The 143,821-nt window shown below is 47.1% G+C and overlaps 3 protein-coding genes across 5 annotated transcripts; all 3 read left to right on the plus strand.

Moving 5' to 3' along the window:
• The first annotated feature begins 28,416 nt into the window (after nucleotides 1–28,416).
• CHAT (choline O-acetyltransferase) lies at nucleotides 28,417–89,199 on the plus strand. 3 transcript variants are annotated; one of them, XM_056130459.1, is made up of 15 exons: nucleotides 28,417–28,540; nucleotides 35,620–35,722; nucleotides 38,706–38,897; nucleotides 39,477–39,595; nucleotides 41,179–41,232; nucleotides 44,234–44,414; nucleotides 46,390–46,567; nucleotides 68,520–68,689; nucleotides 72,101–72,201; nucleotides 72,445–72,573; nucleotides 75,231–75,353; nucleotides 80,189–80,330; nucleotides 80,708–80,770; nucleotides 86,182–86,319; nucleotides 88,560–89,199. In XM_056130459.1, exons 2-15 carry the CDS (start codon nucleotides 35,657–35,659, stop codon nucleotides 88,821–88,823), a joined length of 1,920 nt encoding a protein of 639 aa, XP_055986434.1. In that variant the 5' UTR covers nucleotides 28,417–28,540; nucleotides 35,620–35,656; the 3' UTR covers nucleotides 88,824–89,199. The 3 variants fall into 3 exon arrangements, with proteins under 3 accessions (XP_055986434.1, XP_055986433.1, XP_055986432.1); XM_056130458.1 differs by lacking the exon at nucleotides 28,417–28,540 and adding an exon at nucleotides 28,948–29,166; XM_056130457.1 differs by lacking the exon at nucleotides 28,417–28,540 and adding an exon at nucleotides 33,382–33,594.
• SLC18A3 (solute carrier family 18 member A3) lies at nucleotides 29,601–31,880 on the plus strand. The gene has a single exon (XM_056130460.1). It carries the CDS (start codon nucleotides 29,946–29,948, stop codon nucleotides 31,545–31,547), a length of 1,602 nt encoding a protein of 533 aa, XP_055986435.1. The 5' UTR covers nucleotides 29,601–29,945; the 3' UTR covers nucleotides 31,548–31,880.
• Nucleotides 89,200–96,546: 7,347 nt separating the features above from the next.
• On the plus strand, nucleotides 96,547–110,910 carry CUNH10orf53 (chromosome unknown C10orf53 homolog). The gene is made up of 3 exons (XM_056130525.1): nucleotides 96,547–96,643; nucleotides 109,896–110,015; nucleotides 110,846–110,910. Exons 1-3 carry the CDS (start codon nucleotides 96,547–96,549, stop codon nucleotides 110,908–110,910), a joined length of 282 nt encoding a protein of 93 aa, XP_055986500.1.
• Nucleotides 110,911–143,821: the final 32,911 nt, after the last annotated feature.

The following is a 143,821-nucleotide window of genomic DNA, read 5'->3' on the forward strand; positions in this document are numbered from 1 at the left end:
TCTTCTTACCACCATACGAGTGTCCAGTGTGCTATACATAAAGGAGGACCCAAGTAGGGGGCAAAGACTTCAATTTGAGAACATGGAATTCAGAGTCCAGTTGGAGCAGCTGGAGTCCTTAGCACCAGGTACCAAAGAGAAGAAAGAACAACAGAGACCTATTGGAATCCTCCTGGATTATTTATCAAAGCAATGGTCAGCATATTTGTGTAAGGAAATTACCTAAGTCTGGGAAAAGAGCCATGTGAGAGAGGATTAGAGTGAACAGTGCCCAGTGCTCACACCGGAACAGGGGCTGGAATGGGGCCTGTTACTATCAGACAGACTGGAAAACCTCATAACTCACAGGAGGAGCACTTAGGAAAGTCTTGCTTCAATAATGTGAAATAATTAACCTGAGACTGGGCACAGCTCCAAACCCACCAAACAAATCATAAATCACAACTTAAAAGATCAAACTGTCTCCAAGTAAATTAATTTCATCCCAGAGCAAAAACTCAGGAAGATTTATAGTAATAAAAAGTATTCGGCACCCAACAAGGTAAACTCACATTGTCTGACATCCAAACAGACATTGGTTTCCAGGCATCCTTAGGGGTTAGGGAAACAGGATCCATAATGAGGATACAGAAATTATCTTTTAAAGATCCAAGTTAAATTCCCAAGTTTAAGCTATAATGCAGAAGATGAAAAGTATACTGGATGGGTTTAACAGAAGAATAGGCATTTCATGGGAAAAAATATTTTAAAGAAATCTTGAAATAGAATGCCAATAGAAAGAGAACACTTTAAAAATGAAAAGCAGGCTGGAGGGGTAATACATTTAATAATTAAAAAAATGCAGGGCATTTTCTTTGCATGCAGCTCACCAGGGTTCAATCCACAGCATGTATGGTCCCCTGAGCCCAGCAAGAGTGATCCCTAAGAGCAGAACCAAGAGTTAAATCCTGAGCATCACCAGCTATGGCCCCACAAAAAAGGAAAATAATAGCACTAAGTTGTAGGACATATTTAGGCAGTGTAGTGTGCACAGAATTGGAGTCCCTGGAAGAGTGGAGAGCATAAAATATTCGAGAAATAATGGCTAAAAATGTCCCAAATTTGATGAAAACTGTGAACGTACAGAACCATGAAGCTCAATGAGCCCCAAGTACAAGGAACAGGAAGAAATGACATTAAAGTAAATCATAGTCAAATTGCTTAAAACCAGTGATAAAGAGAAAATCTTAAAAGCACCCAGAGGAAAACAACATGATGTGTAGAGAGGAGCCAAGAGAAGGACAACAGCGATTTCCCCTTAGAAAAAACGCAAGTGGGAGGCCTGAGTTATAGTACAGCAGGTAGGGTACTTGCCTACAGCAGGTAACAGACAAATGGGGCTCAGTACCTGGCATCCCATATGGTCTCCCAAGTCAACCAGAAGTGATCCCTGAGTGAAGATCCTGGGGTATGCCCTGAGCACTTCTGGGTGTGACCCACCCACCAAAAAATAAAGCACTGTCCTCTCGTTGTTCATCGATTTGCTCAAGCAGGCCCAGTAACATCTCCATTTTGAGACTTCTTGTTACTGTGTTTGATATATTAAATACGTTACAGGTAGCTTGCCAGGCTTTGCTGTGCGGGCGAGATACTCTCGGTAGCTTGCCGGGCCCTCCAAGAGGGGTGGAGGAATCGAACCTAGCTCCACTGGGCCGGCTGCACGCAAGGCAAACACTCTACCGCTGTGCTATTGCTCCAGCCCCCCAAAATAAAATAAAATAAAAAATAAAACATACAAATGGAAGCATAGCAAAGGAATATCTTTAAATTACTAAGAAAAAAAAAGAAGAAGAAATCCAAACTTGATTTCTCTGCTCAACCTCTTTCAAAAGTACTGCTGAAATGGAGAGGTTTTATTACACATGAAAGCTGAAAGAATTCATCGGTATAACCAGAGCTGCAGGGTAAGAAATGTTAAAGCAGAAACAAAATTATACAGATAGAAACCCGGAGCAGCCCTTAAGCTGACTGATGACAAAACAAATGTTGGGTCTAGGATTTTGCACTAAAGTGGATTTTATTCTTCAGCTCCATGCTTGGTGCTCAGAACATAGGAGAGTGGTGAGCTCCAGTGTCAGAGACATTTGCTGTGAGTTATGGAGTAACATTCACTTGCCAAACAAGCATGGTTGCATTTGTGCTATCTAGTTTTGAGGTAGTGTGGGACTGTTCCATTTAAAATGGTGCATATGGGGTTGGAGCGATAGCACACTGGGTAGTGCATTTCCTTTGCACGCAGCCGACCAGGGTTCGATTCCCAGTATCCCATATGGTCCCCTGAGCACCACCAGGATTCCTGAGTGCATGAGCCAGGAGCAACACCTGTGCATCACCAGGCGTGACCCAAAAATTAAATTAAATTAAATTAAATTAAAAATGGTAAATATTCTTTTTTTAAATTTATTTATTGAATCACCGTGAGATAAGCTACAAAGCTTTCAGGTTTAAGTCTCAGTCATACAATGATCAAACACCCCTCCTCTCACTAGTAACACCACCAAGAACCCAAATATACCCCCCTCCCACCCCTCCAAATGCCCGTGAGGCAGATGATTTTTACCAAAAAATGGTGCATATTCTTTAACTTGAATAAGTATATCACTATCACTATCACTCCGTTGTTCACTGATTTGCTCTAGCGGGCACCAGTAACGTCTCCATACATTCCTGTCATGTGCTAGTGTAACCCGATGGTATATTGGGGGCTCTTTCAGGGTCAGGGGAATGAGGACCATCACTGTTACTGTTTTTGGCATATCGAGTATGCCATGGGTAGCTTGCCAGGCTCTGCCATGTGGGCGGGATACTCTAGCTTGCCGGGCTCTCCGAGAGGGGTGGAGGCTTTGGGGGCAGCCTCTATTCACCTTTACAGGTGTTCCCAGTCAGGCATATATGCGGGCAAGATACTCTTGGTAGCCTGCAGGGTTCCCTGAAAGCGAGAACTAAACAATAAGAGCTTCCAGGAGCTCGGTTTTATAGTCTCTGAATCTTGGCCATTAATGGGGTTACACGGCCGTTGGTGGGTGTAACTGTCTAGCTACTGAAAGATGGGGGATCTGGGTGGAGGAGGTCCAGTCCCAATCCGAGCAGGCTTGGGGATCTCAGCCCCGGGTACCGCACATCTGGGTTCCTCTTCCGGTTTCTTCATGAGTGAGGCTTATCCTAGCATGTGGAGAGTGGTCTCAGCATGGCTGTGGCTGGGTCACAGTGGTCTTCAGCTGTCAAGGCTCTGCTCAGGGCAGAGAGGGAACCTCAACCCGCCCCCCTCCAAGGGGCCCTGGTGAGGACAGCCAGGCGTGGGGGCAGGAGACTCTGCGTTGTTCTCCTCCGGGAGCTTGGTTTTATAGTCTCTGGATCTTGGCTATTGATCTTGGGGTTATACAGCAGTTGGTGGGTATAACTGTTTAGCTACTGGAAGATGGGGGATAAGTATATAGAGTCACTAAATAAAGGTCTGGTAACCAGGGGAAAGAATTCATTCAAAACAAAGGAACAAAGAATTTAGAAATTGTTGTTATATGAGCAAGTCTATACAATTATTCTTTTTTATTTCCCCCTTTCCCTTTGTTGATTTGTTGAGATCATCAGAGACAGTCTGTTGTTTGAACCTGGTAACTCTGCTCTCTGTGATTCCTGCTACAAGCAATTTCTGGTAACACCATAGCAGCTAGGTGTGTGTGTGTGTGTGTGTGTGTGTGTGTGTGTGTGTCCTGCAACTTTAAAAAATTGTGTGCACACCACAGCCAGGAGTATGGTGAGTATACGTGTGAATGTATACACACAACGAAATAAGTATGATTCCCAGCAAGGATGGTGGTCAAGTGTATAAGCACCATTTCATAGAGTGCCAGGATGGTGCTTCAATGTGTTCAGTTATATGTCAACTGCAGCCTCATGCTAGCAAAAGATGTTTTAGCCTCTGATCCATCCCTACACCCTGTAAAACATTTTTTCAGAGCCAGATAAGTAAGTACAACAGGTAGAGCACTTGCCTTGCATGTGACTGACCTGAGTTTGACCATAGCACTTCATATAACCTCATGAGCACTTCCATGAGTGATCCCTGAGCAGAGAACCAGGGATAAATCCTAAGCGGGGTCAAATGTGACCCTAAAAGCAAAAGAAAAAAAGCTTTTTCACTTCTTAAGTTGCTTGAAAATATAGCACATTAGCTCAGTGAACCAAACACATGTCTTGCATGCAGAAGGTCTGTATTCGGTCCCTGGTACTACATGGTCCACTGGTGCCAATGGAAGCAACCCTGGAGGACCAACAGGCCAACAGACAGGGACCCCAAACAAAGAAAAAATTACATGATTGGGGTTTTTGTTTGTCTGAATCTTTTGGGGTGTTTTTTTGGGGGGGGTCCTGGGCTACTCCCAGCTTCGTACTTGGCAATTGCTCTCTGAAGTGTTTGGTGGGTGTTCAGGGGAGCAACCATGTGGTGCCAGGGATTGAACCTAGGACTCCTGTCTGGAAAACATGTGCTCCAGCTCTAAGCCATATTCCTAGGCCCCCCAAAACATAAATTAAATGATAATGATGACAGTGTATTGTTAGCTTATGACATATGTAACAATAGCACAAAGCACCTCAGTCATTACATCACTTTATCACTGTTATAAAGTTTTTCATCCTTGCCAGTGTTTCTCAGCTACATCATTATTGACATTTGGCATCAGGTAATTTTCACTGTGAAGGTCTGTCTCCTGTGCCTAATTTGCAGTAGTAACCATTCCTCTGCCCAGAAGAGGCCCCTTATCATTTTTTTCAATTTTCTTTATTTATTTTTGTGGCCACACCTGGCTATGCACTCAGAAATTACTTCTGGCAGTGCTCAGGGGATCATATGGGATGCTGGGGATCAAACCCCAATCAACTGCTTGCAAGACAAGGACCCTACCTTCTGTACCTTCCTGCCCCTCAGAGGGGCCCCTGATATTGAGAAACTGTCACCTGTCATCTAGAGGACAAAAATGACACCTCTGAAAACCACTGTTCTATGTGGAAAGGTTGAAAATCACATGAAACTATTCACGATGAGTTAAAAATATAGACTTGAAGTCTTAAATCAACTTCTATCATAATAAAATGAAGAGATAATGGGTAAGCAGAGAAGGTAAAATAGACTATTAGAAAACATTCAGTCCAAAGGAGGTATGAAAGGTTTAATGGGGACAAAGTACATAAAGGATACTTAGAAAACAAACTATAAATGACCTGTTAATATTATATTAAATGTGCATTAAATGTGAAAATTATATTAAAACTGCATATCCAATTAAAGACAAAGATGGTTAGGCTACCCAAAACAATTAAGACTATAAGCTGCCTAAAATGCTGCTTTACTTAAAATCTGAAGACATAAATAGACTAAACATCAGGGCAGAAGAAACTTATTTCATACTAACACTGATCAAAAGAAAACTGCAACATTGAATACTCATGACAACTGTATTGTGAAGAAGCTTATTAACCACAGTTAAAGTAATTTTTTTAAATGTAGGAGTACTTCTATTTATTCAGTATTGATTAAGCTGAATGAATTAGGCATGAACTCCACATTAGTTTTTAAAAATTGTTTTAATTGAATATCTGTGAGATAGACCATTACAAAGCTGTTCATAATTGGTTTCGGTCATACAATGATCCAGCACCCATCCTTCCACCAGTATATATTTCCCATCACCAATGTCCCCTCTTCCCTACCACCAGCCCCCAACATCCCACCCCCCCTCAGCCTCTCTCCGTGGGAGGCACTTTCCTTCTTGCTCTCTCTATCCTTTTCCTTTTGTGCATTATGGTTTGGAATACAGGTACTAACAGGTCATGGTGTTTGTTTAGGGCATTCAGTATTTTTATCAGGACAGTAAGACTGGAGTAGCTTTTCAATTGGGTGACTGCTTTGGGGTGTGAATGTGACTGCCAAGGCTTTCAGAAGCACAGGGAGGTGGGAAGAGGTAACCCATCCCGATCCCGAGAAAGCCTAGAGATTTCAGTCACAAAACTTGCATACCCAAATTTTCAGCAGATTATATCTTGGTGAGGTCCATCCTGAGATGGTGGAATCAGGCTGGGGGTATGGTGGTGATTTTGAATTGTGAAAGCAAGCAGCTGTGAGGGGCTCTACTTGGACAGGTTACTGACCAACCCACCTCCCTTCAATTTATCCCAGTCCGTTCAGCCATGTGCGAGTCCTAGATTAACTACAGTTTTTGATCTCTTTTGAGATTTATTTCAGGGTCTCTGTAGCAAAGCCCATAATAGAATTATATGGTGGCGCTAGAGTTGGTTCATGGGGGTGACTTCCAGTGCTTCCAGGAGTGTTGGGAAGTGAGGGGAAGTGGTCCATCCCAACTCTGAGAAAGCCTGGAGATTTCAGTCACAAAACCTGAATATTCATATTTTCAACGGATTATATCTTGGTGAGATCCATCTTGAGATGGTGGAATCAGGCAGGGGTTATGGTGGCGATTTTGGATTGTGGAAGCAAATAGCTACCAAGAGCTCTGTTTGGGTGGGCACTAGACTAATCTGCCCCCTTCTGATTTACCCTGGTCTGTTCAGCCACGCATGGGTCCAAGATTAACTGTGGCTCTTGATCTCTTGTGGGATTTATGGGTCTCTGAAATAAGGCCAATAAATGAGCTTGTATAGCTGAGCTGGAGGTGGTTTGTGGGTGTGGCTCCCACATACTTTACTTTTGGCCCTTTAACCTCTTGGTAAATTTTGTTCCAAGTTGTTGGCTCTGGCCAAAGGCACAGCAACAATTTTGGGATATCAGGAAGCCTAAAGGCTGCTGGTGCACTCTCCCTACAGGTACAGGTTGACCTGCTGGTGACACCATATTCCCAAGTAAAGTAAATTTTTAAAAATGTAGGGGCTAGAGTGATAGCACAGCGGGTAGGGCGTTTGCCTTGCACTTGGCCGACCCAAGTTTGATTCCCAGCATTCCATATGGTCCCCTGAGCATTGCCAGGAGTAATTCCTGAGTGCAGAGTCAGGAGTAACCCCTCTGCATAGCCGGGTATGACCCAAAAAGCAAAACAAAAACAAAAACAAAAAAAATTTTAAAAAGTGATTCCTATCTATGAGGGATATGAATTGTCATTTTTTAAAGAAAAAGGGGTCCATTTAGGGGTATATGTGTGGAGAGCATATGATTTGCATGTGCAAGACCCTGTTCAGTCCCCAGTACTGCAACACTCAACACTACTGGGTGTAGTCCCCACAACAATAAAAAAATAACAAAAAATGTTAAAGTTTGATTTATCAAGACAACATAAAAATCATATAAGACTCAAAGTATCAATATATAAAATAAGCTCATAAGAAACATGAGAAACAGACAAAGCTATACAGTACTTAGAACTTTCTTTTCTTAAATTTAGTCACTGTGATTTACTAAAGTGTTGATATTAATGCTTTAGGATTACAATGTCACTACACAACCATCACCAGAGTGTCAACCTCCCTCCAACACTCACTACATCCTGCCTCATCCCCCAGTTTAGCAAATTCCATCCTATAATAGACTCAAAGAATCTGTTGTCATTGGCAGTTTTTTTAAATTTATTCCCTTACTCTGCATATGAATACAGTCATTTGTTCTTCCCTTCTGACTCACTTTGCTCAGCATAACATTCTTCAGTTCTATCCAAGTTACAGAGCACTGCAGGATTTCATCTTTTCTCATTGCTGAGAAAACCCCCTCTTTGTGCACATACACCATATATATGTATACCACCATGTTCTTTTTCCACTCATCTGTCACTAGGACTTGAATTGCTTTCAGATCTTGGTTATTGTAAGTAGAACTGCAATAACCATAGAAGTGCAAATATCTTTTTAAGTTGATGTTTTAGTGTTACTGGAAAGATGGCAAGGCTTGGAACTGCTGATACTATTCTTAACTTTTTTGAGAAGCATGACTGAACCAGATAATAGATCCACCAACAGAAAATGAGGGTTCCTTTTTCACCACATCCCTGGCAGATCTGGTTATTTTAGTACCTTTTGGAGAGAGTTCTTCTCACAGGTGTGAGGTGATAATTCATTGTCATTTTGATTTGCATTTCCCTAATAATCAGTGATGCTGAGCACTTTTTCATATGTCATATGTCTTATTGGGGAAAACATCTGTTCATCTCTCTCCATTTTTTGATGGAGTTGCCAGGTTTTTTGTTATTGTTGTGAGGGCTTTATATAACTTGGATATTCACCTTTTGTCACATGTACAGCAAATGAATTTTTACTTCTTCCCCCCTCCATCAGTCTTTTATTTCAGCAATAATTCCTTTCCCAGTACAGAAACTTTTCGCTTGATTTATTTATATATCAAAAATACTTTTTGTTTATTTTTGCTTCTGTTATCTTAGCCATCAACTCATAAAGATGCTTCTGAAGAAAGTATCATGGAGCATTCTGTCTGTTTTTCTGGATTTATTTTATTGATTTAAACCTAATATTGATGGGTTTGAGACCTATTTTGAATTAGCTTTTGTGTCTGGTGTTATAGGAATCCAGATTCCTTTTCCCCCATCGGTTAACCAGTCTTCCCAGAACCCTTTGTTGAAGAGGCTTCCCTTGCCTCTGATTTACCCAGCTCCTTTGTCATTAACTGTCCATACAGCTGAGGGTTTATCTCTGGGCTCTCAGAAATTTCAATTCTCCTTCCTCTTGATAGAAAAAGCAGGCTGAAAGCCAGCAGAGATACAGTAGGCTTTTACCTTCTTAACCAATTTAATCTGACAGTGAGAGAATGTTCCATGACAAAGAACTTATTTTCAAGCTCTTGAGAGACATGGCCAAGATCCAAACCATGCCAGATAGGTTATGCACACAGGGTTCTGTCAGTGAGTAACAATGCTCCCTGATCTACCTCCAAGGACCGCAGAGAGCAGGGTTATCACTGTCACCCCTCCACAGTCACTCTGCAACAAAGACCATTCGTTCTGGACTTATTGCAAGAAACACTTGTAACTCTCTCTTGAAGATGGGTGCCTGAAACTTAACTAGTTCCATCTAGGGGTGGTTCCAGTTGAGACCAGCACCATCCAGACACAGTTTCCTAAGGGCAGAAATATGAGATATCGCACAAGCACAAGAAAGCCTGTGGTCAAAGTTCCATTGGCCACTCAAGAGGAACAGAGGCATACCTCTCCCACAGCAAGCCCAGTAAGAACAGACTGGGCGAAGTGGCCATAAATGGTACTTGTTGATTTCCGAATTCCTCAGTTAGTGTTATCAACTCCACCAAATGGATATACTGTGGGAAGAGATGATGTAAACTTTCACATTTGTCTCCTGCATTTAGAACCTCGGTCATAGTCTGTCAGTGAAGCTAAGAGAAACTTCTAGGCAAAGACAAATGAAGCACTGCTTCCTTATTCCAATCTGATTGCAATATTTCACACATTTTTTGTATTTGTTTGGTGGGCCACATCTGATGGTGCTCATGAGTTATTTCTGCCTCTGTGCTCAGGGATCACTCCTAGCAGGGCTTGGGGAACAATACACAGTGCTGGGGATAAAACCTAGACTGGCCACATGAAAGGCAATCTCCTTAATTCCTGTCCTATTTCTCTACTCCCTGGTGGCCACAGTTTTGGGGAATTAATGCCTCCTGGCCATTGTGACAATTTATTGTATATGTCCACTTGGCTAGGATGCACTGTTGATATTTGATCTAACATATGTAGACATGAAGATTTTTTTTAAAAAAAGATTAGCATTTATATCAGTAGACTTAGGAGTAGGGCAAATTACTTTTTGTATTGTAAGCAGAATTCATGCAACCAGATGAAGGTCTTAAGAGAGAAAGACCAGGCCATCCCAGGAAGAAAGCCCACCGACTCCAGGCAGTTTGAGACTCAGGCTTTCGAATGCTCTTCCCTCAGCCTCCAGCCTGTCTGCCTGCCCTGCAGATTTCAGACTTGCCAGCTGACCTCAGAACAGAAGGCAAAGCACAAGATTCCAAACAACACCATGATGATCACACGAGCCAATTTCTTAAATGAATTTCTCTTTTGGCTCAGTGTATATGCATACCATATTTGTTCTCTTTAGCTGGAGAACCCTGACTGGCCCATCCATCAAGCACATTTGTCCTTCTGAGGCCTCACCTCTGAGCTTCTCTCACAGGGTCAGGCCTTCCCCAGGGTCCCATAGCCTGAGCTGAGGATGATCTATGAATGGTCATGGGTCAAAGGGGAAAAGATCAGTCTCCCCCAAGAAAACTCCGCATTCAGTAAGGCCTCAGAGCAAATCCTCACAGAGACGGGCCAACTTGCTGTTTTCCAACTCCAAATTTGTTTGTTTGTTTGTTTATTTAAATATGAATGCTTCTTTATTTTTTTTCTGGTATCAAATCACTAAATAGTTTTCTTTTTTTTCCCCCCACTAAAAAACATTTTATTTTTTTTCCAGACTTACACATTTTTGTGCTTGGGTTTCAATTATACAATGATCAAACACCCATCCCTCCACCAGTGCGCATTTCCCACCACCACGGATCCCAGCATCCCCTCCCCTCCCCCAGCCCCCATCCCACCCTGCCTCTGTGGCAGGGCATTTCCCTCTCTCTCCTTTTGAGTGCCATGGTCTGCAAAAGAGGCATTGAGTGGCAATCATGCTGGTCGACAGTCTACCCTCAGCATGCTCTCCCATCGTGGGCGGATCCTCCCAACACCCTTTATGTGGTGTTCCCTTCTCTTTCTGAGCTCCCCCTTCCCCTAACATGTGTGGTTGTCCTCTGGGTCATTGAGTAAAATTCCTGGTACTAATCTCTGCCATACTTGGGTGTTAGTTTCCTATTTTGTTACTTTATGTTCCCCAGATGAATGCAATCTTTCTATGTCTATCCCTTTCTTTCTGAGTCATTTTGCTTAACATGATACTTTCCATGTAGTACCACTTGTATGTAAATTTCATGACTTCGTCTTTTCTAACAGCTACATAGTACTCCATTGTGTAAATGTACCAGAGTTTCTTTAACCAGTCATCTGTTCTCGGGCACTCAGGTTTTTTCCAGATTCTGGCTATTGTAAAGAGTGCTGCAATAAACAGACAATTGCAGATGTCACTTCGGCTATACTTTTTTGCCTCTCTGGGATATGTTCCCAGGAGTGGTATTGCTGGGTCAAATGGGAGCTCAATTTCTAATTTTTGGAGAATCATCCATACTGTTTTCCAAAAGGGTTGAACCAGTCGGCAATGAATGCTTCTTTAATTCCTTAAGTAATCCTCACAATGGGCCAGGAACATAGTTCAGTGGTGGAGCATTTGCCTACATAAACGAGATCCTGGGTTCCATTCGCAACAGAGTAAAAATAAAGGCTTTTTCCTCTGTACCACATACAACTGAGCAAAATAGATGAAGAAAATCCACAGATGCCAAGGTACCATCTATCTATTTAGGGAGCATGAAGCATCAAGAACAGTGTAGCATACAGAGGGTTCAGCCCCAGATTTCCCCAACCTAAGATACCTACTGTCCTGCTGCTTTACTTACATTGTTTTGTGTATCCTTAGGACACAGAAAGCTGATCTCTCCCTCCCAAGAACATAGAAGAAAGGGGAAAATCCTGAATTCTAATTTAAGTCTTTCAACTCTCATGAGTTTTGATTTCTTAGTTCTGAAAGAAATGCCACTTCACAATCTAAAACTGATCCAGGAGAAAACTTCCTTCCATTTTAACTCCAGCAACATTTGACTAAGGAAAAACTTTTCTGAAATAGTTCACACACAATACAATAATTAAAACGGAGAATGTAAACTTTTAATTGATATAGGAAATGGGTAAGTTCATTAAGTTCTGGGACAGACGATTGGTTAAAGAAACTATGAAACATCTACCCACTGGAATACTCTGCTACTGTTAGGAAAAATACTGCCACTGTCACTGTCCTCCCGTTGTTCATTGATTTGCTTGAGCGGGCCCAGTAATGTCTCCATTGTGGGATTTGTTGTTATTGTATTTGGCATATCGAATATGTCACAGGTAGCTTGCCAAGCTTTGCTGTGCAGGCGAGATACTCTCGGTAGTTTGCTGGGAGGAATTGAACTCGGGTCAGCCAGGTTGGCTGCATGCAAGGCAAACGCCCTACCCGCTGTGCTATCGCTCCAGCCCCTTATTTCAGTGAAGACAGTAAAACAAAAATTAAAATGAACAAGGTTGGGCCTGCAGTTGACTCTCACAGGAGAGCCTGTCATTCCAAGAGTGACCAGACAGCGGCAGCAAAGACCTGTAGTGGGACTCCAAAGCACTCCGCAGACCAGCTGTGCGCTCAGGGAAAGCCCAAGACCATTTCCGACAGGGAAAAGTGCGGCCCAGAATTTATTAGGAATATAATCCCAGATCCGCTGGATCAGAAACTTGTAGGGGTGGGGGCTTAGCACTCTGCCCGATGGCTCGCCGCAAGCCCACTTAGGATCCCTGAAGTGAGGCACAAGTTCACTGTTCTTTTTATGCACATCCAACAGGCAGTACCATAGGAGTTGATTATGTGTTCCTCTATTTCACCAACAAATTTTGCCTAGCAACTGGACTGCTTATTTTTGAAAGAAATGAAACACAGCCGATTTATCCCATTTGGTGGCCTGCCACGTTAAACATGGTCTCCCAGTTCTGAAACAGGACTGGGCAGGGCAGAGCCTGAGCCTGGGCTGGCCACATCCCTAGGGGTGGTCCTCTGGGCCCTGTGGCCTGCCTCATCTCACTGCTTCCCATGCAGTGACCTGGGGGTGACAACTGGGCTATTCGTCTTGGATCTCCTCATGAGGAACAGAATCCATCTTTCTGAATCCCCAATCCTGTGGTTGGGTGTCTGGCTTAAATACCAAATAGTCTTTCCTCTCCCTTTCCTCCCCCGCCCCTCCCTTCTCCTTTGTTCTCCCCTCTTAACTCTCTCCTCTTTTCTCCCCTCCTCTCCTTCCTTTCTCTTTCCTCTCTCTCTCTCTGTCTCTCTCTCCCTCTCTCTCTTTCTCTCTATCGCTCAGCTTTTTTTGGGGGGGGGGTCACACCCAGCAATGCTCAGGGGTTACTCCTGGCTCTGCACTCAGGAATCACTCCTGGGAGTTCTTGGGGAACCATATAGGATGCCAGGGATCGAACCCAGGTCAGCCGCATGCGAGGCAAAAGCCCTACCTGCTGTATTATCACTCCACACTCCCTCTCTATTTCCTCAAGGGGGCTTCTCAAGCAGCGTTCAGGAGGGTGGGAGGGGAGGAGCGTCCACTGGTAATTCTCAACCAACCAAGCCCTAAGGTGTCAGGGATACCTGGGCCACCATGGCATGCTAGGGGACTATAGAAATGCACTCATCAATGTTTGCAGGACCACATGTTGCCAGGAATCGAACCCTATGGTTCAATCTCCTGAGCCCAGGGAGTACTTTCTTTCTGAAATCCCCCAACTGATTATTAAAAAAGAAATCTGAATACAGCCCTCATGTTTCACCAGTTCTGTCCTGGCATTTATTTTAGAAGCTTTGATTATACCCACTTGTCACCCCCCTGTGGATACACCTCTAGCAATAACAGTCAGGGGATGATCAGGGAAAGAAGGCATCGCCCAGAGGGCTTGCAACAAGATCTGGGCACAGCAGAGGGCTTGAAACAAGATTCTGGAATATGAGTCCCAGAAAAACAACCTACTCCAGTCTCAGCGACATCCCTCTTGGTCGAGCTTGCATAGATGCTTAACTCTCAGCTTCTAGAACTCAAAAATGGGGTTAAAACCATCTTTCTCTAAACCTCCCCAAACAATCAGGATCTAGCACAGTGTGGAGATCCTGGGAGGTCCCATGTCCTGGAACCAGCCTCCCTTTCTACAGGAAGGAGTGAATTTCTTGTGCCTGCAGGACTTCAGCAGAGACTTCTGTTCTTCTCACTGTCAGAGACGGTGAACTAGAGGTTACAAACCCTAATGTCTTCAGGATGCAGAAGACTAGTAGCTGGATGCAAGAGAAGCTGGTACCATATGCCTATTAAACAGGATGCTGTTCCTTGGCCTGGGAGGGTTGTGGCCAGATTGGAAAGAAAGAATCCCCAGACTTACAACAAGAAATCTAGATGTCTGATTTTAACCTGAAACTCAGGAGTAACCTGTCACTGTAGCAAGAGGAGACTCACATCCCAGGTCAGTCACATCTGTGACAAGCTGCAACCATGGCCCTTGGAGGCCCTCTCAGGGGGCCAGAGAGGGGGGGAAGAGCCTGGTCTCTGGTCCAGAGTCCTGGCTTTGCATCTTGGCTGCTGTATGGGTGAGGTCTGGCATGACAGCCAGCTCAGACCTCTTCTCCCCCGTAGAATGGAGCGTGTCCTCTCGACTAACTATGCCTGTCTCTCACTGGATCCGTGACTCGATGTGAGTCTTGGGAATTAAAAGTGAGGTGTTCCTATTAATCAGGGAGAACACACCTCATCTGATACCAAATGCTAGAGAATGCGCTGTTAGAACACAGCAAAATTAGGTTTGTTCTCTTGCTGCCAAAGGGAGACGGCACATCCAAAGGAGCCTGCTGGCAGAGAAGTGCGGGTGTTGGAGGAAGGGCAGAAGGCAGGAGCACATTAGGTGAAGCCGTGTTTGATGTGGCCAAAGCAGAGCAAGACTGAATGTAAAAGGGTCTGTGCTAAGAAGTGGACCGGGTCCTGTCTCCAGTGTGATCAGCACGTGGACCTCTGTGTCCAGCTGGGGACAGAGACTAGTTCTGTCCGTGACTGAGCTACCAGTTCTAGTCCTTTTGAGATGACTAGGATGTCCCACTCTGATTCATGATTCCAAAGAGCCAAATGCTCTGTGCTTTGCTGCATCTTCCTTCTCCCTCTGCCTTCCCAACATAGTTGTTGATATTGTTTCATGGCTGGAAATGGCTCTCACGTGGGGCTCACAGGGAGTCATGATCAGGTCACTGTGCTTTTGCACGGCAGCACAATGCTCACCCAGGTTGGTATCTTGTGGTGCTCACACATGTGCTTGCCAAGGGTTGCACTTCCTGGCTTGGGAACTCACACAGCTTTTCCATGGCAGCATTCACAGGGGATTGCTCCCCTTTTATGGTTCTTACACACACTTATCTGCAATGCAGGGACACAGTGCTTGTGGTGTAGGGAGTCACCACCAGCAGAACTGCCAGGATCACATGTCACACATGTGGGCCACCAGAGGTTTAAGCACATGACCAGATGCTTGCCACTTGAAGTCACTGTGCTATTCCTCAGGACTCCCTCCACAATCTTAGAACAGGTTTCTCTGCACAACATTCTCGGTGTTCTTACAGGTGAGGTGTGAGAACAGTAGGTACCTTTCTGCAATGTACAGATTAAGCGCCTATTGTGGAATGAGAAAGACAGGTTAACTATTTCTATTAACTTCTCAGAACTCAGGTTGAGGACCAAGACAGGAACTGTTCCCTAATCTGCGATTCCAAAATGTACTATGTGCAAATGTGTCAGGTAATGGGTTGAACAACTTTTTATAATGCATGTGGTTGCAAACCTGCCCTGACTCAACATCTCAGATGGCCAAACCTGCCCAAAATTAACCAACTCAAATTATGGTCTTCAACGAACCTATGAGACTTGAATATTTACACACTATCTGCAGAAAATAAACACCGATGTAGTTGGTCATGACATATAGTTGGTATATGCATTATTTTAACCTTGGAAAGTATAAAACTTTTTCATCTCACAAACCTTAGGGCCCAGAGAGAGAAAAGAAGAAAAGTGCCTGCTATATAGGCAGGCAGGTGGGTATGGGGGGTGGGGAGGAAATAAAGGGGAAGAAAACTCATGGTGGGAAATGTACACTGGTGGAGGGACAGTGCTGGAACATTATATCACTGCAACCTAATCATAAACAACTTTGTAACTGTGGATCTCACTGTGATTCAATTAAAAATAAATAAATAAAAATTTTAATTAAAGAAAAAACACCTTAGGGCCCACAGTTTTAGATAAGAACTTTGGTAGCTGACGGACAAGGTGGTTGGGATTAAATTGCGTTTAATTTAATCCCAATTTAACACTTAGCCTGGTTCCCCAAATCCAGGGGCAAAATAGAAAAGATCACCGCCCCTCCCCAGTATTTGGTGGTCTATTCTTTACTCCCAGCCATCAGAGGCAGAAAGAACCCACTTCTACAGTGCCATGAGGCTGAAGCCTGGTGGCTGGGAAGTCAGAAGGTTAGAGGCTTCTCAAGTTCCCAGTGACTCCGACATACTGCTTGGAGGCTGTCTGTGTCCTTTACCTCCCACGTGTCTGCTGGAAGACATAACCGTGCCAGTGAGAGAGGCTGAACCAGCAGCCCTCCCCCCCCCCCCCCACACACACTCAACAGCTGAGGGCTGGCTCTAGGACGAGCTCCCTAAGACCCATCATGGGGCACATGTGTTCACCAGTGCTGCGTGTCCGGGAACTGAGGCAGACAGTGGCTCCAAGGTACCCCCAAACCAACATCCATTGGCGGCAGCAATGGGCAAGTGAGGGAATAGTGCATGCTCACATGCAAACCCATGGACCATTCTCTCTGTGCTAGCTAGTCTGGCCAGGTCTGGAGCCTGCCAACAGCCCAGCCCCTGCTAGGACCTCCCTCCAGTCTGGGGGTGACCATGAGGGAGATCCTGCATTGTGCACCTGTGTTACCAAGAATTGGCTGGGAAAAAAAATTAGCTGAGAATTAGCTTCAAATGAACAACATCATCACTACATGGAGAAACGACCCTCTGGATTTTGTTTTTTGGTGGTGTGGGGGCAGGGAAGGGTACACCCTGCAGTGCTCAGGGAACCATCCATGTGCAGGGATTTGACCAGTGTCACCTGCCAGAGGTTAACCTCTGTACTATCTCTTTTTCCCCCTCTGGTGATTCTGATTCTCAAAGTGGATCATGTTTCCCCCTCCAGCTCAGATGATGATCTGAGTGTCCAGCTGACCCTCCCATAGCTGCCAGCCTTAACTGCCTGGTCCGGTTCCCACATTGCTGTGGAGAAAGGGAGGCCCCGCCTGCATTCATGTCTCTGTGTCCCTGCCCCATGTCACCATTGGAGCACCCGGACTATTCCGGGGATCCCCTATCTCCAGCCAATACCTCTCAGTATGTCTTTTGGAGGTGGAAGAGCCATTTGTCCAATACAGTGGGGGGGGGGATAGGGGTCACTCTAGGTGTCCCAGCCCCCTGCCTAGCTGTCCAGCTTGCAGACATGCACATTGTCTCCATGTACCCCCCCCCCACAGCACCAGAAGTTTTATAATCTGTTCAACAGCGTGCCCTTAGCAGGTTACTTCACTGATCATATATTCAGTTTCTAATACATACATTTGTATGGAAGAGTAAAAATAGACATATTTGAGGAAATGTGTGAGACCCAGGATCCATTGAAGTGGGGTGGACAGGAATGGGTGGTATTGTCATGGGGAGATGTTAGTGTCTGCTCTATTTAGGGTTTGAAAGAGATTTGGGAGGGTCCTCCTTGTCCTGGGGACCCAGGCAGGGTTCTTAGGTGGTTGTGCAGACATCACAGGGCAGGATGGGGACTGGCTCCTTTGACACACCTGAATCCCACATCTCCAGAAATTTTAAAGCATCTTTGCATTCTAAAAACATCTTTGCACTGTGACTAGAGAAATAGTACTTGCATTGGCACTTGCATTGTATGTGGCAGATCCAGATTCAGTTCCTGACACCCAATATGGTCCCCTAAGCACCACCTTCAGGAATGATCCCTGAGCACAGAGCCAGGAGTAAGCCCTGAGCACCATGGACCCCCCCCCCAAACAAACAAATGAATCTTTGTGCTTCTCCAGGGAAAAGTCAGTTCTCCTGTCCCTTCCTTCATATGAACACCTTCCCTAAGGAGCTAAGTGTGTGTGTGTGTGTGTGTGTGTGTGTGTGTGTGTGTGTGTGTGTGTTTTACTCTTTCCAGGGAGAAGGTCTGGAAGTAATTCCTCCAGAAGGGCAACCTAGTGGTGGTCTTGGTTTTAAACACAGGTTTTCTGTGAAAGGAAATAGCTCCTAGAAGAAGCCACCCACTGCAGTTGATGCTGAGAAGATACATCCGGCTAAAGCTGGAACATCCGAGAGGCAGACCTGTCAGGTAGATCACAAGACACAAGAGCCAAGCTGAGGAAACTCTAATGACCAAAGAGGTACAATCTGAGCAACAAAACAATAAATATGTGAGGTTATGGCATGTGAAATAAAAGGAACAACCCCGAGTTCATGATTAAATATATCCATAGAGAAGGGACAGTTTTTTCTTAAAGAATTCAAAGAAAGGGGGAAATACAAATCTACTATTCCAAGACCACGATAGTGCTGACCAAAGGCTAGAGGGGATGAGAGAGGTTTTTGTTCTACAGTGGATGAAAATTCAGAGAAAACAGCATTTCCATGGTCTCAAAGTGTTTACCAGGCAGGAAAAAGTAGTAATTCAAGTCAGTCAGGGCATGAGTCTAGAGGACACCTGAACCAACTCATCAGGGTCATCTCCTGAACTACCTGTCACCTCTATGGCATTTTCACTCCCCTGTCCCACTTCAGTATAATGAGAAGAATGAATGATGCCAGACAGATGCCAATTGGGGGCATCTGACAAAACAGCAATTGATATTCTTTTTTAAAAAATCAATGTTATAAAGACAAAGACTATTGCACACTTCAGGAGACCAACATCTACCAAGCAAATGTAATGTGGAACTCTAGATACAATTTAGCAGAAAAAATATTGTGGGAAAACTGATGAAATTAATATTGTACCAGTGTTCATTTTCTGGTTCTAGTGGCTATATGGTTATATAAACTTAAGCGTTAGCATCAGAACTAGCTAGGTGAGAATACAATGAAACTGTACTGTCTTTGCAACTTCTCTGTGAGTAGAAAATCAGTGCAAAGTTTAATGTTAAAAACCAAGAAGAGCCATCAAGATGGTACAGGGGATAAGAGATTTGCCTTGCATGAAGCTGAGCCCAGTTTAATCCCGAGCCCCAACAGGAATGACCCCCTAAGCCTAGAGCCAGGGGTTAAACCCTAAACACCACTGGGTATGGCCCCAAAACCAAAACAAATGTTTTGAGGGGCACTTCATTTTTTAAATTAGTTCATTCTATTTGGGTCAGACACAGTGCCAGGTGTGGGGATATGATGGGTCATACCTGAGTATGGAGTCACAGTCTGTCTGAGAAGCATTCATCCTGGTCCATCCACAAGCGGGACAGTGGCTTGGGGACGGGGACACCATTGTACCGCAGTCTGCTCCTCGCTCTCAATGCACACCAGCTATTGGGGAACTGCCTGGTTCCAGTGTCTTCCAGTGTCTTCCTGGTTCTGTGTGCTTCCCATGTGCACACAGCCTAGGGGAGGACACGCGGAAGGTTCCCACACAAGCTCACTACCCCTCATCCTTGGAGGGCAAGAGCAGTGCTCTGGGCATCCCCCTGCAGCTGTTTGTTCACCCACATGGAAAGAAGCATGCAGCTCTTTCATCTGCTGGCCACTTCCCAAGAGGTACCTGTCCTACCAAGTTGCTCAGTCATATGGGGGGGGGTTTGGGGCTTGGGCTCTGAAGCCCCCTTTCCCTGAGTGGTACCCTGGTTCTGTCACTTCCTAGCTATGTGGTCTGCGGTAAGTCTTTCTCTCTTCTCTCTCTCTCTCTCTCTCTCTCTCTCTCTCTCTCTCTCTCTCTCTCTCTCTCTCTCTTTCTCCCTTCCTCCCCCCCCCCATAAGGTACACAAGGAGAGCAAAATCATCACCTGTGTAGGCTGCTGTGTTGAATGAGTAGCCTGCGTCCAAGCTTTGCAAACTGCAATTCACCAGCCTCTTGGTTATAAAACCAAATTTGTGGATGCTGATCAACACTTGCAACAAACGAACTCAGTGGAAGCAAAGTATGTCTCACTTCAAAGAGGTGGATACTTACATCTGGATGTATATGTCTTATGTCACACAAATACAGATCTTGTTTTGCCTGTGAACCTGCATTGTGAACAAGGGAGGAGTTAAAAGAGTTAAAAGCAAGCCCAGGTCCGGAAAGGACATGCAGACAAACCCTACAATTCCTCCTGCCTGTGCTAGGGTACAGGGGTGTCCCCTGGGTGAGCAGTCCCACTATCCTGGGTGGGGGAAACAAAGACAGTCGACCACAGGGGGATGGGGCAGGGTAGGACGCAAGTGCCCTAGGCAGGTAGCCATGTGCATGTGACAGGAAGTAGTGGAAAAACAGGCAGCAGGTAGCTGGTGGCCACACCAAGGGCCTGAATGCCACACAAGGTCCATAAACTCTCCCAAGGCAGGGAGGCTTTAAGCGGGAGGATGACATTAAACACAATTATCCTGAGTAACTGCTCCAAGGACAATGTATGATTTGTGAGGGGTTTGGGGGTATTAGAAGCTGGTGGCAACACCAGAGTAGCAATGGGGAATCTTCAAAAGCCCATTGCAGTGGTTGTGGCGAGAGATATTCAGAATAAAGATTTTTTAAAATGGACAACAATGATATGGGTAGTGATGCTGTACTTGGAGCTAGATGGTCCCAAACACCAGGTGGAGGAAGGTGGATGTGGTCCTGCAGCCAAGTCAGGGGGAAGGAGGAGGATATTGAAAGCTTTGGAGGAATTCCTGAGGCTCCCCAAGCATAGACCCCCACATGGCCAAGTGTGTATACCTTTAAGTATGAGTCAGGGGACCGTGTGACCATGCACTCGATCCTCTGCATTGCCAATTTCCAATTTAGAAAATGGGGCCAAAAAAAGACTTGGCGGACACAGTGTGGCGTGATGAAAACTAATAACAGTAAAAGCCTTTCCCCGGCTCTGGCACAGGCCCAGGGCTCGGACTAGACCTGCCTGTTGACCTCTTCCTCCAGATAAGCCTCACAGACAGTCTGGGACAGGATGCTCTGATACAGGCCAGGAAACCGGGGTTGACAAGGCAGCATGGCTGGCCCCTTGGGGTCCCTGTTCATAGCTCAGTCCCACCTACCAAGACTCCAAGCCTCTGGGGGGTGGGGGTGGGATCTTCTCACTAGATAAGCCTCTTTGCACCTTCCACCACAGCACCCGGGGAATCTGTTTCACAGGCTTCACGATGACAGCCCCTGGCTCCATGGCTATGATCTACCTGTGAGCCACGGCCACACTTTGTGGGGTCTCACAGTGCACTCAGTGGCCACGGCAGCTCCACACACCATGTGTTCCAAAACAAGCATCTCCCGTGGACTTGCAATGAGCACTCTGAGTGCCAGAGATGTGCTGGGTGCTAGGGCTGCCCTGATGCCATTAGCGGGCTGCAGTCCCCTACCACACACACATTGCAGGAGAGAGACACAGTTCTCTGCCTTCCTGCCCTGCACCTAAGCTCCCCCTACCCTAAACCCAGAATGGAAGCAACCCTGACTGACATGCGCTTGTTTTGCCATTCAAGACAGGCCTCTAAAAGCAGGGGAGAGGGCTGGCAACCTTCCTCTGCCTTCCTGACCTGCCAAGTAGAGCCAATCCTGACTGCAAATGTGGTCTTTCCCTTAAAAGTCTTCTCACATTCCAGAGCAGGCCACTTTTGAGACCGTCTGCAGTGTCGATATGCCTTGGAGCAAAACTGTTTCCTGACCCTCCCTGAATTCATTTAGCATATTTTTCCAGAAATACTCCAGTTTCCTGCGTCCATTTCAGGCTCAACAGAATTTTAGCATGACGTGAAGCCCTGGTCCTTGCAAATGTGTCACCAAGTGAGGGCGCAGGAATGGTTCAGTGGCAATCTCTGCTGCCTTGCCAGCATGAGGCCAGGAGTTTGGTCTCAGGAGCTGCACACATGTGTGAAACACGATCTTGACGGCCTGACTATTTGGAACCCTGACACCAAAACAGTGTGCTGTTCCACACACCTCAAACCGGCTGTGTGCAAGGACCACAACAGACAGTGTATGAACTCTGAAGCCAGCCAATTGTGAGAACTTCAAAAACAAGTGTGAAGAGTGAAAAAAAAAAAATCCTGGTAATCCCACAACCAAGTGTGTGGGCAACCCATTGCAATAGCAAAAATGGAGGAAAAAGAACTGGGGGTGGGGAGAGAGAGAGAGAGAGAGAGAGAGAGATCCGAGTTGCATGCAGCCATACTTGGTTCGATACCCAACACCGCATCATCCTGCAAGCATTGTTAGGCATGGTGGCTCCTGGCACCCCTGTAGTGGCCTAAGTACCATAGGGCCCAAACAACACTGTGTCCTCAAATGTCTACATGGAACATGGAACCACTAACTCACTTATCCAAGAATGGCTGGAAGAGGCCCCCAGACTCCTGAGAGTTGCTTGAGAGGACCTCTAAAACTTTTTAAAACAAACAAACAAACAAACAAACACTGTCCTCCCGTTGTTCTTCGATTTGCACGAGCAGGCCCAGTAATGTCTCCATTTTGAGACTTGTTACTGTGTTTGGCATATCGAATACGTCATGGGGAGCTTGCCAGGCTCTGCCCTGCGGGCGAGATACTCTCAATAGGAGCAGAGGGATCGAACCTGGCTTGGCCGGGCTGGCTACACGCAAGGCAAATCCCTACGGCTGTGCTATCGCTCCAGCAACAAAACGTTTTAAATTCAATAGAAATGTTTAATAGAGGTATGGAAGGGGAAATATGCTTACATATGAGATTTGTTATAATAGTATCATACCTAAATATGTCTCTGTGTGTGTATATATATGTGTGTGTGTATGCATATATATACAGATACATAAGAAATAAATATATATGGGAAAATGTGACATTTCTTATACATTGGAGATATTGTATACTAGGTACTGAGCATGATCTGGCCAGCCTTGATCTTACTGGAAACAGACACATTTTGTTTCGAAAACTTTCTCACAATGTAGTGTGACAGGCACAGGGATACAGTTTGGTCTTGCAGCAAAATAAGAAGAGACCAGTTTCATTTGGGGGTGAGACAAATCAGCTTTATTTGATTGTTAAAATAAGTAGGAATCATTTACACAGACAGGCGTAATTAACAAAATACATACATCTCACAAGGAATCACATTTCATCAATACCACACCTGTGAGGCATTGTCAATGTGCCGATTTTATAGGTGCCTAAGTAAGGCTTAACAGGTTAAGGAGCTTACACAAGGTCAGAGGGTGAGAGATTTAGAGAGGAAGAACAATTTTATGATTTTTAAGTGATATAACTTAAATCAAGAATATTTAAGTAAATTGACTGCAGGTTTAATAGGCAAATGATGATGGAAGCATTCCATACGATGCCCAAACTAGGCATCGTATGGAAACCACAGAGGTGGATGAACACTAGGGAACCTTTCAGAACAAGATGAAGACTTTAGATTCTTTCCTGTTGATGATGAGGTTCTGAAGAGTTTTCACTGTGTGGCATCATTACATCTACTCTAATTTATCCTGTTCAATAAGTAGAACCATAAATTTCAAGTCGTGGAGAAACAATAGTTTGCAGCCACAAGGGGCATGTCTAGGGCAAAGACATTCTGTTTAATGATGAGACTCTATTTAATGAGAAAGCCTGCAACTGAGGAAGAAAAAGAAAAACAGTCTAATGGGGGAAAATGAGGAAGGAAAGTAATGGATAATCTGTAAAAAAAAAATACAAAATGGCCAGTAAACACGTAAAAGGGTACCAACCAATTAAACAAAAAGTATAATAAAACCCTTTTCCCCCCCCACCATATTCACAAAAAAAGGGGGGGAAAGAGCAAATTTTGGCAAGCTGCAATTATGTATTCCCAGTGTGCAGAGGTACACATTCATACAGTCATCCTGGAGGGTAATTTGGAAATTTCCTTTAAGATTTTAAATGTGCATCCATAGTTGGGATAGACCACGATGGTTATGATCTTCTGGGAAAGCACCCCCACCCAAGCACAGGGAGATTCATTACAACAGTATCAGGCTTTAAAATTTGAAATAGCCTAAATGTCCATTACAGAGAAATAGTTGAAAACTCTGAGTATGTTCACAACAAAATGTACTATATAGCAGCTAAGAAAATTGGGCTGTTTCTATATAGAATAAAATGTATATTTTGTGGTGTGGGAAAGGAGGGGCTTTCAGAATGACACATATATATAATAATAGTTATCTTAAAACATCCTTGCACAAGCATAAGGGCTTTTATGCTACATTTTGTATGGGTTCATAGATATTCTGGAAGACTTTGAAAGGTTGTGGAAAATACACATAGAAGCAATAATGATGCATTATCTGAGAGGTGGTAGACAGAACCAGGTTGGGGAAAATAAAAATATTCACAAGTTTTAATTCTATGTGCATTTCTATGAGAAATTTCTATAGATTACTTATGATTCATTTTTACTTTAATAAATGTAGAGATGGATTTTAAAACCACGGACAAACCCGTTTCTATGCAAAACACAATTGTTGGTGCTCTGCAGAATGCAAAATAAGCAAAATCTTATTAGGCATATGGGCACAGATTTTGCCTTCAGATAATTCTGAGGTCGGTGTGGGGGGAATAGGTCTAATATCACGTGAAATAAATTCCCAAAAGGGAATGAAACGTGTCTTGGGATTCAAGATGAGATGGTGGTGGTAATATTTTGGGAAACAGAGGAAAGGCAAAGCAAGGCATGGCTTACATATCTTCAGGTGTATAGGTGGGAACTCCTGGGGTAAGAAGAAAGGGGACACATTGTGTAAAGCCACAACACCTGAAGGCTGAAGGAGTTGGGCCCAGTCCTAGGTGGGGAGGAAAGAGCGAGAAGTCTGTGGAGTCAGTGTATGCCTGGAAGATTGCCTAAAACCTTACAGAGAAAAGAAAGTGCATATCCACTGGGAGGTACCAGGTCAGAAGTCAAGGGATCACTGGCGAGAAAAGATTCTGAGTCAGAGCTGATGGCAAGGATGGTGTTAATGGAGGTGGGAGATGAAGCTGAGAGCCTTGCTGGATTGGACTGGGAAATAAGAGGAAAGAGCAGAAACCAGGGGGATTCCAGGACTCGGTGATTTATGGGAAGTGTCTAGAGTCAGAAGAAAAAACACGTATAGAGACTATTCTCTGGGAGCTATAGGAGAGGCATCAAGGCCACCCAGAGAAGCTTGTCTTCTGCTTTCCCCCTCCATGCTGAGCTATGTTGTGCATAATATAGGCTAGGGCCCTAAGGACGAGCTGGGCAAGGGCGGGCAGGCAGACACATAGTCCTCCTGGCTTCCAGCCACCAGACTCACAGCCTTCCGGGAAGGGCTGACAGGGGCCGCTCTGTTCCTTTGAATCTGAGAATATGTAGCTGGGGAAGCCTAAATTAATTAAGTGATGTGAAAGCCCAGAGGCCTCCTAAGGAAGCATATGGAGGGGGTGGGGTAGCAAGGACAGAGGGAACTGCATCCCCTCCCCCAGTACTGGAATCCAAACAGCCGCAGGAGCTTCATTGGAATGAAGCCTGTGCTTAAGTGCTTCCAGGGAGACAAAGAAAGAATAAATCAGGAGAGGAGCCCCGCCCACACACCACCACTGCAACCACCAACCTGCTTCTGCCCAGAAACATAGTCATCTTGTTTTGTGGGACCAAATGCCTACAGAGAGCAACAAATGGCAAAGCCCTGGAATTGATGAGCTCCTAGAAGAAACATGATAGTATGGTAGTTTCTTCTGAAGCAGCACACCTCCACACAACTTCCACCAAGACATCACTTCACTTATTCCCCCCCACCCCCACCCTCCGCTAGACCACATGAAGGCACAGATGCAAGTGGTCTACCCTCTTGCCCCACTCAACTCCCATGTACAAGGACTCTTAGAGCCACACTAGGACAGCAGCCCAGCAAGAAAAGGACCTTATACTAAAAGGCTAAGGCCACACTTGAATCCAAAGCATCAAGCAAGAAGAAACATTCTCAGTCAGAAATAACCAGGTCATCAATTTCAAAATAATAATTAAGCCCCTACTGATTGTCAAATAATAAACTAGACACTTTCACATCAGTTGCCTCATCATCATCTTTACCATTCTGGACCAAGAAACCTGAGAGATGAATGCTGGAGGAGATATCTTCAATCTTTATTCTGTCTCATCTTTGATCACCAATACTGTATCCCTACCTACCCTCTAATCATGGAAAATGTTTCCCTACCTATGAAACAGCAACAAGAAGATTGATAAGATTAGGTGAATTGATGTTTGTAGACTTACTATAATTTCAGCACCTATATTCTAAAAATAACAATATCTTCATTAACTCATACAACTTACATTAAGTACTATTCTGTAGTAGCAGTCTCTGGATCTGGTTTAGAAACAGGGTGGAGGGAGGGGGTGGGATAGCGTCTCTCTTCTTTGACAGAATCGAGTAAGAAGTTCTCTTTTGCCACTATTATGCTCAGAGAACTCTCTAAAAATTCATTTGCAAGAGATCTAGTGAGGAGGAATCCAGAGACGCAGGAAGATGGAGTAGAGGAGCACTTTTAGGCTGGCTGGGAAGTAAAAGTGTCCAGTACCACAGCTAAGACAGCACCCGGGAGGCAGTACGTTGGACAGCGCGGGGGCCAAAGTACCTTGGACAGCTCCCAAAGACTAGAACTGGAAGAGCGCTGGTTCCACTTGAAACCAAGGCTCAGGTGCTAGCCTTTTGCTGAAGTCAAGATCATTAACTCAGTGCAACTTTGAGCCCTATTCTGGTGCCTGCTGATGGGTGAGGAGAGAAGAGGGGGGTTTGGACTAGAAATTGGAGAGTGGGAATACAGTGATCTTGGTGCCTCTTCAGTATATCAGCCCAAGACCCTCTGCCCTGGATCTTGATCTTTCTCTCTTCTATATTTCCAGGGTGTGGTTGCCTTGCAGTGGGAGAACAGAAGCAATTATGGAGCACGGGATACAGGAAGGGAGTGTGGGAACCCCAAGGAGTCCCACAGCCTAGGGGTCTAAGCCCTCCTGCTGGGATGCTGGGCAAGATCATAGATCAGGGCTTCTGGGAGCCTGAGCCATTTTCCAGCTTCCTCCTTAGCAACTCAGGGGAAAGAGCATCCTTACTACACTCAGACAGACTGTGTGAGGATTAAATAAAACATCACACTGAATACCTCAGAAACAGAAACCTGCTTTCTATACAAGTCTGTCAGAGTGGAGCCGAGAGCTGGAGAGTTATATAGGAGCCCAGAGAGCATTTTAATAGTCGTGAATTATATGGCCAGTGGGCTAGGAGAAGGGATTTGCACCTCAAAAGTTCTCGGTGTTTATCTTCAGTCACTAGACAGAAAACTTCTTGAACCCTTGCGGTCTCTTAAATCAGATAGGAAAATCACTCGATGCATAAACAACAATTTCTCTGTGGGCTTCAAGACTGCTGCCCTGTAAGGCCACAGAACGGGAGGTTAGAAGAGGCCAGAGGTCTCAGAGTCAATGACTGGAGTGCCAGACAGGTGACATGAGTATATCAGACAGCTGACGGGAGACACGATGAGCTGGAGAGTACGTGTACTGACTAAAGACCTCCAAGTAAAATTTAGAATAATCTTCTTGTCCCAGCAGAGTCCTTCTATAACAGCCATTTCTGCCCAAAGTCATGATAAATGTGCTCTCCTCTAAAGCCTTTCTCAACAGACCCCAGACTGGAGGGCTTAGCGAGGGCTAATGTTATCCACAGGCAGGCCTGTTCCCAAACTCAATTCTTTTCCCTTTTCAAGGGTGATTTGGTCCAGAGTGGGAACCAGCAGCTTTTTACATGAGGGAGTTTCTTCTTCTCCTTCCCTGCAGTGTCTAGGTGGGTGGGGAAATTGGGCAGTAGGTGACAGGGCATCTCCATCCCCCAGGCCTCCATCACCTCACCCCACAGCCATCTCAGGGATTGATGCCAACTTTTCCTTCGGGATCCCCACTAGCCAGGAGAGAACCTGGAGTCACATGACCACTTCATCAGCACAACCAGCCAGGAAGCCAGGTAACTTTTACCTGCTCTACACAGACCCACGACTAAAATGGAAACAAAATGTCAGCTTTTGCAGGTGATAAAGATAACAATAGCAAACACACATTGCTCTTACTATTGGTCACCCCCCCCCCCCAAGTTGCAAATATTATTATTACTGTGTCACAGGTGAAGAAAGGAAGGGACAAGGAGGAGGTGAACTTGCCCCTAAAAACCCTAACTGGCTGACAGGGCTGGGGGCCATCTCAGCCATCTGTCTCTAACGCCCATGCTCTTCACATAGTATCAACCTGTTTTGTCCAGAGTAGGGAGTGCAAAGGGGGGAAGAAGCTGTATCTGATGCTAATTGGCTTTAGAGGGCAGAAAGACAGGCAGAGTCCTCGCTGACTCTGGAAGACAGGGACCAATTATAAACTCAACAACGCAAGTCTCCCAACATCAGCTGCCTCTCAGTCTTTCTCAGGCCAGCACCTGGTCAGGACTCAAAGTGGCATCCAGGGTCAACGTTATTGAGAGGAAACATTAGGTCAAGCGCACATCCAAGGTCCACTTGTTTGTCCACTGAGACCGAGGTGGCTGCCAGCTGCCGCCTTTCGAGAAGGTGAGTCCTTGATGAGAGCCAAGCTGCAGGGTCTTGCTCTGCAAGTGGGCGCAGCACGGATGCAAGGACTTTACCGCTCCAAGAGATGGGCAACATTAGCTCCAGAGCCCGCTCGGCTTTTGGAGACAACTCTGGAAAAGGAGCACGGGTGGGCTTGGTCTGGACTCTGAGGAGTGGAGGGCCTGGGAGGGGCTTAAGTGGGGAGGGGGCGAGGCGGAGGGAAGGGAATAGAGGTGGAGCCGCGCGGCCGGGACGGTGAAAGCGGGAAGGGGGAGAACCCGCTGGAAAGGGTTGGCTAGATCGTGAGGGAGGGTAGGACGGGCGGGGCTCAAATTTGGGACCCTGAGTGGGGACAAGGCAACTTACCCCGGCAGTCCTAGACTAACAGTCGGGAAATCTGTGCGGTAAACTCCAGCAAAGGGCCGATCTGTGGGAACCCTGGCCAGCAGCCTCCCCTCCCTTCCCCCGGGTGGAAGGAGCCAGGGGCGGGGCCAGAGAAAGGGTTGTGGGGGGATCCGTCCCCAGCGCCCCTCCAGTCACCACCCCACCTTCCAGCTGCGAGAACAGATGGACGCAGCCAGGGCTCACCTCGGGGGCTCCTTGCCCGCTGCGCGCCGAGATCCGGGGTGAGATGGAGACCTGGAGACCTCCCCCGGCCCCCACTCCCCCGCACTCCCCTTTCTCGCCCGGGAAAGCAGCCTCTGAGCACCCCCTCTCCGAGGGGGAGAAAAGCGGGTGCGAACCTCGCAGGTCCTAAAATTGGGGGTTCCAGAGACCCCCGCGCTCCGCTGGCGGCCCACTCATCCCCCAGGGCTTGGGCAGGACTCTGGGCTCCGAGACCCCTTCCCGGGGGCTTCCAGCCCTGGTGCCATCTGGGGACCGGACCCCCGCCTGGCCGCGCCCCGCCCCCGGCCCCCGCCCGGCCGACGTCGCATTAGCATGAGCGACGCTAGTGGCCCGGGCACCACTCGGGGGCCGAGACTCGCCGCGTCACAGCCCCGAGTGGAAAGGGAAAAAAGAGGAGGCGGCGGCGGCGGCGGAGGCCAGAGCCGGCGCGCGGGGAGGGAGCGCGGGCGGGCGGCGGCAGCATGCCCCTCGGCGGGCGCGGGCGGCCTCTGCGCGCGGCGGGCACGGCTGCGGCTCGGACCCCGGCCCCGGGCCGCCCCTGAGCCCCCGCGCCCGCGGCTCTGGGGCTCGGCAGCGAAATCTCCGAGGCGCCGAGCCGGACGGGGTCCTTTGCGGTCCGCGGGGCGCGGGGCCATGAGCCCGGCCGCCACCTGACGCACGGGGGGCGCTGCCCGGCGCCGACCGCGCCCCCGAAGTTCCGCGCCCCGGTCTCGCCCAGCTGGGCACCCGCGTCCGGCCCCGGCGGAGGCGGCCTCGGGAGAGCGGTCGGGTGGGGGCCATGGAGCCGGCGGCGGCGTCCGCGGGCCAAGCCCGGGAGGCAGCCACGAAGCTGTCGGAGGCGGTGGGCGCGGCGCTGCAGGAGCCCCGGCGGCAGCGACGCCTGGTGCTGGTGATCGTGTGCGTGGCGCTCTTCCTGGACAACATGCTGTACATGGTCATCGTGCCCATCGTCCCCGAGTACATCGCTCACATGCGCGGGGGCAGCGAGAACCCCATCCTGACCACCGACGCGTGGGTGCCCACCCTGCCGCCGCCGACCGTGGCCAATGTCAGTGCGGACGCTCTCAACGCCTCCGAGTCCCCGCGCGCCGCGTGGCCGTCCGGCCCGGCGCTGCGGCCGCGCTACCCCACGGAGAGCGAGGACGTGAAGATCGGGGTGCTGTTCGCCTCCAAAGCCATCTTGCAACTGCTGGTGAACCCCCTGAGCGGGCCCTTCATCGACCGCATGAGCTACGACGTGCCGCTGCTCATCGGCCTGGGCGTCATGTTCGCCTCCACCGTGATGTTCGCCTTCGCCGAGGACTACGCCACGCTCTTCGCGGCGCGCAGCCTGCAGGGCCTGGGCTCGGCCTTCGCGGACACGTCTGGCATCGCCATGATCGCCGACAAGTACCCCGAGGAGCCGGAGCGCAGCCGCGCGCTGGGGGTGGCGCTGGCCTTCATCAGCTTCGGCAGCCTCGTGGCGCCGCCCTTCGGGGGCATCCTCTACGAGTTCGCGGGCAAGTGCGTGCCCTTCCTGGTGCTCGCCGCCGTGTCGCTGTTCGACGCGCTGCTGCTGCTGCTGGTGGCCAAGCCCTTCTCGGCCGCGGCGCGGGCGCGGGCCAACCTGCCGGTGGGCACGCCCATCCACCGCCTCATGCTGGACCCTTACATTGCAGTGGTGGCCGGCGCGCTCACCACCTGCAACATCCCCCTGGCCTTCCTCGAGCCCACGATCGCCACCTGGATGAAGCACACGATGGCGGCGTCCGAGTGGCAGATGGGCATGGTCTGGCTGCCGGCCTTCGTGCCGCACGTGCTCGGCGTCTACCTCACCGTGCGTCTGGCGGCGCGCTACCCGCACCTGCAGTGGCTGTACGGGGCCCTGGGGCTGGCGGTGATCGGCGCCAGCTCCTGCATGGTGCCTGCGTGCCACTCCTTCGCGCCGCTGGTGGTCTCGCTGTGCGGCCTCTGTTTCGGCATTGCGCTGGTGGATACCGCGCTGCTGCCCACGCTCGCCTTCCTCGTGGACGTGCGTCATGTCTCGGTCTACGGCAGCGTCTATGCTATTGCCGACATCTCCTACTCCGTGGCCTACGCGCTAGGGCCCATCGTGGCGGGCCACATCGTGCACTCGCTGGGCTTTGCGCAGCTCAGCCTCGGCATGGGGCTGGCCAACCTGCTCTACGCGCCCGTCTTGCTGCTACTGCGCAATGTGGGCCTCCTGACGCGCTCCCGCTCCGAGCGCGACGTGCTGCTTGACGAACCGCCGCAGGGTCTGTACGACGCCGTGCGCCTCCGGGAGCGCAACGTGCAGGGGTCCGACGGCGCGCCTCACAGCCCGCCAGGCCCCTTTGAGGAGTGCGAGGAGGACGACTACGACTACTACACCCGCAGCTAGCACTCCCGCGCCTCCTCCAGCCCCCCGCCCCCCGCCCCCACACTCTCGGGTCCAGGCGACTGCTCTGTGAGCGCACTGGCCGGCTCAGGCTCAGGGCCCACCCCCTCCAGCGAGTACCCCGGGCGCCTCCCCCGTCTTGACCTTCCCTGCCCCGCTCCCCTTTCTCTCCACGATCTTTGTCTCTTGTCGCTCTCTTTCTCCTCCAGTGGGGCGTGGAGCACCAAGGCGCTCAAGAGAGATGGGACTCGGTCCGGTTCAGAGATGAAGAGGCGCCTGCCGCCCCCCCTCGGGCTCCCTGATGTGAAGGTGTGCACCCCTCCCTGCTCCCGTCTGTCATTCCTTTCTTTCCTGCCACTGCCAACTCGGCCCGCAGCACCGCGGTGCCTTCCGTCCAAATCAATAAACCTTAACTCTCCGAGACCTCGTCTTTTTTTTACTAATGACGGTGGGGGGCTGGGCACACTGCTTGGGGGAAGTGCAGAGGGGAGAGTGGGCTGGATGGAGCCCCCATTCAGCAAGTGGGACCCCCTTAGCCCCGTTCTACCTGCGAAAGAAAATTAAAAAGGAGCAAACTGGATGCCCCGGTCCACCCCCTGTCTCCAAGCCTGCCACACTCCCCCTTTCTGGCAGCCTCAGAACAACGCCCCAGGGCGCCACCCGGGGGAGCCTGAGGTCCTGGTCCCTTTTGAGCTCTGGGTCACTGCCACCTCTGAACACGAAGGCGCCCGGGCTTGCGCTGGCTCTTGAGCCCCGCGTTCGGTGCCGGTGGACTAGGGAAAGGAATAGACGGAGGCTTCCCGGCAGGCCTGGCCCGCGGAACTGGAGCCGCTCGCTGCCTGTTGGCTGGAGACCCAGGCTCGGTCCCGGGAAGGGGCACTGCGGTCCCAGGGCCTGTGGTGTTCCGCAGTGGGTGGGCTCAGAGAGAGGTTTGAACCCGAGCAAGAGAAGTGGGAATGTGGGAGCAGCGGGAGACAATCTCCTGGCCTATGTGGGCTGCCAGGTAGTGCGTGGGAGGTGAGCCCGGGACCCCGCTTTGTGTGCCATTCTCTGCAGCTGCAGCCCTGAGACCCGTGGAGTCCTCAGAAACGATGAGAGGCTGCTGGGTTGGGGTACACTGCGGACCACCGGGTCCTCCTGCTACTGCAGGACTTGCGTGCCCCTAAGAGGTCTGTCTCGGTGGATCGGTGGATCTCTGCCTGGGCCCCGGGGGTCGGGAGACAGAGCTGGGCTTGGGGAACCAAACTCTACCTGCCTGCGGGGAGCGTTCCTAGTACCCCAGGATCACTATCCCTGCCCCGTGCTCCCCACCAAGAATGCCAGCATTGCTGGGGGAAGGAAGAGAAACGGAGGGAAGAGGTCCTACGGAGAGAAACAAATTGATCTAAATTAAATCGGGCTCACGATCGCTATTTATTATTATTATCATTCATATTATTATGGTTGTCCAGGGATTTAGTCTGGCTTAGACAGTGGGAGGGCGCAGACTCCCCCAGATCTCATCCTTCCCGGGGGTTCTCAGGTCGCGGCTGCGTGGAACAGCGGGGGTGGGGGGGGCTCGGGGGCTGAGGGCCACTGGGCTGGGGTCAGCGGGCACGCCGGGCTCCTCCAGTCCCCGCACGCTTCTCGGGGCGCGGGGTTCCGCTGTCCCGATTGTTCCGAGCTCCTGCCCACGCCGTCTGAGCCCGGCGCGGGGTCCGGCGGTGGGAAGCCAGCAGGCGCAGGGGGTGGGGGGCGGGGGTGACCGAGGACTCGGAGGGAGCGAGACAGGGGTGGGGCTGGGGGAGGGAGGGGAAGGAAGCAGGGGAGGGAGGAGAACAGGAGGAAGGAGAAAACAGGCGCGGCCGGCGCGGTCCCAGTCAGTCGGGAGGCCGCGGGGAGAAAGAGACGTCGGAGCCTCCGGCTGGGTCGGAGCTGCAGCCCCCGCGCGCGCCCCGCGGACGCGTCCCTCCCTGCCGCCGCCCCCACCCGGCGCCCCGCACTCGCGCGCCGGGTGCAGCTCGGGGCTGGGCTAGCCGCGGAGTCGAGGCAGCAGCACCCAAGAGCGCAGGTGAGAAGGGCTGGGTCGGCGGGGCGCGGGGCGCGGGGCGCGGGGCTCTGGCCGCTCCCGGGGGTGCCGCAGGGAGGCTGTGTCCCGGCCACTGCGCCACGAGATCCCCGGAGCAGAGGAATCTTCCCCAGCCCAGAACGGCGGCGGCCGTCGGGGATTGCCGGGAGCCCGCTGGTACCCGCGCGGCTCTAGGGTTCTAAGGGCTTCCGAGGCCGCCGGAGTGGGGCCGGGGCCAGGAGGGATGGACGAGGAGAGGAGAGAGGTGAGGGGCTTGGAGAGGCCACCGGGGCTCGGCGCTCCACGTGCGCGCCCTCCACTCTCCCCGACACCCGATTCCCTGAGTGCCGCGAGCATCTCGATAGCCACCCTGGTCCAACTTGGGTGGGGGTGGGGCGGCCGCGGGTGGCAGGCAAAAGCCGGTCCAGGGAGTCCCTGGGGCAAAGTGGGAAAGCGAGGGGTACCTGCGTCTGGTGAGCTGCGGTGGGGTGGCTCTTAAAGAAACCTGAATCCTTTACAGGTACACACACACACACACACACACACACACACACACACACACTCCAACAGCACAGGAGAAAGGGGAGCTGTCTGAGTGCAGACCTTCCTCTAAGTCCCCTGAAACCATCTCTCCAATGTCCTGTGCTTCTCCAGAATGTGGGTTCCCAGAGGCAAGTATCTTACCCCTCTGATGTTGGCTTGGGGCCAGAGCAAAACTGTTTCTTGGAACTTTCCCAGTCTGTTATTGCCCTCTCTGCCCCCTCAAACCTGCCCAGCACTGGGATGGACCCGCCCCTCGACACCACTGCTTTGGGGTTTGCAGGAGGGAAGGGCTCAGGTTCCTGGTCCCCAATGCCCTGCCAGATGCCTACAAGCATCTCTCCATCCTCTGCGGCCAGGCAGCTCCAGGCTTCTTCTCGCTGGTTCTTGGCTCAGCTGTCCAGGACCGCCCAAGTCCTACCCTGTGAAGCAGGTGTCAGAGTCCTTTTTGCCCAGACACCACCTGGGTGCTGCCTCCAGGGATGCCTGTCCCATGGGGCCACAGAAAGAACAACAGTTTGAGGCTCTGGGTGAGAAGAGAAAAAACAGAAGTCATAGGGTGTGTCCTGCAAGTGTGTGCTAAGCAAGACCTCAGGTTACAAACTGTGCCCTACTAGCTTAACCTCTTGGTCTTTGACCTTATTGGCTGGGCTCATGTCTACTGCACCTTCATCATGAATTCATCTCTCTGCCCTGGGCTAAGTCCAGATGGCTGCAGAAGACCAGGCTGCCTACATCCCCGGGGCACCTTTTTCCTGCCACCCACACTCAGAGCTGCAGCCTAGACATTGCCTGAGTTCCAGCCCATGAAACAAGTCCCTTCACAGCTGGAGTGATAGCACAGAGGGTAGGGCATTTGCTTGTACTGGCCGAGCCAGGTTCAATCCCTGGCATCCCATATGGTCCCCTAAGCACCTCCAGGAGTATTTCCTGAGTGCAGAGCCAGGAGTAAACTCTGAGCATCGCCGTCATTACCCAAAAAGAAAAAGAATAAAGAAGGTCCCAGCATCCTGCCTGCCTGGACCACAAACTCCACTCCCCGTCTGGCCCAAGTGTCTTTTGGAGCCCTGCACCTTCCAGGGCCTTCTATTCATTCAGTTCATGTTTGTGCAAGCACACATGCACCCCATTACTGAGCTACTCAACACTGCAGCTACTCCACACCCGGCACCAGCCTAGCTTCCAGAGATGGAGCCCTGAGCACTGCAGGTATGGTCTTGGTCCAGAGAAGCTCGCGGTCTGGTGGGAAGGACACATCTCCATTAGCAAGGAGATGTCTAAGGTCAAGATAGGAACAGAACAAGAGCTCTGTCAGTGACGCTGCGTGAATTTGAAATGGGCAGAATTTGAAATGGGCAGTGTGGAGTCAGGAGCTTGGAGGCCCTGGCCTCTCCCAGGGAGAGGGCAGGAACTGGGCTATGTGGGGTGCAGTGGCCACCACTGGTCTCTACAGCTTTGTGTGATGCTTCTCCACTTCTTGGTCCTCAGGTCTACACCTCTGCTTCCCTGACCAGGAGTCACCAAGATGCCTATCCTGGAGAAAACCCCCCAAAATATGGCAGCAAAAGCTGCCAGTACTGAGGAGGAGGCGGTGAGTGCCCTTGGGGACCCACTTTCTCATGCTGCTCTCTGTGTACCTGGCTTCCAGAACAGTGTACTTGACCCCACTGCTCTCCTGCTTGCCCAGATGTGAGCCCAGTGGAGTGCTTGGAGGCCCCAGTGGAGACTGAGCTCCCCCCTGTAGCTTTTCACCTCCCAGTCCCAGCATTGCTCAGCTTCAGCTCTGAATCCTGAGGCACCATCTTCCTCACCAGCTTGCAGTCTTCTCCCTCCCCTCCCCTGCCTTGGGGCAGGCATCTCCCTTGCCTTCAGAGTGACAGTGACACACACATCCCTCTCTCCAGGTTGTGTCCATGTCCGTGTCAGCCCCCTTCTGGGGCAGCCTTCCACCCATTCACTCCCCATCAGCCACCCCCAGGCCGGCATTTAAAAACCAGAGCACACCTGCACTGTCCGGCTTCCCCAGACCAATCTCTATAGCTGACAGACACCCACTGGTCTGGGACTTCTTTGAGAGCAGGTCCTGTCCCAAGACCTACTCCACCTACTCTCCAAGGAACATGGACTCACCCGAGAGCCCAGGGTCTGAAGACCCTCGTTAGTACAAGTCCTTTGTCCCTGGTCTTACAGAATCAGAGGCTCATCAGAGACGAGACTGAGACTTTGGGATGAAAGTTTTCTGCCTCTTTCCCATATTCCCACCAGCTCATTCATCTCAACATCCCTGCTGCCCCCAGCTCTGCTAGAGTTCCACAGGGCAGTGGGTTATTTCCATGTAAGGCAAATACCCTACAAGCTATACTATCACTCCAACCCCTCTGCTGGACTTTCTGTTGGTGCTTGCACACTTATCCAGCCTATGGACCCTTAAGCTCTAGAACAAGTAAGAAAAAAATCAGAAGGGCTGATTGGGGACCTGTGTCTGTCGCTCCAGAAATGGGCTAAGTCACCTGGGATTCTCCCCAACCCCATCTTAACATATTCCTCAGGGCATGACCCCCTGGGACAGTGAACTCAGACAGTACAGGACTCCTGGCCACTCAAGCATATGTTACCTGGGTCCGCCCATGGCTATCCACCTCAACTCTATTGGGTGGGGAGCAGAGGCAAGCTTTCTCTGTCCCCTTTACTTGGCAGCAGTTTTCCAGTCTGCCGGGGTAAAAAGTCACGCCCTGCCCCATGACCCTGCAGAGCAAAAACTCCTGAAGGAAGGCAGCTCCTCTTCACCTCCAAACTTTAAAAAAATATTTTTATCAGTGAAACACCATGAGGTACAGTTGTTGACTTACAAATTTTTGTGCTTGAGTTTCAATTATGCAATGATAAAATACCCATCCCTCCACCAGTGCCCATTTTCCACCACCACGGATCCCAGTATCCCTCCCACCCCCCATCCCCCCCAATCCCCCTGCCTCTGTGGCAGGGCATTCCCTTTTGTTCTCTCTCTCCTTTTGGTGCTGTGGTTTGCAAAAGAGGCATTGAGTGGCAATCATGCTTGGTCTATAGTCTACTTTCAGCATGCATCTCCCATCCTGGGAGGATCCTCCCAACACCACAAGTTCACCTCCAAACTTTAAGCAGTACCGTGACACAGCCCTGGTTTCTCAGCATGACCAGAAGTGAAGAAAATAGAAATGAGAGAAGGTGGGGAAATGGGCAGGGAAGAAGAGACACACCAAGGAGGAAGGGACAGAACTCATGCCAAGTGAAGTCTCAGTTCCTTCCCCAACTCTGCCACCCAGGAACAGACGACCTTGGCTTGGTGTTAGTCTCTGGGCAGTATTTTCTTTGTGTGTAGGGGGACACACATGGCAGTGCCCAGGCCTTAGTCCTGGCTCTGCGCTCAGGGATCACTCCTGGTGGGGTTCAGGGGACCATATGGAGTGCTGGGGATTGAATCTATATCTTCCCAGTATAAGGCAGCCACTCGACCTGCTTTTCACTGTACTGTCACACTCCCCTCATGGAGTCAGGATTAAAAGTCGTGTCGAGAACCCAACAGAGTATCCTTGAACATACCTGGGATGGACATGGAAATTCATCTGTTATCACTGGGAAGTGGGGTGTGGGGGGGTCACAGATACAAATGGACCTGGGTGGGGTTCTGAACAAGCCCTCTCCATTCTCTGGGGACCCCTCTGAAGGGCTGAGGATGGTAACCCCAACATATTTGGCAGCACCTCTGGAGATAGTGTTTCTCTCGTTAAGTTTCCTTGCCCCACAGGGAGGAATTGCTTTGATCGTCCTGGGGATGAGGAGACTGAGACTTGGGATGATGAAGAGAACTTATTACTCTGTACTTACCCACTCCCCCCCGCCCCCCCTCCCCGCCCAAAGGAAGCAGCTGATTCCTCCCCAGGTTTCAAAACCAGGAGGGATTTCAACAAATGGCCCAAGCTGTGAGTCACCTTCCGAGGAAGCATCTCACAGAAGTATGGTTCATTAGAACAAGCAATGAAGTATGCTTGCCACCCCAAACCATCTTTCCACTGGCCAGTCTTCTCCAGTCATGTCACCCTCTCTGAACTCTGAGATCTATTGGATTCTAGAGACCCAGCTGAAATCCATTTCCAAATTAAGAACGACCAGCAGCCAACAATATCAATAACAGAGCAAAATTCATCTTTGACCCATTGTCTATGATCTAGTAGCCTTATTACATCCAGGATACCTTGACTTTTATGACAGGTACCCATTTTAAGGAAGGCAAAAAAGTTCTGTCCTGACGGGGTAGTCCCGTCAAGGTCACTCAAGGGTAGCTTTAGGTCAGGACATAAACTCAGTTTTCTCCAGTGCCAACAACAAGGGCCTTTCCTTCTTGGAGTAGAGCTGGTGAAGAGAAGAAAGAAAATAGAAGCTTCCTGAGTTCATAATTCTTCTGGGTTCTGGGATAGGTGAGGCTTAGGGGCAGGCCAAGGATGGAGCAGACCCTGGAGATCAGCTGGGCATGGTCCCAGACAAGGACTACCCCGTCAGGACAGAACCAACAAGTGCCTGCATCTCCTCTCCTCCAGGGGCTGCCCAAACTCCCCGTGCCCCCGCTGCAACAAACCTTGGCCACTTACCTGAGATGCATGAAGCACCTCGTCCCTGAGGAGCAGTTCAGGAAGAGCCAGGTCATTGTGCAGCGGTTCGGGGCTCCCGGTGGCCTCGGGGAGACCCTGCAGCAGAAGCTCCTGGAACGGCAAGAGAAAACGGCCAACTGGGTAAGCATTGCATGGGAAGAAGATGGACAGAGCACCAGAGGGATTGTGGTGGCAGCTGGAGGCAACCTGAGAAACACAGGGGGATCTGAGTGAGGGGTGCAGGAGGGGACTGAACCAGAGACAGGAGAGAGGAGCAAGGGTGTGGTAGAGGATCTGTAGAATGGGAGCTGGGGGACAGATGGGGGTGATGGTGAGAGAGGCAGAGAGGGTAGGGGAACAGAGGAGGATGAGGACGAGTAGGGACAGGTGGGGATAAGCGGTAAGGTTGGGGAAGCACGAAGGCAGAAACAGCATTTCTGAGGATGGGCGGGAGCAAGGTTGAAGCAGCTCAAGGCTAGGATGGGCAAGTGGGATGGAGGAAAGAAGATCATGTGTGCGGGGCAGAGAGGGAGGGGCTGGGGTTCACTCGCATGACTGAAAGAAGTGCCTGATTCATTGACTGTCCCGTTAGTCCCTTGAGCTGCCAGGAGGGGTGGGGGCTTTCTGCTGCCATAATGTCCTTGTTTGGAGAGGTGTGCATGGGTGGGGTGGCTTTGGGGGTGGGGGGTAACGATCCCATGCCCCTGGCCTCTCTTTTAGGTGTCTGAATACTGGCTGAATGACATGTACCTCAACAACCGCCTGGCCCTGCCTGTTAACTCCAGCCCAGCTGTCATCTTCGCCCAACAGCATTTCCAGGACACCAATGACCAGCTAAGGTAGGGCCACTGGGTGCCTGAGCTACATCCCGGGAGAACCCCTGGGGGAAGGGACAGCTGCCTTCACATCCCCCCTCGCCCCCCAGTCTGCCAAGAAGGAAAATCCAAGATCATGCCAAGACTGAGATTTTAAGGGCCAAATATTCAGACCTGGGGGACCCAGGCCCTGGGCAGGAAAGGAAGGGAGCAGGGCCTGGGTCTTCCTTACAGCACGTGTGTGTATTTGGTGTGAGGTCCTGGAGGATGGTGTGTGTGTGTGAGAGGTATGTGGTATACACCTCTGATCTGCCCAGTTACTGTCCCGGGTTACCTCTGCTGCTCCGCACCACCGCCCCCCCCCCCCCGCCCCCAGCTCTGAGCAGAGGCTCCCTCGGGAGGAGGCAGAAATGGTTCCTCCCCAGCAGCAGTCACAGCCGCCAGAGCTCCTGCCATCTGCTGCAATTTCAGAGCTCAGTGAGCCGCTGGAAGGGCCTCTGGGCCCACATGTGACAGTGGAGGGTCGTTTAGGCAGGGGGAGGGGGCCCCTGATTCAGGGGGACTGCTTATAGCAGGGGTGGGAGAGGGTCTTTCTGCCGGAGTTTTCGAGCCAGAGCAGTCTCTGGTCTCAAGACCTGAATGGGGGCCCAAGCAATAGTACAAGGGGCCCCGCGCTTGCCTTGCATGTGGCCCACCTTGGTTCGATCCCCGGCATTTCATCCCTGAGCCCTGACTGAAGTGATCCCTGAGCACTGATGGGTAGGGCCATCCCCAACACTTGCCCCCCCCCAACAAAATAAAAGACCCGAATTGGGGATCATGCAGGGACAGTTGAGGAAGGGAGGATAAAAGAGGCAGGGCAGCACCGACCAAATAGGCAGGACCCAGAGATGCCAGGAAGACCCCCCCTCACCTCTCCTTCTTTCCCAAGACACCCTGCTGGCCTACTAGCCTGCAGTTCCCCCTTCCCCAGCAGCTGGACCTCCCCTGGCAGAAGAAGGTGGGGTGCTGGTGGAGGAGTGACTTCCTAAGATCTTAAAATCCCATGGGACGGGGCACTTCCGCCTGAGACACTTAGGCCAGGACTCAGGATAGTTCCATAATCTGGTCCCCAGGTACAGATCTCTGGGGTCTCCCCCCTACCCCACCCTGCCCCACCACTTCCCTTTTCACTAGTGCTAAAGGGCCTTAGGACTGACTCTCTCAGGAGATTGGGTTTCCCAGCAGCGCCAGGGACCTGGGCCAGTCCAGCCTCAACCTTTTCTAGAAGCAACCTACTCCTGACCACCCAGTCCCTCTTCCTGCCCTTGTCCTCAGACCATTTTCAATGTCTTCTCCCCCCCGCAGTCCCCCTGTTTCCAAGGTATCTTTATTCCCAGACTTGGGAAGGACTGACAGCATGGGAAGGGGAGGGGGTAGCAGGACCCTGTGATTGCCGCATCTCTGGGGCTTGGCTTCCTTAGATGATTCCTGAGCTTGGCAGGCTGTAGGGGAGAGAGATTGGGGGGAGGGGGTAAGAGGAAGAGATGGGGGGTGGTGAGGGAGAAGAAGTTAAAAGGGTTGGGGGAGCCCCAGAGAGGGAACATTAAGAACTTGTCTCTCTGCAGGTTTGCAGCCAACCTCATCTCTGGTGTGCTCAGCTACAAGGCCCTGCTGGACAGGTAAGGACTGGGCACAGCCTAGGCACCCTGTTCTGCCATGGCCGCCTTTCCTGCCTCCCAGGTGAGGAACCCCTGCAGCTCAGGGACCTGGTCTTTTTTTTTTCTAGCTTTGTGTTCCTGGCCCCTGGCACTGAGCAAGTTAACCCCCCCATCCCCCCTGGCTTCCCCAGCATCAGGGTGACCTTTACCTCAGCTGGCTGGAACCTCAGCAGTCTCTTTCCCTCGCTAGATCTATCAACAGTCCCCCACCCCTCATGGCTTGGCCTGAGCTTTCCCAGCAGCACTGAGGCCGATGAGCTCGGCGACATAGCCAAGTGCTTGAGCATTGCCACCAAGGGCACATAATTCCCAGTCATTGCGACCAAGCGGGAGAGATCTCTCTCTGGTCATTGTGACCAAGAGTGGGTGATCCTGGGTTGCAAAATAGCAACAAAAAGGAAAGAGATGGGGGGTGGGGTGGCCAGAAATAAATAAATGTTACCAAGGTCAAATTTAAAGAGAAACGTCCAGGATGGGCAGACAGCTCAAAGGGCTGAAGCACTTGATCTCATGTGGGACTCCCAGGTTTGATCCCCGGCACCACCAGGCTGGTGTGGTGTCCCCTAGCACTGCTAGCCCCAGCATCTAACCCTCAGAGGGCACAGCCGGGCCAAGTACTGCTGGGAGTGGCCCTGGTCTGTGCAACCAACTGGTCCTTCCTGAGCCTCACTGAGCCCTCCACACAAAAATCTTTTAAAGGAAATGCCCGTGTGCGCAATGCCACGAATGAACATGTCAGAAATCTTGAGGACACAGGAGGGGAAGAAGAGCAGGGATGGTCCAGCTTGCCCTTTGCTTCTGAGGCGCGCAGTGTCCCTACTCTGAGCGTGACCCCCCAGCCTACCAACCCCAGGAATGGGTGCCCTGGCTCAGTGGACACAGCAGCCCTGGCAGATGAGGAGGGATGCATGCGCACAGCAGGTGACTGACTCTCCTCAGGCAAGGACAGACCCTCTTGAAGCTGAGTGTCAGGTGCCTAGAATGGCCCAGGTCCCCAAAGGGAGGAAATAGAAGAGCATCAGACACTGGGAAAGAGAAGCTCCAAGCAGCATCTGTTGCAGAGAAGACACAGCTAAAGGCTCAGAGAGGTGAAGAGACTAGTCCCAAGTCACACAGCCAGCGGGTGGCAGATAGAGGAGGGCACAAGGTGGTATGAGGATGTGAAGTGGGTGCTGTCTTCCTTATCAGTATATCCCAGCCCTTAGAGCAGAAGTTCTTCCCTGCTGCCCTCCGCCCCTGCCCCCCCCCCCACCAGAGGACAGGGACTTTAGACCCAAAGGGCAGAACAGCTCAGAGTAGAGCCTGGATGTAGGCCTGCAACCACAGCAGGAAGCATGAGTGTGAGTGAAAGTGACCGCTGTGACCTGGACTCACAGCTGTCGGAGGATGAGTAGCAACTGCTACTCTCACTGCCCTGGGAGATGATGCCTGGGGTCTCAGGCCCCAGCGTGGCATGCTGCAACCTTCATGCCTCTCCTTTCTTTCTCATCCCCCCACCACCATCCCGGGGGGCTGTAGGGACTCATGGAACCCAGGATCAGCGCAGGCCCTCTGTGCTACCTTCCCCGTGCCACTCCCATGGAGCCCCCACCCCCCACCCCCCAGGCCTCTGCTCCCTCCTGCTCTTCCTACCTGCCCTCCCACTGCTTTGCCCAACAGTGATTCCAAATCCTTAGCATCAGCCTTCTAAGGGCCAGTCGCGAGGAGGAGGGACATGGACTGGTAACCTTGTGGCCTTCAACCACTGCCAGCCTGGACCCCAGACTCAAATGTGTATCGGCATAGACACACCTGCTGCCTATATGTGGTGTCCACATGAAGGTCACCATGACCAATGATTTTATTTCATTTTATTTGGGGAGGATGGGCCTTCTAGGCAGTGCTGAGGGGCCTCATCAGTGATTCTCAGCCAGTAAAACCCATGGGTCAGGTGAATGAGACCAGTTGTAGTTACTGGCATATCGAATACACAATAGATAGCTTGCCAGGCTCTTCCGTGCGGGCGGAATACTCTCGGCAGCTTGCCAGTCTTTCCGAGAGGGATAGAGGCTTTTGGGGCGACCTCTAATCGCCCTCGTAGGTGTTACCATATTTGAACCCTATCAAATATGGTATGACAATTCCGGAAAATGGGTATTTAGTGTTTTATGATGTGTCGTACGGCCGCTTCGTGGCCGCGCGGGTCTGGAAAGCGTCCTAGAGTGTGGTGGTGGCTGGATAGTGGAGGTAGTGTCGGTAGTGTCTGCCAGTGGGGTATTTATCTGGTCCCGATAGGGGTAGGGTGGGTCTTCTGTGCGCAATCCGATCCCTGGGTGGTTGGTGGAAGCAGACAGGGCATGGTAGGGTGGGGCTCCTGATTAGAATCCCTTTGTCACCTGTGGTTGGTGGAAGCAAGCAGAGGATCTCTGTCCCTTGGTCCGCCGAGCCTGGAGTCCAAGCTCTCAGAGAGTTCCGCTTATCTTGTTCTGTGGGTCTTCAGTCGATCTTCATCAAGATCATGAACGATCGGTTTGAGGCTCTTCATGTTCCCAGAGCGAACAGATGCCATTGGGCTACACTAACACGCAACAGGGACAAATGGAGACTTACTGGCGCCCGCTTGAGCAAATCGACGACTAACGGGAAGTTAAGTGATTAAGTGATTACGTGAAAACCCATGGAAGGAAGAACGGAAGGAAGGAAGGAAGGAAGGAAGGAAGGAAGGAAGGAGCAGAAGTGGGAAAGGAATAAGGAGGGAGGAAAAGATGGAGGTTAAAAGGTAGAAGGAAGGAAAAAGAAATGAGGAGGAGTTGGAGGAGGAATATGAAGAGGGAAGAAAAAAGTACACAAGTATAGTACGTACTGCTAGAGAAAGTGGGGAGTGGAGTTTAGTGGCCATCCCAATGCAGTTCTGGTTCTTGTGGCCCATTTAGTCAGTAGAACTGATGCTGTCTTCCAATCTGATTCTCCCCTCTCTCTCCAGCCACTCCATCCCCACCGACTGCGCCAAGGGCCAGCTGTCAGGGCAGCCCCTCTGTATGAAGCAGTACTATGGGCTCTTCTCCTCCTACCGGCTCCCCGGTCACACCCAGGACACCCTGGTGGCCCAGAAGAGCAGCGTCATGCCTGAGCCAGAGCACGTCATTGTGGCCTGTTGCAATCAGGTGAGCAGCCTCTTGCCACAGAGTCCTAAAGAGAGGGTGCTCGAGCAGGGTGCTCGAGCAGGGCACCCCTGACTGTTCCGTGCTCTCTCATTTCTCCCTATTGGTGGGTGAGGAGATGCCTTCCTTGAGGATGGCTTCATGGGGCTCCCATTTCAGCCATGACTGGTAAGATTAGGTTGAAAGATTATGGGTCTCGGGATTGCTCATGACACGCAGCATGGCTTCTGTCCCTCCACCTACAGTTACCCAGCTCTCATCCCCAAGATCATACACACACACACACACACACACACACACACACACACACACACACACTTTTGCTAACTGGCTGTCAGGTCCTACAGCACCTGCATGCAGGGGAGTCTTGCTATCTGTTCAGCAGAAGAGAGAGTGAGATTTGGACAAGTTCAGGGACTTGCCTGAGGGTGAGAAGGACCCCAAGTTGTGGTCAAGACCACAAGCCCTCTCTCCTGTTCCTATAGCTCATGTCTTCAGATTGAGTTGGGTTCCAAGAAACCAACAACGGCCCACAGGCAGAGGGGTTCTGGAGACAGGTTGAGTGTGTAGGCTCCTGACTGTCACAGGTACCCACCAAACTGTATTTCTCCATACGGAGACTCCACTCAGTACTGCAATTGACAAAAAGCTGCTTTATATTGATTTTTGCTAAATTCCAAAGGCTCCATGGAATTTGTTCTACAGTGTTCTCTTCTTGGGCCCATCCTATATATTCTGCCTAAGTCACTAGCTCGGGGAAAAGCTATCATCTAAGAGTGGCTGTCCCTGGATTGAACGCCCAGCGGACATCTGACCTGAAACCCCAAGACGTTTGTGTTTGATGCACAATTATAAGAACCTTCTTCCATATTCACTGAGAAGTCAACACTTTTCAGGCCCCCCAAAACCCGAGCATCCCTCCCTGGCACAAACTCTCAGGACTTCTCTGCACCAACCACACAGGCATTTCTCAAGGGATGGAACAGAGTACTCATGTCCGTGGAATGAAAATTATGTTGAACCAGGGCCTAAACTTAAGACCCTTTACAAAGCCCCCAACTTGACCTTTGAAGCTATTCCATACCACTTCCCAGTTACTCGCAGATCACACAGACACAGAAGGTCTAGGCTCACCTCTGAAGAGCATTCTGCATGTTTTTTCCCGTTTCAGTCTTCCTCCACATTTTGTTTTCTGATTTCCCACATTTTAATTGCTCCACTCACCAAGGTATATGACATCTCTCTGTAGCAGTATCCAGAGCTAGTTAATTCTTTTCACTGCTGGGCAGGCACATACTGGACAAATACACTGCTGTTTTAATTGGCTAGCCCCCTACTGGAGAACACTGAGGCTTGTTCTAACTTTTTGCTGCAGCAAATAAGGCAGATATGATATTCCTATTCCTTATTCATCTTATAGACAACGGTATCTGTTTCTCTAAGCCTTAGGCTATTGTATGCCTTTATATGGATTTTTCATTTTGCGAGTGCCTTTCAATAGCACTGTGCCAGTTTATACTCAGTTCCTCACACATGGTTTTACACTCACCAGGCACCACAAAACCAAGTTGTCTTTGAGCTGGATTCAATCTGTCTTTCTTTGCTTTGGGGCAACTCGGAGTCCAGCACAGTCAACAGTGTTGGATTGGAGCATGGTAACGGCTGCTCCGTCTGTGGCACTTCCCTGGTGTAACCCTGCCAGAGCAAACCGCAGTCTTGAATCACTGCCCAACCTCCTCGCTTGTGGACTATGAGCACTGAAGGGGACTGTACAGATGAAACAAAAATAAAGCAAAATACAACAAACAAAACCTTGTTGGGTTCACCCCCAGATTGTCAAATGCAGACTCAAAGTTTGGGAATGTTGGGACGGTGGGCCTAAGCACCCCAACCCTGAGCTCAAGTGCCCTGAGCTCAGTGAAGGCCCAGTCTCGGGCCAGCTGCTGTGAGTGATGTGTTTGACCTGTTTCCCCCACAGTTCTTTGTCTTGGATGTTGTCATTAATTTCCGCCGTCTCAGTGAGGGGGATCTGTTCACTCAGTTGAGAAAGATAGTCAAAATGGCTTCCAACGAGGATGAACGCTTGCCTCCAATCGGCCTGCTGACGTCCGACGGGAGGAGCGAGTGGGCTGAGGCCAGGACGGTCCTCGTGAAAGGTTAGCCGCAGTGCCCAGTGCGTCTCCATGCTCATCTCATCCTCATGCCCATTGGCTTTCTCTCCTGCAGGCTGGGGCACCATGGCCTCATCCTCATTGGCCATAGCATGGGGAGCTCAGGCCTCCCTCCAATTGGCATGGAAGCCTGGGGGAGAGCAACGTTTGAGCAAGAGGGAGGCTGGGCGCAATGAGGCTGGTGTGTCTGCCTGGTGGGCAGGGTTGGTATTCACTGGGAGGGGTCTGAGTTGCTGGGAGAGCTTTCAGATGCGGAGTTGGGATAGAGCCCACCTCGGAGGGTGGTTGTTACTTCCTTTGTGTGACTTTTCAAACCCTTTTTATCTTCAAGTTCAACCCTCTGGCTGGCTGCTGATCTTATGAAGTTTCCAAGCAATCCCAATAACAATCTGAAATGTTTTAAATAATTCTTTGGAGACTGCTTTTCAAATCCAAAGCCAGCCTGAGTCTGGCTGAACTGGAGACTGGAGGAACAGGCTTCCTTGCTTGCGTGTATTTGAGATTCTGGGCTGAGGGGCTAGACTTCTGTGAGCTTTCTCTGACCTGATCCAGCAACTTTCATTCTGCCAAAGAATGAAACTCCTTTTAAAATCCTTGAGTGTCTGCAAGCTGGTGACCTGGTGCAAGGCCTGGAGAGTGGCAGAGAGAGGAGAAAGCTCTGCCCCTGATCAGCCCAGAGGAAAGAACAGCCCCCAAGAGATGAGCGTTCATGGGGAGGACCATCCATGCACAGTCCTGCGAGGTTGGCCTTGGCAGGGATAGAGAAGCAGGTGCCACCCAAGTGTTTCATGCCTTCAGGGAGGCGAGGGAACTGTGCCTGGGAGGAGGCTTTCAAGGCCTTTGCAGAAAAGGATGTGAATTGAGCACAAAGCCCTGTGACATGAGTGAGAGGGCTAGGAGGGAGGCGGACCTATTTTCTGTGCTTGTCCTAGTGGAGAGCAGCTTGGCCAGTGCCAGTGGAAGGATGACCGCTGGCCGGAAGAACGGGAAGGTGGTTTCTCTCCCAAGGGAGTTCTACCCCCAGAGCTGGCTGCGTCCCAGCCTGGTCCAGGACTCAGGTGTCTGCCCCTCTCGCACTCCGCTAACATCTTCCTTCCCACCAGCACTTTCAGTTACCTGGTCCTGTCTTCTCACCTCAGTTGCCTTTCTCACTCTCTGAACTCTTCATGTGTTCTGTTCCTGTGAACGATCTGCCTCTCCTTCTCCCACTCCTTCAGCTCGGGCAGAAAAGAGTCTGATCTTTGGTCTAGCTTCTAACTCTGATGGGCCCAACAAATCATAGTTGTTGAATAAAAGAGCAAAGGATTCCCAAGAATGAAGGGTTCTCAATAATTCGCTGGTATTTCTTGCTTACCAGTGAATTCTTTCATTCCGTTATTGGGCACCTAGAGAATACTTGCTTACTAAGTCAGGAACTGCATTGGCCATTGAGAGGTGTGAGTGCTGGCCCTGTTTGCACAGACTTAGCAGCCCTGTGCGGGCATTAAGAACTTATCCTTTGAAAGGGAGTTAATTCCCTGAGGAGACCGTGGTGTAATCAGATCCCACTCTACTTGCCTCCAGGGACAGAGGCAGGCATCAAAATAATCGCCTCTGCTTCCAGTGTGGTTTCCACTTTATTAGCTGGCCAGGCCCAAACCACCTCCCTGCAGGACTGGCCGGGGTTGCCTTAGGTCTAAGTGGCTGGGCTGCGCAAATTGGAATTAATTTGTTAATGGCACTTGATCTGGCTTTCGGAGTGGAAGTACTGTTTCTGAGGAAAGTGTGATAGAAAGGAGGGGGCTTAGGAGACTTCCCTTTGGAGAGCTGATTAATCCAGTTAGCACTGACCATGTCGTCTGCATGGCAGGAAACCAATCCTTTACAAGGCAGTCCTATCTGGAGCAGCACCTTGCCACCAAAGGGAAACCACTTAGGAAACATTTTCAATGTAAACGTGAAATATTATATTTCTCTAGGCTAGGGTTGAGAGTGAAGATGGAAAGACGTGGGCAGGATCTAGTCTTATTTCAAAACAAAAGAAACAGGAAGAATACAAAAATGTGAGAATGATTCCTAAGTTTTTTTTACTTGAGCAATTGAGTACAATTCACTGGAATTCAGGACCCCAGCTGAGGAAGTGGCTGTAGAATGGAGAACTCCTTTCGAAGGATGTTACATTTGAGATGCCCTGATTCATCTAAGTGGAGATGTCAAATTAGATCTATGTGTCTAGAACTCAAGAGAGAGGCCAGTACAAAGATATAAATCTGAGAGCTATCAGCACATAAGTGATATTTAAAGTCAGGGACCTGGATGAGATCATCTAGCAACAGAAGAACAGGTCCTTGGAGGTCAAATCGAGCAAGACGTAAAAAGATTCAGAAGGGACAGCTCTTGAAGCCAAGGGAAAAAAAATAGGAGATGAGTCACAAAAATCCAAGAGAGAAGGGGGGAAGTGACCAGCCGCATGGAAATGCTGCTGAGAGTTTTAGCATGAACAGGGCAAAGAGACTCTGGGCTTGGCAACCTTAAGACCTGGGTGACCTTCACGAAGGTTGGGATGGAGAAGCAAGCAGAATGGATAGCTGTATGCTGGTAGAAGTGACTCAACAGAAGAATGAAATTGTTGATAAGATGATCAATGAGCAGAATCAGTACATGTGAGTCGCTCTTGAGACATTTTAGTATTAAATGGAACAGTGCAATGGGGGAATTTCTGGAAGAGGTTGGAAGTCAAGACAAGTGTTTTTTACTAGGAGAAGCAAGTGTATAATTGTGTGTAGATCGATGCATGACAGTAACTCCACTGAACAAAATTCTTAATGAGGAGAAAAGAGAGCAGAGGAATTGGGGTTCTTGCTAATGCAAAGAAAGGTAACCTAGACAATAAGAGGCCTATGGTGGGGTACAGAGCAAACATGGGCTGAGGTCCATGGAGCTCATGCTGTGGTCGCACGAGTATAAAGTGCCATGCTGCTTCTGGACTAAGATCCACAGAACAGCACCATGAGCAGAGGGAGATGAGATACTAAGACAATAGAGAATGTGTGATATAGCCCCTTAGAAAGTGAGAAAGAGCACTTGGGAAACATGATAAGACTTATAGGTTGTACTGAGCTCACATGAGGGTTTGGGACCATACATTTTAGGTCATATCGAAGTTCTGCAATTCCCCCCAGTACCAACATTTAACTCTTTGGGTTTGGGAAAGAGAATGTGGGTCATTCAGTCCAGGTAAGGTGAATATAATGGGGAAAGAGGGAATTATGGTAATGGATATGATGTTGAAATCTGAACTGAGAGAGGAGGTGTACTGATCTGCTTGGGCTACTTTGACACCATGCCAAAGACTTAACTAACAGAAATATAGATACATATTTTTATTATTTAGGAGGCTATAAATCTAAGGTGTTGGCAGGATTGGTTTTGGTTTCTTCTGAAATACCTCTCCTTGACTTATCGGTGGCTAGTCATCTTTTTCCTATGGAAACTCTGTCCCAATTTTCTCTACTTATAAGGCCCCCAGTCGTGGTTGATAAACATCCACCTTCATGAGATCAGTTTATCTTTAATGCCTCTATAAAGACCCCATTGCCAAATAGTCTGATTTGGAGGTTCTAGGAGTTTGGACTTCAGCTCAGGAATTAGGGGTTAATACAGTTCAACCTGAACAGGAAGGAAGTGAAATACAGAGAGAGGGTAGAGATAGGGAGGTAGGTATGGGCTTTGGGCATGTAAATGGATTTTGGTGTCAGTGAGTGAGACATTCTGCAGTGGGAAATGACAGAGACAGATTTTGTTAGTTTTGGTGTTTGGTTTCAGAGCCATACCTTGGTGTGCGCAGAACTTGCTCCTGGCTCTGTGCTCAGGGATAACTCCTGGCAGTGCTTGGGAGACCATATGTGGTGCTGGGTTTTGAAACCCGATTGGTCATATGCAAGCCTCATCTGCTGTACTATCTCTCCGGCCCCTCAGCAACAGAGGTGTAAACCAGAAAGTCAAGAGTGTGGTTTGGTTCAGGCTGCTCGACACTGTAACACAGAGGGAGTGGGCCTATCCTGGCTGCGATAAGACTACCTATGATGTGGGCATGGTGCTGAGGCTGGACAGACAGTAGGGAGGTGGAGGGCCTGAGAGAGGAGGGGAGTAGCTGGGTCATCCTCCTGAATATTCAAGTGACTGGAATAATGATGCAAGCAGTGACGGGAGAGAGAAAGAGAGCCAGAATCTCACCTCTTCAAGATGGTCCATTGTAAGAAGCTCCGTGGAACATAGCAATGAGGAAAATGTTCCCATAGGGCATGAGGGGCTTAACAGTCACAATAAAAAAACAGTAGGAATAAAAATCACTTAGATGTAGGAATTAGAAGGAAGGAGCCACCTACCTGACTCCCAGTAAGAAAATAAAGCAAGTCTGTTCAAAGACACAAGGAAGTGGGACCCAGGGGTGGGGTGGGGTGCCACTGTCCCACTGAGGGAGGTGGTGGAAACACTTCTGGAAGAGATTAATGGTGTAAGAGAAGGCAACTCTCATTAGATGCTGCAAGGATTCGGGAAGGAAGGAAGGAAAAGGTAAAGACAGTCCACACAGGGACACTGGAGTGTCAAGGCATCAGAGTGCGAGTGAGAGGCCCAGGGACAATGGTAGTTTCCCTAAAGTTGCTCCAAGTCCTTTTTTCTGGGAAGTCGCTCCCTCTATACTTGGTCTGACTGAGGTTGCAGTGAGGAACTATTTTTTCTGACATAGAGAAACATCCCATTTAACACTCCATAATGGGATCAGTTCTTAAGAGCATCTCAGGAAAACACCAGGTCTCCAACTTCCTATGGCCTGGATAGAGAAGGATGCCCTTGGTCCCGAGTCCAAGAAGGCCTGTCCAGCTGATGGTCCTGGCCAAATTCAGATCCTCTTGTTCAGCTTGAACTCAGACAAAATCTGCCCTAAAAAGGATAAGTCTCGTCCGTGGTGAGCACCCAGTCTCATCCTCTGGCATGGCATTGAAAGGGTGAAGGTCACCAAGGGCCAATAACCACCAGAGTGACCCCACCATCAAGCCAAGAAGCCAGCCATATGAGACCACATCCATGCCCTTCCTCTGCCCCCAACCTCTCACCCTGAGTGCAGCAAGTTACATATCCTTGCAGTGTGGGCTCAGGGTACCAGTTGCCATCCTTATGATCAATCTGATCATCAAGGAGCAACACTGACTCCCGTCGGGAGAGGGGCTTGGACCTGAGAGCTACAAGACCTGTCAGGACTGTTGCTGTACCCGCCTCCCCTCACTGCCAACCCAGGCCTGATGAGGAAACTGGAATGAGAATCATTGTCAGGACAAGACTGCACAGGATGAAAACGAAGGAATGTCTCCAAGAGGAATGTGAGAGGGGTGTGAAGGCCTCACCCCACTGCCTCTCATAGCCCAGGAAGGTTTTCTGTGCCAGGAGAAACTTGAGGCTAACCCTGTGTAATTGAGGTAATTGCAATGAGGGATGGCCTAGGCCATCAGCATCATCTAGAGGGTTCCTTTTCCAAAAAGAGCGGGGAGGCTGCAAGCAGATAGCTCAGAGAGCTCATTCCTTGCATGCAGGGACCCAGGTTTAATCTCTGACGCTGCATGATGCCCCTAGTACGAGCTTTGAGCACCCCTGAGCACCACCAGGTAAGCCCTCTGCCCCCAAACCAAAACCAAAGAAAATAACAAAGTTTCCTGGGTCCTAGTGATTTTGCAGTGAGAGAGGAGTGAGACCCAGAAATTGTGTATCCTCACTTTTGCTTTTCATTTCTTTAACTGATTTGTTTTTGTATTGGGGCTATACCTTAAAGATGTTTTGGAGGTTACTCTGAACTCTGTGCTCAGTAGTTTATTTCTGTGGAGCTTGGGGGAATCAATCATATGGTGCCAGGAATCAGACTCGTGCCTCCTGTGTGTGAAGCATGCACTCATCCCACTGAGCTATTTTGCCTATTGTAAGATTCTGTCTCTTTAAGACCCCCTCACATGTATCCCCGGGGTGAACCCACTAACTCAGGTATTAGCAGCTTCTCTCTATGACTGAATGCTTTGTCCTGGGTCATGTGCTAGGTGTTTTATGTCTCTTGTGTCCTTGAATGAGTTGGGGGCTTCCACCCCACTAATCTCTTCCTCTGGTTGAGGTGGTTCTTAACCTGGGAGGTAATTAGTGATAACGCTGAGGTAGACCCTGGGGCACCTGTCACCCAAGTCTGGGATCTGGCAAAGCCTGGCATACAGGAGCTAGTTGGTACTTGGGGCCTGGGAGACTTTTACATATCCTTGTAGGACCTCCCTCCTTGCTAGTTCACTGAGAAGCTGTGGCCTCCTTGAACCCAGGAGGAGTCAACACCGTTATCCTGGCTGGGAAATTTGATTAGACATTCGGCCCTGAGTCTGGAAGACTACAGCGCTTGTCAATTTGTACGAAAAGAATGGCCAGCTCTGAGAGCCTGCCCTCCCTCCAGTGCCCGCTACCCACCGGCTTTCCTGGGTGCTGCTGCGGAGATCCTTGGAACAGACTTCGGAGGCAGATGCTTTCCATTGACACAGTCCCGTAAATATTTATCCCCAACAGCCAATTAGAGCTGAGCCACTGCATCCAAGAAGGGAACTGACAGAAGGCGGCTGCGGCTGTGGAAGTCTCGGTCATGGTTTACCAGAACCACTTGGGGTGGGGCCTTTTGCTATTAGAATATTGTCATCTAGAGCCAGGCAAGTCGGCTGATTTTAAAACCAATTACACATTAGCAAGAACAGCCTCTGATTTAATTGGCACAGAAATACCTCCTGGGATCTTGAAGCTCGATGCTGCTTGCTTTCTCTGGGGTGGGGGTGGGGGCAAGGCCAGGGTCTCCTGCCCACAGGGGAAGCATGAAGGCTGTTATGGATGAAAGCGGCAGGCGGGCAATGCACGTGGGCCAGGGCAGGAAGCGGGTCCTTGGCTGGCTCCACCTCTGTCCCCAAGAGCCTGGGTTTGCAGGGTAGGACCTGGAGTGCTTTGGTCAGAGGGAGGCAGAAGGGCAGCAGAACAGGTGGTCTGGAGCCTGGTATTCAACTAAATGGCAACTCTTATTAGATTTGGGGAAACACTCTGGGGATGCTTTGCTCAAGGCTCACATCCTCTCTGGAAAAATCTGATGAGCTGGAAATGACACCTACCAAATGACTGTGTGCCGTGCTCCATGACTACAGCCATAGCCTTGGACCACGTGGTGTCTTCACCTTCCACCAACCTCTCACCTTTAGGACTAGGTGCTGGTTGGCTGCCCAGCCTTCCCACCTTCCACACCCTCTGTAGCACATGCTTTTTAAAAAAAAAAATTTATTAGTGAAACACCAGTTGTAGATTTACAAATTTTTGTTCTTGGTTTTCGATTATACAGTGATCAAATACCCATCCCTCCACCAGTGCCCATTTTCCACCACCATGGATCCCAGTATCCCTCCCACACCCATCCCGCCCATCCCACCCTGCCTCTGTGGCAGGGCATTCCCTTTTGTTCTCTCTCTCCTTTTGGGTGTTGTGGTCTGCAAAAGAGGCATTGAGTGGCAATCATGTTCAGTCCATAGTCTACTTTCAACATGCATCTCCCTTCCTCCCTCCCTTCCTCCCATCCTCCAGACACCCTTTATTTGGTGCTCCCTTCTCTATCTGAGCTGCCCTTTCCCCTAGAATGCCCGGCTGGCCGCTAAGATATGGATTAATCCTCCTGGTACTGATCTCAGCTATTCTTGGGTATTAATCTCCTATTTTGTTACTTTATGTCCCCCAGATGGATGCAATCTTTCTATGTCTATCCCTCTCTTTCTGACTCATTTCGCTTAGCATGATACTTTCCATGTGGTACCACTTGTATGTAAAATTCATGACTTCATCTTTCCTAAGGGCTGGAGCGATAGCACAGCTGTAGGGCATTTGCCTTACAAGCGGCCAACATGGCCGACCCGAGTTCGATTCCTCCGCCCCTCTCAGAGAGCCCGGCAAGCTACCGAGAGTATTGGATATGCCAGACACAGTAACAACAAAGTCTCCAGTGGAGACGTTACTGGGCCCGCTCGAGCAAATCGACGATCAACGGGAGGGCCTTTACCTTTACCATCTTTCCTAACAGTGTAGCACATGCTTTAACCTGCACTCCTAACCTTATTGCCCGCCGTGGTGTCGTAGGATATCCCAAGGGGGCCACACCTGAAAACTGCCTAAGTGGGAGACTATGGCATGAATGTAGAGCTCCACCAGTAGGATGGGGTGAGGGGGCGGGTTGCACAAGAAGGAAACAAGGTGAGAAGGGCCCTGGTCAGAGAAAGGTGGAGAAACGCTGCTTTCAACAACCATCTTTCCTCCGTGCTAGCTCCCAACACTCCAGCTCTCACTACCCATTTCGTGGGCAGCTCAATAATATTTTGAAGGCAGCTGGGAGGCATTTTTGTTTTGTTTGTTTTTAATCTCCTGCCTTTCCCCCACCTCTCCAACCTTCCCCCCTAATTCTGGAAGTATAATGACTCTTTAGATCTTCCTTGTGGAAAAGAGAGTTAGAGTTCAAATGAAACTCAAAAATTGAGTTTTTAAAACTTAGATTAAATTTATATGGGGATAATTACAGATGTATATGAAATTATAAGAAATAATATCACCTGTTACTACTTCCCTTCAAGGCTAGTATCCCGCAAAACTGTAATACAGGGGCCAGCGAGATGGCTCTAGTGGTAGAGCACAGGCTCAGCAGTGCCAGGCTCTGAATTCCATTCTGGTACTGCATGGACGGCCCCAAGACTCCCCAGGTGTGGCCCTGGTAGCTCCTGGCATTTGCTCTATGCGTGCCAAAGGACTATAGCTGTGACCCTATACAAATTAAAAGAAGTAAGCAACTGTGGCATAATATCACAACTAGGATGATGCCATTAATACAGTCAAGATTCACAATGAGGGGCTGAAGGGATAGCACAGTGGGTAGGGCGTTTGCCTTGCACGCGGCCAATCTGGATTCGATTCCCAGCATCTCATATGGTCCCCTGAGCACCGCCAGGAGTAACTCCTGAGAGTGCAGAGCCAGGAGTAACCCCTGTGCATTGCCAGGTGTGACCCAAAAAGCAAAAAAAAAAAAAAAAGATTCAGAATGCTTTGGTCACAACAAGGGTCCCTCTTGTTGGCTTTTATAGTCACACCCACCTCTCTCCAAGCCCAGCCCTCCTTCGATCACTAATCTGGTTTTCATTTCTGTGACAGTGTTGTTTCAAAAATATTATATAGAGGCTTAGAGATAGTACAATGACAAAGGTGCATTCCTTTGCACGTAGCCGACCCCGGATTAGATCCCGAGCACCCTGTATGTTCTCCTGAGCATGCCAGGAGTGATCTCAGTGTGGAGAGCCAGGAATAAGCCCTGAGCACAGCCGGATGTGTCCAAAAAATATTATATAAAATGGAACCATACGGTGTGTAGCCATTTGAGTTTGCCTCTGATATTTAGCAAAATTTTCTGGAGATTCATTCAAACAGCTGCATGTATCAGTAGCTCATTCTTTCTTATGTATCTTTTGGTAGGATTTATCAAATTTGACCGTTCATCACTGAAGGATATCTAAATTGTTTCCAGTTTGGGGTCATTATAAATATAACTACTACTATAAACAGATGTGCATAGGTTTTTGTGTGATTCTGAGTTTTCATTTCAGGGAAAAGAATATCCAGAAAAGAAATTGCTAAGCCACTTGGAAACTGCATGCTTCATTTCAAAGAAAGTGTTAAAATATTTTCCAGAGTGACAGTCCCATTTTCCATTCCTATCAGCAGTGTAGGACTGACTCCATTTCTCCACATCCTTGCTAGCATGTGGGGTTGTAGCTGTTTTTATTTTTTTTAAACTTCAGCTGTTCTGATAGGTGCTTAGTGATAGGAGCTTTAATTGGCAATGCTCTAGTGACTAATGATGTTCTTTTAATGTGCTAATTTGCCATCTTTATACCCTCTCTGGTGAAATATCATTTCATGTCTTTTGCTCATTTTCTAATTGGACTGTTCAGGTTTTGTTTTGATTTTCCTTCCTGTGAGTTTTGAGAGTTGTTTAATTATTCTAGATTTTAACCTATTATTGGACAGAGATTGCAAATATTTCCTCTTGATTTGCTCATTTTTCATCACCCTTACACGGTATTTCACTTAATGAATGTTTTTATTTGTGATGAAGTCCATTTATTAAGTTTTCTTTTCCAGGCTCATACTTTCAGGGATCTGAGAACTTTTATAAAAACTTCTATAAAATATAAAAACTTTTTCTAGCTCTAGATAACCAATGAGTTTTTATCCTATATTTTTTTCTAAAAGTTTATAATATTATGTTTTGCCTTTAAGTTTGCAATCCATTTGAAAGTGATTTTTGTAAGCTGTGGGCATTTTTTTTTTTTGCCTGTAGTTATCCAGTTTCTACAGCATATGGGCCAGGAAGATACAGCAAGAGTTAAGGCATTTGTTTTGTACACAGCCCACTCAGGTCCATTCCTCAGCACCACATATGGTCCCTCAAGGACTGGCAGACCCTGAGTACAGAGCCTGGGGCAAACCCTGAGCATCATCCAATGTGGCCCAAAACAAAGATGTTAGAATAGTATTGTTTTTATCTCCAAAACATCTCGCAAGGTTTTTAGGAAGGCTGTGTGTTAAATTTGCACATCAGTTGAGAAGAATTGACATATTTACTATGACAAGTCTTCTAGTGCATTAGCAAAGTCTACTTATTTTTACTAAGATTGCTTAATAATTTGATTATTACTTAGTAGTTACAGCATACAAACTGTATGCATTTCTTTTTAGATTTATACTGAAATATTTCTTTTATATTTTTACATAATTGTAAATTGTTTTCTTTCTAATTTTGGTGACTATTTTCTCACTGGTGTGAAGGAATACAAGTGATTTTTGTATGCTTATCTTATGCCCCATGATCTTGTTAAACTCATTTATTAGTTATAGAAGATGTGATTTTAAATATATATGTCTTGAGATTTTTGCATAAATGAATACATGTGAAAATAGAAATATTTTTCCTAATTCATATATAACTCATTCCTTTTTCTGCATTGTCCCTAACTTCCAGTACTATGTAAAATAGTGGTGATAAGAATAAGCATCCTTCCTTTTCTTGATCTTAGGAGGCAAAGTGCTCAATCTTTCATGTAGAAAAAGGAATATACACCACAACTAAGTGGAGGAATTTGAAAATTTGTCAAATTTATGTTTATGGAGTTGTTCTTAGTATTTACTCATTATCCTTTTTTTTTTTTTTTTTTTTTTTTTTTTTGCTTTTTTGGGTCACACCCAGTGCACTGGAGTGATAGCACAGCGGTAGGGCGTTTGCCTTACAAGTGGCCAACATGGCAGACCAGAGTTCGATTCCTCTGCCCCTCTCAGAGAACCCGGCAAGCTACCGAGAGTATCTCGCCCGCACGGCAGAGCCTGGCAAGCTCCCCATGATGTATTCGATATGCCAAACACAGTAACAACAAGTCTCATGATGAAGACGTTACTGGGCCTGCTTGGGTCACACCCATTGATGCACAGGAGTTACTCCTGGTTTATGCACTCAGAAATCTCTCCTGGCAGTGCTTGGGGGACCATATGGGATGCTGGGAATCGAACCTGGGTCTGCCGCATGCAAGGCAAACACCCTACCTGCTGTGCTATTGCTCCAGCCCCTAGTCATTGTCCTTTTAATGTTTTCAGGGTCTATAGCGACATATCCCTGTTTTACTCTTGATATTGTGTTTTTTCTCTCTCTTTTTGCTGTAAATTTAGGGTTTTGGCCCACACCTGCCTGTGTTCAGGGCTTACTCTTGCCTCTGTGCTCAGGGGTCACTCCTGACAGAATTCAGGGGGCCATATGCAGTGTGGGAATGAGAACTGGATCAGTAACATGAAAGGCAAGTAAACTACCCACTATACTTCTCTCTAGTTTATTCTTTTGTTTTATTTGCAGTGCTGCTAGATATTTGATGTTTCAGATAAATGTCACTGTCACTGTCACTGTCCTCCCGTTGTTCATGGATTTGCTCGAGCGGGCCCAGTAATGTCTCCATTGTGACACTTGCTACTGTGTTTGGCATATCGAATACGTCACGGGTAGCTTGCCAGGCTTTGCCGTGCGGGCGAGATACTCTCGGTAACTTGCTGGGCTCTCTGAGAGGGGCGGAGGAATCGAACCTGGGTTGGCCGTGTCAGCTGCGTGCAAGGCAAATGCCCTACCTGCTGTGCTATCGCAGATAAATGTATTTTTTAATTTCCTTTTTTTCCTATTTTCAACTTCATTGATTTCTTTTCATTTTTATTTCCTTCCTCCTGTTTATATTGAGTTTAGTTTGTTCTCTTTTTGTAGGCTCTTGATTTTGTTTTTACTTTTGGGTTACACATTAGGACAATTCCTGATTTGTTCCTTAGGGGTCTATCTTGGGGTCTCTCTTGACAGTACTTTTGGAATCATACGATGCCAGGGACCAAACCCAGCCTTCTCTCATGATAATTAAAGTATTTCCTCATTGTTCTTTTGATGTTTTCAAATCTATAGTGATATCCCTGTTTCACTCTTGATATTGTTTTTTTTTCTCTCTTTTTTTTTGGGGGGGGGTGCAGTGAGGGATTTGGCCCACAACAGCCTGTGTTCAGGGCTTTCTCCTGGCCCTGTGCTCAAGCATCTCTCCTGGCAGGGCTCAGGGTACCATATGCTGTGTGGGAATGAAAACTGCATCAGTTGCATGAAGGGAATTATATGGTGTCAGGGACCAAACCTAGGCCTCTCTCTCAATGGGAATCATGCACTCCAGCCCTTGGATATTGCCCAGGCCCTCTCTAAGTTCTTTTTTTGGAGGAGTGGGACATACCCAGCAGTACTCAGAGCTTACTCCTAGCTCTGTGCTCAGGCATCACTCCTGGCACTGTTCAGAGAAACCTATGCAGGACCAGGGATCAAATCTGGGTCGGCTACCTATAAAACAAACAATTTACCTATGATACTATTTCTCCAGCCCCCCATTTGAAGTTTTTAAAGTGAAAACTTAATATAAAACATTTTCATATCATTCATTTAAGACTTTTCTTTTTTTCTAACATAATCACTTATTTCTATACATTTTTCTCTAGTAATGCTTTAACTAAAGAATTGGACTCTCATAAATTGTGAGGTGGTACATATTTTTATATGCTTTGTTTCCATTTAGAATTCTTAAATTGAGTTTTAAAGTAAACATTTAGTTGTTTTTGTTCAATTTGCAGCCACACTTGGTGGGCCTCAGTGGCTATCCCAGCTCAGCAGTGGGGAATTGCTCCCAGTGGTGCTCAGGGGACCCCAGAATGCCAGGATCAAACCCTGACCTCCTACATGACAACATAGCCTCCCACGTGTTGTGTTCTCTTTGTACCTTTTACTAAATTTGAAATTGCTTTTTTATTCATTAACTTTTTAAAATTTCCCAGAAGAATTCTCTGATCCAGGGATCTTTTTTTTTCTCCCCTCTCTAAGAGTGTTGTTTGATTCCTAACACTTTTTGGTTATTTTTCTATCATTGATTTTTCTGTCATTTTTCTTTTATTGATTTTCACCTTAACTCCAGTGGTCAGAGAACACATTTTCTATGATTTTGTTCTTTTCCGTTTATTGAGGATGTTTTATGGCTTAGGAAATGGTCTACATTGGTATGCATTTCCTAGGCACTGGAAAGGAATATGCATTCTGCTGCTTTGGGGTGGAGTGGCCCATAAATGTCAATTAGATCCTACTGATTGATGGTGTCACTGAGTTCTTTCATATTCTTGCTGTGTTTCTGCCTATTTGTTCTATCAGTTGTCAAGTGAGGCATATTGAGATCTCTAAATACTATTATGATTTGTCTATTTCTGCCTTAGGTCTATCCATTTACATGTGTTGTGATTTGCTTGGTACACACTCATTTAGGATTTTTTTGTCCTCTTGGTAAATTCACACTTCTAGTTTTATGTAATGTTCATATATGTTTCTGATGATTTTTTTCCTCTGGGTTTTACCTTGTCTAATGGCAGTGTGCTCATATTTGTTTGATTAATGTTTGCCTTATTTTTTAATTTACTTTCAATAAACCTGTGCTGTAGTACTTTTATATGATTCTTATTGATGGAATATAGCTGGGACATGATTTTTTTTTGTTTTATTTTCCCCTTACTGTTTATTTAAAAACTGTAGCTTACAAAGTTGTTCATGATAATTTGTTACAGACATTCAATATTCCAACAACAATTCCTCTGCTGTTGCATCTTCCCACCACCATTATTTCCGAATTTCCAACCACCCCTTAAGCCTGCCCCTATAGCTAGCCCTCAATAACTTTTCATATGTTGCTTATTATAGATAATTTGCTAAAAGAATGATCAGGGGCTGGAGTGATAGCACAGTGGGTATGGCATTTGCCTTGCACGCGGCCAACCAGGGTTCGATTCCCAGCATCCCATATGATCCCCCAAGCACCGCCAGGAGTAATTCCTGAGTGCAGAGCCAGGAGTGACCCCTGTGCATTGCCAGGCATGACCCAAAAGAGCAATAAATAAATAAATAAATAAATAAATAAATAAAATAAAGGTAAGAAAAGAATGATCAAAAAATATTTCCTTAGAAGAAAGTTTGAAGATCATTGTATATTACCATGGAGCCATTAAGTCCTTGTATAGGAGAACTACAAAGATGTTGTTTCAGGTTAAGGCTTCTGGATTGATATTTCGTTATTTGAGGTTGGTTGGCTTCTACATTACAGGGACATGATATTTTAATCCATTTTGTTAAACCTTTTTTTTTTTTTTTGCTTTTTGGGTCACACTGGGCGATGTACAGAAGTTACTCCTGGTTCATGCACTCAGGAATTACTCCTGGCGGTGCTCGGGGGACCATATGGGATGCTGGAAATCGAACCTAGGTCGGCTGCGTGCAAGGCAAACACCCTACCTGCTGTGCTATTGCTCCAGCCCATTTTGTTAAAATTTTTAAACTCATTTTTTTGTTTTCTGTTTTCTGGATCACATCTGGTAGAACTCAAGGACTAGGAAATACTTCCTCCTAAGTGCTTGGGGATCATTCCTACTAATGGTTGGGGAACCATGTGGTACCAGGAATGAAAGCTGGGCCTCCTGTATACGAAACATGTACTGAAACTATTGAGCTACTTCTTTGCTTCTACTGTTGATATAATTATTGTTATAGTAGGGGTTCACACAAACTTTTATTTTTTGTTTTCTGAAGTTTTTCCATCTTCTTATATTTTATTTTTGTGTGCCAGGGATCGAACTCAGGACCTCACCTATATTAAGCTTGCAATCTATCATTGAGTGCATCCCTCACTCTCTCTGTCTTTCAATTGTCTGTTTTCCTCCTATCTTTCCAAGGATTACTTGAATTTAGAATTCCATTCTTATTTATGTATTGTATATTCACCATACCTGTTTGTATAACTTTTTCTGGTAGCTTCTATGGATATTATCTATATTTACATAACTTATTACAGTTTACTATGTTGAAATATTAGAAACTTTATTATACATTTACCTGTCACTGTCACTGTCCTCCCGTTGTTCATCGATTTGCTCAAGCGGGCCCAGTAACACTGTGAGACTTGTTACTATGTTTGGCATATCGAATACGTCACGGGTAACTTGCCAGGCTTTGCTGTGCGGGCGAGATACTCTCGGTAGTTTGCCGGGCTTTCCGAGAGGGGCAGAGGAATTGAACTCGGGTCGGCCATGTTGGCTGCATGCAAGGCAAACACCTTACCCGCTGTGCTATCGCTCCAGCCCATTTACCTATTATAAAATACGTTTACCTATTATAAAAATACGTTTACCCATTATACCTATTTACATTACCCAGGTACAAATGTCATAAAAATTCATTCTATATAATTTTGAAACTTGATCAGGCTTTTTTCTCCTAAATTTAATATGATTTTAAAAACTCCAAAAAAGAATTAAAATGTACTTAATAAGATTTTTGCTCTTTATGTTTCTCCTTATTCTTTCTTGATATTCTAATGTTCCACATTTTATGATTTTTTTAATTCCTAGGTAGCTCTTTTTCACCATTCTTTTTCAGTAACTTTGTTAGAGACAAATTAGCTTTTCCTTATCTGAAAATGTTTCCCACTTTTTTCTCTGAAAGATACTTTTGCTGGATATAGAAGTTTGAATTTTTTTTGAGCACCTAAGGAAAAAAATTATGTTACATCCTAGTAACCTTTATGAGTTTTGATGAAAATAAGTTTCAATTAAAATTATTTTTCCCCTAGGTGAAATGCCAGTTATCTCTGTCTTCAAGATTTTTTTCTTTGTCTTCAATCTTCAACAGTTTGACTATATTTTGTTGTGGATTTTTTGCATTTATCCTATTTGGGATTAACTGAATTTACTGAGTCATTAAGTTTATACTTTCTGCAAATATAGGTTGTTTTCATCAATTATTCTGCTGAGTATTTTTCTGTCCTGGCTTCTTTTCCATTCTTCTGGGAGCTCTGGTGACATAACTGTTAAAACATTTTGTCCCACAGACTCCTTAGTCTTTGTCTATTTTTTTAAAATATATTTTCCTTCGGTTATTCAAGTTGGCTAGTTTATATGGTTTCATCTGTAAATTTACTAATTATTTTCTCTATCCCATACATTCTGATGTTGGGTGCATCCTGTGAGTTTCTTTTTTTGTTTTGTTTTGGTCACACTCAGTGGTGCTCAGGGCTTACTCCTATCTCTGCACTCAGGGTTCACTCCTAGTGGACTCAGAGGACCATATGGGGTGTTGGGGATCAAACCTGTATCAGCCGTATGCAAGGCAAGTGCCCCACCCACTGTACTACTGCTCTGGCCTTCGTCTGAGTTCCTTATGCTATCATATTTTTCTCTTCTAAAATTTATGTTCGATTATCTTTCTTTTTGCTGACACTTTCTGGGGTTTCTAAAATTTATTTCAAATGCATCAATAACTAATTATTAAAGCATTTTATGATGACTGAATATATAATTGTAACATTTCTATAATGTCTTACTGATATCTACTAATTTCCCTGACTGTAGGTATGATTAATTTTCTATTAAAACCTGTCTATATTATGAGACTTTGGGGCTTATTTATTTGTTTTTGGTTTTCTTTGGAGGTCACATTCAGTGCTCAGGGCTTACTCCTGATTCTGTACTCAGAGATTACTCCTGGCAGGCTTAGGAGACCATATGGAGTGCCAAAGATTAAACCCAGTTGACAGCATGGAGGCAAGCACCCTGCGTATTGGGCTGTCACTCTGGCCCCTCTGGGGCTTATTTAAGTTTTGTTTTAACTGATTTTTTCTGACACTGCTCTGAAACTGCGGGCACTGAAGAGAAAGGGGTTTGGTACTTCCAGTTGCAACCAAGTGGGAATAGATGTCCTGGTTCCTCGTGTAGCCTATATTGACACCCCCAAGAGAAGATGTCCATGTTACTGAAGGTGGAAGATGGGAATTCAAGCTCACCTCATAGTCCCTGCTAATGCCAAATTAGGGAGGCAACTGGCATGGTATTTATTGCCCAGAAGTTATGAAAGTTCCAACTTCCTTCTAAGACCACCCCTTCCTTAATACCAGAAGTTAAGATGATTCATCTCAGACTGGTGATGAGAGAAGTTTAGGCTCTCCACTTGGTCTATGTTGGCCAGGGGCAAGGTTATTAGCCAAAGATGGTCTGTCTTGCTATTCTGCCTCACACCTGGTTCTTCAGCTAAAGAGAGCAAGCTTTTGTTGGGAATTTTTTTGTATTTCTGGTTATATGAATTCCAAATATGATGTATTTAGGTGAAAGAAGGCCCAATGCACTTATTTTTTAGGGATGCCATAACAGAATACCAGAGACTGGGTGAATGAAGCAATGAAACAAAAAATTTCTCAGTTCTGGAGGCTGAAAGTGCAAAATACAGATGCTGGCAGGGTTTTTTTTTTTTTTCAAATGCGATAGCACAGCGGTAGGGCGTTTGCCTTGCACGCAGCCAACATGGCCGACCAGAGTTCAATTCCTTCGCCCCTCTCGGAGAGCCCGGCAAGCTACCATGAGTATCTCGCCCGCACAGCAGAGCCTGGCAAGCTCCCTGTGATGTATTCGATATGCCAAACACAGTTACAACAAAGTCTCCAATGGAGACGTTACTGGGCCTGCTCAAGCAAATCGATGAACAACGGGAGGACAGTGGTTGATTGACAGTGATTGATTTTTTTTTTCATTTGAATCACTGTGAGATAGACCCTTACAAAGGGTCTGTTCGTAATGGTTACCCATTAAGCTGTTCGTGATTAGGTGTCAGTTATAGGCAGGGTTGTTTTCTGCTGAGACCTTTCTCCCTAGTTTACCAGATTGACTGACTCTCACATGATCTTTCCTCTGTACGCATGATCTCTGTTATCATTTCCTCTTTTTATAAGGACAACAGTTGTGTTGGTTTAATAAGACTCCTTTTTTTTTTCTTTTTGGGTCACACCTGGCGATGCACAGGGGTTACTCCTAGCTCTGCACTCAGGAGTTACTCCTGGCAGTGCTCAGGGGACCATATGGGATGCTGGGAATCGAACCTGGGTCGGCCGCGTGCAAGGCAAATGCCCTACCCGCTGTGCTATCTCTCCAGCCCCAAGACTCCTTCTTTATAGTCTTATTTTAGCTTAATTATCTCTTTGTAGGTCTGATCTTTGAATACAGTCACACCAGGAGCTAGAACTTCAATATACAAATTTTAGGAGGCAAGAGCAGAACACAATTCAATCTTTATTAAGCAGGGAACCCATCATCATCTTTGAATCCTGAGGTCCCTAGTTCTGCCTTCTCTTTTACTCTTTCATAATCTTCTTCTGTTTGTTTTAAATACAAAGCCCAGGGTTTTCAGTGAGGAGAAAGGAAGTCCAGATGATCTTTCTGGGAGTAGAAATCCCTGTCTCTTGAGCTCTTTAGAAGAGGAAGAAGAGTGGAGGTTCTCATTTACAAGAGCCAGGCTTCATTGAACAAGAAACACTTTTGTTGGAGTACTTAAGTCTCTTGGGACCAAGACCCTAATGATTACCCACTAAGCCAATGGTTTTTAACCTTTTGATATCTGTGGATGGCACAAGTGAGTGGATTGGTCATTGAAAGTTACTTTCACGAGCTAAAGAAGGGGCAAGAACATGGAATATATGATGCTGTAATTACTTCCCCAAAGGAGATAAGATTCCTCCATCTGAGAAAAACAGAGGGGATTGACACATGTCTAGAGACTCTAAGCCTCTGAGAAAAGGCCTCCACCCTTGGATCATGTATAGGAGAACAGCAGGGCAATTTTTAAAAATCAAACTCCAGCCAGCTGTCTGGGAAGGAGATCAGAGAAGGCAAGTGTCAGAAGTCTGTGTTTGTCTGGGTCTGTGTGTATGCATAGGTGAGTGGGCGCGTGTGCTGGGGATCAGCCCCTGAAGCTTCTCCAGCGCTCCTTTGACAGGGATGCTGTGTTGCTCTCACCCTCACTCAGCTCAATCAGGTTGTTAAGCTCTCAACCCCTCTCAACAGAAGCTCCAGGGCTCTCCATGGCCTTGTAGCCTCTGGGATGTCTGCAGTTCCCCTGGTGGGGGTGGTGGAGCAAGCTCCTCCTATTTTTCAATTCCGGCTTCTCACTATTAAGCAGGGACTCCTTGAGGAAGATTGATTTGCCACATTAAACGAGCCGCCATGGTGCTCGATGAGGATGTCACAAGACAAACGGCTCCTGCCTGCCTGCAGCCCACCGCCCCGTGTTTCCATTAGATTGGGGCCAGAGTCCTGGTGGATAGATTTGGGGGTAGTTCATTTTCTGCCTTACACGATAAACTTGTCAGCATTTGACCGATCAGCATCTCGGATGCCGGGAGTTCATTTGCAAGGCCACCTGGCATCCGGCTCTGCAGACCTGCTCCCATTTCATTCTGTCTAATGAGCCAGCACCTGGTTTCTGGTGGTTGGTGCTGAGCTCTGAGTCCCTAAGCAACCTGCACCAGTGATGGCTCAGGCCCTCCTTGTGGGGGTCCCCCGCAGCTTGGAGGTGGCTAGAATTTTTAATATCCAGAAATTATGTTTTCTTGGCTACCCCACAGAGAAGGTCTGTGTCAGACCTCCTTCTCTCCTGTCCTCTTGACTGTCCTGTTGACCCTGGGACTATTTCTGAGGAAACCCTGATGGCGACAGATACCAAGCCAAAGCTCAAGGGGCTCACTAAGGCGTGGTCACTGGGGCCAAGGTGTGTGGTATTTGGGCTGCCCTTGGCTGGCAGACCCTGGCCCAAGCAGACAGACATCCTAAACTCCAAATCGCCCTCTGCCTTCAGTGGTTCTCTGCTGTTGCTAGATTCCTCACATTTCCAAATCCGCCATGTATGGCCCATTAGCACTGGAATCAGATCCCTGGAATGAGGACCAGCATCCATCATTACTGGGGGTTTTGGGAATTTGAGGTTGCCATCATAGCCGGGGAGAAAGTAGAAAGAAAGCAAAGAGTACATGCCAGTTATCTTTGAGGAGTTTTCTTGGAAGCTGTCTAATAGTATTTTAGATCTTATTGGCAGAATTTAGACATGTTTACCTCTGCCTATAACGGAGCCTGAAACTGTGACTTTGCTCGTGGCTGCTTGTGTGTAGAGCTAGAATCCACTCTTTCTTTGACAAAAGGGAGGATGGAGACTGGGATATGCAATAGCAATGTAGGCAACATAATGCCCCTTTGCTCCATATACCATGTACCTAATTTTTCTACACCTAGAACATTCTGAGGCAGGAGAAGAGAATGTTTGTTCTTCTCTTCTCCTGACCTTCTCATGAAAGGTCACCCAGAACTTCATTCTGTGACAGCATCCAGCCCAGAGGTCAGGGTCTCTGGGTGATGGATAACCCTCACTGTTAGGCCCTGAACCCTGGCGTGATGGAAGAGAATGAATTAAATCACCACAGTCAAGTCTCCTGGCTGGTGTGTTAATACAGCAGCAGCAGCTGTGGCCCCACCAGGTCCCACTGAGCAGGCTTTTGCCTCTTCCCTCCTTGGAGCAGCCTATCTGGCTGGCTCAGCTCTGTTCCAGGAAGCTCAGTCCATCATCCCCTGTGGAGAAGTCGAGCCCACTCGGTGACTCTCCTACCCACATTGATGGCTTTTCATCCTGATGATTCCAGGAGACAGCTCCAGTAGACTCCTCGGGATAAAGGTTGAGGCAGCCTGGCTTCCTACCTGTCCTCTGCATCAAACGGCAGCTGGGGATGTGGGTGAGGAAGACCAGCATCCTTGCTTCTTTTCTCCAGATTTTCTTAACTATAAATACTTTCAGCAACTGGGGCCAGGGAGAGACCTCCGTGGCTAGAGCTCAGGCTTGGCATATGGGAGACTGGTTCGATCCTCAGTACCACCTAAGCATCTCTCAGAAGAACCGCAGAGCACAGAGCAAGCCCTGATCCTTGCCAGGTGTAGCCCTTCAAACACAAATGACAAAAAATCCTAGTTCAAGACAAATAAAAATACCTACTTGCCAGTTGTGGTTTGAGGGGTGTTAGAGCAGGGTGCGGTTGCATGGGAGAATTGGAGCTTCTCCTCTGGTTTGGGCGGACCTGGAAGTTCTAATGGCCCAGGAGAAGTTTCTACGCCAACCTCCTTTTTTCCTCAAAGGCAGGACCAGTGTACAAGTGAGCACACACCTGGGGTAAAACTGCCCACAGCCGAGGGCAGCTACATACTTGCAGAGACCTTGAGGGCAGAGGGCCCTATGGTCATCCAGAGGCTCAGGACAGTCTGGCTGACTTCACAGCCCAAGCCCAGGATTGGAGGGAGAGATCAGGACTGGCTTCACATCTGGATGTCTGTGTGGGTGCCTGCAGTGCGGGACTGTGGCGGGGAGCCCACCCCATCCAGGGCAGGGCAGGTGCCAAGGCCTCGCTTGCCTGCCCCGTAGACTCCACCAACCGGGACTCGCTGGACATGATCGAGCGCTGCATCTGCCTGGTGTGCCTGGACGGCCCAGGAGGCGTGGATCTCAGTCACACCAACAGGGCACTCCAGCTCCTGCACGGAGGAGGCTGCAGCAAGAATGGGGCAAACCGCTGGTACGACAAGTCCCTGCAGGTAAGAATCTGTGGGACCCCGTGCTTGGTTCCAGCAGGTTCACTCACTCGCTGACCTCTGATGACCACTGGCTGCAACTGGGGTGGAAGCGGTAGAAATTGCTGGCGATGTGCCCTGGGGTACCACTGATTTGGCGTCTCAAAAGCAAGTGGTCAGCCCTGTATCAAGCTTTGGAGCCTTCTTCTAGCCTGTACTGGCCATGTGTGTGTGTGGGGGTGTGGTGGTCAGGGTCAGATCTGGGGTTCATTTCCCATTTCCCATCACATTGTGAGCCAGGGACGCTCACTGACAACTCCTCAACAGTGACAATCAGTGATGCTTGCCCAGTGGCATCAGCATCTTTGAAAAGGACTTTTTTTTTTAATTTTGGTGTTTATGGCCACATCTGTCTGAAGGCAAAGCCCACTTCTGGCTCTGTGCTCACTGCTCATTCTTGGTCTGCACTTGGGAATCATTCCTTACACTGTGTAGGGAACCAGAAGTGGTGCTGGGGATCAGATCAAACTGGGTCGGCTGCATGCAAAGCCAGCACCTCACTTCTACTACTCTCTTTCTTCAGGGCACTGTGCCCTGATTGTGAGGACACACTCCCCTCATCCCAAAGAGGCTCAGACAGCCCATCATCAAAATGAACCAAGACAGTGAATTTGGTACTCGTTTGCATGACATCAGCCTAAAGTACTGATGTAGATGGGGGTGAAGCCACGATCCCCTCATTCCATCCCTTCATCCTGCCTTCCTCACATGGCTGTGCTGACTCTGCTCCAGTCTGTCGGGAGAATCACAGTTTTCACCACAGCCGGATGCTGCAGCTGCCAAGCCCTCTCCGTGCTCCAGTTCAGCACCATCACATTGATGAGTATTTTCTAGGCAGTGCCTCGTTTTTCTCGTTTTCCGTCTCCTGTGTTCAGCAGGTTATCCTTTCCATCGGTTTGCATATTGATTCTGCTATTGCTCATGAGTGCTCTGCTGCTGCGCTGGCTGTTTTTGCCTCCACCGTGACACTAATGGCGTGTAATCTTTCACGGAGCAGCAGCAGGATTGAAATGATCTCATGGAGATGCAGAACCTGCAGCCTAACAAGGCTTGGTCGTGGTTTTTGCAAAGCTCCCTACCCCCCCCCCCCTTCTTTCTGTGACACAGGCAGGTAGACACTAATATGTGAGCACGCCCACCTCTCCCGCTCCTGCCACACCATGCCTGGCTTTTTGCAAGTAGCACAGATTGTTGGGTGAACTTCAGAATCCAGAGGCCCTGTGGACCCGAATAAAGAGGATCAGAGTTTATCTCAGAGCAGAGAGGCAGGGGACTCTGCCGGAGGAGAGGAAGGAGTTTGGGAGGGATGAATTTTAAGAGAAAGTCTATGGGAAATTATTTTGGAAAAATGGGTATAAAGGACTCAAAGGAATAGAATGAATGCCTTGCATGCTCAAGACCCCAAGTTCGGTCCCCAACACTGTCTGGCCTGTAAAGCATTTCCAGGTATATCTGCTGGACTTGAGCAAACACTAAACCATCAGGTCCACCCTGTTAGGCTTGACATAAAACCCTGGGACTCTGAGCACTGCTGGGAAGGCCCTTCCCCTGGCCAAAAAAAAAAAAATAGCAAGACAGGAATGGAGTCAAGATACAGGCAACTGGACCAAGAGATAGTACAGCAGGTGAGGCACTTGCTTTGCATGTGGACATCCTGGCTTCAAATCCTCATCACCACATAGGGTCCCCAAGTCCTGCCAGATATTATCTCTGGGTGCAGAGCCAAAAGTACACCCTGAGCACCACCAGAGGTGGTATAGTCCCCCCAGAAGAGATTCAGATAACTAGAACTCTATGGGAGAGGTGTGGGGAGATGTGTAGAGTGTTGCCTCAGATGTGTGTGTGTGTGTGTGTGTGTGTGTGTGTGTATTTGGTCACCTGGGAGGGGTGTCAGCGAAACTTTCAGATTAGGACTTTTTTTATTGACTTGGGACTTTACTGGCATCTCTTGGGCATGATGCTGTGCTGACCTAGGCTAATAGCGAGCCCCATTTTACTCAGGCTGCACTTTAAGAATCAGGTCTAAGAGTTGGGGAGATGGCTTAAGTGGATGGAGAATGTGTCTGGAATGCTTAGACCCCATTTTTGATTCTTGGCATCACATGGTTCTACAAGTACCACTTGGGCAGTCCCAGGGTCCTCTAAGCACTGCTTAGGAGAACAAAAACAACCAAACATGAAGAATCACATCCCATCCTACTGAGATGTTCTTCTAGTCCTTTGGTGCTCTATGTCCCTTCCGGGGCAGCTACATACTACAGTCTTAGTAAAGGAACGATAAAGATAGTGAGAAGTCTCCAGGGCTCCCATTGCCTTTCATATCGCTTCTCGTTGGTTTTCATACCAATCCTGTAAACTGGACCTTATTGAACGCTTTTAAATTCAAACTGAGAGCAAACTGCAGCCAGAGAGTGGAAGCATCTGTTGGAAGCTCTCCCAGCTAGCAGGTGGCAACAGTGAAGCGTGAAGCCGGGTCTCTGGCTGGAGAGCAGTCCTACGCCTTTGCCTTCACTCACAGCGAATTTTATTTCTCCCTGGGAATCTGCTCACCATCCAAATGGGATAGCCACCTTGCATTTGTTTGTTCAACAGAGTAATTGAACGCCCACTATGAATGCACATGACTCTAAATCCTGGGCACGAGGCCAACAATTTCCAAACATACAGGGTCTAGGAGATATGGCCACACAAGACAGTACTAGATGGTGGTCCTAATTTGAGCCCTGAAAGGGACAGGGAATGGGGGTGGGTAACAGATTCATATCAAAGCTGCCCACCTGTGGACCCCAGCCTGTGGACAGCATGTACCATATTTGTGCAAGTTCTCAGGAAACACTGGGCTGTTTCAGCCAGGGAACTTTGGGCTTGTCCACCATCACTTCCCAGAGCTTTTCTGGGAAGGGGATGGCACCGTTGAAAACTACTTAGATTCCATAGTCTGGGGCCTTGGTAAATGCAGCACTCTTTTTTTAAAATTTTTATTAGTGAAACACCATGAGGTACAGTTGTAGATTTACAAATTTTTCTGCTTGGGTTTCAATTATACAATGATCAAATACCCATTCCTCCACCAGTGCCCGTTTTCCACCACCATGGATCCCAATATTCCTCCCACACCCATCCCCCCCCTTCCCACCCTGCCTCTATGGCAGGGCATTCCCTTTTGTTCTCTCTCCTTTTGGGTGTTGTGGTCTGCAAAAGAGGCATTGAGTGGCAATCATGTTCAGTCCAAATGCAGTACTCTTTACAGATGGGATTAAGCTTTGGTGCCCTGAGAGAAGAGGACCCTGGGGGAGGCAAGGGAGGAGGCGTGGACTGGAGACAAGGGGCTGGCTGCAATGCTGCTTCTCCCAGATGTTCCCTCTTTCTCTGCAGTTTGTGGTGGGCCGAGATGGCACATGTGGAGTGGTGTGTGAACACTCCCCATTCGATGGCATTGTCCTGGTGCAGTGCACTGAACACCTGCTCAAGCATATGTGAGTCCATCAGCGGGGCCCTCCCCACCAAAGCCAGACTGCACAGTGGATGCCAGGCCCGGCCAGAAAAGTGGGATGGCCACTGGGGGTCAGGGGTTGGGGTGGGGGTGATGCAACATTGAGAAAGTTCCTGCCAAAGATGGAGTATAAAAGCCACAGGGAGGATGTCCTCAGCTTTGCCCTAGAGGGAGGGACCAGGCCACAGGTTTGAGGTGGCCACAACTCCATTCACTGTGCCTCCAGGATGAAGAGCAGCAAGAAGCTGGTTCGAGCAGATTCAGTCAGTGAGTTACCAGCCCCCAGGAGGCTGAGGTGGAAGTGCTCCCCGGAAATTCAAGGCCTCTTAGCCTCCTCGGCGGAGAAACTTCAATGGTGAGGAGAAGTCCAAGTGTGTCCTTGAGGGTGGTGATTTGGGGGCGGGCTGGGGTGTCACCGACCCTGCCTGTCCTGGTTGATGGCACAGCCTGGCAAGTTCCAAAGACCACAGCTCCTCTTCCTCTCCTCACTCCCTGATGGAAATGTAGTCAAACAAAAGGGGAGCTGTAGCTCTGGGGAAATAACCTTGCCCAAGTGTCCCTCATTTCCATAAAATGCAAACATTGAGCTATTTCTTTTCCAAAGGTCTCACCTGACTGAGTCAAGGTGGGGAAATCCTTCTTGCCTTATGTGAGTTATATACAACTCGTTTGAATAGGTCATTTGAATCCAGGCTATTTCGATTTGCTGGACTTCACACTGCAGTTTGATAGGCGGGCATTCTTCTGGGCACAAGGGGCAGCCCAGGTCCTAACGGGACCCAGGCAGGAGGGGTGAAAGTCAGCTGCTTCAGTGGGCCAGTGTCGGCTCAGTGACAAGGTGCAGAGGAAGCCATAGGCTGGCAACTTGATATGCACCTTTGAAGTTCGTTTCCTTGTTGACTGAGTGACACAATTCGATTCATCTATTTGTTTGTTCATTCATAAATTCAACATGTGCTGAGCTCTGGTGAGCTCAAGCTCTGTGGGCATAGCCATGAATGTGTTCTGAGGCCTGCCCTGCATACTTGAGACTGGTCTAAATGCCCATAGCAGAACATTTATGATGCAGTCAGTGCCTGAACCTACAGAGGACAAGATGCTGAATTCTATGAGAGCATTGAAGGTGGTCTTTGCAATAAAAAAAAAAGGAGTTCTTGAAGATGAATAGGAGTCCATGGTACAGGCAGCCAGAGAGGCAGCAGGGCAGCTTGTTCCTTCTTGTCACTGTCACTGTCCTCCCATTGTTCATCGATTTGCTCGAGTGGGCCCAGTAACGTCTCCATTGTGACACTTGTTTCTGTGTTTGTCATATCAAATATGTCATGGGTAGCTTGTTGCCAGGCTTTGCCGTGTGGGCAAGATACTCTCGATAGCTTGCCGGGCTCTCCAAGAGGGGCAGAGAAATCGAACCTGGGTCAGGAGGATTGGCTGCATGCAAGGCAAATGCCCTACCCGCTGTGCTATCACTCCAGCCCTTGTTCCTTCTTGTATGGTTTTCTAAAGAATCCCAGGCCAGTTTGAAAAACAACAAATGAGAGAGTGGCCAGAGTTGGGGTACCGGAGGGAAGTGAGCACCCTACTGTGCAGAGTTGCACTGTCCTTTCCTAAAGAGGCTGATTGGGCAGCATCTTGTGGTGAGCCAGTTGTAGTCTGTGGGGATCAGGAGAGTGCAGGTGGGCAGGGCAGGGTGTGGCAGGCTCAGTTGCCAAGGATGAGGAGGATGAGGCCACCAAGATCTGTTGACACTTGACTGGCTTTTCTGAGGGAGTGACAGAGACCCTGGATATTCATCTTGAAAACGGTGTGATAGGGGCTGAAGCAATAGCACAGCAGGAAGGGCATTTGCCTTGCACATGGCCAACCCGGGTTCGATTCCCAGCATCCCATATGGTCCCCTGAGCACTGCCAGGGGTGATTCCTGAGTTCAGAGCCAGGAGTAACCCCTGTGCATTGTCAGGTGTGATCCAAAAAAGCAAATAAAAACAAAAGAAAAGAAAAAGAAAACGGTGTGATACTTGACCTTGGCCATTGTTGGAATAACCCATGAGCAGAATTGGTCGGTGAGCTGGTGAGTCCTGGGTAGAGGACCAAGACTGCTTTCTAGCAAGGACTCAAGCAGATGCTAGGTGATCACAGCTGATGCCAGCCGCCCCGCTCCTCACCCTGGAGGAAGGGAAGATCCAGGAGGGGCTTGGGGGTAGGGAAGCAGGAGCCACCCATGGAAGGGGGTCTAGGCAGGCAAGGCTGGGACATGCAGTTTCCAGGTGCTTCTGCCTTATCAGAAACTCTGGTTCAGCATGGACCAAGAGGAGCTGGTCCATCTGGAAGTAAAACTCATTCTGGAGGAGGGAGCTGGGAAATATGGAGCAGCTGGAGGGGCCAGGCGTCACACTCAGGCATCTCAGTGGAGACCCAGGGAATTTTTCTGTTCCTCTGACAGTGACTTGTGGGAGACTCAGGGAGTAGTTTCAAGGTCAAGCATGGCAACCAAGATCAGTGACGAGTCCCAGTCTTTTCCTCCCAAAGCACAAGGATGAGTCTGAGTAAGGAGACAGGTTTTCCAACCACCTGATAAACAGACATGAGAGGGGTTTGCTGACTCTGTCAGGATGCCCGGGATGCCAATAGAACCCAGGAACATCTGGATAGCCCTTCCCAGCGGCGCCAAATGAATGGCCTCTTTCTTCCATGCACAGCAGAGCTCACAGTTGTCCCTTGTAAGCAGTGCTCTTCCTGCCCAAGCAAAGACCCCAGGGGGCCCCAGGCCGCTCCCATGCACAAAGCAGGGCTGCCACCCTGCCCAGACAAGCCTAGTTATCAATTCCAAGTAACCCTGGTCTGTGTGCCCTCTGCCATTTCCTTACCACTTGTCTCATGGGGAGAGGGAGAGGTGTGAGCGGGAACTGAGTCCATCGTGAGCAGGAGGATCTAGATCAGCAACACAGTTAAACAAATGCTTGGGATGTGCCTCCAATTTTGCATTTTATAAGTGCTTCTTTTATTCTTCCACAGCATCGTGAAAAATCTTGACTTCATTGTTTATAAGTTTGACAGCTACGGGAAGACATTCATCAAGAAGCAGAAATGCAGCCCTGATGCCTTTATTCAGGTGGCGCTGCAGCTGACCTTCTACAGGTGAGCTGGAAGGTGTGCCAGAACATGATGCCGGGTCAGACAAGCACATGTCTAGACCCCAGGAGCTTCCCCAGTGGGGGAGCCTTTCCAGCCTGGAGAATGTGGGTGGCCAGGGAAGGCAGCAGGAGAGGAGTCACGTGACCTAGTCTCAGGGAGCGAATACAAATTGAGAAGCTGATCCACCTGGAAGTCAAACTCATTCTGGAGGAGGGAACTGGCAGTCAGAGGTGTGCCTGAGTGGGGGCCCGGAGCGCACAGAGGGATGCTGGGCATCCACATTTCCTCCCTGCATCCTGTACTTGACGTCGTTTAGGTTTGAAATAGCAGCGCTTCACTTCCCAAACAGAAAAACATAAAAGCAGCAGCCAGGCTCCGTGGACCAGGGATGTGGCTCAAGAGGTTGAGCACGTGCCTTACATAGGAGAGGCCCTGGGTTCAAGCCCCAACACTTTAGGGAGTAGCCTTGGTGAACCTTGAGCCCCTCCAGATGTTGAGCCCACCATAAAGGTAAAGGTAAAGGCCCTCCCGTTGATCGTCGATTTGCTCGAGCGGGCCCAGTAACGTCTCCATTGGAGACTTTGTTGTTACTGTGTCTGGCATATCGAATACTCTCGGTAGCTTGCCGGGCTCTCCGAGAGGGGCGGAGGAATCGAACTCGGGTCGGCCATGTTGGCCGCGTGTAAGGCGAACACCCTACCCGCTGTGCTATCGCTCCAGCCCACCATACACCAAAATAAACCAAGAGGCCCAGGCCTCCTCCTGCTGCTCCAGACTCTTGTAGGGCCTTATCGCTGTGGCTGTTTCCCTCCCTAGGGAAATGTAGCGAGGATCTCCCCAGTGAACCAAATGAGACATTTTGGAACTCAGCCTGATTTGTCCTCATCTCCCACATCCCTCTGTCAGATCTCCTCAGATCTCCTGAACCTCTCTCCTCCCTGCATTCCCGCTTCCAATGCAACTGACCCCTCCCAGGTCCACCCAGCTCAGGCTGAGTCACTGCCACTTGTTCCCAGGAGTCTCTGCTTCCATCCATGCCCACTGTCCTCCTGTCTTCATGGACCGCGAGTTTTGAAATATACAAATCAGAGGTCAACCATAGCACCTCTAACACTCTCCTTACAACAGCCTGCTTTTAGAAAAGCTGGCGAGAAAGGCCTTGCCCCGGGCCTGCCCTGCCCTAGATCACTCCTGCCTAAGACCTTCACTCTGCACCTGCCTCTGACCCTTACCACTAGTTCTCTCTACTCACATCTTTTCCTTTCTTATATATATATAATATATTATATATATGCACATATATATTCTTTTATATATCCTTTCACATATATCTCTTATACAAAACAAAAAACACTGTCCTCCCGTTGTTCATTGAGTTGCTCGAGTGGGCCCAGTAATGTCTCCATTAGAGACTTTGTTGTTACTGTGTTTGGCATATCGAATACATCACGGGTAGCTTGCCAAGCTCTGCCATGCAAGCGAGATACTCTCGGTAGCTTGCCGGGCTCTCCGAGAGGGGATATCTCTTATACATATAAAATTAAATATTACAATATATATCATATATATAAAATTATATCTATGTCTGTAATTTCTCCTTCCTTTCTCTTGATCGTATGCAATGACCAGGGCTTGCACACACCTTTTAGTTCTGCAGTGCTCACTGGGGCCTGCAGAGTTGGTTACAGTGCTCACTCACACCTAGGTACAGTGACTTAGAGTCAGCACATGTTATTATAGTGTTGGGGATCCCAGTGACAATATTGGTGGGATCACACTTGACATGGGGTGATGGTGGGATCAAACTTTCAACCTCCTTCATCCTGCCTGCAAGGCAGTTTCCGTTCCTCTGAGGTCGATGCAGACCCTGTTCTCCTTCTCATCCCTGGCAATTGTTATTCATATGAACAGTCTAGTTCATTGACTGTTGGCTTTGTTTCCCAGACTGTCCTCCCCTAAGTCTGACACCCTGGTTATCTTGCATAGCAGGTACAGAGTAGGCTCAGGAACTGAGAGCAGGTATATAATACATTATAAGAGTATTAGCCAGACTCCTGATCAAGCTGCTTAACAGCCGTAATCCCAGAGACTCAGGAACAAATCTTGGAACCCAGCAGGTTTTGGCAGAAATCCCTCCAGATTTATTTGTTAAAATTTCGGAATTTCAAAATCGCTTAGCCACAACTGCAGTCATGCGACGTCATATGTTATTTATAACCAGCAATAGAAAACAAATTGTCTACTGTTGCCTTTTTGGCAGATCAGAGTGTTGGGGTAAAATCGCAAATAATAATGGTGGGTCTTGTGTCAGAATATTGAATGTAAACAAAGTAAAGAGAGAGTAATGTAGAAATCATCTGCCCCACTCGTAGCGGGAGGGTGTGGGATGGGAGTATACTGGGGGGTTTTGGTGGTGGAGAATGGGCACTGGTGAAGGTATGGGTGTTTCATTGTATGACCGAGACTTAAACCCGAAAGCTTTGGAATTGATCTCACGGTGATTCAATAAATAAAATTATAAAAAATTAAAAAAAAATATTAGCCAAAGATGGCATGGCCATGTCTGGGGGTTTAAAAAAATCTCACTAATGGTAGCTCTATGATGAAGACAGGGTAAGAGCTGAAAGTAAGGTAGGGAGTCCATCCAGTCTTGTACGGGAGACTAAACCTAAAATACAAAAAGGAGGCTAGGAGAGATAGTACAGAAGATAAGGCACTTGCCTTGCAAGCCACTGACCCCAGGTCCATCCTTGGCACCCTCTGTGGTCCCTGAGCCCTACCAGAAGTGGTCCCTGAGCACAGAGAGAGGTGTAAGCCTTGAACACAGGGTGTGACCTAAATACACACATACACACAATTTTTTAATAAGATGCAAAATTGAGCTTCTTTGAGCCAAAGGCTGGTTCCTGCTGGTTCCAGTTGTCTAGAAGCCACCACTCATAACTGGTGTGAGCACCACCACCACCAGGGCCATTTGGGTTTGCTACATCTGGGTATCCTGACACTGGCAGGCGGCTGAAATTGGCCCTCATTTCAGGAACCTAATAAGCACTTCAGAGCCACATATCTAGAGTGGAAAGGGGCTGTGGAGCCTCCCAGGTCCCCTCCTCTACCCTCCAGTGACCTTAGCTGTCACTGGATGCAACCAGAAAAAGTGTGGCCATATCCTGGGCTCGCAGAATAGCCAGAACATACTCTGCATCTCGTGAAGAATGCTCTTTAGTGTCTAGACCATACCAAGGTTTTTTTTAAAAGTCTTCTCGTAAATTAGCAGAAACCTGGAAGCTGTCTAAATCAGGAGGTTGTCTGGAAGTTCTATCAGGGGAGTGTGGCTATTCTTATACCCTTAACCAGAAAACGGTTCATCTCTATCCGGGGAAGTCCATCCCTCATAAACCCAGCACTCAGGCATGCACATGGAGCAGTAAAGGAGGAAGGGAACATCCGCTCAGCCAGCCAGATCAGCCGAACCAACCCTGGAGATCAGTGGAGTGACAGATGACACAGCCAGATCTCCCTCACACCCAGAAGCTGCCTAAATTTATGTTGATCAGTGGCAGTCAGTGGTAATGTCTATTTTGGTGCTTAGTGCGATGTTTGCCTCCAAAGACCACAGAAAAACAGGAATCAAGCTCCCCAAGCCAGTCTTAGGGAAATAAGATGTAAGGCAACAAGAAGTTTCTTCACCTGCTTTCCAAGAAATGTGATGCCAAGCTTTGTGCCAAGAAAGACTTGACCTCCTCTCTTCCATGCCTTGTCCCCATCCCCCACCAGACGTGGAGGCTGACATTCAGGTTCTGATTTTGCTGTGTGACTTCAGGCTCTTACTGCCACTTTCTGAATTTTGTTTTTCCCTTTCTTTACCTCCACCACCAAGGACTGGCTGGCAGACACCAAGAAAGGTGTGTACCAGTGAGGCAATTAAGCCTAGGAATACTCACTTCCTCCTCAAGCCCCTCGATGGGTATCTTTGTTTCCCTGCTTCGTGCGAGGCAAAACATTGAATACTGTCACTGTCACTGTCCTCACGTTGTTCATTGATTTGCTCGAGTTGGCACCAGTAACATCTCCATTGTGAGACTTGTTGTTACTGTTTTTGGCATATTGAATACATCATGGGGAGCTTGCCAGGCTCTGCCATGTGGGCGGGATAATCTCGGTGACTTGCCGGGCTCTCTGAGAGGGAAGAGGAATCGAACCCGGGTCGGCCTCATGCAAACAAACGCCCTACCCACTGTGCTATTGCTCCAGGGAGAAGGAAGAGGCTTTCTCTGACTGGTGGGGGAGCAGCTACTGTGTCTCTGGTTCCAGCCCTGGGAGGAGAAGCCCAGATGCTAGGGGAAGCTCTGCTGGCCCAAACAGGCCAGTGCAGCTTCCTCCCCTCATGTCCACCAAGGCCCCCCCTCCTGGCCTCACTTCACAGGTCAAGCTTGAATTGTTTCCAATAAAATGAGATTCCCTTAAGGGCATGAATGATTAATTACACAATTATTCCACTCAGTGCTATTTATCAAACACTCATCAGGTCGAGTAGAAAATTCTAGGTTTTCCACCAGATTGGGATGTTTTTTTTAAAGCTACCAGTCACTTTTTAATTTTACAGCCACGCAGTACTGCCAGAATAAGAAGGAAAGTGTATGTCTTTGTCGTAGTGTTTCCCCAACATTCATCTTTGGGGAATCTCCTGGAGAATTCTATTAACATTAAAATGAAATACGACCCCACGTCAAGTCAGGACTGTAAAAATAAAGGCGGCCGAGGCTATTTTTCTCCGGGTGTTGAGTTGAGGACCCCCTGAGACAGCATCCCCATTTCCATTCATCCTTAATCACCCGCAGGCTGCACAAGAGGCTCGTGCCCACCTACGAGAGCGCTTCCATCCGCAGATTCCGGGAGGGACGGGTGGACAACATCCGATCTGCCACCCCCGAGGCCCTGAGTTTCGTGAAAGCCATGACTGACCACAAGGCTTCTGTGCCGGTAGGCCCTGTCCCCTCTGAGGTCTCATGGTGTGTGGTTGGGGAAGGGGCACGGGGCCCCTCAGCTCCGCAATTTGCAATTTCCGACTTCTCCACTTGGTTGGTGACCGAGTGGCCACTTCCACTGTTTCTGTTGCACTGTAGCACTGTCCTCCCATGGTTCATCGATTTGTTCGAGCGGGCACCAGTAAAGTCTCCATTGTGAGACTTGTTACTGTTTTTGGCATATCGAATACACCACAGGGATCTTGCCAGGCTCTGCCGTGCAGGCGGGATACTCTCGGTAGCTTGCCAGGCTCTCTGAGAGGGACGGAGGAATCGAACCCGGGTCAGTCACGTGCAAGGCAAATGCCCTACCTGCTGTGCTATCACTCCTAGGATGCGGAAAAGCTGCTGCTCCTGAGAGATGCTATCCGAGCCCAGACGGAGTACACAGTCATGGTGAGTGGACTGGCTTCATGGTGTCCTGAGCTCGCATCTTGTAGATCCTGCCCAGAGCCCGACCTCCCTATTCCTGGGTTACAGCTGGATTCCCAACTGCCTGGCCACTTAGCAAGGCTACCCCGACTCTCAGAGCCTACTGTTTCTGAATATTAGAATATTATTCTAATAATATTAGGTAATGCACTCTATCCCTGCTATTTGCATAGCTATTACAAGAAATGGTCTTTACAAAATCAATAGTGATAATGATAGCACCAAATTTGGGTGGCACTGTATACTTTATTTTTCATTCATCATTCATCATCCTGTTATTCGTCGATTGCCTCGAGCAGGCCCCAGTAACGTCTCTTTCATCCTAGCCCTGAGATTATATTCAAGGCTCTTTAGGAGAATGAGACCCATCGTTGTTACTGGTATTTGGCATATTGGGTACGCCACGGGGAGTTTGCCAGACTCTGCCCTGTGGGCAGGCTACATTCGATAGCCTGCAAGTTTGTCCAAAGTAGGAATGAGATAAGAAGATGTCATAAAAAGATGTCCTGATAAGATGTCGCGCGGCCGTGAATGCGGTTCCAGGAGCTGGATTTTATAGTCTCTGAATCTTGGCCGCTGATGGGATTACACGGTGCCAGGGGGCCAGGTGGTGGGTGTGACCCCCGCCTACTGGAATTTGGAGGATCTGGGTGGAGGATGCTCGACTCCAATCCATGTAGGCTTGGAGATCTCGGCCCCGGAACCCGCGTGGCTTTGTCCCTCTGCCAGTACCTTCATGTGTGCGGAGAGTGGTCTCAGCATGGTGGTGGCTGGTCCTGGAGGTCTTCCGCTGCCGGAGCCCTGGTTGGGGCGGGGAGGAAAGCTCAACCCGCTCCCCTCCAAGGGACCCCGGTGAGGAACAGCCAGGTGCAGGGGCAGGAGACTGCACTGGTCTCGTCCGTCGTATACTTTATACAACAGTGAAATGCGGAAGGGAGGGCACCAGGTTCAGCAGACGCTAGTAGCCCACATACCTGGCATACTTGCCAAAGAGGCAGTGTCTGCTCCTACTCGAGGCTGGTTTTGCCTTATTCACTGTGTATTTATTTAAGCTGCCTGCAAATAAAAAAATATATATATTTTCTGGAAATTAATAGTGAAGTCAAAATTGTAAAGGAAATGTTTCCCTTGTTTAGGGAAATCATTTATTTTCTAGTACTTCAAGGCCTTCATTTGCATACAAACAAGGAAGAATAAGCTACTACTTGGACTGGTGATCGATATACTAAGTACAAATCATTCTGATGCAGTCTTGGAAGGGCCATGTAATTTATGTAAAAGAATTGACTGAATTTCATTCTATGTACTTGAAAGCAAGTACAGTATGTATCTGAATGTAGCTTTTCTTTAATTCAGTTGCTAGCTCCCACATTTATCAGGTTAGTTAAGAATTTGTTCCAGTTGGGAAAACTCACCCTCATATTTTCGATGGGTATCTTTTTTTTTCCTGCTTTTTGGGTCACACCCGGTAATGCACAGGGGTCACTCCTGGCTCTGCACTCAGGAATTACCCCTGGTGGTGCTCAGAGGACCATATGGGATGCAGGGAATCAACCCCATCGGCCGCATGCAAGGCAAACGCCCTACCCACTGTGCCATCACTTCAGCCCCTCGATGGGTATCTTTCTGTTTCCCTGCTTTGTGCCAGGCAAAACATTGACTACTGTCACTGTCACTGTCACTGTCCTCCCATTGTTCATTGATTTGCTCAAGCAGGCACCAATAACATCTCCATTGTGAGACTTGTTGTTACTGTTTTTGGCATATCGAATACACCATGGGGAGCTTGCCAGGCTCTCAGTAGTTTGCTGGGCTCTCTGAGAGGGATGAGGAATCGAACCCGGGTCAGCCGCGTACAAGGCAAATGCCCTACCCTCTGTGCTATTGCTCCATCCACTGAATACTAGGAAAGGAAAAAATATCTGACTTCAGGAGTTTGGGGCATAATGAAAGAAGCTCTTAGATGTTAAATCCAGTCCCTGGAAATATCCCTAAAGAGGGCAAAGTGAGCACTATGATGGACAAGCTGCTTCGTCTGCTTAGGAAAGCCAGGAAGACTGCTCAGAGGAAACAAGATTTAAAAGATGAAGAGGTGCTTGTCAATTGAACATAGAAAGAAAGGAAAGAAAAGTGATTCTACAAGGGAAAACGTAGAAAAATGTAATGGAAAGATTGGAAGATAAATCTGAGATAAATTCTTCCAAAGATCAACCAAAAAAGAGGTAGGTTGAGAGGAGAGAAAAAGGGCTTAGTACAAGAGGACCAGTATCCCAACCAATAGGGGTCTGAAGAGAAAAATGCTTGGGAGGAAATCAATAACAAAATAATTCATGAAAATTTCCTAGAACACTAGAATTTTTTTAAAGTTTTAGAGTCTGCTACGTACCTTGCATAACTGATGAAAAATACCCACCATTAAGGATATTTCATAATACTAAGAAAGAAGGGAAAATTCTGAAACTTTGCAGAAAGACCAGGAATAAAACATAATTGGAGGACCAGGAAAAGAGTTCAAAGAGAGAGTACACGCAGGGCTCCAAGGTCCCATTCCCAGCACTGCCTGGTTTCCCAGGCACCACCAGGACTTATGCCTTCAAAAATGTAATTAAACTCCCTTTAGCATCAGCATTGGAAGGTAGGAGACAGTGGAACAATGCCTTTATACATCACTGTCACTGTCCTCCCGTTGTTCATCGATTTGCTTGAGCAGACCCAGTAACGTCTCCATTGTGACAATTGTTACTATGTTTGGCATATCAAATACGTCACAGGTAGCTTGCCAGGCTTTGCCTTACGGGCGAGATACTCTGGGTAGCTTGCCGGGCTCTCCGAGAGGGGTGGAGGAATCGAACTCGGATCGACCATGTTGGCCACTTGCAAGGCAAATGCCCTACCCTCTGTGCTATCACTCCAGCCCTTTATACATATTGAAAATAAATTATCTCTAATGGATATTTATGCCTAGCTAAACCATCATCATCAAGTTTGAAGGCAAAATAAAGCATTTTCAAATAGACAAAGTCTCTAAAACATTACTTCTTAATCACTTTTTCTTACAAAGTTATCAGAGCACCAACAACACTAAAGATAATAAAAACAGAGAAGAGAAATTTGAAGACTTGGAAAATCAGAAGACTCAACACAAGAAAGAGGTAGCAAGGTCTGGAGAGATAGTACAGCAGGTAGGATGCTTGCCTTCTACCTGGCTGTGATCCCTGGCCTTCCATATGGTCCCCTGAGCACTATCGGAATTATTCCTGAGTGCAGAATCAGGAGTAATCCTGGAACATTACTGAGTGTTGTCCAAACACAAAACAAACAATAAAAGAAGAGGGGAAAAGGATGATAGTGAAGAGAGACGAGAGAGCCCACGTAGACCACTATTTAGCATATCCAGAGAAGAATAACGCAGAGGAGCAGGAAGTGTGAAGAGGAACAAAATTATAAATTACCTACATTTTATTTTATTTTGGTCTGGGAGTCACACCTGGCCATGCCCAGGGCTAACTCCTGGCTCTGTGCTCAGGGATCACTCCTGGTGGTACTGAGTGGACCATACTGAGTGCTGGGGATTGAACCAGGGTAGGCTGCGTGCTCCGCAAATGCCTTAACTCCTGTACTTTCACTTTTTAAAAAAAATTTTATTAGTGTAACACCATGAGGTACAGTTGTAGACTTACAGATTTTTGTGCTTGGGTTTCAGTTATACAATGATCGAGTACTCATCCCTCCACCAATGCTCATTCTCTTTGACCCCAAGAATGAATTACTTTATTCATTACTCCTTGTGGCTCTGATCCAAAGTCAGACCATTCCATTGCTCCAGTGAGTTTAGAGGAAGTGAGAACAGGTGTGGCCTGCCTGCTCTACAGAGAAGCTGCCTCTAGAAAACCACAGAAATCAGCATATTAGCAAAGTGACCAGAGTAATGCACCACGTGTTCCATGTCTTAATGGCTCAGAGCTCTCCCATTCTGTACTGATAGGCATACCTAGATTAAGCTGAGATCTGAAACTCATCTTTCCAACCTATGTGTCGGTGCATTTGGAAACAATGATACAGGCTGGAGTGATAGCACAATGGGTAGGGCGTTTGCCTTGCACACGGCTGACCCGGCCAACCTGGGTTTGATTCTTCCACCCCTCTCAGAGAGCCCAGCAAGCTACCCAGAGTAACTCACCCACATGTCAAAGTGTGGCAAGCTACCCCTGACATATTCGATATGCCAAATACAGTAACAACAAGTCCCACAATTTGTTGTGAGATATTACTGGGCCCGCTCAAGCAACTCGATGAACAATGGGATGATAGTGCTACAGTGCAGATGTTGTCTTTAAGCATTCATTCTCAACCAAAAAAAAAAAAATAGGTATCACTCTCCAAAACATTCCTTGCCCGCCTGCACAAAGTTCCTTGTGAGGAGAGGGCGAGGATACCTCCTGTGTGGAACATTCATGATCTAGCTGTACTCCTACATAATTCAGAAACCCTCAAGTATCACACAGTTAAGCTGACAATGACCCAGAGATTATTACTATAAGTGGTCCCCAAGTCTCCATCAGCCTCCAAAGTTTCCCTCAATAAGCATGAAATGCGAGCAAAACCAGTGCACATTATGTGCATGGCCTACAGTAATGTGCAGAGAATACCCTGCCCACCCAGCATCCAGCCACGCCATATGTTTGGGCGCCTTTCACACAGGAATGCTGTTATCTTAGCCCTTGAGGAGCAGGTGATGAACATGCTTTTTATCATCTGATTTTTAAATGTCCGATAAGCCTCTGTTTAGGTGTCTGGTTCCAGTCTCAAAGCAGTTTTGTAGACTATGAATCCAGCATAGTAGAACTGATTGGTTGTGGACCCGTGAAATAGTAGCCAAGGAACAACGAACCTTAGCATCCTCCGTCCCTCTGGGCTCCTTCTCAAGGATAAAGCAGTGGTTTTCATGAGAATATGCCTGGTGACAGCCTGGAGCAACCCTCCCTGCTCTTGAATGGGGCCGAGCAATTCCCAGGCCAGCACCCATTCCCCTCTACTACATGAGACTCTGCTCCTTCTGTTGAGAACCCCGAGAGGTTCTGGTGTCAGCAGTGACCATACTAGGGGGAAGTGTGTGTCTGGGACTCTCCGACTTTTGACTCAGGTGCGTCTTTATGTTAGAACCAAACTCTCCCTGAATTCACCCTGTGAGTGTCAAAATATGCAAGGGCCCACAGAGTCAAGACCACAGGCCAAGTGGTTAGTCATAGGTGGCCATCCTTACACATTAACAACTGCATGGGTTGGCCATTGTCATAGCGAACTCTCATGGAGGGAAGGATGACCATGGGATGCCCCATCTCATTTCCTGTTCTCTGTCCCTGACGGATGCCCAGGCTATCACTGGGATGGCCATTGACAACCATCTGCTGGGGCTGCGAGAGCTGGCACGGGACATATGCAAGGAGCCTCCGGAGATGTTCACAGATGAAACATACCTGATGAGCAACCAGTTCATCCTCTCTACCAGCCAGGTATGGCACTTCCAATGGCCCACAAGGCCACTAGCATAACCCGTGACTTTTCTAAAGAGCTCGGTGACCGAGGCCCACTGGTTGGAGTCAGGCAGTCCTGGATTGGCTTCTTTCTAGCTGCATGAACAGAGCAAAATGACCTAAATGCCCCAAACACTGGCTTCCCCATCTTCTAAATGGGAATAAAGGTAAAGGTAAAGGCCCTCCCGTTGATCGTCGATTTGCTCGAGCGGGCCCAGTAACGTCTCCATTGGAGACTTTGTTGTTACTGTGTCTGGCATATCGAATACTCTCGGTAGCTTGCCGGGCTCTCCGAGAGGGGCGGAGGAATCGAACTCGGGTCGGCCATGTTGGCCGCTTGTAAGGCGAACACCCTACCGCTGTGCTATCGCTCCGGAATAATCATGGACTTTACCTGAAGGAGGCAGACTAGGAGAGCACTGGTTCAGACGTATCCTAGGACACCTGACACTCTATCTAGGACACTTGCCACCTTTCAGTCTTTGACCTGAGGGCTGTGGTCCAGTATGGTAACCACAGGCCTGAGGTGTATTACTGGCCAATCATGGAAGTCTAAAGCCCAGCACAGGGGTTTAGAGCTGGCTCAACAGGCTAAATGTGTGTTGAACATTAGCTTCGGGTTGAATCCCTGGCTCTGCATGGGCCCTAGCTTCCCAGAATGGCCCCCATTCTCACTTAGTAGGGCATCTCCACCCCTCTCCCCAAATCCTGCCCAGTGCCTGGCCTGGACAGCACCTTCCACACAGGTCACAGTCTTTACTCTGACATGCCCTGGGAGCACCTGTTGGAGAGTAACTGCCACCCAGCATCCGCTCACTGTGATGCTTTCAGACTCATTCTGCTGAGGACACAAAACTAAACAAATTTATTAGATCAGTGTCTAACACGGTGGGTGCTTCAGTCATCCAGAGGAACACAAAAAGCGGATGTCTGCTTTAGTGTATTGGGCTTAAGGGGTGGAAGGAGGATATGCTGAATTTTGTTGTTTAGTTCCTTCAAAAGAGGCAGTAGACCAGATGAATTTAGGTACCTCTGCACCCCAGAAAGGAGGCAGTGGAGGAGAGACAACAGTCCCACTCCACCAGCAATCACTAGTTTACTAAAACCCTGCCTCATCAGAGCATGGTTTGATGTGGGCAATAAAAGGAGCTGACAAAGTTGTGTTTGAGGATAAAAGCCCACTCAGTAATTTGATTTTGTCATTATGGCAGTGAGCTTGCAGACATGAATGAATGAGGGCAGAGCACAACAACATAAATTCTTCAGGAAATCATCCATGGGCAAAAAGTGCTTTGGAACGGCTTTATGGCCTTCGGCTGTTGCACGGCAAATTTATCTGACAATGAGGTGACTCTATTAGCAAGACTAATGGTTTGTTCTGCCCCATTAAAAGGGCCAGTGTCATAAGTGAAGGCCCGAGCACACAACACCAGGAACCTGTGCGTTTCAACAAGCCCTGCTCCGAGCTTATCTACTCTCTTTAACCCCTAACCTCAGTGTACATAGTTCATTAGAGAAAGGGTAACATTTTTTTTTCCAACTGGAAACGAACATTTCAGATCTAAATGCTTTCCCAAAACACAGATTCTAGGTGTGTAATCCAGATGACAAAACCTTGGCACTCTAAACTCAAGACGTCTGAGAGGCCTCGCTAAAATCCCAGTCGATGGCAGCTTTGCAACACCCCCAGCGGGTTAATTGTGCGTGGCCAGGCTGCAGGGAGACACTGAGCAGCCAGGCACGACGGACAGTAATTAAAGATGCAGAGAAGATGGGCCCGATTCCCTCCAGTTCATAAACGGCTCCCTCTGGGAAGCCATCTTAAGTGTTAGGGGCCACCAGGGTGCCACTGAGTAAATTACCCTGACTGCCTCGGTGCCTTCTGTGGCCCCCAGCTGAATGAAGGACTCAGTCTCCAACCCAACCTCAGGTCACCGGGGGAGCTTCCGGTCTCATATGCAGGGCAGAACTCACACACCAGGGAGTCCTCCCTCTTCTGGCCTCCTGCAGTTAGATGGGTTTGTTTTCATGCCTCTGGCTATGGCCATCCATACTGAAGCAATTGGTTGATTTGGTTAATGCAGCCAAACACGCAGGCGGGAAATAGAGAAGCAAGTTCACTGGTGGAGAACCAGAGGTGTTAGCTCACCCAGCACTCTAGCCAGGCTCCGGGACTACCTTTCACGGCGAGCCATGGCTAACCTATCCTCTTTCCGCAGGTGCCCACCACTATGGACATGTTTTGCTGCTATGGACCTGTGGTGCCCAATGGTTACGGAGCCTGCTACAACCCGCAGGCAGAGAGCATCCTTTTCTGCATCTCCAGCTTTCACGGCTGCAGAGAGACCTCTTCCACGAAGTTTGCGGAAGGGGTGGAAGCGAGTCTCCTGGAAATGAGAGACCTCTGCAGTCCAGCCTCAGAAACCCCAAGCAAACCACCCGCCACAAAAGAAAAGGCAGCGAGGCTCAGCCAGGCCCATTAGCGTTGACCCCTGGGACTAGGATTCGCTTCCTCCCCACCCAGCAATCTGCTACCCCCAGATCCTACCAACTCCCCCGCTTGCCAACCCTCGTCCTGGCTTCTGTAGCTCCCAGTCCTCAGGGCCCAGCATAGACCAACCTGCTGGAGGCACTGCACAGTTTGAGAGTTAGAGGAAAGAGTCCCCCACTCTGCATGAGGCTCCTTACTCTTCCCAGGAGCCCTCTGCACGGACACAGAGCCCAGCTGGCACAAAGGTGGCCTGACCGAGGTGAGGGAAGTCCATGTAGATTTCCCCTCCAAGACCTGGAAGCTAATATTCTTATTCTTTCCCCAGCAAGCACTAACGAGTTCAGGAGATGCTTTTGCTCAACAAATGAGCCTGTTGCCCATTATTTGAGGTGCACCAAAGTGAATCTTGAAGGGAGAGGTCATTACCCTTTGTTTATTTTAAAGGAGTAATTGGAGCCTCTGCTGCAAATTCATAGCAGAGTCTGACCAGATTGTTCCAAATGGTGGACACTGAGCCATATAGTCCTGTGAGCACCACACCCTGCTCCCCCACTACCCCCCACACCCACACATATGCATGCATGCATGCATACGCGCCCACATGCACATGCAGAGCCCAGTCCAAGTTCAATGGAAAAAGAGTGACCTCAGAGCACAAACACATTTCTCCTTTTCCGCTCCCACAGACAGCCTTCCACAGAGTTCTGAACGCTAGTCAGGTTGTTCCATGAAGAAGAAAACCTTTTGTTTTTCTGTAATTGCTCTTGAATAGTTGCTGCGATGCTTCCCCAGGGCCGTGGGAATTCATATATGGAGGGAGAACTTGTCTGCTCCCCAAGGGTCCTGCCAGTTTCATTATTTCTGGTTCGCTTTCCCACCTCCTTCCTAGGAAACATGCCCCAGAGGTGACCTGCATTTTGGAGGGAAGAGGGGTGTTACTCTTGGTTTGGTTTGGGTTCTGAGAGGCTTTTAAGAGAAGCACTGTGGCATTAACTTCAGACGGTGATCTCAGGGGCCCAAGCAGGACTCCTTTTGTGAGATGCACGGTTCCAGGGTTTCTCATCCCAGGCCATGTGGAGGAGCCCAGAGCAGGGCTGGGGACAGGCTGAGAGCAGAGCATGGCTACGTCCAGCACTAACCATCAAAGATGGGGGGCTGGTGAAGGTCACAGAGCCAGCACCCTGAGATTCTCCCAAGAGACTGATCATAGGTATGTGAGAGGCACTTTTTGGGGGTGGAAAAGCAACCCGAAAGCAAAGAACAGCCAATCATAGTGGCGACCTGCCCCATCCAGGAGAGATCCTGAGCTGGGCACTCAGTAGCCCTCCAGTGGCTCTGCTCCCTGCAGGGCTTTCCTGAAAAGGGGCTACTCCACCCCACCCATTCCCAGCCTGCTGTGCTCTGAGTCCTACAGGTCCTCCACCCTGGCTTGGGCTGTGTGCCAGCTCCTCCACACTGTCACCTGTAAGGACAGGCCGGGGAGAGAGACTGGGGCACGCGCATTGTGAATTTACTCAACAACGAAGACACAAAGTCTCAGACTAGGAATTTCTTGAACCTGTGGTTTTAAAGTGAGGGTATTCTTTGATGACCTGGGAGATCCTCACATTGCTCCTGCAGAGCCATTAGCTGGGAGGGCTTGTGCCTCCCTGTGCCCTTGTCCGCTTCCTGCTCCACCCCTTTCCACCTTTCTGCTCCCCTGGAGATGTTGCAGCCCAAGAGTCCCAGGAATATCTAGGGAGCTGCCGTCAACCTGCCGTAATTTCACCCAGAGCCACTTCTGTTCTCCCCAAATGACCACAGGACAAACCAGGGCTCTCTTTAGGCTCCTCCATGGGTTGCCGGGCAGGCAGTCCCATTGACCTTGCTCGAAACTCAGTTGTCTCCATTTCCAGATGAGAGCAAGAATGATTTTGCACTTTTAGTGAACTGGAGAGCATGGCAAAGGGCCTTGTACCAGCAGGTGGACCCCAGGGTCTGCTGTGGGGATGAGGATGGCGTTGCCCCAGAGCAGGCATCATTTGGGTGACTATTTAAAAACCCTTGGCATGGAGCTGAGAGAGTCAGACTCAAAGCTATTATTGTCCAAGAATAGGGAAAGTAAACAGTACAGTCAGATCTCAGCTCTGAACTGTAAGGGCTTTGAAAAGTGTAGACAGTGGATGTTTGGCAGGAGGGAATACTTCCCTTCTTGGACAATCGGGCTGGAAGCTGGTCTTCCTCCTCCAAGAACATGTGGATACACAGAGTCTTTCTGCAAAGACAGGGCTGAGCCATGGCCATGAGCATCTCTGTGGGGCCCTGGAAAAGGAAATTATTCTTATTTTTCCCCCAAGGTGATGGAAAATGAAACCTGGAGACAGACATTTGGGGATAGTTATGCATCATAACAATATATGTGGACACCTTACAGTACTGCTAAGTTGCCAAAATATATAAAGTTGATATTTGAGTTCTATTTTTTATAAAATAGTTCTAGATTTATGGCAATATGTACATGTGTATTTATAGCCTTTCATTTTAAGTTATAGTTTTGTGCTTTAAAGAAATATATGTATGACTAGAGAGCAGTATATTGAAAGCATTCTATGCAGATTATTTAAAGACTGTAAGTCTGTATTCAATAAAGAGTAATGCCGAGAAAAATGATGTAAGCCATTATTTCTATATGGAAACGCTATAAAATTTCCTTAAGCAAGGGCCAGAGAGACATCACAGTGGATCACATGTTTGTCTTGCATGCAGCCGACCTGGGGTGATTCCTGGCATGCTATATGGTCTCCTGAGCAATGCCAGGAGTGATCTTTCAGTGCAGAGACAGGAGTAAGTCCTGAGCACTGCGAGGGTGTGGCTCAAAAACAAACAAAAATCATGAAAATGCTGATTGGATCAAAATCAAGGCAGGGACCCTGAGCAACTCCATATGCCCTGGGAGGTCCTCCAGAATTTGGAGTGTGCCCCTGGTGCCCCCTGGGCAGGCCCGCAGTCCCCAGCAGGACCCCAAACTTATTTTATCCTCAGGCCCTAGCATTCAACCTTCCAGCTGGGTGGGACTGTGGCAGCAAGTCCTTAGTGACTCCCAAGCTTCCTGAGTTCTATGTCTTAGGCTGCCTCCTCCTACCTCCCCTCACTCCTGAGGATAAAAATGATCAAGGAGAGAGTGAGAGAACATACATATGTCTGTCTGTATGCATGCTTCTGTTTTAGGGCTGTCTAGATCTTCAATAGGCAGCCTAATATAAAGGTGCATTTTGTGAGTATTTGTAGAGTTAGTCATATAAATTTTGCAGCCAGCACTGTCAAGGGGAAACCCACTAAAACAAACCGTCTCCCTCATGGGCTAGGATCAAAGACTACATCATAGGAATGAAGATCACTGTCTTGATAAACCCTCTTCCACATGGACAGCAGCCCAGTTTCAAGCCATCCGGATGACTCAGAACATCTCAAGTCCTGAAATTTTATTAGGATGATCCTGAGCTGAAACTGAATGAGCATAGTCATTTCCTTTATGAATTATCAGAGATACTTATTGAGTGCCTACTATGTGCCAAGGACATGTTATCTTTTAAATAATGTAGCAGCACTGGGCTAGAGCAATAGCACAGTGGGTAGGGCGTTTGCCTTGCACATGGCCAACCTGGGTTCGATTCCCGGCATCCCATGTGGTCCCCTGAGCACCACCAGGAGTGATTCTTGAGTGCAGAGCCAGGAATAATCCCTGTGCATTGCGAGGTGTGACCCAAAAGAAAAAAAATAATGTTGCAGCACTGTCCTCCTGTTGTTCATCAATTTGCTTGAGTGGGGCACCAGTTACGTCTCCTTTGTGAAAGTTGTTGTTACTGTTTTTGGCATTTTGAATATGCCACAAGTAGCTTTCCAGGCTCTGCCATACGGACAGGATACTCTCGGTAACTTGCTGGGCTCTCCGAGAGGGACAGAGGAATCGAACTTGGGTCAGCCGCACGCAAAGCAAATGCCCTACCCTCTGTGCTATGGCTCCAGCCCTCTGTCCAATGTCCACTGTCTTCCCGTTGTTCATTGATCTGCTCGAGTGGGCCCAATAACATCTCCATTGTAAGAGATGTTGTGAGACTTGTTGTTACTGTTTTTGGCATATCGAATACGTCATGGATAGCTTGCCAGGCTTTACCGTGAGGGTGAGATACTCTCAGTAGCTTGCCGGGCTCTCAGAGAGGGACAGAGGAATTGAACCTGGGTTGGCCGGGTCGGCTGAGTGCAAAGCAAAAGCCCTACCCACTGTGCTATGACTCTAGCCCATCGTTCCAGCCCAGGTAGATCTATTGTACTGTAGCACAGTCCTCCCATTGTTCATCAATTTCCCTGAGCGGGCACCAGTAACGTTTCATTGTGAGACTTGTTACTGTTTTTGGCATATCGAATACACCACGGGGAGCTTGCCAGACTCTGCAGTGTGGGCAGGATACTCAAGCTCAGTAGCTTGCCAGGCTCTCCAAGAGGGGCAGAGGAATCGAACCTGGGTGGGCTGTGTGCAAGGTGAATGCCCTACCCGCTGTACCATCACTCCAGTCCTGTTGGGACCAGCTTTTAAATAATAGTCAATAAAAATTTGCTATCTGGATTAAAAGGAAGGGGTGGGAGATGATCCTGAGTTCCTAGTAGTACTAACATGTTATAAGAAGAGGTGGAGCTGAAGCAACAGTATAGTGGGAGGGTACTTGCATTGCACTCTGCTAACCTGGATTTGATTCCCAGCATCCCATATGGTACCCAGAGTACCACCAGGAGTAATTTCTGAGTGCAGAGCCCGAAGCAAACCCTTGAGCATCATTGAGTGGGTGACCCAGAATTTAAAAAAAAAAAAGGTATAAAAGGTAGCACAGGAGATAAGGCACTTACTTTGCATGCAGTTGACGTGGTTTGGATCCCTGGAACTGCCCATGGTCATTCCTGAACACACAGTCAAGGAGTCACTCTTAAGCACAGCTAGGTATGGTCCCAAAACAAACAAGCAAACAAAAATTAAACAAGAAGGAAGAAAAAAGAAGTGAAAAAAAAAACAAATATTCTGCTGGGAAAAATAATGTCCTTAGGTTCAAATGTTTAATTTTTTAATACAATTTTTCTAACACATTTAAAGTAAACTAAGTCCAAACACTCCTGAAATTTATATGGAATAATAAACTCCCGTGGGTAGCTAAAGCATCCTTGGGAAAAAAGAAGACAGGACTTCAAACCCTACTACCAAGTGTCAGTAATTAAAACAGCATGGTATTAATGCAGACCAATGGAATAGAATTCAATATCCTGACACAGACCCTCAAATACATGAACATTTAATCTTTGATAAGGGAACACGAAGTATGAAGTAGAGCAAAGAATGACTCTTCAACATGTAGTGCTGGGAAAACTGGACAGCTACATGTGAAATATTGAACTCAGGCCTTTTTCTAACACCACGCACAAAAATTAGATCAAAATGGATTAAAGTTCTCAATATCAGATGTGAAACATAAGGTACATGGAAGAAAATGTAGGCAAGACCCTCCATGGTATTGAAGCTCAAGGCATCTTCAAAGATGAAACACCATTGACCAAGCAAGTAGAAGCAAAGATAAACAAATGGGACTACGTGGAACTGAAAAGCTTCTCCACCTCAAAAGAGACAGTGTCTAAGATATAAAAACAGCCCATGGAAAATGGGAATAATTATTTACCCAGTATCCATCTGACAAAGGGTTAATATTAAATTTATACAGGACACTGGTAGAACTTTATAAGAAAACAACATTCAACCCCATGAAAAAAATGGAAAGCGGAATTGAACAGAAGCTTCCTCAAAGAAGAAATTCGAATGGCCAAAAGGCACATGAAAAAATGCTCTACATCACTAATCATCAGGGAGATGCAAATAAAAACAAAAATGAGATATCACCTTACACCACAGAGACTGGCACATATCCAAAAGAACAAGAGTAACCGATGCTGGTGCGGATTGGAGGAGAAAGGGACTCTCTTCATTGTTGGTGAGAATGCTGACTTGTCCAGCCTTTTTGGAAAACAATATGGACATTTCTCAAAAAAATAGAAAGTGAGCTCCCATTTGACCCAGCAATACAACTTCTGGGAATATACCCTGGGGGCCCAAAAACACACAGCAGAAATGTCATCTGCACTTTGATGTTCATTGCAGCACTACTCACAATAGCCAGAATCTGGAAACAACTTGAGTGCCTGAAAACAGACATATGGATAAAGAAACTATGGTACATCTACACAATGGAATACTATGCAGATGCTAGGAAGAATGAAATCACGAAATTTTCTTATAAGTGGATTGACATGGCACATACCCAAAAGAACAAGAGTAACCAATGCTGGTGCGGATTGGAGGAGAAAGGGACTCTCTTCATTGTTGGTGAGAATTCTGAATGAAATGAGTCAGAAGGAGAGGGACAGGATTCATTTGTGGAATTATACGTAATTCCACAAATGAATACACACACATATATAATATATATGTATATATATGAGACTAATATTGAAGGCAAGAGTCAATAAGGTTCAGGAGAACGATCAACAGTTAAAAGCTTGCCACAAGAGTGGGGGTGGGGGAATGGGGTTAAAAGCACAGATTAATGGAATATGATAATCTTTCATTATCTGTACTGTAAACCATGAGGCCCAAAAGGAAAGAGAGAGAGAGAGAGAGAAGAAAAGTGCCTGCCATAGTGGCAGACAGTGAGATGGGCAGTGGGGGGAGAACTGGGACCATTGGTGGTGGGAGAAGTACAGTGGTGAAGGGACAGTTGTTTGAAGATTATATGACTGAAATCCAATCATGAAAAACTTTGTAAATGTGTATATCACTGGGATTCAATTAGCGATAGCACAGCGGGTAGGGCGTTTGCCTGACACGTGGCCAACATGGCCGACCCGAGTTCGATTCCTCCAGCCCCTCTCGAGAGCCCGGCAAGCTACCCAGAGTATTCCATATGCCAGACACAGTAACAACAAAGTCTCCAATGGAGACGTTACTGGGCCCGCTCGAGCAAAATAAATAAATGGAGAAAAAAAAGTAAAGCAAGCACGCTAGGAGATATGAGCAAAATGAGCAGAAAGCAGCAGAAATAGTAGTAAGAGACACATGGGATCCAGATTGTGGAATTTTTAAGTATGCTATAAAGGATTCATGTTTGGTATGGTCAGGAAGACCATACCCAACTAAAACACAGTGACAGAAAACTATTAAAACACACACAGACACACACACACACACACACACACACACACTGGATAAGAAAACAGAGACATACAGCAGAGAGAAGGTGCAGTCCCCAGAGATAGTACAGCGGGTAGTGTGCTTGCCTTGTATCTGGCCCATCCGGGTATAATTCCCAAAACCCCATATATTCCCCTGAACCCGCCAGTAGTGATCGCTGAGCACAGAGGATGGAGTAAGCCCTGAGCACGACCAGGTGTGGCCCAAAACCAAAATAAAAAAAGAGGTTCTCCTGCACAGGCACCCCTCTCCTGCCTAAACCCCTCCCCCTCCCCGCCTCCCCCCCCACACACACTGACACACACACTTGTCTGCACTCCCCAGATTAGGCAAAAGGAGGATGTGAGTGACTCGGGCTCCTGGCCCCGCCCCCTTCTCGTGGCCCCTCCTACTCCCAGAGCTGCTAAGCGGTTGCCTAGCAGCGCCCCTGCTGCAGCTGCTCCGGCCCAGCATGCCCCTGCGAGCATCGGTCACCTTGCGCTATGGGCCTTACAGCGCATTAGGTCTGTCCCTGGAGCACCGCGCCTATCGCCTGGAGGGCCTGCAAGGTGGGCAGCAGAGTGCCAAAGGGCCGCCCCCAGTGGCCCGAGCGCTGCAAGCAGACGGTGCCTGCCTCTGCCTAGACTCTCTTTCGTCCGTGTATCAAGTGCGGAGGCCTCTAGAAAGTTTTCCCAGGGCCTCTGCCGCCCAACTATGGTTTAAGATCTTCTGACTTCCCCCGCTTCTATAGAAGAGAGAGAACAGACTTGTGCTATGAGGTCAACGAGTGCCCGGTAGTTAACGCAACGTAACCTGCATAGAGTTACATGCCCTGCCTTGCACAGCAGAAAACTGGGAATCGAAAGCATTGGCTGGAGTTGGAGAGACAGCACAGGGGCTCAGGGACATGGAGCAGATCCCGGTCCCCCAGGATGGATGGGTGCAGTCTTAGAGGTTGATGGCCCTGGTACCCCCCACACAGTAGGGCGCAAGCCTCTTCCAATTGAACTATCTGGTTGGAGGCCCCCAAGCCAAACAAGTGAATTTTCCAAGGTCCTCTGACTGGAAAGGGGCAGAGAATCTAATATTTGATCACCCATCCATGCACCAAACTCTTAATACCTGTTGCCATTCTTCAGGTATTGGGAAACCGTGGTGAACACAGAGATACCCTTGGAGAGACCTACAGTTGAGAGATGAGAGTTGGTGTCCCCCTCTTTTATTTATTATTTTAGTTTTCTCTCTCTTCTTCTTGTCACTTCTGTGATATTTTCAAAGAACCAACTTGTAGTTTCACTGATTTTTCTCTTGTCTTTGATTTTTTAAAAATTTATCTCCATTATAATTTATTATTATTATTATTTTATTATATTCCTTTGCTAGCTTTGAGTTTGATTTACTCAATTTTTCTGTTTCTCAAGCTACACAATTAAATTATTGATTTTATGTCATTTTTACAGTTGTTAGCTTTGGGGTCCACACACAGCATACAGGGGATACTCCAGGCTCTGTGCTCAGGAAACTATCCAGTACTGAGGACTGAACCCATGTTCCAGCATGCAAAGCTTGCATTAGATAGACTGACTATCTAATCCTGGTGTATTTGTTTTTGAGAAAAGATTTTTACAACTATACATTTCCCTCTGAAATTTGCTTTTTCAGTATACTCTTAACTTGGATACTTTTTTCTTTTCATTCCTCTTAAGATATAACTCACTCTTGTGATTGTTTGACAGTGCATTGCTTAATTTTCACAATTTCGTGATTTTCCAGATTTCTTTCTATAACTGACTTCTAGTAGATCATGGGCAAATGTGTATATATACGTGTGTGTGTGTGTGTGTGTGTTTGTGTGTATCCCTGCGCCTGGCTGTCCTTGCCGGGACCCCTTGGAGGGGGACGGGTTGAGTTTCCCTCCCTGCCCCGAGCAGAGCTCCGGCAGCCAAAGACCTCCAGAACTAGCCACAACCATGCTGAAACCACTTTCCACATGCATGAAGGTACCGGCAGAGGAACAAAGGCTTGCAGGTCCCGGGGCTGAGATCGCCAAGCCTGCTCGGATCAGGGCTGAGCATCTTCCACCCAGATCCTCCATCTTCCAGTAGGCAGGGGTCACACCCACCAACTGGTCCCCTGGCGCCGTGTAATCCCATCAACAGCCAAGACCCAGAGACTACAAAACCCAGCTACTGGAAGCATCTTATTATCTTATTCTTACTTTGGACAACTGGCAGGCTACCGAATGTTACCTGCCCACATGGCAGAGTCTGGCAAACTCCCCGTGGCATACCCAATACGCCAAATACCAGTAACAATGATGGGTCTCATTCTCCTAACCCTGAAAGAGCCTTGAATATGGCACTTTTTAAAATCTCAGGGCTAGGATGAAGGAGACGTTACTGGGGCCTGCTCGAGGCAATCAACAAACAACAGGATGATCGTGATCGTGATCGTGATCGTGTCTGTGTGTAAGATTTCATTCTTTTATGTTTCAGATTTATTTTATGGTGTAAAATATTGCTTAAGAATTTTCTGTGTACATTTGAGAAGGATATAATACTTTTGGGTAGAATGCTCTACTTACAAAGAATACAAAAGAGCCTCTTTCATCCTATATATATCTGTCTGTTGAGGTACTTTCTTCATTTACAATTCTGTCTTAGCTTTTACTTCCTGCTTTCACTTAGCCCATAGATCAAGCAATGACAAAAGTTGTGAATCTTGGACTGGAGAGACAGTATAGTGATTATAGCGCTTGCCTTGAATGTGGCCCCTTTCAATCCCTAGAACCACATATGGTCACCTGACCACTGCCAGGAGTGGTCTCTGAGCACAGAACCTGGAGCAACCCAAGCAACAACAAAAAGCTTAGGATCTTTCCAAATCTTTTTTGAATTTTGCATCCTGTTCTAGGCATGCACTTGGCTTTCTAGATTTCCCAGTATATGTGACTGTGCAAATATTTTCCAAATAATTAAGTACTTACGACAAACAAACAAAATACACACAAAAAAAAACCCATTCTCTCCAGCATTCCTAGCCTAGCCTGTGCCAGATATGTGGACCAGCCTTTAACTTCTCTCTGCAGTCCCTGGGTTGCCTTTTTCTCTCCTAGGCTTTTGGGAGGCTTGTCTTGTGATTCAACAGCCTTTTGTCTAGACAGCTATGAGTTTTCCATTTGCCTTAGAATGTGTTCAGGCATTGTGCATGACTTTTACACCCTGGGTAAGTTCCAAGTTTAGTAAAACAAAACAAGTGCCAGCATCAAAAGTTTAGGAAGCCCTGGACAGGCTAGAACAAGCACCAACATCTGTGCATAAGATGTGCTCTGCTGGCTCTGGGGACTGTGACCTGTCCATGCTGGGAACAGGGCCTTCTCTCTTCAAGGATGTGCCCACCAAGCCAGGAGGCAAGGCAACAGAAGTAAAGAAGCAGGATGGGGCATATGGGAGGCAGGGAACTCCCATTCAAGCCATGCTGGTGTGGAGATGAATGTGGCCCTGGGATTGAACTCAGGCCTTGCTTATGCCAGACAAGTGCTCCAACCCATTGAGTTCCCTCTACAGCCCCCATGTTGTCTTTTTTCACTTATTTTTCCACTTTGACTAATTTCCAGAGTTTTGGCAAAGCTGATTCTGAGAAGCTGATATTTTGCAGTGGTTTTTTTTTTTGGAGTTTCCCTCTTCACTCTTTGCAGGATGTCCGTAGACACTTCTTTGTTCCCTTTTCTTTCTTTTTTTTTCTTTTTGGGTCACACACAGCGATGCTCAGGGGTTACTCCGGGCTCTGCACTCAGGAATCACTCCTGGCCGTGCTCGGGGGACCATATGGGATGCTGGGAATCGAACCTGGGTCAGTCGTGTGCAAGGCAAATTCCCTTCCCGCTGTGCTTTTGCTCCAGCCCCTCTTTGTTTCCTTTGTAAAGTTCTGTTTGATTTTATTCACGTGTTTGTTTTCTTGTTTTGCTTTATTTTGCTTGACATTTATTTCCTGCCTCTTTTTTTTGGTTGTTATTAACAATCATGGAGGCGCACTCACATGCTTGATCAGCGTTGGCACTCTTCAGCTGGGGTACTCGCACCGGGCTATGGGGTGCTGAGGATCACACAATTTGTGGTGGCTGCAGGATAGCAGAGCCACGGGGATCACACAGAACATCAGGGGCAGTGATGGGGAACAATCTCCACCTCGTGCTTACAAGAGAGAGCCCAGAAGACTGTCCAGTGGCTTCTGAAGCACCCAGGGCTGACAAAATCATGCTATGTTTGCACCAAGGAGATCCTGACACCATGGTGTTATGGGGGAGGTCTTTGGGGCGGGGGTGGGAGGAATTATAGAGGCCAGGAGTTAGCTCTCTGGACTGAGCACATGTTTTGCATGCAGGAAAAGTAGGGTTTGACCCCCACACCAGGTGGTTCCTAAGCACTGAGCACTTCTGGATGTATCTTCAAAACCAACTGGGGAGAAAAGAGGCAATATTTCGAAATTAGTTCTGGGACTAGAGAGGTAGTATAGCAGGTAAGGTGCTTGATCCCTGGAACCCCATATGGTCCCCAGAGCACTGCCAGGAGCACACAGCCAGGAGCAACCCCTGAACATCACTGGGTGTGCCCCACACACACACACTAAAAAAGAGTAAATTAGTTCTGGGTATTCAGGAGAAAGAAAACAGTGTTGAGTCAGAAGTAGTAAAGACTTTATATGACACCTTTTGCTGGTAGCTCCTAAGTTTAATTCTCCAACCAGGACTTTTTGTCATTGGAATGTTTAGTTTGCATCTCAGATTAGTCTGGGCCAAATTTTTAAGCTGGTCTTCAAACCCTACTCCATAGCAGCCCCTCTGAGTTCTTCCATATCCTTTCTAGCAGCTCCATTCTTTCCACTGTTCCGTGCTAACACCATGAAGGTTTCTCTCATCTTCTCCCTCATCCTTCTATTCAGTCTTGTAGCACTTCCAGCTGACTCTAGCTTCAAAACATCCATGCAGAATTCAACCATTCTTCTTACCTCTACTAACCCAAGATGCCATCACCTCCTGCCTGAGTCACTATGCCCTGAGTACTGACCCTTGGCAGTCAGTTCTCAGCCAGATGACACACCCTCAGTCTGAATCAATACAGCCCATGCCTCGGGCACGTTCTTGTGGCTTCCAGCTGACTCAAAGTGAAAACAGCCTTCTGGGCTCCAGGTGATCAACCTGACCTCTTCCCCTCCTATCACGAGCCAGCTCATGGCCTCACTCACTTCTCCAATCCTCCAGTCCCCTTACCACCCTTCAGGTCTCCAAACACACCCCCCTGAGGGAACCTCCCACCCACAGTGATCTTCCATGTCCACCCCCACCCATTACTGCAGTTTTTTTTTTAATTTCCTGTTTAAAATATTTTTTAAGTATTATAGTTCAGATCTTGCTGCATCACCTTCATTCTCTACTTCAGACTTCCAGTCTTTCTCAAAAGTCACCTTCCTTGAAAATGTCAGCACTGGGACTGGAGAGATGGCTGAACAGGCTGAGAGCAGGCTTGGCAAGCAGGAGGCCCGAGTTTGATGGCCAGCACCACATGGCCCCCGAGTTCCACCAGAAGCAACCCTGAGAACGGAGCCTAGAATAGTCCCTGAGTACCTCCAGGTATGGACTAAACAAACAAAAACCAAAGATGTCAGCATCTCCCTCTGCCTTCCTCTTCCTGATTCTTCATTCTCCCCCTTTAATCTCCGCAGTGCTTAACAGCCTAAAATAATCAAGTTCACCAGTTTCCGCTCTGGCCCTTCTCTTTTAAGAATGGAAATCTGGGTCCTTGTCCTCCTGTTCTCTGCTGTGTTCCAGTGCCCGTGCCTGGCACAGTTAGATTGAGAGATAATAGTTAAAACAAACCTACCTAAGGGCTGAAATGATAGCACAGCAGGTAGGGCATTTGCCTTGCGGGTGGCCAACCCAGGTTCGATTCCCAAAATCCCATATGGTCCCCTGAGCACCTCCAGGAGTGATTCCTGAGTGCAGAGCCAGGACTAACCCCTGTGCATCGCCGGGTGTGACCCAAAAAGCAAAAATGAAATAGCACTGTAGCACTGTCCTCCCGTTGTTCATCAATTTGCTTGAGCGAGCACCAGTAACGTCTCACAACAAATTGTGAGAGTTGTTGTTACTGTTTTTGGCATATCGAATACTCCATGGGGGGCTTGCCAGGCTTTGCCCTGTGGCGAGATACTCTCTGTAGCTTGCCGGTCTCTCTGAGAGGGGAGGAGGAATCAAACCTGAGTTGGCCACAGGCAAGGCAAACGCCCTACCCATTGTGCTATGTTATTCCTTCTCTCTGTAGTTCTGTCCTTTTGAGCATTTTTGTCTGACACTGTAAGGAAATGGCACTCAAAGCAGTCAAATATCTAATTTTTCAGTAGACTCTGCAAAACATTGGAAAGATGTTACTGATCTAGGAACAGTTTTTGTATTATGGGAGTTTTAATTCTCAGTACTCTTTTTTTTTTTTTTGGTCTTCCAAGTGATGTTCAGGGGGACTGGCGGACCAGTGGTTAAATGTGAGGGCCAGAGGATGCAGTGCTATTTGGCCCTGGTCCTGAGGATTACCTGGGCCACCACTTTAGGACTGGGGAGCATGCAGGACTACATCCAGCAGTATTTGGGGACCATGTGGTGCCTGGGATTGAGTCAGTGTTGGTCACATGTAAGGCACGTACATTAACACATGTACTATCTCTCTGGCCTTTTAGCTACGAATCTTACATCTGCCCTCATGATCACAGTATAACCGGCTGGACGATATAAAAGTCAATTCAGGGGCTGGAGCGATAGCACAGTGGGTAGGGCATTTGCCTTGCACGCGGCTGACCTGGGTTCAATTCCCAGCATCGCATATGGTCCCCCGAGCATCAGCAGGAGTAATTCTTGAGTGCATGAGCCAGGAGTAACCCCTATGCATTGCTGGGTGTGAACAAAAAGCAAAAAATAACAACAACAAAAGTCAATTCCAGGGGTATGGTGCTGCCAGCAGGTCAGTCTACACCTGTGAGGCAAATGCATCAGCAACCTGATGGTGCCTTCTGACTTCCAGATACCCCAAAACTGCTGCTGTGCCTTTGGCCAGACCCCAAAAACTTGGGGCCAAGTTTACCAAGAAAGTAAACGGCCAAAAGTTAGGTATGTGGGAGACACCCACAAACCACCTCCGGCTCAGCTATATAATTGGAGGCATAGCTTCTCTGGTTCCTGATCGAACTGCTTAACGGCCATGATCCCAGAGACTCAGAGACAAATCTTGAAACCCAATGGCTTTTGGCAGAAATGCGTCTGGTCCCTGCAGTAGGTTACCGGCACCAGGCCACCCCAGGTGGGAATAGGTTTCGTGCCTTGGCCTGTTCCCCATGGCGGCCCAGTGGCTGCCATCCTCCAGAGGCCACTGGTCAGTCAGGTTTGGGCCCACAGTGACAATAAAATAAAATAAAAAGAAATAAAACAAGCCAAGCTAGAGAAAACACTGTGGCCCCAGGAGCTGAGACTGCAGAGGCTACGGAAGTGACAGAACTTGATAGAGCAGAGGGTATGAGACTGTTGTCCCTGTAAGGGGCCCATGATGGAAGAGGATAGTCCCAGTATAGGAGACAAGTTAGAGGAGACTTTCATGAATAAGCTGAGCTGCCTCCCGCCAAAATAAAAGAGATAAAGTCACAGTTGATGAACTTAGAAAACATTTTGCTAAGATTTGGGATAGGAGGCTAATTTTGCACCATAACTTTGGAGGACAACTTGGTAGGGTCTTAAAACTTAAATACTATAGAAGTCAGCTATTTCCTCAATTTCATGTGAAAACATATGGACATACATGTTTTGTGTGACAGAGAGCTGGAAACAGCCAGAAATAGGAACAACTGCATAAATTGCAGTTCATTGTGGGAAATGCAACTAGGAGGACCCATGGACAGTGAGAGGGCTGGATCGCCACAATGTCAGGTTAAGGAAATGAAAGATGTTCCTGAATTCTTTCCATTGAAAAAATACAAAGGGAAGGGGAAGATGAGACTTGTATGTGATTCTAAAAATTTTGCTCTTTTCTACCATTTTAAGGTATTTGTTTCTTAAGAGGCAAAAGCCTGGTTCTGCATTACATTTATAATTGAACAGCCTTAAAAAAGTTTTTTAAAAAAAACCTCTTGTTGTTGTTTTAAACCATCAGAAGTATTTTAAAAAGCAAGAATGGAGGTAGGTCAGAGTATCAATCACTGCTGGGTTATGGGAAGAACAGAACAGACTCCTGGAAGTACCAATGAGGAGTCTTGCCTCTGAGAGAGGTTCATGGGGGCGGACTGCGGGCTCCCCAGGGGAGGAAAGGAGTGGGTAGAGGCCCGGAAACAGCGGCTGGGGCAGCTCTTGCCGCAGTAGGGGAGGGGAAGGAGAGTTTTAAGGAGATCAAGGGGAGAATTTTTATGGCTGAAGGAGACTTGAGTACTGCAAGGTGTCAGCAGGTGGTTGATTTTTAAAGTTAGCTTTGTATATCTCTGAATGATAATTCCTGTAATACTGGCAGCCAGTACCCGTGGAGGGCCAGTGACAAAAGCCAGCGTGTTAACAGCAGCAAAGCAGGGAGCCCCCCCACGCCCCACCCCCAGTCCCACAGTCCACCCACCACTTTCAACCCAACACTAAGCACAGCAGCACATTCTCGGGCCCTACTCTGGAAAAATCTGCATTTGAATTCCATGTATTTCTATTAAAATCATAGCCCTTTATCACTTGCTGAAGTCCTGCTGGCTTTGGAAATAGGCCTGATCTTTTCTGAACTTACTATGCCTTCAGCAATCTGGAGAAAGTTTTTGTTCTTTCTTTATTACCTTGTGAATTATAATAGCTCAGCAAAAATGTCTCCACTCTGGCCTCAATACAGAGAAACTGAGCTAACTAATGCTTAACAAAAAGTTCTAATTAATTGCCCTGGCTGCTCCGTTCCTGATGTATTTAAGTCTGCCAAGTGGCCCATTTAAAGGAACAGGAAAGATTGGAAGGACTGGAAGCTGACCTGTAAATAGATTTCTGCCCTGACTTAGCTAAGATGCTTTGTGCTCTCTCCTTCGGTCCTCAGCTACGCCTTAGCTCCAAGAAGTGGTCATCAGCACTGTATCTGTGCTCAGCAGAGAAGTGGAGGTGCCTGCTAGGGGGAGGGGCCTCAACTTCCTTACCAGCAGCATTTAAATCATTCACAGATGGTGCACAATTCCCCAGGCCCTGGGAGGAAAGGAGGCCTTTCCGTGTCCCTTCGTTTATCCAGATCCCCCTTGAAGAATGAGGTGCCACATCAAAGAGGCAGGCATTCTGCGGGTGGCCTTAACAGCTTCTAGTTGATTTATGCTGGAGTTTAGCCACTGCCTTTACAAAGACTTTGTTGCATAGGGTATATTTATCTGACCTTTCTTTGAATAGACAACCCCATAGCAGCTCTTAGGGAAAGATGGCTCCTCCATGGAGAGAGTTGGCATTTGAATGAACTGTAGGAATCCTGGTGATTCACCAAGTCTGATCCCTTAAGCCTGCTCTGGTCACTTTACAGCCGGGCTCAAGGCATCCTGCACTGATAAGAAGGGGATAGGTGAATAGACAATATAATCTCTCAGATGGCTTATTGCTTTAATAAGATGGAGGCTTAGGTCACTCATGATCCAACAATTGTGTTGGAGTGTACCGAACCATTTCTCAAAAAGCGGTGTTAATACCAGCTGCCTGGTGGGGGACTGGGGAGCGTTGTGGTCAGAGACAGACACATAAGCCCTTAAAGGCCTTAATATCCACACAGGGAGGAGAGACATATCCTAAGAGGATTTCCTCCTGTTGGTCTTCATTTGCTTGGATCAGAGGCAGACACCCATTACTCAGCATCCCCATCTCCATAGGATGGGTACTCAGTGTTCAAATTCTGTTTCGCAGATGCACTGTGTCTTAAGAGAGTGCCACAAGTCTCACAAAAAAACCTCCACTCCTGGGTGCTAGAGTGAGGCTAGGTCAGCCTTGGCAGGGTGTGGGATGCACATCTTTCTGGGGACTCTTCTTATAGGTCCCCTCCTAACTGACATGACATAGTAACCAGCCACAGACAGATAGCCCTGCACTCCTCCTTCTATCCAGAACCCTCTAGGTTTGAGAGAGTTGGAGTCTGGTGTTGTATTAAAGGAACCACACTGTACCCCCAGAGGACAGTGGGTATCAGGTTGGAGTGGGAAAAAATGCCCCTTATTTTTTGGGGCTGGAGCAATAGCACAGCGGTAGGGAGTTTGCCTTGCACGCAGCCAACATGGCCGACCCGAGTTCGATTCCTCCACCCCTCTCGGAGAGCCTGGCAAGCTACCGAGAGTATCTCGCCCGCACGGCAGATCCTGGCAAGCTCCCCGTGACGTATTCGATATGCCAAACACAGTAACAACAAAGTCTCCAATGGAGACATTACTGGGCCCGCTCGAGCAAATCGATGAACAACAGGAGGGCCTTTACCTTTACCTTACCTTTCCTGAAACCCACTGCCCCAAGAATATTAGGACACTGTAAGGTAAAGTTCGAAGAGGTCAACTTGCCTGGCACCTGCCCAATGGTATTTTCTTTTCTCCCAGCTATACCGCTTCACATTGTTGGGGAATCCAGGTTACCCCCTAAAATACCTGGGTGATTCCCAGGTGTTCCACTGGCCTTTCCAAACTGGCCAGACTGCATCATTTGAATAAACCATTGGTTCATACCAAGTTATTTCCCTCCAAGGATGTTTTAGGAAAAGACCCTTGTCAAGAGGATGCAGCAATACAAATATGCCAGAGAAAAAGACGTTAGCTGACGCCAGGTCAATCAGGGCCACCACTGGGTGCCCAAGGAGCGTTATCTTGTTAATGGAGATGCTTGCTGAGTTGCTTTCTGAAGTTCCTTTCCAGAAGGAAAATTAAAATCACGCAATTAAAACGTTCACAGTTGGGGCTGGATGTTCTCAAGCTGATTGAAAGATGAAAAAGTGGATATGCCAACATTTGGAAACAACAATTGTTTCTGTAATTAAATGCAATTAACAGATACAATTGTTGCTTTTCTTCATGTAAGACTGATTAAAATTCTAAAACTTTTAAAAATATGCCTCCCCCATGAAATTTCTCCAGCTGAACCAAAAATAAAAAATTTCATCAACATTTAAAAACTGTGAAAAGCAGTGATGTAGCATACCAACTCCCATGCCAACATTATGGGATAATTGTAGCACTGTAGCACTCTCCTCCCGTTGTTCATCGATTTGCTCGAGCAGGCCCAGTAACATCTCCATTGTAGAACTTGTTGTTACTGTGTTTGGCATATCGAATACATCACGGTTAGCTTACGAGGCTTTGCCGTGTGGGCGAGATATTCTCAGTAGCTTCCTGGGCTCTCGGAGAGGGGTAGAGGAATTGAACCCTGGTCGGCCAGGCTGGCAGTGTGCAAGGCAAACACCCTACCACTAGGATAACTACCAGCAAAAATTGAGGGAAGGCATGTTGAGAGAAAGAGAGCATTAGGCTATTCTGTGCCTAATCATTTCTCCTAAACTAAGTAACCTTTACATCTTCACAGTGGAGAATAAATTTAACAATAGGGAATAAATTTTAGTAGGAAAAAATTCAACAATGTAAAATAAATTTAAGGATAGGGAATATATTTACCAAATTTCTGTGACTGATCTTTAAAAAAGGAACCGTTCCACAAATTATGTACAAGCATCACAACCAAGTGTGTGTGTGTGTGTGTGTGTGTGTGTGTGCGTGTATTGTAATCACTGCAATAAAACAATGAAGGGAGGGAATACAGTGAATAATATAGGTAACAAATAAATAGTTCTTTAGAAGTGCATCAGAACTCTTGATAGCTATTTCTCCAGGATGATGACATCTCTCTTTTGAGAGAAATGACTAGAAATTGAGTGTCATACTCATCAAATTATCATAAGTAGAAAGGCAATGACCAGATAGCTGACCCGTACGTGGTATATAAAGAAAGCAAAGGAAGAGACAATCTTCGTTTAGAACAAACAAACTCTGATGCCAGAACTATGATTACTGAAGGTGTGGGCAATGGGCTGAAAGGGTGAAGGAGGTTCAATAAACAATCATAGAAGAGGCCCATATACCATGGTGAGGAACAGAGACTGGCACTTTGGTGGTGAATGCAATAATACGCATTTTGAGGAGGTGAAAATTGGACCCCTAAAACAAGTACAAAATTGTAAACCAATGTTATTCAATAAAGAAAAAAAAAGAAACTGTTCATGTTATAAGCAAAATGAAGATTCTGAAGATGAGCTTGAAACTTTAATCCATTAGTTTGTATATAAAAAATATTTAATGGGGCTAGAGCGATAGTATAGAGGGTAATGTGCTTTCCTTGCACACTACCAACCTGGGTTCAATTCCCAGCCCCCCCTATGGTCCCCTAAGCACCACCAGGAGTGATTCCTGAGCACATAGGAATAAGCCGTGAGCATAGTTGGGTGTGGCCCACTCCCCACCCATTGTGTTCCTGATCATTTTTAAAAATCTGGAAAATGTGATAAGAATAAAGAAAAAGTTATCTCAGCAATAACTATTGGGTATTGTCTTCCTTTTCCTTATTACATATACACAATTCAATCAATATTTAATTCATTTTATTATATATTATATGTCCTCTATATTTTTGCCCATGTTAAAAATGTTTTTATTAATGCCAAAATATTATAATCTTTTATAAATAATCAAACACCATATCCTGAACTTTTGATTAGACATAAAGTCATTGACAGTATTTTGTTATTATAATACAACAGAAAAGGAACATCTTTTTTTTTTATTAGTGAAACACAATGAGGTACAGTTGTAGATTTACAAATTTTTGTGCTTGGGTTTCAGTTATACAATGATCAAATACCCATCCCTCCACCAGTGCCCATTTTCCACCACCATGGATAATATCCCTCCCACCCCCATCCCCCCATCCCACCCTGCCTCTGTGGCAGGGCATTCCTGAAAAGGAACATCTTAATGTAAAAATATGTCTGTGTTTCTAATTTTCCCCCTATAGGAGACTTTTTTAGTTGTATTTTTATTGATATCAGACTGCATTGACAATTATAATGTATAAACTTTATACAAGTTTTGGGGGTGCAGCATTGAAAATCAACCTGAACAGACCCATTGCCTAGCTTACCCTACCTGATCTTCTTTCTCTGTTTCTTTCTGAGAACCACATAGTGATCATTGAGTCCAGAGTTTATCATTGTTTGTTAGTATTCTCTCTAGGGGAGATTGATAAGGGCAAATTCCTGGGTCAAAGGTTGGAATCTGTTTTTAATGCTAATTATTTGAGGCTTTGGAGGTTTGCTGCCAGAAAGGTAACCAATTTCTATTTATATCAGCAGGATAAGAATTAAAATAATTCTCTTCATCTCCTCCAACAATGAATATGATCTCTATTAAAAAAAAGAGAGAGAGAGAGAAATTCAAAACTCTCCTAGAGAAAGCTAAGGTGACAGATTATGTGTTTGGGGGGCAAACTGAATCCAAATGCAGAATTGCAAGGGGCTCTGAACATGCTCCCAGGGAAGTTGAACACCGTCTCCTGCGCGTACACACACACACACACACACACACACACACACACACATATACACACACACACACCTGCCCTCAGCACCATGTAGGGACCCACAGGGCTGAGTCACAAGCACAGCCAGGAGCCCCTGGAGAGCCTCCGGCTGCTGTCATTGCAGAATCTGCCTATCGAATTGTTCTGGAGTGGGCTGCACATCACCTCTCGTCCCTTTCCTTCTTTTCCAGCTGTACTGGAGGAAGATGGGCACTTCGTCACCCTAGAGAAGGTAGATTACTGGAATGTGGTAGAACTTGTGGTCAATGGAGAAGTCGTCTTCGAATGCAACATCAAAGACTTGGAATTTGGTGAGGCCCTCAGTATCCTGCCCCAGTGGGAGCATTATACCTGATTACACCTGCTCCAGGCTGTCTCTCAGTTTCCACCTGCAGTGCTCAGTGTGGCATGCCCAGGTTCAAGTTGATTTTCATTCTGACTCTATTTCTTACTCAAAACCCTGTGCTCTGTGTCGATTGTATCCTACACTCATACAGTGTAAAGGAATTTAGTACCCTGGACTTTTCCCCAGAATATCAGGAGCAGAAAGAATTTTTGTTGAGATTTCAAATGCCAAAATGGGAATCTATGAGCAATAGAGTGCTTTGTTTGAGATATTTCTGTTTGTCGTATTTCAAAAATGTCTGTTTTTATTCTACTAGCTTTCAGGTTTTGTTCCATTTGTCTATTCTCTCTAGGCTCGCTAAGGCCATTACAGTCAACAGGCCAGCAGGGCATGGTAATATCTACCACTTTCTAAGGATTTTTTTGCTCTGGAGAGCTTCTGATCTGGCAGATTGGCATCATGAGGCCACTCTGCTCAAAAGTAAAAGCTTTTACGATCTGTTCATATCCTATTAAAAGTATACACTTTAATTTATACACCTGCAGACTCTGAAAACAACTCCCCTAGTGGAAACTATATGTATGTCTTCTGTGACATCGAATTGTATATAAAGTACAGGGCAGGAGAGATGATAGTACATTGGGTGAGGTGCTTGCCTTGTAGGGATGCCCAGACTCAATCCTGGCACCACCCTGAACACAGAGCCAGGAGCAAGCCCTGAGCACAGTGGGGTGTGGACCCCAAAACAAAAAAGTTTGCATATAAAGCTGGCCCAAATCATTTCTATTTCCCTAGGAGGTGATGGTAAACTAGACCCACTGTGTGAAGAGGCCAGGATCGCTGTGCGAAAAGCCTACTGACCTCATCACCGCTACAGCATCTCAAGTCCAGCCACAGCACTGCCTCTAGCCATTCTGCAAAGCAGAGAGAAATGGCTCTCTGGGCCACGGTTGCTGGGTGCTACCAATTGAAACAAGCCGTGTCAGTCTGTCCTTCCATCTGCACAGCATAGGGATTTTCATCAGGCTGCAAGGAAAAGGGGCCAGCCAAAATAATAAAACCACATCATTTTCAACAACTCTCCATCTCAATCCACAGGGAGAACCCCTCCAATATCAAGTACACATTGGGCTGAAGGAAATAATAAAAAGCAATCTAATAACAAAGCACCATCCCTTAGTAATAACACATAGTTGCCAGAAGCATATGAGACTCCATTCTCTAGTACGTGAAGAGCCAGGAATGGGGAAAATTAAAGATTGAGGGTGCGGGGAGGAAAAGAGAGGCCTTTGAAAATATAGGTTAATGTCAGTATTTGGAAACCTAATTTGGAAATGAGATTATTTCTACAGATTTAAGTTTGCTTCCAATGGAATAAATATTTAAAACAATGGGCTAGGTAATGTAGAAAAGAATTTAAATAAAGCATAGTATATAGCATATATATATATATAACAGATAATAATCATAAAATGGATTGTGTAGAATTACCTAAGGCCAAATCTTTCGCTATTCTCCTTCAAAGTAAGGAAATTGCCTGTCTCCGGACCAACCAGTCAACAGGTTGTTCTACAGAAGGCTTGAACAAGGTCAGGGCAGAAAGGGAAAGTGCTTCCCTTTACCCCACCCTCACAAACCCTGCCCCCCAGGAAAACAGAAAAGGGTTTTCATTAGGGTTAGAAAAATCATCTGTGTTATCTGTGTCAAAAATCACCTGTGTCAAAAAGACACATTTTACTTTCAGATCCAATACGCCAAACTACAAATTCTTAGCTATGAAGCAAAAGAGAGGGGGTAATATAATACCAACATTGGTCTAATGACATTCAATGACCTAATGTGGTCCTGTCAGAAGAAAGATGGAGCCTTCCTAGGAGACTAGAATAGAGCTGTCAGTCTTTGCGGTGCTTTGATATACCTGGGAAGCCATCCTTTCCGTGACTCCAGTCTCAAAATCTTCTGCACCCAGAACTTTAAAGGCACTTGGACTCCATGAAAACACTTGTACGTGTTCTTTCTTGCTTGTTATGACACAGAGAATATAATTTCCATTTCAGCACCAGCCTCTCTTACTAAATTTTGTCAGAGATTATGAATCACTTAGGCTTCTGGAAATATTTAATCATCATTACTGAGATTTTGAAGCTAAGAAACAATTTCTGTCTCTGGTGTCTATTGCTGGTTTGTACACGTCTTTTCATAACCCTCAATTCATTCCCCCTTTTCTCAAAAACCAATGTATTATAAATGCAGTCATTTTTTTCATACAAACATTTTACTGCAAGAGAAATACACTTTCATTAAAGTAAAATGGGAAATACAGGTAAGGATAAAGTATAAACTGAATAGTCTTTTGATGTAATTCAGTTTGGGTTTCTTCTATTGACATCTGGATATTTATCAAGACAAAGGCATATATAAAAATTGATTTCAACAAATGGGGATCATGTCATATGTGCCCAGTGATACCTCTTTTTGGAAACACAGGCTATCGTGTTGAGTTTTTTTCCCGTGTATCCAAAACTTGTGTTCACTAGGCATTCTGTCTTGAATCAGGACATCTGTTCCTTATTAAAAGGTGACTCCTATCCTTCACTCTTTAAGCTCTTCCTGCTCAGCAATGGCATTGCCAACTTCCATCCCCATCCGGTGTGGTGGCTTCAGCTTCAAGGATGGCGGTGTGTTCTGTGGAGTTTCTCAGTAAGAAGCTGATGCAAGCTCTCTACCCAGGAGCCCCTCCCCTCCTCAGCAGGTGCCTCTTCCTGCCTACACCATGCCCCCAGAACAGGGCCCCCCTTCCTCCCTATTCTTTCTCTCACCCCAATGAGAGTAGAAAAGCAGGTAAGGGGAAACATCAAGCAGTTCCAAGGAAAAAAAACAAGTGCAGCCGGTTCCTAAGGGACACCTGTGCGTGGGAGCCTGTGTTCCTCTTCAGATCAGCTGTGAATGATGTCTTACTCCCAATGACCTCTGCATGGTAGGTAGAGAGTGGAAGTCTCAGGACTCCCATTTCTGCATTTGTTTTTGGTGGTGGAATTGATTTTCACTGTGCGCTTAAGAGTGTGTTTTGGTGGAAGTGGACTCCTCAGAAACATCAAACACAAAAAACTAAGAATTCAACAGACAAGTCTGTTTCTGTCTAGGGCTTAGCTCTTCCTTGTCAATCATTAAGAAGAGCTTTTGTTTTGGAAATGCAATCATTTCAGTCTAAAGAAATGGGCTGACATCTTTCTCCGATCCCTCCCTCTGTCCTGTCTTCTTCAGCCTCTGTCCCCTGCAGAGAAACAGGACACTTCTTTTGCTCAGGATTGAAATGTGCATCAGTGTTTAGCTAGACATCCAGGCACCATTTTATTTCCTTCCAGGTGCTGAACTATTAAACCTTGGACCCGCTTATTCTCAGCCCTCAGGTATTTCTGAACTCTTTAAATGCCTCTCGTGGTCACAGAGAAGACTCACATCACATGTCTTGCATATGTTGCTGGAGCCACCAGCAATCCCAGAAGCACCAAGCCAAAGCAGCACTAAACTGCCAAGCTTGAACACCAGAGATACCAGAACTATATAGTCAGGCCAAGCATGAGTGCCACCCTACCCTTGCTGGGGAGGCCCCACATCTAAAATAATAATAATAATATATATATATATCACGATCACAATATTCCTGTTGTTCATCGATTGCCTCGAGCAGGCACCAGTAACTTCTCCTTCATCCTAGCCCTGAGATTTTAAAAAGTGCCATATTCAAGGCTCTTTCAGGGTTAGGAGAATGAGACCCATCATTGTTACTGGTATTTGGCATATTGGGTACACCATGGGGAGTTTGCCAGACTCTGCCCTGTGGGCAGGTTACATTTGGTAGCCTGCCAAGTTGTCCAAAGTAAGAATGAGATAATAAGATGCTTCCAGGAGCTGGGTTTTGTAGTCTCTGGGTCTTGGCTGTTGATGGGATTACACGGCGCCAGGGGGCCAGTTGGTGGGTGTGACCCGTGCCTACTGGAAGATGGAGGATCTGGGTGGAGGATGCTCAGCCCCGATCTGAGCAGGCTTGGAGATCTCAGCCCCGGGACCCGCATGCCTTTGATCCTCTGCCGGTACCTTCATGCGTGTGGAGAGTGGTCTTAGCATGGTGGTGGCTGGTTCTGGAGGTCTTTGGCTGCCGGAGCTCTGCTTGGGGCTGGGAGGGAAATTCAACCCGCCCCCCTCCAAGGAGCCCTGGGGAGGACAGCCAGGCACGGGGCAGGAGACTGCGCTGTTTTCTTTGGGGGCGGGGTTTTATAGTCTCTGGGTCTTGGCCGTTGAGGGGATTACACGGCGCTGGGGGGCAGTTGGTGGGTGTGACCCCTGCCTACTGGAAGATGGAGGATCTGGGTGGAGGATGCTCAGCCCCTCCCTGCCCCGAGCAGAACTCTGGCAGCCAAAGACCTCCAGAACCAGCCACAACCATGCTGAGATCACTCTCCACACACATGAAGGTACTGGCAGAGGATCAAAGGCATGCAGGTCCCAGGGCTGAGATCTCCAAGCCTGCTTGGATTGGGGTTGAGCATCCTCCACCCAGATCCTCCATCTTCCAGTAGGCAGGGGTCACACCCACCAACTGCCCCCCAGCGCCGTGTAATCCCATCAACGGCCAAGACCCAATTCCCGGAAGGAAACAGTACAGAGTCTCCTGCCCCCATTCCTGGCTGTCGAAGACCTTTAGAACCAACCACAACCATGCCGAGACTACTCTCCACACGCATGAAGGTACTAGCAGAGGATCAAAGGCATGCAGGTCCCAGGGCTGAGATCTTTAAGCCTGCTCGAATCGGGGCTGAGCATGTGTGTGTGTGTATATATATATATATATATATATATATATATATATATATATATATGTCATATATAAATATATATGTATATATTGCCACTTATTTAAATCACATTGTCGTCCAGTTCCCGATTTTTCCTTTCTGGGGAAGCTTCCAAGCAGTGCTCAGGGGACTTGGGTGTTGCTCCTGGTGACAATCTGCCTGATTGTGCAGGCTGACAGTTTTATGCTCCGCCTGGCCATGTGTTATTGCTTGGGTCCATGAGTGCTGGGGTAAAGAGGTCCCATAGTACCAAGGATCTCAGGGGTTTCCCAACTCCACATGTAAGGCGCGTGCTCCAGCCCTCAGCACTATCTCCTAGGCCCTCTTGCTGTTGTTTTGTTTTGTTTTTTTAATGAAAGTTAGAGTCTACGTTTCATCCCATTTTAAACTTTTTAAAGAACAGAAGTTTTCAGGGACCTCCCTGGACTTCTGCTGCCTAGGGGCTCTCTGGCTATACCTACCTACTGTCTTGGAGGATTCACCCCTTAAAAACTTGACCAAGGGGCTGGGGGTGTAGCTGAGTAGTAGCTAACTTGTTTTACCATGAGCACTTATTTTGTATGAGGCCCTGGATTCGATTCTGGCACTTAACAACAACAACAACAACAAAATGATCAACAGTATTTGTGCAAAGGCTGAAGCCCTCAAGACTGTATAAAAGTCACTTCTGGGGCTGGAGCTATAGCACAGCGAGTAGAGCATTTGCCTTGCACACGGCCCACCCAGGTTCGATTCCCAGCATCCCATATGGTCCCCCAAGCACCGCCAGGAGTAATTCCTGAGTGCACGAGCCAGGAGTAACCCCTGTGATTTGGCCAGTGTGACCCAAAAAGCAAAAAAAAAGTCACTTCCAAGGTAAGCTATTGGAACATTCAATCAGTGGGGGACTGAGGCAAACATCCCTGTATCTTCTCAGTGAGGAACTGCTTTCTACCTCCCCCCACCCCGTAACACTGGCACTGGCATCTAATACCTAACTCCTGCCCCGGCCCACAGATACCCCAGACCAACACGGCTCTCAGGCCTCTCAGGGAGACCTTCTCAGAGGGAAGCACACCCATCCTATGTGCGGCAAACTCCTGGGGACTCCGAAGGGGCCAGGTGAAAGCCAGGAAAATACTAGTATGATCTGCTCTCAAAAGATGTGTGACGTTTTCTTCTCAAACTGTTAGAAGATTTCATGGAAATTGGCGGTTATTTGGATAAAGGGGCAATCAAATGTTCCTTTATTTGGATAAAAGGGCAATCAAATGTTCCATTGATGCCTGTGAGTTGATGTTCTGATTCAGGATAGGAGACCCAAATTCTCCCTGAGGGCCAGAGTTTATGCATACACATCCTCTCCTGTGGCAGGTGCCAAGTGCGTAGAAAGGAAATAACCTGCAGACAGTATACTGACCCCTGGCCCAGGGGCCTTGCCTGCTGGGGAGCAGAAAATTTAGTTCCAGCCACACTGTAGCTGTGCAAAAGGAGGTGAGCCTCCAGAGAGAACAAAATGGAATGGCCTGCCACAGGGGCGGGGTGGGATGGGGGGATGGGGGTGGGTGGGAGGGTTACTGGGATCATTGGTGGTGGAGAATGGGCACTGGTGGAGAGATGGGTACTCAATCATTGTATAACTGAAACCCAAGCACAAAAATTTGTACGTCTACAACTGTACCTCATGGTGTTTCACTAATAAAATTTTTTTTTAAAAAAAGGAGGTGAGCCTAGAGGTAAAGATTTCATAAATTGTTCCCCAAAAGTCATAAGTCTGGATTTTCGTTTGAAAGCGCTGATTTTTAAAGTATGGTAAAGGTAAGGTAAAGGCCCTCCCATTGATTGTCGATTTGCTCGAGCGGGCCCAGTAACGTCTCCATTGGAGACTTTGTTGTTACTGTGTCTGGCATATCGAATACTCTCGGTAGCTTGCCGGGCTCTCCGAGAGGGGCGGAGGAATCGAACTCGGGTCGGCCATGTTGGCCGCTTGGAAGGCGAACGCTCTACCCGCTGTGCTATCGCTCCAGCCCCTTAAAGTATGGATACAATTAAAAATAAAAATAAAATAAAATAAAAATAAAATAAAATAAATAAATAAAAAATAAATAAATAAATAAAAATTAAAAAAACAAATAAAAATAAAAAATAAAAACAAAACAATGCCAATAAGAAGAAAGGTGGGGGCAGGAACAGCAAACCAGAAAACAGCGGGTTCCCAGGCCATTTGCAGGATGACGGTTTCACTTCTGCTTGCTTCGGACCACCCCATGGCATGGCTTCGGTGGGTGTGTAGATCATGAGGTCTTCCTTCCCACAAGACCACAGCCCTCCTGCCCGCAGCACCAACAGAGTGCAAACTCCTCTCTGTTCCAGGAAAGCCACATGACCCAACCATTTGAGTAGGCAAATGAGAAGCAAAGGCTCTATTTGCAGGTCTCTGAGAAGAAGATATTTGAGGAGATGAACCCCTAAAAAGCTTCATTGTTCTTGATGGAGTAGAGGGGGCCTGGGCATAGGCAAAGCTGCACACCTCCGCTCCTCACATTTCCTCCTGCCACAGGTTCCTGTGAGGGGGGCTGCACAGGACATTTGCCTGCAGAGTGAGTGACAGCCCTTTCTGAAAACGAGGCGTCCTGTTTGGAGTCCCATTCAGAAGCAGCCAAGGGCAGAGACTCCGAGATCTCCAAGGAAGAGTGGTAAGTCCAGTCCAGTTTGCTCAGGAGTCACAAGTGAGGGGGAAGTTCCATTCAGCTTGTATCACCTTTCCCCACCCTCACCCCACCCCCATCCCCCAACCACATACTGTGTCAGTCAGCCCCGGTGACTCTGAGGAGTGCTGGCATTGCAGTCTCTGACCAGCAGCGTCAGGACCATGACAGATTGGATCACCGGGTTCAGTGACCAGAAATCTGCAGCTAATTTCAATGCATACAGGCACCTGCGCTCCATCCGGGGAAATGGAGGGTTTAAGGAAGAAACCCTGTCCCTGCAGGGAGAGCGGGAGGCTGTCCTGTGAGGAAAACTGAGTTACTCCCCTCCAGTTATCTTGCAGAGTGAAAACAGCCGTGACATCTGACCACTGACTCTCGAGGTCCCCGCCCGGGGCCTCAATCCCTTGGATCTGAATTCCAAGGAACTTGGAAGGACTCAGATATTTCTCCCCAGGGCATGCGAGAAGCAGGTCTGCAGAGCTCAGCCCAGCTGTAGGCTTGGGTTAGGCTGGGAAATATCCTGGGGCTTTCACTCCATGGAGTCTAAGCTTTCAGCAAATTCTTAGAGGTGGAGGGGGAGGGGGGCAGTGTTTGTTTGGTTGGGTTGGGTTTGGAAGCCACACCCAGCAGTGCTCAGGATTTACTCCCAGCTCTGTGCTCAGGAGTGAATTCTGACCGTGCTTGGGGGAACATACAGGAATCAAACTGAGGTTGGCTCCATACAAGGCAAGCACCTTACCTGCTGTTCTATCTCTCTGGTTCCTCCAGCACGCTCTCCACGTCCAGTGGAGTTATGATGTGGGAACTGAGGGGAGGCGTCTGCTCTCTCCCTGTTCGCGTCTACTCTGGGGAGGTCAAGGAAGGTCAGCAGAGGGAAAGCAAGGAAGAGAAGACGCACACCATCAAAGGCAGTAGTCCTGAGATCTGCCGGAAGTAGCATGGAAACCTGTAGAGGCCCAGGGCATCATGAGAGACCATTGGGTGCACCTTCCCCATCAGTCCCATCCAGTGGACACCTGCCTATGAGTCCAGATTCAGAAGAGGGTGAGCTTTCCCTTCCCCCGCCAGGTCTTCTCTGAGCGAACCTGGACCTTCTACGTTCACCTTTCTTAAGGACCTATGAATCCAGGAGGTCTGGGCATGACTTAGATTACACATATCAAAACTATTTGCTTTGGGAGTCAAGGACATAGCTCAGTGATAGAGCACTTGCATTACTCATGTGAGATCCAGAATTTGATCCCCAATTGCCACAAAGTAAAATATCTCTGCCCCTCTTTAGTTGTTTTTTTTTTTTTAAAAGCTACACTTCAAAAAGTAAGTGGATCAAAGTCCATGCAGGGTGTCGGTCCCTGCCTGGCCTTACAGATTCATTTCGGCTACAAATGGAGTGAGCAGTGTCGAGCTGGGGCGGGTGGAGGATGGTGGCGAGAGTGGGCGGCTCCCTACTGACTGGTCAGCTTTTAGCCCCTGCAATCTGCAGATACAGCTGATACAACGGGGCTGACTGAACCTGGGTTAACCACAGCTCTGTGACTCCTGCAAGCTTGTGTGGAAAAGGGTGAACTGGCTTGAGAATCACAGCTCTCCATTCTTTGTAAAGAATTTCTTTTCTGGGCTGGAGCATTAGTACAACGGGTAGGGCGTTTGCCTTGCATGTGGCTGACCCTGGTTCAGTCACCAACATCCCATGTGGTCCCCCAAGCATCGCCAGGAGTAATTTCTGAGGGTAGAGCCAGGAGTAACCCCTGAGCATCGTTGGGTGTGACCCAAAAAGCAAAAAAAAAAAAAAAATTTCTTTTCCAAAGAACTCTTTTAGTAAATTTAGGAGTTTATTTCTGAGCTACTATTTTACTATAAGTTGTTCCCCCAAACTCCTTACAGTTTTTCTGTTATGTCCTACCATTAATTGAGACCTTTTCCTACATGATCGTCTGGTTACCGCAGATGTATATTTCTCCATGGGAAGCACACCCCTCTCTAATCCACCTTTCTTGTCCTGCTCTCTTCTCCTGGAACGCTGTGCTGAGTTCTGAGACTAACAGAATTTGGCCCAGTTGTCAGATCTTACTTTTCCCTATCAGCACTCCCTCAAAGTCTTCCCGTCCCAGGCCAGGCAACTTTAAGGATCCTTCCTATAATGGCATCTCCAGCTGAGGATGCTGGTTGCTGGGCTTCATTTCCTCATCTGGAGTCTACTCTCTCCCCTTTGCCAGTGTATTCTGAACGAGTGGCATCAAATTCAGCAGCATGTCCAAGAAAACCATGGGGTTCCGGAGAGACAGTATACCTTGCATGTAGCTAACCCAGGTTTGATTCCTGGCACCACACACATGGTCCCCTGAGCACTGGCCAGGAGTGACCCCTGAACACAGAGCAAGGAGTAAGCCATGAGCACTGCCTGGTATGGCCCCCAAACAAAACAAACAAACAGAAAGAAAAACTGGGCCATGAGGATGGCTCAACAGGCTCGGAGCACAGGCTTTGCATGCAAAGCCACGTTCCATCCGTGGCACCAGAGTCCCCTGAACACTTCTAGGAGCAATCCCTGAGCATCAACCCAGAAATAATCACCAAGTACCACCCAATGTGGCCCAAAATCCCAAAGAGAAAAAGAAAACACACACACACACACACACACACACACACACACACACACACAGCTAAAATGGGATTGGCAAGAGAGTACAGGGGTAAGGCATTTGTCACGCACATGACTGATTCAGGTTCGAACCCTGACAAAAAACCCAGCCTGTGTATGCTGCCTACTTGCCAGACACTGGGACTCCATCTATCTTGATGCTCCACCTTCTCGGCACAGAACCTCCTTTTCCAGGATGCTGCTGCAGTGCAAGAAAGAGAGGGTGGTAAGAAAGGAAAGACTCTTCATTTGAAGAAGCCTTCTCAGAAAACCCACAAGATCCCAACCTAGCTGCAAAAGGTACCGGGGAATGCAGCTGTTCAGCCAAGCAGCAACTTGTATTAAAATGTCCTGTTGCTGAAGAAGATGGAAGGAAGGCTAATGGAGGTGATTAGCCACATGCTGGCAAAAAGTCAATGTTCATGGGATGCTCACTGTTGTATTAAAGGAAAGTTCAGTCATCATTGAATGTTTATACTGCCTGGTCTTATGACAAGCGGGGTGTTATATTGCAGGTCTACTGGGTCCAAATTCTATTCAGATTCCTATCTTCTTCCTCCTCCTGGATATTACAGGCAGGCTCGTCATCAAACATCCACTCTCCGAAGGTTAATATTTAAATATAACGTTAATCCAATAAAAAAAAGGCCAACTGGACTTTTTGGAAATAAGAAAAATGAATTATAAAATGTAATTCAAATCGAATCAGGCAATACCAGTAAAAATACAAGCCAAACCTGAAATTGACAAGTAGAGGAATGTAGGATATGATAAAAGACTTTCCAAACCTATGGCCAGAGTATTTCTGCAAAAACTGTTTTGTAACTTTTAGCTACTTGGAGGAAAACTGGCTTTTTATTCAATCTTAACCTAGAATAATTTCCAGATGGATCAAATATTTAAATGTAGTAACATCCCAAACTTCCAGCTGTTTTTTATAAGCTTGAAATAAAGGAGTTCTTTAAGTATGATTTAAAGCTCAAAGATGGGGGCGGGCGGGGAGATGCAGAGAGACAGTCCAGTGGGTAGGGTAGGGTGTTGGCTTTGCCTTATATGTTACTGACCAGGGTTTGATCCTTACCATTCATATGGTCCCTTTAGCCCTGCCAGAAGTGAGCTCAGAGCCAGGAGTAAGCCCTGAGCACGGCCAGATATGGCCCAACACAAAGCAAAAGCAAAACAAAAAATCCCAGAGACACAGAAGAGCTCAAACAAATTCAATTTCATAGGAATAAAATAATTTTGTGTTCTAAAGAATCCAAATAGAGGGACAAGGGAAACAGTTCAAGTGGTAGAGCATGTGGCCTGCCTGGGCAAGGCCTAGAATTTGACCTGACCCAGAATGCCTACTTCTCTCTCCCTGCGCATCTGGGTCCAGCCCCCATAAAGGAGAGCAAACACGAATAGAACTAAAAGTTAAAATTATAGATAAGGAGAGGCATATTTTGCGGCCTTATTTATTTTTTATATGTACAGAGCTTCCCAAATCTATAAGGATAAAAGTCCAATAGGCAAAAATGAAACATAGAAGACAAGAATGGATGATTGATAGCAAGGAAATGTAAACTGTCTTTAAATATAGGAAGTGGTTTGACACCACTCATCATAAAACCATGCCAATTGAAACGGAAACTAAATTTGAAAAATGAGAAGGCATTTTCTGTTGTAAAGATGTAGGGAGTGGACACTCGTGCATTGCTGGATTCAGGATGAATTGACAATGTCTCTGCAGAGAAATCCAGCAATATTTGTCAAAATATTAAGTTATTTGTCTTTCAAATACAAATTTGGAAAAAATACTCATTTGATTTTGCTTATCCTGGAGCTATGTATTTACACATTATTCAAAATGTGTATGTGAAGTTCAGAGAGATAGTACGGCAGGTAGGGTGCTTGCCTTGTACACTGTCATCCAAGCCAAACACCAGATTTGGTCACTGAGCACCATCAGGAGTGATCCCTGAGCACACTGGCTGTGGCAAAAAAAAAAATCAAAAAAATTTTATGTCATGGCTTGTAATAATTAAATTATTGCCCCATATCCTCCAACAAGGCAATAGTTAAATAATTATGGCTAATTCTTGCAATAGATTTCTATGTGTCCTGTGAAAAGGGAAAAAAAAGAGAGATCACTAGGGTATCATTATAGAATGACATTCAAGATATCTTGTTTAAGCCAAAAAAAAATCATAAAAAGTGTGGTACAAAAAAGTATAAATGCTTGGAAGCCGGCAGCACATGCTGAGGGGAAAAAGCAGCGTAGATAGAGAAGGGAACACCACGTAAAGGATGTTTAGAGGATTCGCTGGGGATGTAAGATGCGTGCTGAAAGTAGACTATAGACCGAACACGATGGCCACTCAATACCTCTATTGCAAACCACAACACCCTAAAGGAAAAGGAGAGCAAAAGGGAATGTCCTGCCATAGGGGCGGAGCGGGGTGGGGGCTGGGGGGATGGGGTGGGGAGTGGGAGAGCTACTGAGATCATTGGTGGTGGAGAATGGGCACTTTTGGAGGGATGGGTATTTGATCATTGTATAACGGAAACCCAAGTACGAAAGTTTATAATGTATCTCATGGCGTTTCACTAATAAAAAAAAAAGAGTATAAATATTTGTTATTTTTTTAAGGAGAAGAGGTACATGTTTACATATTGAACTGCATAAGACAAAGCAGGAAACAGCATAACATAACTAGGAAAGCCTGTCAGGGAGGAGCAGCAGTAAGAGGAAAACCTTTTCACTATATCCCTTCTCAGCATCTTCATTGTAAATTTCATCATCTTCTAAATTTCTATCATCTACATTACCTCTTCAAAAATAGCATTTTAAGAAATAAAGCAGTTGGGTTTGTGATCAGAAAGGAATTAGATCCTACCATAGCAGAGGATCACTAAAGGCACAAAAACTAATCAACTAAAAGAATGTTTAAATTAATGAAATAATCCACTATATAGAGAAAGATCCAAAAGTCAGTTGCCTCAAGAAATTGCACTAGAGAAGGAGAGAGACAGATCCAGAATGACCTATCTCATATGTGGGCTAAAAAGAAACAAGGTAAGGGACCAACAGATGGTCAAAACCATCAGACTTGTCTACAGAACTAAAACTGTCAGACTTGTCTACAGAACTGAGCTTACATGGGGTGGGGGGCTAGGAGGGGCCCTTGGAACACTGATGGAGTGAACTGGGCATGCTGGTGATGGGTAGAGTGTTGGAATGATGTATGCATGAAAAATCTAATTAACGATATTATAAACGTTACTGGGCCCGCTCGAGCAAATCGACGATCAACGGGAGGGCCTTTACCTTTACCTTTACCTTTATAAATCTTAATACCTCAATAAAAATGGTGAAGGGGGAAAAACATAGTAAGAGAATAACAAAAAGATTTAAACCCCCTTTAACAAATACTTGATTGAATTGTTTTTTTCTCTCATAGTAATAGTTTATCTTCATTTTCTGGAGGATGCCTTTTTGCCCGCCAAAATAGAATGAAGTATGCATATACTTTTCATATAAAAATTGAACTCAGGGGCCAGAGAGATAGTATACTAGGCAGGGCACTTGCCTTGCACATAGCTGACCCAGGTTTAATCCTCAGCACCCCACATGATCCCCTGAGCACCGCCAGGAGTGATTCCTGAGTGCAGAGCTGGGAATAAACCCTGAATGTCTCTAAAACAGCTCCCACTCACAAAAAAATAAATAAATAAATAAACTGAACTCAAAAGGAATTAAAGATCTATCTAAGGTGAACAATAAAAAACTCTTAGAAATTAAATAGAGGTAAATCTTTATCATCTTAGAAATGGAAATTAGTTGTTTTTTTTTTCAGATAAGATACCAAGTGGGTTGGAGCGACAGCACAGCCAGTGGGGCATTTGCCTTGCAAGAGGCCAACATGGCCGACCCGAGTTCGATTCCTCTGCCCCTCTTGGAGAGTCTGGCAAGCTAAGAGTGTCTCGCCCGCACGGCAAAGCCTGGCAAGCTACCCTTGACGTATTCTATATGCCAAACAGTAACAATTGTCACAATGGAGACATTACTGGACCCACTCGAGCAAATCGATGAACAATGGGAGGACAATGACAGTGAAGATACCAAGCAACAGAAAAAAATATAAATTGGATGTTATCAAAACGTAAAACTCTTATTCTTCAAAGGATATCCTCAAGAAAATGAAGAGAAACTATTGCTATGAGAGAAAAATCAATTTAATAATGTATTTGTTAAAAGGCTTATATCTACATTACATAAAAATTCTAATGAAAAGTAATCCAATATTTAAATGATCAAAATATATGAATAGGTATTTCTCTAAAGAAGTTAAGCCAGTGAGCAGGGAGATGGCTCAAAGGGCTGGAGTACAGGTTTTGCTCCAGGGGAAGGCATGGGTTCAAGCCCCAGCACTGCATGCTTTCCCAAATAGTGTTCCCCTGAGCATTTCCTTGATGACTAATTTCCTTTGTTATTCATCAAGGAAATGCAGATCAAAATCACAATGAGATGACATTCACACCCTTTCCCTTGGCTATTATAAAAAAAACAAATCAAGAGTGTTGGTAAAAATATAGAAAAATCAAAAATCAGAATTCCTCTGCACTGATGGTGAAAATGTAAATAGTGCTACTTTAGAATACTGCTTGACGGTTTCTCCTGAAAACTGAAATATAGAGTCACTAGCCTTCCCATTCCTTTATATACTATAGCACTGTAGCACTATCAGGCCATTGTTCATCGATTTGCTCAAGCGGGCATCAGTAACGTCTCGTCTCCATTGTGAGACTTGTTGTTGCTGTTTTTGGCATTTCAAATATGCCACAAGTAGCTTTCCAGGCTCTGCCATGAGGGCGGGATATTCTCAGTAGCTTCCCGGGCTCTCCGAGAGGGACGGAGAAATTGAACACCTTACCCACTGTGCTATCGCTCCAACCCTTATATATTATAGGAGAATTAAACATAGACACAAAAGTTACTAATTGCCATATACTGTTCTGATCTCCTGATGCACCTGATTTCACCTAATTCCCAAAATACCTTTTCACAGCATTCTGCAGCCTCTATTTAACTGGGGGGGGGGGGGGGAAACTGAGTCTCAGAGAGTAAGGAACTCGACCAGACCAGCGTTACTTACACAGGCTGTAGGTAGTGCACCAGGGACCAGGGGTTCTCCATGATATCCCAGAGCCTAAGCAATCCAGCTCCACCCACTCCCATTGCCAGAGTGAATCACAATGAAAATGTTTCCAAAACATTTAATCATGGTTTTCTTTAGAAAGGAAAATAATTAACAAGCAAAAAAAAAAAAAAAAAAGAAAAGAAAAACCACTAAACACAAGCTCTTCCTGTGCTTTCCCCAAAACTGACCTCCTGGGAGTCTGCTTCAACAAAAAAAAAAGTAACAATAATCCAATGATGAGAATAATCCAGCTAAAATGCACATAGAAAAGAAACCAGGTTTGCCGTGATGTAAACGGGAGGGAGGGAGGGAGATAGGGAGGGAGGGAGGGAAAAAAGAAAGGAGGGAGGGAGGAAGAAAGGCAGGGAGGGAGGGAGGAATAAAGGGAGGGAGGGAGGGAGGGAGGGAGGAAGGAAGGAAGGAAGGAAGGAAGGAAGGAAGGAAGGAAGGAAGGAAGGAAGGAGTCAGATTTGTGTAATGGAGTTCACCAAAAATAAGATCCAAAATAACATCAGTGGAGGCTCAGAGCAGCTGGTGATCAGGCTCCAAGGCTTGACTGATTCTTAAATATTCATTAATGATTCAGCTTCACTAGGGAAATGGGTTAAATGAGTTAAATGAGCTAAATACTACAGTTTACAGTGGAAAAATGTCCTAACCTACTTGTTGATCACTGTGCTTCCTGGTAGTCAACAGCGGCACTAAAGTCAGACATTTATTTGGAGGGGCAGGAATGTGTCTTCTTGGAAACTGGCCTCAGAGACACATCAATTTCCCCTTATTCTAGAAAATGTTTTCAAAACATTTAATCATGGTTTTCTTTAGGAAGGAAAACAATTAACAAGCAAAAAAAAAAAAAAATCCCCACTAAACACAAATTACCACCACCAGCCTTGTGGTCTTAAGTTTTTTCTGAACCTGCTACAAACATTAGTACTTGGTAAGAAGGTACTAAAGTTATAAGTTTAGAGCACCTGTCAGTGCTCTAAAGTTACTCCTTAGTTTTGGGGTTTTTTTGGTGGGGGAGGAGTGGTTGGGGAGGCCACAACTGGCTGTGCTCTGGGATCACTCCTGGCTATATTCAAGGTACCATATGTGATGCCAGGGATTGACCCAATTGGCCGCATGCAATGCAAGCACCATACCCAAGACACCATTTCTCCAGCCCCATGTGTATTTCTAACAGTATTTCTATGCCAGCACCAGTGATCCTGCACACTGGGGTGTTATCTGTTACTTAGTTAGAACTTTCCAACCTCTTTTTCTAGTTCTGACTTCCTTGCTAACTGGTTTTAGATTCTAAGGTCTAGGCAGGAAATTTTCATCTTCAAGCAGCTTAGGTGAACTGTAATTATTTCAAGAAAATGGAACCAAATGTGTTTTGTTGAAAGGGCAGGGGCCTGAGTCACACTGAGTCTACTCCCAGCTCTGTGCTTGGGGGTTGCTCCTTGTGAGTATTGGGGGACACTGCAGTACCCGAGATCAAATCAGGATTAGCCACGTAAAGACAAATGCCATAAACCCTGCACTATTTCTCTAGGCCCATTATTTTGTCTTTGATAGCAGAATTCAGTGGATCATGTTGTACTGGGGTTCAAAAACAGGTGCTAGGCAGGTGCTGTACCACTTGACACATCTCCCTGGCCCTCATGTTGGTTCATTTAACTGAAAAGGATATATGCAGCATCAAGCTTGACTGAACACAGGTATTTAACCAATGACCGCAGGATTCTGTCTTCATCTCTTAGAGCTGGTTTCTTCTGTGCTGGATTTGTTCTCATGTCAGCTCACACAAAATAGTGACAAATGGACTGGGCCAGAGAAATAATACAGGGGTTGACACATGTCTTGTGTGGGGTAGACTCTGGCTCGAGACATATGTTTCCCTAAGCACTGCTGGGAGTCACCCCCAAAGCACAGAGCTGGGAGTCGCCCATGAGCACCACCAGGAATGACCCCCAAATGAAAACAAAACAGCAAGAGGGCCATGAATAGCCCTGAGCTGACATTTTGCCAGCTTAGCAGTCTGAAAAGAAAGCTTTGCATTTACAAAAGTTCTAGCAGAGGGTCCAGGCTGCTTCATGCGTCCAATTCCAATCTGACCCAGGCTGACTGGGAGTGAAGGAACATGCCTGCTTCTGGACCTGAGAGAGAAACTCAATCTCATCGAAACAAAAAAGACTGACTATGGAACTGAGGCTAGTTCCCCGCCCCCACCCCCCCAAAAAAAATAGAAGCTCTGTTTCCGGAATCTGGAAGAATGGACAGTAGCCAAAGACAGCAGTTTTCCCACATCTCCCGAACGTCTCTAACTCCAGAGAGTCCACACGTCTGTTCCCCAAATCTATTTTTCCCTCCTACCCTCCATATTTATTAAAGTTTTGATGCATGACCTATTTATTCAATGAGGAAATTTGGGAATGATCTTTCCTTTACCACCTCTGGTTTCCATTTCTGAAATATTGCTGGTTGTTTCAACTGTGGCTGCGCTTCCAACCTAGCTTAGGGTTTCCATGTCTCTTGCCTAGACTATTTCAGAGTAAACCTCTCTTGTTATCCGTTCCCTTATTTTTCCCTGCCACCCACTGACTGTATCATGAAGGAAACAATCCTTCGTGGTGCTGGAGAAATTTTGTAGGGATAGGGTACCTGATTTGTATTGCACCTTCTACCATCCCTGGAAGTGATCGCTGGGAGCAGAGTCAGGAGTAAGCCCTGAGCACTGCCAGGTGTAGCCCAAAATCAAAATAACTAAAAAAACAATCAGCCCAACCCTGTGTCTTTCTGCATGTTTGCTTTGCAACCTGGGGGGTTGGTGCATAATTGTGGTGTGCTCTGGACCATTGCCACCTTGTGGATCTTGTTGGAAGCTCAGTGTGGACCCTGACCCCAAACCTGGTCAACTGGATGCCTCTGCCCCAGACCTTGATTCTAGAACTCTCAAGCATAAAGATGATAAGACAATTAATGAGGCATTCTGTGACAATAGAAATGGCCATGTCCAGCTCCTGGGGGATGATGAGAGCAATCATGCCCCCACACCAGTGTCCGAAGAGGCCAGGAGGCTGTTTCAGTAGCCCCTGCTTTGAAAGACTCTTAAGCCTGGTTCTGTGGTGTGGCTTGGATCTTACCTATGATATTTGAGCCTTTGCCACCCCAGTCCAACTACATCTCTATCCTTCCTGGCAATTCTTTGAGCTTCCTGATTGCCCTTTCCACAGTGTCTGTTTCTTAGGCATCCTTTCTGTTGCTCACAGCTGTAAGTCTTAAAGGAGGTACCCCACATGCAGCTTCAAGATAAAGCTCTCAGCCAGGCTTTAAGGTTACCTCTCCATGTGTCCACTGTCTACCCCACAGCCTAAGGACCAAACCAGGCCTTTGCCCTCCTGAACTCCCTACTTTACCTGACAAAATGCTGCCTAACCCAACTGACTTCTTTTTCTTTCCTCCCAACCGAATGCTGTGCTCACCCTGGTGGTCCCCAACGCCTTCTCTCACCATGAGGCTTAAATGAACTCCAGCACCTTGTGTCCATATGTGTCTGTTGCTAGAGAGGAACATTGTTCCTTAAGGCAACACATATTTGATGTCTTTGTGACTTCTTCTATCCCAGAGCCTGTCCAACAGATGTCATGGGAGAACCCTCTACCAACACTTTGCAGCTGATCACGAACAGGTTTCTAAATGTGTGAATTTGGATGGTGATTCAGTAATAAATTTTTAATTTTATTTTTTAATTATTTAAAATTTTGTTTATTATAAAGTTTATTATAGGCTTATTATAGTTTATTATATATTAATTTTGTTGTTAACCACTGTCACGGTATCACTGTCATCCCGTTGTTCATTCATTTACTTGAGCGGGTGCCAGTAACGTCTCTATTTCTCCCAGCCCTGAGACTCTTCTTACTTGTCTTTTCCCAAAGATTGGAGGCTCTTTCAGGGTCAAGGGAATGAGACCTGTTGTCGTACTGGTTTGGGCATATCGAATACACCACGGGGGGCTTGCCAGTCTCTGCCCTTGGGGGCAGGATATTCTCAGTAGCTTGCCCAGGCTCTCTGAGAGGCATATATTTATGTATTTCTCTCTATGATCTGTTGTCTACTGTCTGAACCCCATCAAATATGGTGTGGTAATTATGGAAAGTGGGTAGGAAGTGTCCTACAGTGTGTTGGCAGTGTGGTCCAGAAAGCGGCCTGGAGCATGGTGGCGGTTGGGTAGTAGAGGTCAGCTGCCGGGGCTGGGTCCCTTGGGGCAGGGAGGGCTCTCATCCGCCCCCCCCCCCCGGGGAGCCCTGAGTGAAAACAGCCTGGCACGGAGTCCCATTGTTAATCAATACATTAATTTATTAATAAATTAATTAGAATTGTTGCATAAGTTAAAAGTTATTATAAAATTAATTATGAACTTTATCATAAAATTTCTGATTTTTTTTTTAAAAAAAACTTTGTTCAACAGCTTTCGGCTTAGGTGCCAACAATCGTGGCTCCCATCTACACACACTTAAGTTGAATAGTGGCATTCCAGCCCTCCAGCTTGGTAAAACATGCTGGGAAGTATTTGCACACCTCGAGGAAAGTAGCACCTACAATTTGGTGTGGACAAAGATTTTACCTCTCCCTTTGGGGCTCAGTCAGTTGGCCTGCTGGAGAAATGGTCACTGTACATTCTTGATGAATCCCTAGAACTAGGAATGCAGGAGACTTTCTCTCTCCTTTGACCTCTGGGGTGGACAATAGCTATTTCTCTTCTTCCAGAAGTTTTGCTGTTTTAGTGACGCACCTTTGCCAGATTGTTATGACCAGATGGGAAGGCTAAAACTCTAGTCCAGCTAATCAGAGCCTACAGCCCCCGGCCAGAGTCGTTGGTTTTGGTGGGTGGAAGGAAACACATAGGGAAATGCTCAAAGACTACTGCCGGTTCTTTGCTCACTAGTCCCCCTTGGCAGTGCTTGGGCCTGAACCAGGGTTGGCCATATGCAAGGCAAGTGGCAATACCATAGTCCTGGTTCTCTCTCTTGGGCCCCTGATGAGGTTTCTGTAAGTCAGTACGAGCATTCCTGTCAGTTAGAATCCAAAATATGTGCACTGAATCAGACTCACAAAACAACAGTGGGTGCTTAACAGATGAAATCAGCCACCTTTCAGTTGCGAAGGTCTTGGTCCCCCTCACACCTGGGAGCTGAAGCTCTGGACACATTCCATCTCCACACTTACTCATCCACCCCCGCAATGGCTGATAGGTGTCATTCACCTCACCTTCCTCTTCGGGCACTGTCAGATAAACCCTCTCACCCAGAGGCAGCTGTGCTCAGAGCAGAACTGACAGAAGCTTCCCTAGGGAAAGAAAAGAGAGCTTCTATCCCAGACCCCACAGCAAGGACTGAGAAGTCTTTGTCACATCTGTCTCACGTGCTCGTTCGCTTCCCGTGTGATACTTTTAGAAGCAAATGCTTTCCTGCATTCACAGGCAGTGACTCTCTGCCCAGGTCTCAATTCCAGGCAAACGCAGACAGCAGGCTAGGCTGTGTCACTGTGTCTCCACGCTGCGGCACTGGAGCGGGGAAGCCAGGCCCTGTTTTCCATGGATGGTAGTGAGTTCTCAGCTACCTGAATGCCAAGAAGCCTGGCTTCCCACATGTTTCAAAACAATGCTTCTCAGAGAAAAGCAACTTGCCCCAGGCCACCAGGCTGGCTCCAGTGTCAGGATTCAAAGAAGCTCTGCCTTTGTGAGCCAGATGAAGTTAAGGGAACACACGGGCTGGCACATGAGAGCGGGGAGGAGCTGAGAACTTCATTAGATGCACAGAAAGTGCCAGAGCATGTTAGGGCTTCTGCCCCAGGGACAGTTACACACTTTGTCAAATTTTTCCTGAGAAAAATGATTGTAACAGTGATATGTCGCTAAAACTCAGCCCATTTCCCAAGTTGTTCGGTTTGTCACAGTGATTGTTGATGTTTTTCAGAATGCTCTTAACATGAAAGCCACCTGTCCTGGCGTGCAGAATCACAGCAAGTGTGGCCCAATACTGTGTAAAGCACACTTCAAGAAGCTGTCAGAGCCTGGGACAAAAGTCCTGCACCTGACAACGTAGAGAACATGGATGCTTGAGAAAACGCAATGAAGGTTGCTCCAGTGAAAATGTCATTTGAGTGGGAGGGACAGTGGGGATATTGGAAGGAAGATGACACTGATATAGGACTGATGATGGAACACTGTACACGTGAGACCCAACAATGAACAACTATGTCAATCGCAGTGCCTTAACGTTTTTTTAAATGTAATTTTTAAAAATAAATAAGTTGGGGCTGGATTGATAGTGCAGCGGGTAGGGAGTTTGCTTTGCACAAGGCCGACCGGGTTTATTTCCCAGCATCCCATATGGTTCCCTGCGAACCGCCAGTAGTAATTTCTGAGTGCAGAGTCAGGAGTCACCCCTGTGCATTGTCGGTGTGACCCAAAAAACAAAAATAATAATATTAATTATACTTTTTTTAATGTGTATATCATATGAGGCCAGTGCCAGAGTATAGCAGGTAGAGTGACTGCTTTGCATGCAGCTGACCTGAGTTCAATCCCTGGGATCCCATATGGTTCCCCAAGTACTGCCAAGAGTAATCCCTAAGTGCAGAACCAAGAGTAACCCCTAAGCATCACTGGATGTGGACCAAGAACAAAAAAAATGTGTGTCATTTTATATGATGGGAAATTCTCCTCTGTGAAATCAGGGAGATAGTATCTTTTTTGCGGGTCTATTAGAAGACAAAATTGGAAGGCTTTCGGGGCCTAGAGAGAAACAGTGGTGATCTGTCCTCTCCCAGGCATCACAGGGTGTGATCTAATGGCCCCAACACTGCAGGACACGTCCTCCAACTCTGGCATTGAACCCCTGTGGACCTCAGACTCCCCAAAATCTGGGGGATTGGGTCACATTTAGCAATGCCTGAGAGTTATTCCTGGCTCTTTGCTCAAAAAGGGCCCCTGGGGGGTGGAGCGATAGCACAGCGGGTAGGGCGTTTGCCTTGCACATGGCCAACCCAGGTTCGATTCCCAGCATCCCATATGGTCCCCTGAGCACTTCCAGGAGTAATTCCTGAGTGCAGAGCCAGAAGTCACCCATGTGCATCACCACGTGTGACTCAAAATGAAAAAAATAAATAAAAGAAAGGCCCCTGGCAAAGCTCAGGGCACCAGAAGCAATGTCAGGGAATGAACAAAATGCCTCAACCTATGCATTATCTTTCCGTACTCCCCCTCCCAAGAAATTTTTTGAATGAAAAGCTGTAAAAAGCAGAGCCTAGGCCCTGGCACACCAACAAGTCATTCATAAATCCTGGGATTCCTATAATCTGTTACTGCCATGAAGATCTCAGCTTTATCTTTCTATTGGGGCAAGAGGAATTTGGTTTCTAAGATCCTTTGCAAGAAAGCAGTAGCATGTTTTTCTCTGGCCTTTCTTTTGGGGCCCAGTGGTTTTAGAAGGTAATGACCACAGAGAATTTTCATTTTACACTTCAGCTGGAAAGAGAGGTAACAACCAGCATGGGGAGGCCGATGATTCACAACACAATTCAGCTCTGCTCGCCAGTGTCCGTGAATTCTCTCATCAGAGAAGTTTCCTTGGGTATTCCAAGAAAATGCAGTTCCCATCATTGCTCTCACTCCCACAGAAAGAGGAAACCCATTGGGCCCCTGTTGGATGCTCACTGACCAATGTGGATTGAGTACCGAGTCATCTCTCTCACACAAGGCCTCCCATCCTTCTTGGCCAGTGAAAGGGCAACAGAGATCAGGAGCAGTATGGCTCAGGGGGTAGTGTACGGAGACTACATCCCAGCTGACTGCATGTGAATCCAGGCATCTCATCCTCAATGAACCTCAATATCTTATTCAGAAGCTTGAAAGTAATAACTGTCTCATGAGGTGTGGCAAGGCCTAGAGGCATTATTCCATGGGCGCAAGTTAAAACAGTGACTGGCACAGAGTAAGAACTTGAAAGCGCTTGATAAATACCCTGACACTGTTTCTCACCCTCACTTAGTGCAGAATAGAATATCCTGAATGCAAGGCAAGCACTTTCCTATTCTCTACCAGCTCTCCCAGTCTCCTTAAAAAAATGTTTTTTTCAGTGAGTACCAGGATTTACAATATTGTTAATTATACTTTTCATGCACATATCATTCCAATACCACACCCATCACCAGGGTGTCTCCTCTCTCCACCAATGTCCCAAAGCCTACCCCTCCCCGCCCCCACAACCTTGTCCCATCATGGAAACTCAATTGTATAGTCAAATTATCCATCTCCAATGACTTTGGCCATTTGTTGTTTTCTTACTATGTTTCTTTCTTTGCCACATATGACAGAGATCTTTGTGTTGATTGTTAAGGTGGTGTAGCACAGCGGGTAGGGCATTTGCCTGGCACTCGGCCAACCCGGGTTCAATTCCTCCGTCCCTCTCAGAGAGCCTGGCAAGCTACCAAGAGAATCCCGCCCGCACGGCCGAGCCTCGCAAGCTCCCTGTGGCATATTCGATATGCCAAAAACAGTAACAACAAGTCTCACAGTGGAGACGTTACTGGTGCCTGCTTGAGCAAATGGATGAACAATGGGAGGACAGCGCTACAGTGTTACAGTGCTACAGAGGTGGTGACGCTGGCATATAAAAAATGACTAAAGCTTTAGGCCTGAGATTTCACAAAATTGTAAATCAATGCGAAGTTGATAAAAAAAATTTCCAAAAATTAAATCTTGTTTTTTTAATTTTTTGGGTGAAACGTACACTTTATCCTCAACAATGCACAGAGGTTACTCCTGGCTCATACACTCAGAAATTACTCCTGGTGGTGCTCAGGGGACAATATGAGATTCTAGGAATCGAACCCGGGTGGGCTTCATGCAAGGCAAACGTCCAACCTGCTGTGCTATTGCTCCAGCCCCCTCCAAATATTATCTTGCTTTTATTACTGGTATGAAATTTTAATTATTAGTATGAATATCTCTCCAATAATGCATTTTAAAATTCACAGAAAATAAATTATACAAATAAACAATTTTGTAAGAGTTGAAGAGAGGAGATAGAGCTAGAGAGATAAAATGGCAGTCAGGGTACTTGCTTTGCATGCGGCCAACTCAGGTACCCCATTTGGTACCCCATAAGTGATCCAGAAGTAATCCCTGAGCACTGCTGGATATGGACTGAAAAAGAAAAAAAAGTTGAGTAGAGAAAAATTAAAATTTTAAGGAAAATTCTGAATAGAACTCCAAACGTACACTTTATCCTAAAAAGGGAACATTGGTTTTACATTAGAAAAATTTTATTATATGTGCCCAAGAAATAGTATAGCAGATAAGGTGCTTTCCTTGCACACGCTGATCAAGGTTAAACCCCCAGCATCCTATAAGGTCCCCAAGGCCACCAGGAGTGATCCCTGAGCCAGGACTAAGCACTGAGCACCTCCAGGTATGGCCCCAAAACAAAACAAAAAATTTAAAAAGAAGGTGAAAATATTGTATTATAGGTAAAACTTAAGTGTCTCACTAATAAATAAAAGACCCAATAAAAATCTCGAGAGATGTGAAAAAAAAACCTCTTGAAATGACAACATTTAGTATATTGGGACTGAAGAGTATAGCAGGTTAGGTACTTGTCTTACACACAGTCAAGACAATCCTACCAGATTTGAACCCTGGAATCCCATATGGTCCTCTGAGCACTGCCAGGAGTGTTCCCTAAGCAGAGCTGGGTATGACCCCAAAACCAAACATTTTAAGAAGTTCAATATATTCAATATATTAATATATTAATATTGAATATATTAATATTGAATTAACATTCAATATTAATTCATTATTAAAAATTATTTTTAAAAAATCCCTTAGCAAGCTAGGAGGCACCAATTTTCCTTACTCTAGTAGAAGGCAACCAAGGCCAGTCCTTTTTGGTTTTTCTTTTTAGGCCACACCCTGCAATGCTCATGTACAGTGCTCCAGGACCATCCCCAAGATGCCCAGGAGTCACAAGATGCCAGAGATGAAAGCTAGAGCTTCCACACAGACTCCAGCATTTTGCTCTATATCCCTGACCCCGACACTTTTCAAAATTTACTAGAGCTAGTTTGGAAGTTTGGCAGATTTCTCTAAAGCTAAACATTTGCCATATGTTACAGCATAAATTCTTGGGATTTACCCAAAGGAGATGAAAACTTGTGTCCACACAAAAACCTACTCACGGATGTTTATTACATAATTGCCAAAAACTGGAAGCAACTGAAATGTCTTTCACAAAGTGAAAAAGAAAAAGGCAGAAGGGAAGTTTGTACCGTCCCCACAAGTTTTCTGTTACCTAAAGAGATCTGAAAACAATGTACTAAGGAGTTTTTATTTTTATTATTATTATTTTTTTATGTAGGAGTACTGCTATTTATTCAGCCACTGATTAGGCTGATTGAATTTTGCATGAACTCCACCTTACATTTTTTTCCCGTTTTTTATAATTTTATTTATGGAGGTAAATTTATGGAATCACCATGAGAGCAGTTACAAAGCTTTCAGGTTTAAGTCTCGGTCAAACAGTGAAACACCTGTACCTTCACCAGTGCCCATTCTCCACCTCCAAAAACCCCAGTATACCCCCATCCCCCACCCTCCCCCTAAGTGTGAGGCAGATCATTTCCAAATCACTCTCTCTATACTTTGATCACATTCAACATTTTGACACCACACACACCATTATTATTTGGGATTTTACCCCAACACTCAGATCTGCCGAAGGCAACAGTAGACAATTTGTTTTCTATTGCTGGTCATGAATAATATATGATGTCGTGTGGTTGAAGTAGTGGCTGCGCAATTTTGAAATTCCAAACTTTTAACAATTAAATCTGGAGAGATTTCCTGCCAAAACCTGCTAGGTTCCGAGATTTGTTCCTGAGTCTCTGGGATCATGGCCATTAAACAGCTTGATCAGGAGCCAGAGAGGCTGTTTGTGGGCAGTGACTTGCGGTCTCGTTGGGGTGGGGAGGAAAGGGCCAGCTCCACCCCCATCCCATGAGGCCCCATGTGTCTTGTCACTGTGGGCCCAAACCTGGCTGTCCAATGGTCTCTGGCGGATGGCGGCCACCTAGCTGCCAAGGGGGAGCAGTCCAAGGCACAAAACCTATTCCCACCTGGGGTGGCCCAGCACTGGTAGCCTACTGCAGGGACCGGGCACATTTCTGCCAAAAGTCGCTGGGTTTCAAGATTTGTTTCTGAGTCTCTGGGATGATGGCCATTAAGCAGCTTGATCAGGAGCCAGAGAGGCCATTCCTGGATGATGACTTGGGGTCTCAATGGGGTGAGGAGGACAGGCCGGGCTCTACCCCCATCCCGTTAGGCCCCGCGTGTCTCGTCACTGTGGGCCCAAACCTCACTGTCCAATGGCCTCTGGAAGATGGTGCCCACCATGCCGCCAAGGTGGAGCAGGTGGAGGGACAGCACCTTTTCCCCCCTGGGGTGGCCCAGCACCGGTAGCCTACTGCAAGGACTGGACACATTTCTGCCAAAAGCCGTTGGGTTTCGATATTTGTTTCTGAGTCTCTGGGATCATGGCCATTAAGCAGTTCAATCAGGAACCAGAGAGGCCATGCCTCCAATTATATAGCTGAGCCGGAGGTGGTTTGTGGGTGTGTCTCCCACATACCTAACTTTTGGCCGTTTACTTTCTTGGAAAACTTTTCCCCAAGGTTTTGGGGTCTGGCCAAAGGCACAGCAGCAATTTTGGAGTATCTAGAAGTCTGAAGGGGCCATGAGGCTGCTGATGCACTCGCCTCACAAGTACAGATTGATCTGCTGGCAGCACCATACCCCCTGTACTAAGGAGTTTTTAGGGGGTAGCATGGCAACAGAACTTTGGTGGACGCAATAGTGACAATTGTGAAGTTAAACCACTGAAATTCTATAATATTGTAAATCCATGACAAATCAATGAGAAATTAAAAAAAATAAATAGCATATATATTTAAATAAGATCTCTGATTCACTCATTCGGCTACTAGATTGTTCAGCAATGTGACTGTTCCCCTTTGTGACCAGAACAGGTATCGGTGGTAGCAAATGTGTAAAGGCTTGCAGCAATGAGCTAATTGAAGCCATAAATGTGATCCAAGAGTCAGAACAGTTGGCCAAGATCTGCTATTTGAGCTACATCACCTTAGATTTCAGGGGGATTATTAAATAATTAAAGGACCAGAGAGATAGATCAGCAGGCTAGAGTATATGCTTTGCATTCAGAATGCCTCAGCTCGATCCTTGGCACTGCAACTGGTTTCCCCGAACACCAACAGGGGCCACCCCTGAGGAATAAGCCTGGCATAGTCCCTAGGGACTGGCAAGTGTGGCCCCAAAGTGAAAAAAAGGAAGGAAGGAAGGAAGGAAGGAAGGAAGGGAGGGAGGGAGGGAGGGAGAGAGGGAGGGAGGGAGGGAGGGAGGGAGGGAGGGAGGGAGGGAGGGAGGGAGGGAGGGAGGGAGGGAGGGATTGCCAAAGGGAAGGAGGGAAGAAGGGAATGAGGTCCAAGTTCAATTCTCAGCACCACTTGGTCCCTTGAGCACCATCGGGAGTGGCCCCCTGTGCACTGCCAGGTATGGCTCCAAAAACTGAAAAAATAATAATTATACATTATTTTAGGGCCAGGGAGATAGCTCCAAGAGCTAGCACACATATTTTGTATGCAGGGAACCCCAGGTTTGAGCCCAACAACACATGGTTCCCAGGCATTATTCAGTGAACTCTGAGCACTCAACTGGAAGTAGCCGCAAGGCACCATTAAATGCACCCTCATCACCCCCCGCCAAAAAAAGAACAACAACAACAAACTGAATTTCTTAGGCTGCGAGAACTCCTCCACAAATTGGGTGGGTCCTTGTGTGTGCAAGGCCCTGGGTCCGATCCCTGGCACTTCACATCTCCTGAGCACCACTGAGTGTCCCTGGTGGCTCCAAAAAGTTACAGGTATACCCCAGCAGCAAATAGGAACAAATACATAAATTAATTCTAAAAATAAATAAGTGCTATGGGGCAAAAAAACTCATTAGGTCGGATCAACTCTACACAAGCTGACTGAAGAGGACATCACTGATTTGGAAGATAGATAGGACTGAGGTAGTGACAGAAATTAGGAGACGTGTGAAAAGGCACACGGGGGCCTGAAGGCTACTTTGACACGTCGAACAAATAGGTAATATGGGCTACAGAAGGGGGGAATGAGGAAAAAGGGAAAATACAAATTTGAAGTGACAATACATAAGCACTTTCCAGAACTGAAGGGCTCGTTCTCAGAGCACACTGTGAGTAAAAGTTTACAGAAAAGAAAAATCTATACCTGGAGAAATTGTAACAAGACTGCAGAAGGTAAGTGTAAAAAGCTGACAGCAAAAAGACAAATCACTAATAGAACAACACCTAGACGGATGACAGGTTTTCCATCAACGTTGAGAGCCTGAGATGGGAGGAAGGGCTGGGGAAGGAGCTGGTTCAGAGGCACCTGGTGGGAGTAAGTCTCCCCCTCCCCCCAAAAAAAGAAAGACAGAGGGGGGAGAGAGAGACAAAGAGAAAGGAGCAAACTAAATGATTGCGGGTAAAGAACCAATTTAGACTTGTTATGCCAAATAAACTTTGAAAGTGTAGCACATATAGACTCTCACTGGACTAACATTCTTTATTCATGTATGGTTAGGCTTGAAAGTGTAAGAGTGATGTGAAGAAAATGCTTAATTCCTCAGCCACCACACAGAGCTGGGAAAGGGAGTGCGGATAAGGGAGGTGGGTGGGCACACACACAGGGCAGCACCTGTGTCAACCAGGAGGTGGGGACAGTGGGTAAAGCTGTCTTTACAACTTTATGTAAGTGCCTTTCATATGATTCCTTTCTATTTTTGTCAGGTGGTAGGGGACTCCCCAGCAGTGCTCAGAGCCCTGGAGGCCTTGCCTGATGATTTGGACCTGGTGATGTGGTGCTGCAGAAACTAGGGACTGGGGGCACACTGTGCCAAGAACCGAACTCGCAATCTTGAGTATGTAAAGCATGCGCTCCAATGACTGGGATCTATCTTCCCCGACCTGTTGTTGTTTCTGTGGGAAGGAAAGGTGAGAAAGATAGGTAGGCTTCAAACTGGGCCCTTTTAGATCTGTGGGATAATGGGACTCTCTCTAGACATCTGGCCCCTGGCACTGAGGTAAGTAAAGAAGGATGGATAGTGGTCCAGAATGCAACTCACTGGGGGGATGGCTCAGGATGGACTTCTGCATGCAAAGCTCATGTTCACAATCCTTTACTATCCCTTGGCATTAGCTAGCCCTGGAGGGGATGTGTCTCTAAGAATTTCTATGGACTTCTCAGGACTCTGCAGCATTTCAGGACCCAGATGCCAAAACATCATAAAATTTATACCAAAAAACTCCCATGCTTTATATAAGGTTGTATTTTGTCCCCCTGGGCTGGAGCGATAGCACAGCCATAGGGCATTTGCCTTGCACGCAGCCAGCCCGGCTGAGCCGGGTTTGATTCCTCCGCCCCTCTCGGAGAGCCCGGCAAGCTACCGAGAGCATCTCACCTGCATGGCAGAGCCTGGCAAACTACCCGTGACGTATTCAATATGCCAAACACAGTAACAACAAGTCTCAAAAGAAATGGAAACGTTACAGGGCCCACTGGATCAAATCGATGAACAACAGGAGGACAGTGTTTGACAGGCAGTGTTTTGTCCCCCAGAAAGTGAACCCAGGGGGGAAGTTCTGGGAACAAAATATAATGCTGAGCATAGAGATGGATAAAACATGTCATTAGATTGATTTAACGACAAAGGTGGCAATGTATACAGTCATTTTTGGTTATGTCATTTCTGCCTTTTAACAATATTCTTTTTCAATGAAAAGGGTAAAACAATTACCCATTTAAAGCAACAGTTTAAGAGGTTTGCTTAGAAGGTTAGAAAAAAAAATTTTTTTTTTTTTTACTTGTTGGGTCACACCCGGCAATGCTACTCCTGGCTCTGCACTCAGGAGTTACTCCTGGCGGTGCTCAGGGGACCATAGGGGATGCTGGGAATCGAACCTGGGTCGGCAGCGTGCAAGGCAAACGCCCTCCCTGCTGTGCTATCTCTCCAGCCCCAGAAAAAAAATTTTAAAAACTTTTAATTTATTTATTGGTTTTGGGGCCACACCCAGCAGTGCTCAGGGCTTACTCCTGGCCCTGCATTCAGGGATCACTTCTGGCAGACTCGGGGGGACAATATGAGATGCCCAGGGGATCAAACCTGGATCAGCGGTATGCAAGGCAAGCGCCTTAGCTGCTGTACTATTCCTCTGCAGTTTCAGCTAAATGCAAGGCAAACGCCTTACTTCCTCTACTTATCTCTCCAGCCTCTTCAATAACATTTATAAGAATTTAAAAAAAAAACGAGCAACACCCTGCAGAGGTGCCTCCAAGCTGTCTCAACTGGGGTACGCCTGAATGGGTAGGTGACATGCCTACCTGGTTCTCTTGACCTGAACATTAGTTCCTTCAAAAGCAAATGCTCCTGCTCCCCTCCCCAACATGGGCTCAGCCAAGGAAAGCTTAGAGGACAGGCCTGCCCCGCAGAGGGGATCTGTGCCCTTCTTTCTGCTGCTTCAAGAAAGATACCACTTGGAGGGCAGATGTGGTCCTCAAGCTGGGCTTCCCTGGGGAGTCCAGACCTCTCTGGTATATTTTCCCCACGGAGTCCCCTATACAGTGCCAGGTGAGAGGAAGCAAAGACTCTTCCAGAAGACCACAGGAGGCATCTGCCCCGAAAGCCCCATTTCTATGGATTTCTCAGAACTCTGCAGCATTTCAAGACCTTTCAATTTGAGATTTCAAATCAGAAAAAAAAAATCCACTTTAGAAGTTAGCTTGAGTAAAATAGGCAGACTGGCGTAACACTAAACTGATGGCTGATTCAGTTATCGTGACCCTCTCTTGCAGGTATAAACCCTGCTTCAAAGGTACAAATGTTACAGAAGCTGCTGCTTATGCAGGAATTTGGCAGTTCCAGGTAAATTAGATTTAATTCACTTTAATTTGAAACCAAAAGTCATGTCAGTATGGTGTTCAAGTTCTAATTGCCTAGCTTTTCAATGATTACAAAGAACTTGCCTCTCGCAGTGATCTCAAGAGCATTCATTCTGCTGAATGAAAAAAGGTTAAAAAAGAAAACAGTCTCAGAAGGCACCATTCTATATCATCCTTTTTATATAACCTTCTCAAAATCACAAAATTATAGAGATGGAAAGGAAGTTAATGGTTACTAGGGGTTGCCAGGAGATTAATTGGGGCACCGGGTATAAATGGCAGGACCAAGGGAGATCTTTGTGGTGGTAGAATAGCTGTGTATCTTGAACACTACGTGGTTAAACAAATCTACAACTGTGAGAAAATAGAATGAGAATGTAGCTATATTATATTAATATCAGTTTCCTGTGTTTTATATTATAATACATATGTATAAAATATATATATGTACATATATATAAACTATAGTTATGGAAATACAGCCACTGAAAAGATTGGGCAAAGAGTATGCAGGATTCTGCACTGCATTAGCAACTTCGTATTGACCTTTAATTATTTTCAAGTTAAAATTTAAGAAAAGAATATTATGTGTAAATAGCTAAAACTACAGACTTAAACGTTGGTAATCTCTGAGCATGACTTAGAAACCTAACTTGTGTGACATAAACTGATAATACACTTTATATTTTGAAGTGATTGATAAAACATTTTCAAGGGGCCTGAGCAGTAAGACGGTGAATAAGATGCTTGCCTTACACACAGTCAATCTGGATTTGATTCCCAGAACCACATATGGGCCAACAAAGTCCCATCAGGAGTGATTCCTGAGTGCAGGAGTAAACTCTGAACATAGTTGGGTGTGGACCATAAAAAAGAAAAAAAATATTTTCAAAAGAGAATGCTTTGTGATACATGAAATTATGTGAAATTCAAGTTCTGGAGTCCACAAATTAAATTTATTAAAATATACCATGCATATTGTTTTATCTATCAGCTGGCTACTTTCTCCTTGCCTCAACAGAGTTTAGTCATTGCTACAGAGAGAATTTGGCCTGCCAAGTCTAAATCTCTATCTGGCTACTTACAGAAAAAGCTTATCAAGCTAGAGAACACTTCAGATTTTATTACGTCACTACTATGAACAATACAAAGTAAGAAAGCTTTCCTGTGTGCACATGTGTAGGAATTGAGGGTGAGAAACTAGAAATGGAGGCACTTAACATCAGTGATTGGCAGTAGATGGGTCCAGGGCACAGTTCAGATATCAATTTGCTGCATGGCCCCTCATCAAAAGAAAAACCAAGCAGAGGGATTCATGTAGACACCCATTCCTCTAAGGGGGAGATGATGGAAACTGGAGGGAAAAAGTCCAAGGAGATGGAGAGAAGCCAGAACTAGAAGGTCCAAAAGCAGAGATTTAAACAATGCCTGGTGTAGGAAATTAAGAGGCTTTAATTTAATTTCAGAAACTTAGAGAAGCCTAAAAAATGCAGACGTCTGCTCAGAAGGGCCACAACTGCAAAGAAAGACCACCTAGTGCACTGGACTTTTAGACAAAGAGTTATTTCTCAGTCTGCTTTCTTTTTCATTTGCTTTCCTCATTACCTCTGCCAAAGAGGAAAAAATAAACTAAAGCTAAATCCCCTCATAGGAGAAAAATCAAATACTAAGGAGCTATATTTTGTCAAGGAAAGATAACCTTTGGAAGACCACAAGCCATTGCGCCAGTGGAGATATTTTTCATCCCCACAAGGAACCAATTTTCAACCCCTCGGGTGTAATGTTGGTCCTGTTGAGAACGTATGCCCTAGGATAGGAATTTAAAAACCTAAGGGGGGAAAAAAAACAAACAAATCATGAGAAACTCATTCTAATAAAGCCTGAAACCAAATCTTCATTGGAGGAAAAATTTAACTGCCTGGTAGGTCGAAAATCAATCTCCCTTCAGTAGAAGGTAACAGAATTCAGTTTCGACAATTCAGTGTCACCCATAATATCCAGTACACAATAATAAAATCATTTCTGAGGACCTCCCAAGCAGGGTGTAGTGCACACTAGGGCAACTCCCACCAGACTGGGCCACAGGGCTGGATGGTTCAAGGCTCAACCAGGAGATGTGGCACTGTTTGGGCCCAGAGCTGGGGACTTCTCGGGCTATACCTTTCACTGCTCAAGAACCATGCAAAGGGCCAGAGCGATAGCTTAGCGGGTAGGGTGTTAGCCTTGCACACAGCCAACCTGGATTCGATCCTCGGCATCCCATATGGTCCCCCAAGCACCACCAGGAGTGATTCCTGAGTGCTGAGTCAGGAGTAACCCCTGAGCATCGCTGG

Source organism: Sorex fumeus, unplaced genomic scaffold (genome assembly GCF_029834395.1).
Source record: "Sorex fumeus unplaced genomic scaffold, SorFum_2.1 ptg000078l, whole genome shotgun sequence".
NCBI classification, from domain to species: Eukaryota; Metazoa; Chordata; class Mammalia; order Eulipotyphla; family Soricidae; genus Sorex; species Sorex fumeus.

Excerpts from the sequence above, each read along its gene's own strand:
- SLC18A3 (XM_056130460.1), top strand. The coding sequence starts at position 29,946 with ATGGAGCCGGCGGCGGCGTCCGCGGGCCAAGCCCGGGAGGCAGCCACG.
- CHAT (XM_056130459.1), top strand. The coding sequence starts at position 35,657 with ATGCCTATCCTGGAGAAAACCCCCCAAAATATGGCAGCAAAAGCTGCC. Across the intron at positions 38,898-39,476 it reads AAGAGAAAACGGCCAACTGG|GTGTCTGAATACTGGCTGAA; the intron begins GTAAGCATTGCA and ends CCTCTCTTTTAG. Across the intron at positions 46,568-68,519 it reads CAGGACGGTCCTCGTGAAAG|ACTCCACCAACCGGGACTCG; the intron begins GTTAGCCGCAGT and ends CCTGCCCCGTAG.
- CUNH10orf53 (XM_056130525.1), top strand. The coding sequence starts at position 96,547 with ATGCCCCTGCGAGCATCGGTCACCTTGCGCTATGGGCCTTACAGCGCA. Across the intron at positions 96,644-109,895 it reads TCGCCTGGAGGGCCTGCAAG|CTGTACTGGAGGAAGATGGG; the intron begins GTGGGCAGCAGA and ends CTTCTTTTCCAG. Across the intron at positions 110,016-110,845 it reads CATCAAAGACTTGGAATTTG|GAGGTGATGGTAAACTAGAC; the intron begins GTGAGGCCCTCA and ends CTATTTCCCTAG.